This window comes from Armigeres subalbatus, chromosome 3 (genome assembly GCF_024139115.2).
Source record: "Armigeres subalbatus isolate Guangzhou_Male chromosome 3, GZ_Asu_2, whole genome shotgun sequence".
In the NCBI taxonomy this organism is placed as follows: domain Eukaryota; kingdom Metazoa; phylum Arthropoda; class Insecta; order Diptera; family Culicidae; genus Armigeres; species Armigeres subalbatus.
Genome location: NC_085141.1, coordinates 54,099,380 through 54,243,558, shown reverse-complemented (window position 1 = coordinate 54,243,558; position 144,179 = coordinate 54,099,380). Strand labels below are relative to the sequence as shown.

The 144,179-nt window shown below is 41.0% G+C and overlaps 4 protein-coding genes and 2 long non-coding RNA genes across 9 annotated transcripts; 4 read left to right on the top strand and 2 right to left on the bottom strand.

The window, feature by feature from the left end:
• Positions 1-13,659: 13,659 nt before the first annotated feature.
• Positions 13,660-39,712, top strand: LOC134223788 (tubulin polyglutamylase TTLL13-like). 2 transcript variants are annotated; one of them, XM_062702985.1, is made up of 6 exons: positions 13,660-14,372; positions 30,255-30,320; positions 30,561-30,854; positions 30,930-31,086; positions 31,153-32,310; positions 39,083-39,712. In XM_062702985.1, exons 1-6 carry the CDS (start codon positions 14,035-14,037, stop codon positions 39,506-39,508), a joined length of 2,439 nt encoding a protein of 812 aa, XP_062558969.1. In that variant the 5' UTR covers positions 13,660-14,034; the 3' UTR covers positions 39,509-39,712. The 2 variants fall into 2 exon arrangements, with proteins under 2 accessions (XP_062558969.1, XP_062558970.1); XM_062702986.1 differs by lacking the exon at positions 30,255-30,320.
• Positions 39,713-48,431: 8,719 nt separating this feature from the next.
• On the bottom strand, positions 48,432-90,264 carry LOC134224177 (protein pygopus). 2 transcript variants are annotated; one of them, XM_062703464.1, is made up of 4 exons: positions 90,128-90,264; positions 89,416-89,808; positions 58,499-61,170; positions 48,432-48,795 (listed from the first exon to the last, which is right to left on the bottom strand). In XM_062703464.1, the coding sequence occupies exons 3-4, from the start codon at positions 60,751-60,753 to the stop codon at positions 48,675-48,677; spliced, it is 2,376 nt and encodes a 791-aa protein (XP_062559448.1). In that variant the 5' UTR covers positions 60,754-61,170; positions 89,416-89,808; positions 90,128-90,264; the 3' UTR covers positions 48,432-48,674. The 2 variants fall into 2 exon arrangements, with proteins under 2 accessions (XP_062559448.1, XP_062559447.1); XM_062703463.1 differs by having other exon boundaries at positions 89,416-90,229.
• LOC134221638 (uncharacterized) lies at positions 80,588-93,212 on the top strand. The gene is made up of 3 exons (XM_062700827.1): positions 80,588-80,640; positions 91,501-92,603; positions 92,995-93,212. The coding sequence occupies exons 1-3, from the start codon at positions 80,588-80,590 to the stop codon at positions 93,210-93,212; spliced, it is 1,374 nt and encodes a 457-aa protein (XP_062556811.1).
• Positions 93,213-95,766: 2,554 nt separating this feature from the next.
• LOC134219976 (uncharacterized) lies at positions 95,767-96,878 on the top strand. Of its 2 annotated transcripts, none has more exons than XR_009981732.1 (3): positions 95,767-96,107; positions 96,164-96,428; positions 96,490-96,878. It is a non-coding gene; the product is annotated as an uncharacterized LOC134219976 (long non-coding RNA). The 2 variants fall into 2 exon arrangements; XR_009981731.1 differs by having other exon boundaries at positions 96,164-96,432; positions 96,490-96,877.
• A 6,237-nt stretch (positions 96,879-103,115) lies between these two features.
• LOC134219720 (sodium-coupled monocarboxylate transporter 2-like) lies at positions 103,116-118,179 on the bottom strand. Its single transcript, XM_062698558.1, has 6 exons — positions 117,720-118,179; positions 105,050-105,209; positions 104,649-104,989; positions 104,216-104,575; positions 103,483-104,148; positions 103,116-103,424 (listed from the first exon to the last, which is right to left on the bottom strand). Exons 1-6 carry the CDS (start codon positions 117,920-117,922, stop codon positions 103,328-103,330), a joined length of 1,827 nt encoding a protein of 608 aa, XP_062554542.1. The 5' UTR covers positions 117,923-118,179; the 3' UTR covers positions 103,116-103,327.
• On the top strand, positions 111,110-111,859 carry LOC134220276 (uncharacterized). The gene is made up of 3 exons (XR_009981831.1): positions 111,110-111,462; positions 111,528-111,678; positions 111,742-111,859. It is a non-coding gene; the product is annotated as an uncharacterized LOC134220276 (long non-coding RNA).
• Positions 118,180-144,179: the final 26,000 nt, after the last annotated feature.

Below are 144,179 nucleotides of genomic sequence, written 5' to 3'. Positions count from 1 at the left end.
TGTCACGACCATTGACCTGGTTGGGTCCAGTAAGCTTCGCGTCACGGTCAGTGATCGCAAACAGACCAACGAGATTACCACCTGCGAGCTTTTCACTCTCGAATATAAGGTATATTTACCGTCAGCAGTGTGTGAGATCGCGGGGGTGGTGATGGAGGGAAGTATGACATGCGACAATTTGAAACAAGGTTTCGGTCGTTTCAAGAACGTTTCTTTGCCTCCTGTTGCGATACTGGATTGCAAACAAATGTATTCGGTGTCGCAGGAGGGAGAGAAGCGGATTTATTCCCCGTCTGACTCTTTCTGCGTCACCTTTTCCGGGTCCGCACTGCCTGACTACGTAGTGATTGGCAAACTTCGTCTACCTCTTCGGCTGTATGGCCGAAGGTGATGAACTGTGTTAATTGCAAGCAGCTGGGCCACACCGCGCAGTACTGCTGCAATAAACCACGCTGTGCATCAAGCGGAGAGAAGCATGTGGAGGGAGCGTGCAAGACGGCACCGAAATGTGTCTATTGTAACGAAAGCCCTCCACATGCTCCACATACAGCAGTGAATCCACCAGAAACGGTCTCTTCAGCAGCGTTCTCGGCGAAGTTACGCCGAGATGTTGAGGAAGGCCGCTTCTCTAGTCGTTTCTGACACCATCTACTCGTCTCTTCCTTTGGACGATCAAGGTAGCTCTGACGCCGAGGTTGGGAATGGGGTTCCCTTTGTTTTCAATGGCTCAACGAGGAAGAGAATAAAACATAGCCAGCGACCCTCGAAAAAGCCTAGAAAACAGCCTCAAAGTGAGCCCCAATCCAACATGGTCAATTTCAAAGCGGGTGGAAATACTCAAAAATGTTTTGTGGTTTCACATCGGGATGATCGAGAGTTTCCACCGCTTCCGGGAACATCTACAATCCCAGATGCCCCAATTTTTGCAATTTCTCAGTCGGAAAGAGAACATAGAGAACGAGCAGAAGAACTCCCGAGCGTCCAATGTTCACACTTTCTGACATCGTGGAACTCATCCTCAACTTCTTTGATGCTTCCGACCCCGTGAAGAACATGGTCAAAACTGTTCTTCCTATTCTGACTCCTCTCCTGAAGCAGCTGGCTTCAAAAATGCCCCTCCTCGAGTAATTTGTATCCTTCGATGGCTAACTTAGTCAATAAGGGTATCATGAATTCGATTTTACAGTGTAACTGTCGAAGTATTCTTCCAAAATTAGATATTTTCAATTTTTTAGTTAACAAATTACAATGCGATGGTTTTGCTTTATGTGAAACTTGGCTAACACCAGATGTGAACCTTCATTTTCCTGATTTCAACATAATCAATTCTATAGTGTATAGAGTCGAACTTGCGCCGATGTCTGGCACCGAACCTGTCGTATGTCAGGTGACTATTCGAGGAAAAGACCTCAGTATCGCTTCGATATATCTTCCTCCAAACACCGCGATATCTCGTAGAGATCTCTCGCACACCTGCTTGGTTATGCCCGAGCCACGGTTACTCTTGGGAGATTTTAACTCCCACGGAACAGGCTGGGGGGAACTGTACGACGACAACCGTTCAACAATGATATACGACCTCTGCGACGACTTTAATATGTCAATTTTGAATACAGGGGACACGAGTACACGAGTGGCTCCTCCAGCAAGAGATAGTCGTCTAGATCTTTCCATTTGTTCGAGCTCATTATCGTTGGACTGTACTTGGAAGGTGGTCCAAGATCCTCATGGTAGTGATCATTTGCCGATCGAAGTCTCGATTTCCAATGGACGTAATCAATCTGTTTCTATCGACCTCTCATATGACCTCACAAAGCACATAGATTGGGGCACATATGCGGAGGCCATCATTGATGGCGTAATGTTGATAGAAGCAATTCCACCGCGAGAAGAGTACGAGTTTCTATCCCAGTTGATCCTTGATAGTGCTCTTCAGGCGCAAAGTCGGCAGTGCCAGGAGCTTCGGTTCGTAGGAAACCACCCAGTCCGTGGTGGGATGTCGAGTGTACACAACTTTATCGCAAGAAATCAGCCGCGTTCAAAGAATTTCGGAAACACGGTTCGATCGTTCTTCACGAACGGTACATCGCGCTCGAGATCCAGTTCAAGAAACTGGTCAAGGAGAAGAAACGTGGATATTGGCGCACTTTTGTTGAAGGTTTATCGCGCGAGACTTCAATGAAAACTCTGTGGACCGTCGGGAGAAGAATGCGCAACGCGTCGTCCGTAAATGAAGATCCTAAAGCTCGTCGCGGTGGATACTTGACTTCGCAAAGAAAGTTTGTCCGGATTCGGTGCCGGTGAAACAAGAGCTACGTGATGCTTTTGCTGACAGGCATGGCATGGATCGCCCCTTTTCGATGATTGAATTCTCGCTGGCTCTTCTTTCATGTAACAATTCCGCTCCAGGGATGGATAGAATCAGGTTCAATTTGCTTAAAAACCTCCAAGACGTCGTGAAGAGGCGCTTATTGAGCCTGTTCAACCAGTTACTGGAGTGCAACATTGTTCCGGATGATTGGAGGCAAGTGAGGGTGATAGCCATCCAGAAGCCCGGAAAACCCGCGTCGGATTATAATTCGTATCGCCCCATCGCGATGCTGTCCTGTCTTCGGAAGTTTTGACGTAGGACTTACGTCTCTCTTTACTATACCGGATGTCATTTCGAAATATTCAAATCGACCGCGTTACGCTGTGTTGAAAGATTTTAAACGTTAATAGCGTTCGTCTCAGTGGACGAATTTCTGCGGTGAGCCCCTCAATCGACAGATTTCAAGTATGCCTTTCATGTCCATGCTTGATAAGACCCGAAAAACTTGTTTCAATAGGCATGAAACTGTTTTCAATGAAAAACATTGAGATCAAGGGAACCTATAAATATGGGTACCGCATAATTCTTGCATCATTCCATTACCACGTTCTGATTGGTGCAGACACCAGCGAATGAGCAGCCGCTGGGTCTGCCGAGAAGCCATAAAATAGCGCAACGCGATTTTTTCCTTTTATTCTGACCGGGACAAGCGAAGCAACCGCATCATTGATTGAACAGCACTCACACCTTTTAGCAGGGAATGAAGTCATCGAAGCCACCATCATCAGCCGAAACCTAGCCAGTACATCAGCAGTCCACCCTACAGACCCGACAAAGCAGCAATGCTGTGCAGATACCGGCAGCAGCAGCAGAGTCGAGCCGAGACCGGCCGGCATCGGTGCTGAGCCGAGACAGGCTGAAGAAAAGCCACATGATGCAGCATGTATGTCCAAAAACAAACGGTTCTTCACAGAACCAATAATAGAGATCAATATCAATGCTTTCAATACCCTTCGGGATAGAAATTGTACTTGGGTGCCAAATCCAATATTCTAGAGATAAAATTTTATGCGTGATTTTCATAAATAGCGTCAAAACTAACAGTGGATAATTTTTCTGATTTAACCGCGATGTGGACGAAGGACTTCGCTTGACCATGCCTTTAAAGATTCATAAGATGTCCAAATCTCTCACATAATCTTATTTGGATAAAAAAAACACCGATAACAGCTCAAACATTAATAAACTATCAATCGATTTTTCATCAAATGTTGGATTTTTTGGCATTGATAAAAAAGTATTTAGATAAACATTGTTTGATACTGACCGCACACAAAGCGAACGTGACTGAATGATCGTCCCATGTTACCAATTCTAAATCTTATCACCCGAAATCCCATGTCCTGGTGTTTCCTTCCATCTACTACTAACAATGTTGTCTCAGAAAAGAACACGTACTTCCCACCTGAACTGCAATTCTAAGCTCGCTTACCCGGCTTATTGACCTGTATCTAGCGAAAAGTCCCGTTAGGAAATAGACGCCAGCAGCGAGCTACAAGCGTAAAAAAGAAGAAGCCCTTCTCGAACGCGTTGATGATGATGACGCTTTGGCTGACAAAGAAGCGGGATACAAGACACTAGCTGATTGGCCCATCAATTGGGAAGCAAGAAGATTCAAAAATAAGGTATAAAAGAAAAGTGCATTCGCTCGCAGAGCATTCAGTCTTTTTTATACCATCACTAGAAATTCGCGGTTATTTGAAAAGATCGTTTCCTTACTTTTTGCACTTAGCCGAAGCAAACAGCCTTTTTCAAGGCTCTAAGAGTTAAAAATAATGTTCTCCTTCAGTCGCTATCGCACGGATTAGAAGGCCCTTCAGTGGAAGGGCTGAGATATAGTCTACATCCCCTGCTGAGCCAACTTGGGGTTTATTTCAGGCAGTCCTTCAGTGGGAAGGTTGCCACTGTCGAGGCTAATATTTCATGACCGGACAGATACTTCCTGAATTTTTTTTGATGATTCTTGTTCGAGGTAGATTTGATTTCTGTGTCGGTTTGATGAGAAGATTTTGCCAAGGAATGGTATGCAACGCCGATTATTTATCCAAAATAGTTGATGTGAGAAATTTGGACATATTATGTATCTTAAAGGCATGGTCAAGTCAAGTCCTACGTCCACTTAGCGGTTATGTCACAGACATTACCCACTGTTCGTTTTTTTTTGTCTTTATTATCGAGACTTTCAGCCCAAGGCTGGCTCGTCTCATATCTTCGGAAGTTGTTCGAGAAGATGATTCCTTTCCGGCTAGACAAATGGGTTGAATCGAATAGTTTTTTGACAGATACACAATTTTTTGGACATTAAGGGGGCTTTTGATTCAGTTTGCGTTGATGTCTTACCCGACAAACTCTACTTAATAATATGATTATTATTACAATTATTATTATTTGCATAATTATTATTATTATTATTTATTATTATATGTACAATTTTGTACAAATTATTTGTACAATTTGTTTGTACAATTTGTTATTTATAAATATTTAAACAATTATTTGTACAATTTTTTGTCAGAGAAGCGTATGAGTTTTTCTCATGGTTACTCGGCAACTTCACGAATTAGCTACATGGGTCTCCCCCAGCCCCAGGGCTCATGTTTAAGTCCCCTTCTTTACAATTTTTACGTCAGAGACATTGATGAATGTCTCATGCTAAATTGCTCGTTAAGGCAGCTTGCAGATGATTGCGTTGTATCCGTTTCGAGGCCAACCGCAGTTGATCTGCAAGGATCGTTGCAAGGTACACTGGACAATTTGTCAACTTGGGCTAAAAATGCCAGAAACGGATCAACTTCATGCGATCAATAACCGGAACATGGTGGGGAGCGCATCCCGCAGATCTTATAATGTTGTATCGAACAACCATTTTGTCGGTCCTCGAATACGGTAGTTTCTGCTTCCAGAAGTAACTAGTAAAAAAGCGTGGCTAGGAATATCAAGATTGCTTAGAGGTACGTAGATTACACCCCCTCTCAATCAGATAACCCAATCATCATTCGCAGGGTCTTGAATCGGTTATCCTCCAGAGCATTCGTGAAAATATCTGCCAATTGATTTTGCGTTTTGATGGGTTAAATTTTTAATACTCCAGATGCCACATAATCCCGCACGAAATGATGTTTGATATCAATATATTACGAACGTTTTTTTTTCCATCGAAGCCCATCTCGAGAACTATTTCGTTGAATCGTTCATTTCAACATCTAGACGTAGGGCAGTGATCCCCAAAGCGCGGCCTGCGTTCGTATGCCGCCCCTTAAGCCTTTTCCTGCGGCCCGCAGAGAATTTCTTAGAATACACTACATGTGGCCCATTCATAAGCATTATATGATGACAGGAAAGCTTTTCAACATTCCCAATATTGCGTTGTACTTGGGAGCCTATCAAACTCTCATCATTATGACGTTGCAGCATTATATGGATGTTATGTAGGTCGACAGCAAATATATTTCGATGTTATGATAGGGTAACCGTACCCTTAGTGGAGGTAGCACCAATAGTGGAGGTAGTGGAGTTTTAATGAGATTTATCATATCTATACACTTTACGATGGTTTCAGTTGATGCGTCTTGCTTCAAATATCCTGTTAAATGCAACTTATCTTAAGATTTCACTTGAAAAACTATTGGAAACAATGATTTTCCTTAACAAATTTGACTCCCTTGCACCTATAGTGGTGCAACTGTACCAATAGTGGCGAGTCTCATAAGAAACCAATGGATAGCACCACTATGGGAACCAAAATTAATTTTTACCGCCACTAAAGGAACAGTGTACCCATAGTGGTGCAAGCAATATTTAGTAATTGTTGATGCTAAATGACATCTATCTCATTTTTGTTAGTAAATTTATTAGTTTATCTATTGACTAAGATGATAAAGCTGTAAATTTTCAATAATTATCAATTTTTAAAAAATATTTTCATTTGTGGATCTACTAATACCTCCACTATTGGTACCGTTACCCTAGTAGTAAATTTGTATTCAAACGCAGATTTGAAGAATCTAAAGGTTGAACTACAGGTAAAAATAATGTGAAATATTGCTCCGTAATTAAAATGCTTTTATTTCTCAAAATAGGTTAGGCTTTAGCGAAATTGCTGGATTTTTACTTTCTGTAAATACGTTGACTATCAACTATGGATTCTATTTAAAATACCATTCGAATTCTTTTCAGCATAGAAAACAGCTTCTGTTCAGTACCTTTAAACCAGTGGTCCCAGCATACTTACTTGCGAAGGCCGCACAGACATTTCGAGCTGTTGAAGCGGGCCGCAGTATATTTGCAACATTTGTTTTTCAGTTCATATTGCATATGATTGAAAATTCTATTTTTGCATTGAATATTTTATTCCTGTGTTTTTTTTTTCAAATATATGTATATGTATGTGTAAGGACATTTCGACACAGTTGTTTCAAAAGGGCGAATGTCGCAAACGTAAACAATGCCTTTTCCTGCAAATTTCTCAACAACGGTCCTACCGCTTCCAGGCAACAATCACTTGGAACTGGTGGCGCTCCGCGTCTTCTATCGAACGGAAGTGGAAAATATCGCCAGTAGTCTCTAATATTCCTGAAATCATCAGAAGAAGTCAATGTTTACGTTTGCGACTTTCGCCCTTATGAAACAACAATGTCGATTTGTTTCTACAGGGTTTATCGCATTAGCTGACTTCGTACTTTTCGTTTCGATGAGACAAAATCAAGCGATTCCCGGGTCGGAGGAGAATCTTTTTTCTGTGCTTCCAGTGAAAAACATCTTTCTCTTACCTTTTTTCTCTAGAGCGAACCTAAGCGAAAATCGTGCCTACTTGATGAATTTCTTTTTTCGTTTCATCACTTTTACACCTCACTCACCTTTCGCGAAAATTTTCGGTAAGCAATTACAAAAAAATTATGACCGCAACGGAATTCGAACCTAGAACATCAACAAAAATGACTATGGGATGCGGTCACTATAGCCATACCACCACATCGTCTGCATGTAGGGATTAGGTTGTTTGTTCCATAAGGCCACTCTTTTTGCAATTGGTGATGGCACGAAAATGAAGAAGTGAGTTAGAAAACGAGCAAATCAACTTTTCGCGGCACTGGTAGTGAGGGAGAAATGGTTATCTCTCATCACACCTTTTTTCTTTTCCCGAAAACCGATTTCTCGGCGAAAATCAGCGTGAGGGAGCATTCTCTGCTGAGAATGAGTGAGAATTACGATCCCTGCTGTTAGTCTTTAGTACCCTTTTTTGGGGATCACTGCTGTAGTCAATGTGGACTAAAAACGGCCTAATATCGTCGGGCCAAAAATGACTTAATATCGTCAAAATGTCCACACTAACTTTTTCTATTTCGAGCTCGGCAAAATTGGGCACTGCTGTATTTCAAATCTGAACTGCGGTAGAAAATTTCGTTTATTACTGATTCTCAGCCAAATATTTGCTGTACCTCGGCAACTGAAACGTCACTTTTACTGAGATCTCGGCAAAAATCAAGTTTGTTGAAACTCGGCGATGCCCACCTCGGGAAAATAAATAAAAAGTGCTAAGATCTCGGCGAAAAAATTAAGGAGTTCAAGTTTTGTGGTAAAAATTTGGTGAGATATTGTGGTAACAATATTTTGAGATATTTCAATTTTTACATAAATTATCGATATTTTAAGTGTAATTTTTTTCTACCGGTGCAATATTTTCTTTATAAAGGCTCCCCCAGTGCTTAACAAATTAATCGCCGTGAAAAGTTTCAATCGCTGATTCTATCATCAAGTTTGGTCGATGTATGATTCAGCGTGGAATCCGTCACACTCTTCCAAAACACCATCTACAGCTCTAAAATGCCGAATCTGCGGTCCTTCAGCACATTGGTGGGTATACGTGGGCTCCAGATGAAGTTGAGAGATTTACAGTTCCACGAATCGTGCTTCCAATTTCTGATTGTTCCGAGCTATATTGCCATATATCGTTGGTTATCTGTTGCATAGTTTTTTGACGTAAACTACGTCTAAGGGGAAGACTCAGATACAGGGTGTAAAACGGAAATTTCCAAATTCGAGACCGTCACGAAATTAGGATAGATTTCAAACGCTAATATCGTCTTTATCTTTCGATGGATTTTTGACATTTGCTTATCAATCGATTCGGAAACTCTCCAGCAATTTGCCAATTCTATTGATACTATTGATTATTAACGTTAAACTATTGAAAATGTTATTTCTTTCCAAACCGGGTGAAAAATTCAATCCCGTTCATAAATCCCCAACACGGACATCAGATTGCAGTAACGTACGGGCCTTTTGATCCACTGCTTCGTTTTCCCTGTGTATAAAAAGCCCCGTGTTTCGCGTGCGCGCGTCATTTTCATTCTGGATGTCACGGAGAACGGACCAGGGCGGTTCCAGCGATAACGCCTGTGGTTTGGTCTGTGGTGGTAAAAAATCAAAATCTCAAAACTCATGGACGATTCTAATCAAGCGTGAGTTGAAACGCATCCAACTCAACACCTTAAAACTCATGGATCAGTTGAATCACCGTATGTTTTCTTTTGTTTTCCTTTGTTAAAAACAGTGAATTGACGTTTCTCGCATAAAATATTAGACACTGTTTAATGTATAAGCAATAAATTGCCCCCGAATTAATTTGGAATGCGTTTTAAACCAAAATGATGATTTGGCAAATGAGTGGAATGATGCGTTTGAGCATTAAAAATTCAAGCGTGATGCATTCGTTCACACGGGAGGGTTCGTTGGTTGAGATTTATGAGTGATGATGCACATGAAATTTTTCGTTCGTGGTGGCGGTCGTGGCAACAGCAGTACATCTTTAAATCCGTGTTCCCAACAGCATCTTTGAATCTGGCAATCAACGCCGTGCTGTTGATGAGGCACATAAGTGGAAATTAATCGGTTCTTTTCAGGACCACCATTATGTTTGGGAGGAAGGTTAAGTTGAAATAATTTTTTGACGTAAACTACGTCTAAGGGGAAGACTCAGATACAGGGTGTAAACGGAAATTTCGAAATTCGAGACCGTCACGAAATTAGGATAGATTTCAAACGCTAATAGCGTCTTTATCTTTCGATGGATTTTTAATCACTAACTCTGCAGAAGTCAAATGATGGATTGAATCTTATGAATTTTTGCGTTATTGCTGCCGATTTAACGCAACAATCTCATGAATATACTCTCAGTCAAACCAAATTCTTCCAATGAAAAATGTAATGCCCTGAAAAGGACAGATTTCAGATCATGCGGATTCCTAATCACCAACACAACAGCAACCATTCGATAGTCAGAATATCACAAGAGTATTTCACTTAAATGCAGATGTTGGCTCTATCATAGATTTCATGATTTTACCGCTACACTGCAACATATTGTTATCGTTGGATTCTCTGTCGCAACGATCCTGTTACGAGCGCTAACTACGCCATCGGTGGGAACGAAGAGCGTGCGTCAGAAGGAGAGGCTGCAAAAATGTATTCGCATGGATAGAAATTAAACCTGAAACAAGTAGCAGTCTATCTACTAAAATTATAATCTTGAGGGGAAATTTCACTGGTATTGATGCTATCCATGCGAATAAATTTTTGTAGCGACCCTGACGCACGGTCGTGATTCCGCCACCGACGGAAACTATCAGTCATCACCAAGCGATTAATAGGAACTTTGTTAAAAAATCGTCTCGCCTCAAATTATGGCTGAAGAGCTGCTTTCACTGATGACAGATAATCAATGGTACTTCAGACGCAACCGTTGCAGAAATATACACCACCATAGCCATCGTAGAGCAACACGCAAGAAAATTCCATCTGAGTGCTGTTGATGCTGACGACGACGACCGCGCGACCCACACCATCGCCGGGAATTAAATTTCCGGTAGGAGCTCCGCCGATGCCGAAGGTGGTACCATGGTCTGGTCTCCGCGACATCTCGAATGAAATGGCTAGCGCGCGCGGAAGAGCTGCTTTATTGTAATCATTAAAGTTGAATCTGTAGCCACGCCCCTTTGGTGAGTGTTTGACGGTTCCACAATATTTGCTGTCATACCGGACAACAAAGAGACGGGACTAATAAGCCATCTTTATTGATTATAAGAAAACTGCTCTTCCCCGCGCGCGTGGCATTTCATTTGAAATGTCGCGGAGAGCGGTCCCAGCATCGGCGGAGTTGCTGAGCAAATTAATCGGTTCTTCTCAGGGCCACCATTCTATACAAAGGAAGAAACAAGGCGAATATTATGCAAAGTGCAAATTAACCACTTGGTGACGCCATTATGTTGCCGTCCGTAGCAGAAGCACGAGTGCGCCTTGATAAATTTTCGAGATTTTATTATCAATAGATTCGGAAACTTTCTACCAATTCGTTAATTGTTTTAAAACTATTAATTATCAACGAAAAACTATTGAAAATAAATTTTAGTTCTTTCACGTCTGGTAAAAGATTCAGAACTGACCAACTCCGTTCATGCATCCCCTACTGGGACATCAGATTGCTGTAACGCACGCACCTTTTGTCCCACCGCTTCATTTTTCCTGTGCATTTCTTGCGGCCGTCGACGGGTAGTTGTTGCAGAAAATTATTCACAAAGATGACGTATGTAGCAATGTCGTCGGTGACAGCAGAATTGTGGAAATGAAATTTTCTCCTCATTTTAACTCGCTGTCGACAAACCTGTTCTACTAAAAAAATTTAAACAAATTCTATTGAACGCTGCCGTTGCTGATGACAACCGTAAGATGATTTCAAGCAAACGCGCGCGTGAGAGAAGCTTTTTGAATTGACTTGAGACGATGGCTGCGCCAGTAGGGGTCCAAGTAACATCTGTATGGTCGTCGGAGGTGATTGAGAAAAATGTTTGTTCTGAAAACAGTTTAAGATAATTTTTGGTTGAAACTCGCTATTGTATCATGTATACAACCTAATGTTCATATGATATTACGATTCTCATTGCACTAAGAAGTTTTACGTAGTTTACGTCGAGCGGTCGTGTCTTGTACACAACCCTCCTGATTTTTTTATGGTGATTTGCAGGGTCTGATACCAAACGCCCTAATTGTCCAGTGGACCATGGTGCACAGTTTTGCGTAGAATACCTTGCTGGCAATCGGACGATGATAAGCCAAACAGGGAACTGACGCTGTTGGGAGTCGTACCTTCTTGGTCAACTGGCGCTCGGTGGGTTGGGCTAGTGCGCTGCGCTGTGAGTGGCACACGGTTTCGAAATAAAGATTTACCCGAGAATTACATTTCTAGGAAAAAAATAAAAAAAATTTAAAAATGACATTCCACTGCGCACTGCAGTGTATACGTATACGAGAAAGAGAAAAATACTTTAGAGCAAATCTACTTTAGTTCTCGGTATCAAGTCCATCCACCTTTCCCTAATCAGCTACAAGGTGGTAATGTCCCACTTGCGGGATGCCGATGCGATCCTAATAGAAGAAAACGAATTGCCACTCTGGATGAAAGTTTCAATTCAGTCAATGAATCCTTTGAAAGCAAAACTAAGTTCTACTAAAAAGGCTTATTACATTATTTGAAACACCTGCATGCTTCTTCTAGTTCCCTTTATGCTTTGTTGATACGTGGTTGACTCGCGTTGCCAAAATAAACTTCCTTCGCTATGAGTAGCAACTTATTCTTGCTGCTCAAATTGAAGAAATTGAGTATTTCTATTGGATTGGTATTCAGTATACATACATATATAGGAAGATTGTAAATATAGTGGATTTTGTATACACTACACAGAAGGTTTAATTTATAAGTTGCTGTGTCCTATTGTGGATTACAAATCAACAGTCAAATTTAAAACGATCACGTTAGTGTAGGTTGACGATATTCATCTAAAAAAATAGCTCTTTGCCACAAACCAGTACAAGTCTTATAGAAGGAAGGCATACATATTTATCGACATATTTTTTTCAAATGAATACTTTGCTTTTTTTTGGTAGACATTTCAGAGATAATGAAGTAAATGTTTATTAAAAAAAATAACTGTGAAGACTTAAAATACTGGCGGAAAGAGATCACTCCAAGCAGCCACTGTTCCTGCTCGTCCAGTCCGTTTGACATTCCAAAACTGATTGTGGCGAGGTAGCATCGTGGCTACTTGGATGATTGGGATGAGACTCTTTAGGTTAGTGTTTGCATGCAGGTTTGTCATGCTTTATTCACCGTTCGTCACAATGCAATGTTTACTAGTATCTCGGCTAGTACCACACAATAACAATGCCGAATCTGAAATGCAAGCTATTGATCAATGAAAACCTCGAAAACCTTGCTATAAAATAGCTCTATTCTCTATTCTCTATACTCTATTCTCGCTACCGATAAATGAATTCATGGCGATATACTTAGCAAGTCTAATGTGCACTTTTTTGGAACTTCATTTCTCAGCAGTAATATAACAATGTTCTGAAGTAGTTCGAAATAATTCATGGGGGTACATCTATACCATTTTCAATCGCATTCAAGTTTGCACGCTATCACCTCGTATCTAAGGTGCTTCTAATAGGTGAAGCTATTTTTGCTTGTTCTCGCATACTGATAGGTGTCCCTTGAATACATAGAATGTTCAGAACTTTGGGGTTGATCACACTGTATATAGTGACAGACATATCAACTAACCCCTACAGTGTGCCAAGGAGCATGCTTCCGTTGAGAGTTTGCCGAAGAGGCCAAATTACGAAACATGACCGTGCGGTGCAGGGGCAATGAAACTGGGAATCATAATTTCAAAACCATTCAATTGAACTCTACACATGTCGCGTGGTTGTTTGCCAAAGCATGACTTGCTCGGTTGTTTATTTCAACACCGGAAGAGAGACAATATTTCCCGGCCTCAATAGCTTTCACCATTCCCTAGTAGAAACATCATTCCATGGTAAAAATATTGTCTACCGTTTAAATTTCCAACTCCAGTTTTGCAATAAATAAATAACCGTCTCCATGCGTACTGGCTTGTTGGTAGCGATGGCCGACAGAACAAACAGTGGAAAAAATGTTATCCGAACTCGGCAGAACTTAATAATTCAGCGATAGTGCAGCTAACAATTTTTCGAGAAAGTTGACATTTTACAGTGACAATACCAAAAGAATATAATGAATGAATGCCTTTTGGCAGTCAGTTTGGCAATTCAATTGAAATGTTAGGTCTGTGATGGTTGAAAATTTTGAACAGGGAAATGATCTTCCAAAGGGAGTTCACTTTTACAAAACAAACCTATTTTTAATTATTTCCCACTATGCAACGGGTAAAGTAGGAAGGCTCCTTCGTATTTTTAGCTATGAAGCAACTGAAGTTCAGTCACTTCTAGGATGCGGTCCGGATCGGTTCAGATTTAGCTTCGCTCTCGAAAACAATAATGTTGGTACTTCCACGGAAAAAGTAGTTCCAATGCATTGCGGTGCATCCGGATGATGTGATTCAGAAATTGTGTTCAATACCGTGCATAGCCTGCTTTTCAAATCGAGGTCTGACCGAATCGATCGGAAGTGGTTTGGTCGTGTCAATGTCAGACCAAAATGTTGCGTTCAACAAACTGTCAATTTTTTGAAGGAAGTATTTAGGCCACATTGACGAGTTCCTTGACCGTAGTGCTTCGGAAACTGATCGAATAATTCCAAGTTATCGATTACGTAGTTACTAGTGACTGTAAACTGAAGTAACTAAACAATGTTACCTCGTCGGGATAATCTGATCAATAAATCGGCCAAACTAGCGCATCGTAAAAAATCCTCTAGTGAAGATGAATCCAGCGAAGAGGGATCTTCTAGTTCTGGATCAACGGATGGGTCCGACTCGAGTTCGGACTCCAACTCGGAAATGGATACCACCGAAACGTCGTTCTCGTCTAAAAGTGCCACCGAGTGCGTTGGTAGTAGCAAGCAGCAGGGATTACTTAAGGTTAACCATCGATCCTACACGGTGTACTGTGATACGGCGAAGAATTCCAAAAACTTCTGCCATAGCAGCGTTGCTGAACCCTTGGAGGATACGAAGAAAGATCCTAAGTGAGTAACGTATGCTTTCGCTTCTGTGTTCAGTTTTATTGCGTGCAGTTGAAATTGAGTGAAAGTGGTAAAACGTAGATGATAAAAGTAGTCTTCTGTGATACGTCGTTTTGTAAAATTTGATAAATTAATTAATTTATAACGAGGATCAACAAAAAATTTTGGAAAGGAAATTATTATTGTGCTTCGTCAATGCATGTTTTTACCTCAAGACATGTTCTTAGAAATTCATCTAATTCCAATACTCAAGCAGTTGAGGGAATTGCAATATGGATGTGGAGAGTAGCCTAACCCACTTTCTTTATTCAGCAGTGTACAAATATAGGGAATTGGGTCACATCTAATAAATTATATTAGGTTCCATTAGTGAGGCGAAAACCAAAACCTTTTAAACACGTGTTCCTGAACTTTTGTAAAGAAACTTCAGAAATTATGTCATCTTCACCTTCACCTTCATTCTTGTCGCGGATCCATATACGGTGTTTTTGCTGAGGTACTGAGGTACTTTTGTATTACATAATGGAAATACCAGCAAAATTCAAAAAATTAAAGTTTTGGTGTAACTTTCAATGTTTGGTTGGTCAACAATATGGAGCGATGCTACTATAGAGGAGACTGGATAGACTTGATCCCCTTTTCTGATTTCCGATGTATCACAGCCAAAAATAAATAAACATACGCGATTTCCACACAGACTCTCTAAGAAATATAGTATTTAACTTTACTGATGTATGACAGTCCTTAAATTATTGTTGTTATTGATACACAATCGATTTTTTAAAGTGCTGTCAAAAATCTACTTTTAAAATATTCGGGGGAAATAGATCCCTCTCCAAGAACTTGCTTTGATAGAATTAGAAAGGTGCACCCAGATTTTTAAAATATTTTTCCTTCAAAATACGCGCAATTTTCGAATTGCTGTGCGTATACATGAACGAATTTTGTTATTGAATTCGACAGCACATGCAATTTTAAAATTTGGGTAGACTTGATCCCCTTTCTATGATATCTACGCAATCAATATTTTTTCCTGCCAACCCTTCATCAAATCTGTCAAATCTACAAAAAATTAGAAGCCTGAGAACAGATTTATATTTTTTTGAATTTTTTCGTCAAATTTTTGTATGGGTGACGAAATGGGGGATCAAATGTCCCCATATTGAGGCAATAACTTCAAATCCTAATATCCTAAAACTTTGATGGAATGTTGACATTTTCATCAGTAAAAATCATTAAGCTCATTTATGGCTTTGTGCTGTGAAAAAACGAAAGCATTTGTTCATTGTTATGAAAAGTTATTCAAATTTTGCGTGGCCAATAAAAAAATCTTTAGGAAGGTCAAAACATACAAACCGCCCTGCAGAATAAATATGGCTGTCAATCCAAAAATAACTCACCACATAAAGGTCATTTATCTAGAAGATCTATACTAAAAATACGCTAGAACGCAACTACTTTAGCTCTCGATAAAACAGGGGGTGATTAAGTCTCCCCGGGGATTAAGTCTGCCCATCTTCTCCTACTGTCCGCAAAACGTGTACTAGAACACACATTTGGGCAACAAAATAACTTTCCACGGTGTGTTTGTCCGAAGAGGCTTATTTTCAAAAAATCAGTATCTCTAAAACACTCACTACACGAAAGTATAGGTTTTCCTCTTTCACGTAGGTGCATTTTTTAAATGTTCTATCGGGGGTAATTTTTCCATACATTTTTGGAGGGGTTTAATCGGCTATCATTTGAGATCTCCATGGAATTTGCACCAAAAACAGTAAAAAAAATAAAAATTGTTCCAGATCCCCCGATAGAACATTTTAGTTTACCCACTATATGAAAGAAGAGAGCATTTACTTTCACGTGGTGGGTGTTTCAGAGATACTAATTTTTGAAAAATAATGTTTCCCCATAGACACACCGTGTTCCTCAATGTTAAAAAATTATTTTGATCTTTTTAGTGGAATGTCTTCACTTGTCATAAGACGAGTTTGTACAATCTCATTTAATTCCACCACTTAATTGTACCTTGACAGATACGTATTTCGACCTCAACAGTAAGGTCGACTTAGTCGAGTCAAGTACGAGACACTGAAGACGACCTTACTATTGAGGTCGAAATACGTATCTGTCAAGGTACAATTAAGTGGTGGAATTAAATGGGATTTTACAAGCTCGTCTTATGACAAGTGGTTTCCTCAGTGGTAAATATTTGATAAAGCTGCTTCCATCTTCAAAAATACTGCGTTTTATTTTTAATGTTTCACTGGTCAAATCGCTTCCATCTAGGCAGGACGATATGCCCTTACCTACTGGATGAAATGCAAGCACGGCGTACCTAGCAGCAGTTGCTTCCAAACTATAATCGATATGTAATTCAAGCCTGATTAAATGGACTTACGCTGGTTTTTTAATGTCAAGCACATTGGGGCTTGTAACCTTTTTATTATGAGGTAGATAAAATACTAATGAAACGTATTTGTACTGGTATACATTAAGGTGGGCCGTTTTGCCCAGGCATATGTTAAAATCCATTTTTTTCATGAGTTTCCAAAAAAGCTTTATTACGTGTTCTTTGTATTATTTTCAACGCACAGGCAATGCATTTACGGCTTGTTGGACTACCAAATAACACAAAGTTTGTATAATGTGTTGAAAAGTGATAATTTTTTTAAGGGGGAATATTATACCGTTTACCCTACCTATTGGATTTGTACGATATTCAAGTTTAACAGATGACTAGAAAGTTACTTCAACAAAGCCTTTTCGTGGTCTTATCGTAGACATGGTTAATTGAGAATAAGTTACGAAATTGGATGCTAAATTCTTATCTGCTAAATCAGTTACAATACACCGTGACCACATTACGCGATAAATATATGCAGATTTGTTAAAGAGATATGATTGCATAGTATAGGGTGGCTAAAAATAGTGTGGAAAAAATTAACTTCATTTTGTTTGACGCCCTGATGCTATGAACAGTATTTCAGACAAATCGGTCAACGTTTGGGCGGGGCTGAACTGGTTGGAAGTTTATATGGAAAAATGTATGGAGAAACACCGAAAAACAGTAATTTTGAGTTACTATATTAGATCTATGATACTCAATCAGCTCTTGCAAAATATAATACAGAATGTTATGCGGGAAACCACGAGAAAATTAGAGTTTACTGGATGAAGTTATTAGCATTTCTTTAAAGGTAAGAAAATAAATAAATAGAAAAGGTATAAGGGGCCCTCCTTAGCCGTGCGGTAAGACGCGCGGTTACAAAGCAAGACCATGCTGAGGGTGGCTGGGTTTGATTCCCGATAACTGAATGAGTATTATAGTCCTCCATTGTAAGCTGTGCCATCTAGCTCCTCTTTCGGTAATTTCCTGAGCAATTTTCCATATAAACTTCTAATGAGTTTAGCACCGCCCAAACGTTGACCGATTTTGTCCATAGCATCAGAGCGTCAAACGGAATAGCGAGCGGTTCAACAAGAAAAAAATTAAAAGGTGTTTCTTGAGCCGCCTTATTGCATAGTATATATGTACATTAGGGTGGCTCAAAAAACACTTTTTCAAATTTTTTGATGGGCCGCCCTCTTATTCGGTTCTATGTGATGCCCTGATGCTCTGGACAAAATTTCAGCCAAATCGGTCAACCTTTGGGCAGTGCTAAACTCGTTGGAAGTTTATATGGAAAAATGTATGCAGAAACATCCAAAAACAATGATTTGCAGTTGGACGGCCAATTTACGATCAAGAACCATGATACTCATTCAGTTCTTGTAAAATAAAATACAGAATGTTATGCTGAAAACCGCGAGAATATTAGAGTTTATTACGCAAAGATATTAGCATTTTACTGGAGTGTTGTAGGGGTGAATTTATTTCTTTTCAAAGGTAAAAGAAACGAAATTTGCTCAAACCCCACTGCAGAGAAATGCTAATAACTCAGCCGTATAAACTCGAATCTTCTCACGGATTTCTGCATAACATTCGGTATTAAATTCTCCAAGATCTGAATGAGTATCATAGTTCTTCATAGTAAGTTGTGTAGTCCAGCTGCAATTTACTGTTTTTGGATGTTTCTGCATACATTTTTCCATATAAACTTCCAACGAGTTTTGGGCGGTGCCAAACGATGACCGATTTGGCTGAAATTTTGTCCAGAGCATCAGGGCATCAAATAGAACCGAATAAAAGGGCGGCCCATCAAAAAAATTGAACAAAGTTTTTCCCATACTAATTTGAGCCACCCTAATGTACATACATATTCATTCAGGATACAAGTTCAATGGAAAGTAGAAGGGTGCCTATGATGAAGAATCGCGGATGAACATAGATAACAATCTGGTGATACTTTTGATGAGCAGATTAACCGGATATGGTGTTAGTAGTAGCGGAATTTAGAGCAAGTGCATCTTAAGCGATTTGTTCTGTAACTTTAAAAAAAATCCTTGTTGAAACTCGGATATGCTTTTATTACCAATTTACACTTAAATGTTTCCTAACGGTTGGGTCCCAGAAAAAACGTATGCAAAAAAGCTATTTCTGAAGCGTTTTAAAAATGGTTATAAATAACAATGTCTAAGGGCAAGAGTGCCATTCATATGAGACAGACAGTCTCATGTATAAAATTGTTTTCCACTGATTGACAATTCTTGCATGATTTTTGAAAACGTCGTATGTCCAAATGAGAGACTATCTTTTATTACGCTTTTTCAAAAATATCGAAGCTAGTTTTGCATTTATGTATTACAATATACCTATTCACTTCCCAGCAAAAACAAGATCGTATATCATAGCGAATAAGTGTACAAAGTGGAGGCCATATACGTGCACTTTTCATGCAGTCAAATGGATGAATGCGCCTATATCGCCTCCATCGTGTACACTTATTTGCTAGCATATGCGACTTTGTGTTGATTGGGTTCAGCACGCTAGACAAAGCTAGACAATTTCTGTTAAAAAATCCGATGTAGGAGAGATCGGACCTCACGGTGTGACCGAATTATTGTTCGCAACTTGAAAGACTTTCCTTAGCGTCCCACGCACTCCACTTTGATTTTTCACTACCCGATTCAACCACTGACTTGTGAGGAACTTTTTCAAAAATACGTCTTGTTCGCTTTCTATACCGGACTTAAGTGTCTCGAGACCAAGCGCGCTTCTCTCCACCTCTTGCAATCCGAAGTCTCCAAATCCCTCCACATCTCTCCCATCTCCTTAAACCTCATGATGCTCTTTTTTCGAATTCCTCATTCCTCCAAATCTGGTGTTGTTGTAGCGTGATCTGTTCCCTATTTGCTCAATTTTTAACACAACCAGGGGTTCACAATTTGTTTAAATTATAATGAAATATAAATATTCTACATTGGTTCTCAACTACCTTTTTAAATTTATTTTTATTTAGTTTTAGTATTTTAATAGCACGTTTTAACAATATTATTTATTAATTTATTTTACTAATTTTAAGGCCGTTTATTGTTACCGAACCCGTCGGTAACAAGCTAACGTGCCGTTGCATTTAAATAGATTTGAGGGCAAATAATTTCTCGTACAAAATTTTTCCATAGCGGTCTATAACGTCGTACGCCGCCTTGAAATCGATAAACAGTTGGGACAGTTTAGGGTAATTTGTCCGAACGCCATTTGGCCGAATAGTTGAAATTTGTGAGAAGTGAGTAGTGGAGAGTGAGAAGTAAGATGTGATACGCGAGTAGTAGGAGGGAGCAGTAAGAAAAACATAAGCAAAAGGTGAGAAATAAAAGATGATAGTTGGGAGGGGAGAAGCGCGATGTTGAGAAGTAAGAAATGAATTATAGGACAAAAAGAAAAAGGAAGAGGAAAGCAGGGAAAGGAAAAAAAATAAGGAAGAAGGGAAAAGAAAGTATAAGGATGGAGGAGGAAAACCGAAGAAAAAAGGAAGAAGAAAAATATAAGATGAAGGAGAAAGGAAAAAGAAAGAAGAGAGAAAAGAGATAAGGCAGAAGAAATTAGAAGGAGGAATAAAGAATAGGGGAGCATGAAGCTACTATTTGGAAGTTTAGATCTACACTTGTACAATGCATCACAACTGCAAGGCAGATGTTCCGAGGTTTCACGTTCTATATTACAGATACGACAAATATAATTCTGAACTTTTCCAATATTTTTCAAATGATATTTACACGGGCAATGTCCGATTATTGGGCCAGTAAAAGTGCAAAGAGCTTTCTTACTGAGCTCCAAGAGCTTTTTTGCTACTGAAACATTGGGAATTACGGTATCTGTTCCATTATTAATAATATGCTCCCATATCAAACAGGCTATTTAGGCTCAATTTGTGTCGTGTTTTGTTGTTATCCGGCCTGCACACTGCTGAAAAAATTGAAAAATGAGAAATAAAACAATTTGCGCACCAATTCTTTGTTTTCGAATGGTATTGATTTGGGTACATGGTCTGAATTTAAGGAGCAGTACCCCTGTGTTTTAACCTTGTTGAACTTTGAAATAGTCGGTCTAAACTCCTCCTCCTAGCCGACCTGAACGTTTAAATCTCCTCTCACGCGCCTCTGTATATCACTATGGAAGCTGGTCAAAACAGGTCAAAACACGTGTGTTGTCGTAGCTCTAGCAGATGGAATGATTACTTCTACATAAACGAATCACCATTGATCCCTTCTAAACGCATCGACTGCACCACCAAGAAATGAAAATACTCGAGTGGCTAACGAGATAGACTCTCACTCTGCGGATCAGACCTCGATTCCCCATGTTGACACTATTTTTGGGACAGCAGGGACTATGTCTAAGAGCTTTACGACCACTCCCCAAGTGACTGCGAGTAAGGGAGTCTGCCTAGGAGGCGGGGGGAATTCGACAGTGAGCTCGGCTAAGCCACAAATATGCGCAAGCAGACCCTATCAAAGCGACCATGTCCCGCTTCAAGCGCACGAACCTGGCGTGAGTGCCAATTGGCACATCAGAATCAGGATGCCAGTTTATGGGATACTGGCTGCGTGTTACTGGGTTATGTTTTGAATATTGTAGTACTGCGAAGCGAGGGCTGGTAGTCTGAACATTCTTTTATCTTAGTAAGGCCGGAAGGCACCGACCTAAAACGGCGAATGGACTAATGGTCAGGCTGTCTTCCGTCCCATAAAACCGTGGCGGGCCTTGTAGCACGCGGTACAATCCTGTCACATAGTTGTCAAACTGCGTAGGGGGTAGACTCAGATGCTCTTTCCTGACTAGCGCTGATCTGTCTCTGAACACGAAACCCTCGCATGCCCCATGGTATGCATAGATAATCATGGTATCAAAAAGGTGACTACGCCAACAGCCGCAAGGTTTCTTCCACTTTCTTCACCCGAATTGGAGGCGGAAGGGGAAGCGGCTGGCGGAGATCCATACTGCGGAACTCCAAAAGCGGATGGTCATCAACGGTGCAACTTCGAAGCTAAGTAAGGTCACGCAGGTGGCGGACCTGAATGTAGCTGTAGGGTTACAGTGCCGCCCAAGAGGAGAGATGCGGAAACTCGCCCGGAGAGGATTGAGTGGACAGTTGGCCCCAAGGAAAACAGTGCCTCCACCTCCAAAGACGGTAACTGAGGATCGCCGGAAGGAGGACCTACCGTGGACGTAGGTCGTGAATCCCAAAAAGGCTATGTGGAGTAGTCAACAAGCCGCAAGGAGTGCGGCAAATAGAGCGGAGCAGGCCACTGCTAAGAAGGGTAGAGCCCGTGAGAAAAAGGGTGCGCCTTAAAATGGCAGTGGCAAGCGAAAAGACAGATGTGATGCGATTATCTTCAAGACTGATAAAAGCTACGCCGACGTCTTGAAGACTATGAGAACGAAAAGCTCTCTAGTCTAGGAGGAGAAGCTAACTGCATCCGTCGAACGCAAAAAGGGGAGATGATTCTCGTCTTGAAGCGAGATGCTGCTCAGAGTGAGTGTAAAAAGTTGACAGAGGAGATCCTGAGAAATGGGGTTCAAGTTAGAGCACTATGGCCACTTTCGAACATCCAGTGCAAAGGCCTGGATGAGATAACTGAGTCCGGAGACCTGGTAGACGTACTGAGAGTGCAATGCAGTGCAATGTCGAGATCCAGATCCACGATTCGGTTACCCAAAGGCTATGCGGGAATGCAGGTTGCCTTGCAGGTTGAAAGTGGACTGGTCGCCGCACAATGGTCGGATTTGTCAAATTTCGCGACATAAATCGATAACTCGAAAACCATCAGTGTTAGCGTTTTGACGTCTTCAGAAGAAATGATCTACAAGAAAAGATCTATTTTTGGTGTAAGCTGTCATTAGGGTGGCCCTTCGGTGAAATTTTTTGGAAATATTTTTTTTTACTCTTTTGTGTTAGGAGTTCATATAATTCTACAAAGTTGTAGAGAATTTAATTCTAAGCATTTTTGCTTAATAAACATTTATTTTATCTCATATAGGTGATGTTTCATGACAAAATTACTAAATTTAAATAGGGTGGTCCCGAAAAAATAGTTTTTAGCTTTCACTTTCATCAATTCAGAATATTTTTAAAAACTGTCTTAGCATCGCTTCACGGTCTTTGGATGGCGCATCTTTTGGTTACATAAGACGGCTGATAGCTTCATTTTCAAGCATATTATAAGCGTTTTTTCATGAAAAAGTGATATTTTTCTTAGCATTCTACTGCAGCTAGTAGCAAACATTAGCAAAAATTTCAATCCTAATCTGAAAGTATACATGCAGGCCCATCAAATCCATGGTATTTCATTTGTCCATCTTTGTCCACTTTTGTTTGACGATAGTATTATTTTTGTACGAAAAATTAGGGTGAAACACATATATCATCTTTTGGATTTTCACAATGTTTGGTACAATAAAAGACAAGAACACCGTCTTCGACCAGAGGTCGTACAGACTGAATACTTAACACCTAGACAACTGACAGAACACATAATACCCAGTGGGGTGGAAAATTTTTCGATCATGAAAAGTTGCCTTCTTACCGAGGCGGGAATCGAGCCCACGCTCTATAGTTCATGCCTCTAAACGATTGACGGCGCTAACCGCACGCCCAAAAAGCCCACAAAGAATCGTTCTTTATCTAAAATATTTAAATCAACTCGTGTTGAAAAGAAGTCGAAAAAATCTTGTTGACATTTTAACTACTAGAACGATTTTCAAGGTGTTTTCATGAAATAATAATTGTGGCGAAATTCATAGTTGCCCCAAAATTCAAGTTGGTTTTTCATAGCTAATTCGCAAAATAATTTCATTTTCACATTTTCTAAGTGAGGGTCGCCAATGACTACATGTGATTCTATGAACATTGATAATTGGTCCAGTAATTTAAAAATTATGTTTTAAAAAAATATTTTTTTACAAAATGTTGATTTTTTCGACCACCCTGGATCAAAATCGGACAAAATTAAAAAGTGAGTTTATTTATTTTCGAAAAAGAATTAGTCTACCAAATATTGCGAAAATCAGAGATATGGTATATGTGTTTCCCATGGAATAGCTGATTTTTCATACAAAAACTAATATGATTATCAAACAAAAGTGGACAAACATGGACAAATGAAATACCATGGATTTGATGGGCCTGCATGTATACTTTCAGATTAGGATTGAAATTTTTGCTAATATTTGCTACTAGCTGCAGTAGAATGCTCAGAAAAATATCACTTTTTCATGAAAAAACGCTTATAATAGGCTTGAAAATGAAGCTATCAGCCGTCTTATGTAACCAAAAGATGCGCCATCCAAAGACCGTGAAGCGATGCTAAGACAGTTTTTGAAAATATTCTGAATTGATGAAAGTGTACGCTAAAAACTATTTTTTCGGGACCATCCTATCTAAATTTAATAATTTTGTCATAAAACATTACCTATATGAGATAAAATAAATGTTTATTAAGCAAAAATGCTTAGAATTAAATTCTCTACAACTTTGTAGAACTATATGAACTCCTAACTCGAAAGAATAAAAAAATACATTTCCAAAAAAATTTCACCGAGGGGCCACCCTAATGACAACCTATACCAAAAATTGATCTCTTCTTGTAGATCATTTCTTCTGAAGACGTCAAAACTCTAGCACTGATGGTTTTCGAGTTATCGATTTATGTCGTGAAATTTGACGAATCCGACCATTATTGTGCGCCGGTCGGAATACTCGTTGAGTACAAGCCATCCAATTCAAGCCTGTTTAAAACCGGTAGTTGTAGCAGGTGATTTCAATGCGTGGGTAGTGGACTGGGGTTCCCGGTTTACTAACGCTAGGTCATAACCTGCTTTGAGTCTCTAGCGGTATTAAACGTAGTCCTGCTGAACAAACGCCAAGTCCCAACGTTCAGAGGGCAGAAGGTGATTTATGTATCGATGTGACCTTCTACATTGCGGGATGGTCGGCGGAGCCATACTGGAAGGTTCATGAGGGACATACTTCCAGTTACTTTGTCTGAAACTCGGTTATGCATATGCACAACATGTGATAGATTTAGTTCGGAAAAGATATTGGAGGGTAACCGCCCCTTTGGTGGGCTTGATCCCACGACCCCAGTACGCTAGACAGGTGCTTTCCCTACTAAGCTACGAAGGACCTCCGTCGTCCTCCGCAGTTTAGCGGATACTGATGAAACCAAATTCCCAGCCCCGGGTCACCAGCCAAACTCTCGCAATACATTTTCAGAACTAACTCTTTCATATGTATTTTTGTACACATGCCAACCAAAATACATATGAGAGAGTTAGTTCTGAAAATGTATGAGTTTCCGAAACATGAATCATTGAACTGGTCCGCTATACCGTACGTCGACGTGGTAGCGCAAGTGGCACCAGGCCCGGATGGTATTCCAAACCTGGTTATTAAACACGCCATTCTTGCTGATCCAGATATGTTTAGGAACTGCCTCCAATGATGTCTGGATGAAACTTCCCAAACCGTTGGAAACGGCAGAAATTGGTGCTATTGCCGAAGCCCGGCAAACCGCCGGGAGATCCTTCGGCATACAGACCAATTTGCCTACTCGACACAGCTGGGAAGTTGCTAGAGAGGGTGATCCTGAATAGATTGTCGGACTATACGGAGTGTGCTGGTGGCTTATCTAGCAACCAGTATGGTTTCCGTAAAGACCGTTCTATCATCGAAGCAATTCGGTCGGTAACGGATACGGCAAAGGTAGCGCGTGGTTTAAATAGGCGAGGTATTAGGTACTATATTGATTACACTTGATTACACTAACAATGCTTGCTGGGCAGCTATAGCTGACTTCCTGCATCGCTTGAGGGTCCGGATTATCTGTGCAGGATACTGAAAAGTTATTTTCAGAATAGGGTGTTGATATATGACACCTACGTTGGTCAGCAGTCGATAGAAGTGTCAGCGGGTGTTCCACAGGGATCGATCCTCGGACCGGTTCTACACTGCCATTTGAAAATTTGAAATTTTTGAATTTTTGAAATTTGAAACAACCATTTGAAATTTCTGCAAATTTGACTTACCACACATTTACTTAGGTAATTCAATCGCTGGAACATCGCCACGTTGCATGTTCCACGTCTCATTTAACTGTATACGGGTTTAACCTTCTGTCTGTGCTCAAAAAAACTTACGTTGTCTGTGCTCTGGGGTCAAATTGACCCCAAATTGAAATTGCTATAACTTTTTTATTGTTTGGCCGATTTTGGATTTTTGGGGCTGTTTCGAAAGATAATTGGTGGGCGGGTACATCGCGGGGAGGGGTTTTAGTGAACAAGGGTACAAAAACAGTGATTTTTCATGATTATTTTACTTATATCCGAAAATCCTACCCATTTTGAACTGCACCTTATTTTAAAAAGATTATGCAGGAAGGCGTGTGCTTCGGCATGAGGCGTTGATAAGTTTAGAACTTGGTCGCCAGGTGGTGTTATATTTTAATTCATTATTTTAGACTACTCAAGATATTCCGATATATAGAATTTTCCTCAGTGTAAATATTCTTATCGCACAAATTTAAAATTTGTTAAAATGGCGTCTTGAACAAAGGTCTTCCAGTGGGAATGGACTGTCTTGTGACGGAAGTAATAATTGGGAATTTTACAAATAGGCGGCAAATTGGCTGATCTTTGGTTACACATGTGGACCTAAAAGCCTTAATTCCAGGGTTTTCTTCGACGACCTAAAACATATTCTGTAAACACATTCTATTATTTGCAGCATCACTGGAGCAGGGTGAATACAAAGAAAACTTTTGATGAACTCTACCACAACATTCATGTTTGCCAAAAATGCTACAAACCAAAATACATCAGATCTCACATGGAACAATATACTCACTAGCTCACTAGCGCCGCATCTTGGAAAAAGTGCTCATTATATTGAGCACCGCTTTGTAGTCCTGGACATCCTGAACAATGTTGCCGAATACAACTTGGGTGTACGTATGAGGGATCTCAAGCTAAAGTAATATTTCATACATGCAAGAATATTGCAAGTACACTACCGCCGCCTAATTGAAAATTTCCTAATTATTTATTCCGTCACATGACAGTCCATTCCCACCAGACAAACTTTGTTAAAGACGTCATCTTTACAAATTTCAAATTTGTGCGATAAGAATATTTACAATGAGGAAAATTCCATATATCGGAATTACTATAGTAGTCTAAAATAATGAATTCAAATATACCGCCACCTAGCGACCAAGCTCTAAACTAATCAATGCCTCATGTGAAAGCACACGCCTTCCTGCATAACCTTTTTGAAAAGGTGTAGTTCAAAATGGGTAGGATTTTCAGATATAAGTAAAATAAGCATGAAAAATCACTGTTTTTGTACTCTTTTTTATGAAAATCCCTCCCCGCGATGTACCCGCCCACCTATAGTCAATTGGTAACGATTTGAAACGATTTGAAAGATGATTAAATTATCTTTCGAAACAGTCCCGAAAATCCAAAATCGGCCAAACATTAAAAAAGTTATAGCAATTTCAATTTGGGGTCAATTTGACCCCAGAGCACAGACAACGTAAGTTTTTTGAAAAAAGTACACTGTAGCAAATATTTTCAAGATTTTTCAAGATTTTTCAATTTGCATCTAGGAGACAGATCTCGGCGAGTTTTACCAAACTGCCAAAAATTAGGAGAATCGGTTGAAAACTAAAAAAAATGGCAGCCACTCAAAGTGGCCTGGGATCATATTGACCCCAGAGCACAGACAAAAGGTTAAATGTATTAAATTTGCGATGTTTGTTCTTAAATCATTCCACATACACGTGAAAGTGCAATGGTTGTTACGTCAACTATGTAATCATGGGCAGTACAGAATATCATGTACGACGGAGTATTTTAAGCGTCCCGGCCGGTGTACAAATAGAAGGCTTCGTGGATGACGTAATGCTAGAGATGACGGGTGACACTCTCGTTTAAGTCGAACTGAAGGCTTCGTATGCGATTGGCAGAATCGAGGAATGGCTCAACTCGAGAAGGTTATTTCTTGCACATCACAAAACGGTGGTCGTTGTAAGGATAAAAGTAAGGACCTAGAGTAAACTCCGTGAAGTCATTAAAGCATCAGGGTATGATGATCGACGATAAGCTCAATTTCACGAGCTACGTCGATTATGCATGCCAACGGGCATCATTGGCGATAAAATCTTCATTATGAATGATGACCAACAGATCGGCGATGCATAGTCAAGTGCGTAGGTTGATGACGGGTGTAGCATTGTCTATCATTTGCTACGGCACACCAGCATGGGCCGTTACACTAAATGCCAAGTACAACGTGAAGAAACTTATAAGAGTACACCGGCTGATGTATGCACGAGTATAGTACCATATCATATAACGCGGTGTGCGTTGTAGATGGGATAATGTCGATTGACATACTCCTAGAGGACGATGTGGAGTGCTTTAACGAAAAAGACTCGGTGCAAGTGCGATGTGTCAAGAGAGCAGCCTAGTTGCTCAAATGGCAGAGAGCATTTGACACCACAGTCAAATATCGTTGGACACACAGGCTAATTCCGGATGTGTCGAATTGGGTTAGTAGGAAGCATGGTCAGGTCAACTACCACAATTAATTGCATATTATTCGGAAACTCGGCCGTACGAAAACCATTTTTTTGTTAAATATCTTGGCTGTGCATATGCAAATATCAATTTGTCCATTTCGAAACATGTGCTGTGCATATGCGCAGCCAAGATATTAAAAAAAAGACCTATCACAAGTTTTGTCTGAACTTGGCTGCTTTAAAAAGTTCCTGCATAGGTTCGGGTTCGCAGATTCTGCGGAGTGCTCGGAATGTGTAGGTGAGGTAGAATCGACAGAGCATGTGATGTTTGCATGCCCGCGATTCGATGTTGAACGCAATGCCATGCTGCTTGTCGGCATGGACAACCTCGTTGAGAGAATGTGTCAGGAAGATGGAATATGGAATGCGGTAAACACAGCGTCGCAACAGATTATGTCAGAACTACTGGTGGCGTCTTGAGCAAAACCAGCAGCTGCAGGCAGTTGAAACTACTGTGATGCAGTGAACACCATGCAACCCCGACAACAAAAATGTCGCAGGTGGACTGCGGAGCCCTCCGTATGTAGATATAGAGGTCACTGCGGTTCATGCGCGGTGGTTGTTGTCGGAGTGCCTGTCTCCTACTTAAAGTCGATGTGTAATAACGTCGAGTGCGTTAGCATAGGCGAGAGCATTCTCAATAGCAACCCACTCCCCCCCCCCCCTGATGTATTGCTTGCGGACCGGGGGATATGGATTGGCGAAAGGGTTTTGGTTCTAGTGGGTTGGGTGAGCCCATCTCCACATTACCTGAGTTAACTTCTTCAGGTGTTTGCCGATTTCCGTTCACCCTTACTCAAGAAAAAAAAACACACCGACTGCAGCGCCACGACGCCGAATCCAGGATCGTTAGTTGTAGTCCCACGTTCCGAGCCTAAAATCGCTAGTTTTTTTTTCGTCGCTTTGATCTTCATTGATTGCTTCATTCCGTATTTTCTGGTTGATGTTGCGTCAAAGTATCTGAATTTCTTGAGGACAATAGTGTAACAGTAGGATTTGGTATCTGTCTGTAAACGTTTTTCAATTCAAGACCAGAAAATAATTACACCATTGAAATGAATTTTTTGTCACCGAACTTTTCGAAAAGTTTTGAATGTTGAATTATAAACTAAGTATTTTGGAGTCTAGAAGATTGAAATTCAAATGCGAAATGTGGAATTTGGATATTAGGATTCGTCTTCAAAAATAAATCAATAACCGAATAATCACAGTTCTATAGTTGTTTTATTTATAAGCTACATGCATAACAAGCCTTTCCAGGAAGTACCTAGTAGGAGAAGGACCATTCGAACAGCACCCGTTATCCCGTCCGCAACGATTATAACTAGGCCGCGTTTTTTTGATTCAGTTGTAATGCGCCAGAGTACCTAATAAACGTTACAGACGGGAATAGAGGGTGCTGTTCACATGGTCAGATATCATATATTGTTATTCTTGAATATTAAAAAAATGTTTTAAATTTAGGTGTGTGGTTGTGTCGTTTGTGTGCTTCTAATTCTTATTTTCTAACTTAAGCATTGCGAAGAGGTAACTTACGGTTCGTACGAAAAAAAAATGTAATGTGTTTTATGCTCACTTCTCATCCATATCTTTATTTTTGGTCGAACATGTCGGATAAATTGCTCGACAAGCATATCACGACGAAGAAAGCATAAACAGTATTTAAAAACCGTAAGCCACCTAATTGCATAACATATTTCTATGCTTCCTCAGCTCCTAATAATAATATTTCTTCAGTGTCTTACCGCTAAACGATATCTGCTTAACCATCAGGCTGCCAGTAGTTATTTGTGCTCACCCTAACTACACAAAGGATTCCTCCACTATATCGTATGTTTATTATGTTGATATTTCTTTTTGCAGTCATAATAGAAAAACTCGCGCCAGAAACGAGCATGTTGTACATAGAAACAAGAAATCGAAACGAATGTAAGAATTTCACTTTTATAATCATTGTATATAACACATTTTCTTCAATCATTAGATATTCCAATTATAAATTTGATCAATACAACAGCTTTATCCTAAAAGGGGATATCAAACTGAAACGCTGAAACTGAATTTGATCGAATTTACTATTGTAGTTAGTAGCGCCATTCTGTATCTCATGGAAACCTTGCATGCCCCGATCCATCGCACTTTACTCTTGCCCATTCTTCGTCGTTTCAGACCGCCAATCAGTATTTGCATATTAAATAGTCGATATGAAATCATCCCACGGATATGCCGCAGGCTCGGTTATCGACTGGTTGCCGAGAACGAGTTGTGGAATGTTTGCTGGACGGATTCGCTTGTTGGGGTCGACTTCTGTCGGGACATGAGGCGGTTCCAGAAAATCAATCACTTCCCGGGAATGTTCGAAATATGCCGGAAGGATCTGCTGGCGCGGAACCTCAACCGGATGCAGAAGCTGTTTCCTACCGAGTACCAGATCTTCCCGAAGACATGGGTCTTTCCGGCTGAGTTTGTTGCTAAGATTGTCCGTTTGATCATGGGATCACGTGTTACTAATTAGATGTATCAATGTATTAATTACAGTTTGGGTGAAGCCATTGCCTACAGCAGAACGCATCGAAGCAAAACGTACATTTTAAAACCGGACCAGGGATCACAGGGACGGGGGATATTTCTGACGAAAAATCTAAAGGAGATCAATCCACGGGATAGGATGATTTGTCAAGTCTATGTTCATCGGGTAAGATGACACATTAGGGCGTTTTTTTAAACATTTTTTTTTAACCAGAGAATTATACTATTTCAGCCTTTGTTGATCGATGGTTACAAATTCGATCTTAGAGTGTATACACTTGTGACATCGACTGACCCTCTTAGGATATTCGTTTACAAAGAAGGCCTAGCTCGGTTTGCAACGTACAAATACAGGGAACCTTGTATCACAAATACTTCCAATAATTTCATGCATTTAACAAATTACTCGGTAAACAAGTATAGTAGATGCTTCTCCAACGATGATGAGGCCGGCAGTAAACGAAGATTTGCAACGCTGAACCGCATTCTAACGTCGGAGGGGTATGATATTGCAGAATTGTGGAACAACATAGATGATGTGATAGTCAAAACTATTCTAAGTTCCTGGCAAGTACTTAGGCATACATATCAAGCAAGTTTTCCAACGCACGATATAATACAGGCTTGCTTTGAGATTCTTGGTTTCGACATTCTCATTGATCATAGATTGAAACCATATATCCTGGAGGTGAATCACTCTCCTTCGTTTCATACGGACGAAGCGATAGATAAAGAAATTAAAGAAGCCCTTATCCACGACACGTTTGTGATGCTGAACTTAAATGGCGAAGTTAAGAAACGTGTCCTGGAAGAAGACAAACGCAGGATCCAAAATAGGTTGCTGCAAAGACTGCGCGAATACTCCAAGAGCAAAGAGGTCAGCAAAGAAAGCAGTAGCGATAGCAAGAACGGTGACGAAGATGATCCCAATTCTGAAGAACGGTTAGGACCATGGGCAGATCAAATTACCTGGGAAGAAACTCATCTAGGAGGATTCCGACGAATACTGCCAGTTCCAGGGGATCCTGATCGATACGCACACATCTTTCTAGCGCAAACGCAAGCATCGGTGTACAACGAAACGGCAGCGAGCAAGAAACGTGAGGAGTGTGCCAAACAACAAAGGATCGAACTGGAAGAACGCTACAAACACAATCAAGCAATGCTCAACAAGCACAATCCAAAGGGACATCAGCTAGCCGGAAAGGGATTATGCTCTAGCGAGGACGGTGCACTAGTAGTGAAAAAGAAAAAGAAGGTTAAACCGAAAGTGGTCAAAAAGAAGGATAACTACAGCCCGGACATTATCATCGACTTTGAAGAGCGTGAAAGGATGGCTCTGTTAGCACAACGAGACTTCTTCATCAGGACGTGTGGGTTGGTGCAAAACGTGAGTATTTCATTCATTTAGTGGTCGTGCCCTTATTAGGTAAGTAGTTATGGAGGGAGGGGGTGTTTGCCATATTCTTACGTTCCATATAAATAAAAAAATATTTGTGTGGGAAAAATCTTACATGGGGAGAGTGGGGGGTTGAAAAACCCAGAAAAATTGCTTACGTAATTAGTGTACGGCCCCTTATTTAGTTTACATCTAAACATCTGAATCAACAATTTGACACCACAAAACACGGTTAGAGGCCGCATCTCTCCATCCTCGAATGCGCCCCACGCTCGACAAGTCGTTTTGCACCTGGTCTGCCCACCTCGCTCGCCAAAGATGGTCCTAAGCACCCGTCTCTCGAATACTCCGAGTGCTTGCAATTTCTCCTAGAGCATTGTCCATGTTTCATGTCCATAGAGGACAACCGGTCTAATTAGCGTCTTGTAAATGACACATTTGGTGTGGTGGTGAATCTTTTTTGACCGCAGTTTCTTCTGGAGCCCGTAGTAGGCCCGACTTCCACAAATAATGCGCCTTCGTATTTCACGACTAATATTGTTATCAGCCGTTAGCGAGGATCCAAGGTAGACGAATTCTTAGACTACCTCGAAGGTATCCCCGTCTATCGTAACACTGCTTCCCAGGCGGGCCTTGTCGCGCTCGGTTTCGCCCACAAGCATGTACAGTAGACGTTCGATAACTGCAAGTCATTTAACTGCAATGCTTTTTAACTGCAAATCGATTCAATCAAAATTAATTGCCTATTTCCTGGGATTAAACCACCCGACTTGGACGTTAATTTACAATGTTATGAAAACTCATATGTGAATATGTACGTTATGTGGAAGATATTGATTTGGAAAATGTATTGGAGGTAACCAATTTCCCTTCGATGGGACTCGAACCCATGACCCTACAGTACAGAAATTCGATAGTTGCAACAGTTTTGCAGTTATCGGACCGCTAAACTTCAAACTGATGTCAGACTCAATGACAGCTGCATTGCGCTGCACATTTAGATGCACTTTTTTTTGCATCTGACATCGATTGACAACCGTTTGACGTCTAGAATGCGTTGCAGTTATCGAACGGCATTCGTTAACTGAAAAGTAAACATTTTGCAGTTATCGAACGACTACTGTACTTTGTCTTTGACACATCCACCACCAGTCCAACTTTTGTTGCATCACGTTTCAGGCGCGTGTACACTTCTGCCACCTTTGCAAATGTTCATCCGACAATGTCAATGTCATCCGCGAAACAAATAAATTGACAAGATCTGTTGAAAATCGTACCCCGGCTGTTACACCCTAGCTAGCGCTAGGTTGAACAACAGGCACGAAAGTCCATCACCTTGTCTTAGTTCCCGGCGCGATTCGAACAAACTGGAGTGTTCGCCCGAAATCTTCACACAGTTTTGCACACCATCCACCGTTACTGCGATCAGTCTGGTAAGCTTCCCAGGGAAGCTGTTCTCGTCCATAATTTTCCAAATTAACGAACAGATGATGCGTTGGGACCTTGTATTCACGGCATTTTTGAAGGATTTTCCGTACAGTAAAGATCTGGTCCGTTGTCGAGCGGCCGTCAACGAAGCCGGCTTGATAACTTCCCACGAACTAATTCACTAATGGTGACAGACGACGGAAGATGATCTGGAATATCACTTTGTAGGCGGCATTAAGGATGGTGATCGCTCGAAAGTTCTCACACTCCAGCTTGTCGCCTTTCTTGTAGATGGGGCATATAACCCCTTCCTTCCACTCCTCCGGTAGCTGTTCAGTTTCCCAGATTCACAGATCAGTTTGTGCAGGCAAATGGCTAGCTTTTCCGGGCCCATCTTGATGAGCTCAGCTCCGATACCATCCTTACCAGCTGCTTCATTGGTCTTTAGCTGTTGGATGGCATCCTTAACTTCCCTCAAGGTGGGGGCTGGTTGGCTTCCATCGTCCGCTGAACTGACGTAGTCATCTCCTCCGCTGCCTTGACTTTCACTGTCTATGCTCTCAGCGCCATTCAAATGTTCTTCGTAGTACTGCTTCCACCTTTCGATCACCACACGTTCGTCTGTCAAGGTGCTCCCATCCTTATCCCTGCACATTTCGGCTCGCGGCACGAAGCCTTTGCGGGATGCGTTGAGCTTCTGATAGAACTTGCGTGTCATATACCCGACGTTGTTCCCCGCTGCGTCGATAATGGCTGATTTGACTGTATTCCAGCAGTCCTCAAGAGGGGCCCCATTGAGCTCACCCTCTTCCGGCAACGCTGTCTCGAGATGCTGCGCGTATGCATTGGCGACATCAGGTTGCTTTAGTCGCTCTAGGTCGTACCGCGGCGGTCGTCGGTACCGAACATTGTTGATGACGGATAGTTTTGGGCGCAGTTGACCCACCGACAAACTGACGTGCATGTCAATATATGTGTACTGATTTTTTTAACCGCAGTAATCCTTTTCCAACCACTAACTCCATATGTATAATGATTTACACATCGTCTGTATGTATGTATGTAACGTATGTGTGTGCAAGAAAACATATAACAGTTAAAAAACTTCAATCATTTCTGAGTAAATTCACTTACTGACTTTTACAATCCCTTTGTAGTTTACTACGAAAATGGAGCACCCAAATACTTGAATTGATTCGATGACTCACACATTAAGTATTATCTGAAAAGTATGAGGAATTTAATGTGAATTTTCAGTATAATCTGAAACATTTTTATATGACCTTCTTCTTCTTGGCTTAACTAACTGACGTTGATAATGTCGGAGAAGTGCGGTCCATCAATCAGAACGTGATAGATTTGTGATTCTGTCTGCAGTGGTGATCTCCAGGTGTACCGATACGGGAGGCTGTGTTCGAAGTAGGTGCTGCGAATGGCCGTTTTCGTTCTTCAGCCGGTGAGCGCTGAACTTCCCAATAGTCGGTCCAAACTCTGATGATTTTGACGTCGTGGCTTGGGCAGCTGTCGTACTCACGTTCCAGCTGCACGTAGAATGCGTCCTTATCATCATCAGTGCTTCCGGAGTGTGGGCTATGGACGTTGATTATGCTGAAGTTGAAAAACCAGCCTTTGATCCTCAACCTGCACATTCTTTCATTGATCGGCCACCACCCGATCACACGCCTTTGCATATCGTCCATTACTATGAAAGGTGTTCCCAGCTCGTGTATGTTGCCGCAGCTCTAGACGTTCGCACCATTAATCCCTTCCAACGAACCTCCTGCAGCGCTACGATGTCGAATCCACGATCCTTGAGCACATCGGCGAGTATACTTGTGCTCCCGATGAAGTTGAGAGATTTACAGTTCCACGAACCGAGTTTTCAATCGCTAGTCCCTTTTCGTCGCAGTGGTCTTCGCCGATGGATCCGGACCGTACTTTCTTGTTGATTGTTTCTTTGCGTAAGTTTTTTTTAAAGGCTGGCTTGTAGGGCCTGACACCAAACTCCCCTCCCAGGACCATTCCTCTTTATTCCCGATGGACCATGGTGCACAGTTTCACTTAGAGTCCCTCGCTTGCACTCGGACGATGATCAGCCGCCCCTAACGTGGGAACAGACGCTGTTGTGAGCCGATCCTGACATGGAGAACAGAGTAACAGACGCTCAGTGAGATTTGCACCTCCGGAGAGGAACAACGCTGCGATTGAACAGTGTTCTACGCCAGAAGTTGAATCGCTAGTTGAACAAGATATTCACAACATGGTATTTGTTTAACAGCTTTTTTTTAATGTTTAACAGCAATGGTGGATAAACTATTTAAAATGCTATGCGCAACAGAATACTTATTTTATTTTATAAAGACGTAACTTTATGACTGGAGAAAATGAAAAAAAAAGAAGTTTGGATTGAAAATTCACACTTACAGGCCTGGTAGCGATGAATGCTATTCAAAATAGTTACTTAGTGACCAACGATGACTAAAAAAGTGACCAAATAGTGACTTTTAGTTTCAGGAAAAGTGACCAAATAGTGACTTTTGTATAAAGTTTTTAACCAGATAGTGATCTACAAGTTGCATTAGCATTGTTACGGTGTAATTCGTAGACTGAAAATTATGTAGCGATACTCATATTTATCCTTAATCCTTATCTAGAATGCTATCATAAATCAAGAAAAGACGAAAACTTAAAAAAAATAAGAACACGAAGATTACTACTACGCCTATCTTCACGGTAACCAGGAAAAGGATGGAACTTAGCAAGAGGTCATCGCCTTAGCGACAACATTATAAGTACCACGGAGTTAGATATTGGGGAAGGTATTCGTTCGTTAAGCCAGAAGCTTGTAGTTTGACCAAGATAAATCATATTTAGTCACACCACAAAAAAGTATATTATATCAGCCGACACGAAAAAAAAGGAAGTGATTGACAAGTTTATAATTTCAGCAATGATTTTGAAGCAATTACAGCCTTGTGGTAATAATGTTTAATATAATAATATGAGCTCAAAGTTTTCCGTGAAACTGCAAAAAACAATGATCTAGTTGATTCCTGGACAGAGAATTATTTGAACTCACAAAGCTTATAAATCTTTAGTAGTTAAAAAACTTAAATAAATTAAAATAATGAAGAATTTTTTAAAATACGATTTTTCCAGCGATAGGTAGATTTTTCCCGTAGCAGTAGGAGCTTAAAGTGGGTGAAGGAGTTGACAATGCAATACGCGTCTCCATGCACGGCTCATACCAAAATGCTGATCCGCCGATGCGTGTTGCGTTGTTCCTGCTGCCAACTAAAAGGCGGTTTGCCTCATGAGTTTTCCGGCAACGTAACATAGCCCATTTTTTTATAAATATTATTATCAATATAATTGAGATTTTATAAAATTTTAAGATAGAATCGGCTACCTATATTGTTTAACTGTTGTATGAGGTAAAAGTACCCATGAAGAACGGTATTGCTAAGACATCAAAACAGTCTTTGCTTAGGTAGGGTCGGCCAATCCTTTCGATAGTTTTTTATGGATATTTGTATAAACTTCGTGTGACTATGCCTAACCATTCATATAAGTTTTTAAGCATATCGTGACACATGTGACTGTTCTCTATGCTTCCAACATACGTTTACAATATACAAATACTTTTATGTGCATAATATGCTAGAATATGAATTTTCAAAATTTAATTTCTATGAGTCTATGACCTTTTGTGGTTGGTCCGCAACTCGATTTTGCAAAACTTGTTTTTTACTTATGGTAAAAACACTGTCTAGCCTGGCTTGTTCCAGAATTACTTTTGACAACAATCATAAAGAATTTTAAAGTACTCTAAGTCATATTATCGCTCATTATTTTCCCTGACATAGAGAAACCTCGCTCGACATCGGCGTTGTCATGTGATGCAGCTAAAGCTGTGTTCACTATCTTAGTTAAAGGAATAAATTTATGTTTATCTGTAGCAGTTTTTTAATAAAAAAAACTGGATTCTACTCTATTTAATTCTGTACTCTGTACTCTAGGTCAATTATAAAGCATTCGCTGATGTTCATACAAACGTTTGTGGATCAAAGTTTTAATTTCTAGCGATTCAATTGAGGACATTTTTGGCATCACATTTTGGGCAAGGGTGTTAACGATCATTCAGTAATTTGCGTTCGATCATTTAGTAGTTTGTCAATAACACATTCCACATTCCACATATGGTAGACTTCTAGTGCGAAGGTTTTTCTACAACTCTGCCTAATGGTTCGTTGTTTTAATTCCACTAGTAACGGAGTTAAAGCTATAGTCTCAGTAACTTAGGTTAAATGATAACAAAATTCCAATCATTTAGTTTGAGTTACTGCAACTAGCGGTCTAACTCCGTTATTAGTTGAATTTTAATAACGAACCGTCAGGCAAAGTTGTAGAAAAACCTTCGCGCTAGAAGTCCACCATACAGCATGTTTTGAAATTCAGCTTCTGGAATGTGTTATTGACAAACTACTAAATGATCGAACGCAAATTACTGAATGATCGTTAACATCCTTGATTTTGGGTGTACATTTATACAATGCTACCAGATTTACATTTGATTCGGTTGATAATAAAAGTAGGTACAAATGATTTTTATTTTGATCTATTTCCAAAAATAGTGACGTTAGTAACCATTTTCCGAAAAATAGTGGCTTTAGTGACTTTTGGATGCAAATAGTGACTTTTTAGTGACTAGCCTAAAAATAGTGACCAAGTCACTAAAAACTGACTCGCTACCAGGCCTGCACTTACTCAAATTGCCCCAACATGGTGCTCATATTACCCCCATCAGCACTTGAGCAAGTTGAAAATAGCGTGTTTCTAAAATAGTTTCAAATGAACTAAGTTTAATTATTGTTCAGAAGTAATAAATTGGACATGAATGGTAATATTCAACACATTAGTTTTAATAAATCAACGATGAAAAATTTGTTTTTGTAAGACTTGTGGTAAGTAATTTCCTTAGGGTGGGTGGCCAAATTGCCCCCTTTCCCCTATGTGGTACAGTTCGTTCTGTTCCACTTTAGTCGTCCGCTGCATAAAAACAACAAAATGATTTCGCAAGTTGTAGGTATTCCTGGAATTTATCAAGAATTTGTCGCAGGGTAAACGTCTGGTTCATTGCTCATGATCATTTATGACAATTGGTTCAGTTATCGCCAACGATCACGCCAGAACATTATTTACTTATTATAGTATTTATAAATTATTTTATCATCCAATACGAAATATGATGTCTTGAAGAACTCTATATAGCGTGTAGTCTGAATATAGAATTATATGCCAATGTGCGTACATATAATTTTTTAATTTCTTTTAGATCTATCTTAACTTCAATCGGAACAAACTGCTAACTCTATCCGATCAACGTAAGTACAAAGAAGTGTTCTCTAAGCTGGTGGCAAATGACCTACTTCAACAAGACCTCAGCAGCCAACAATCGACGCAGTCCGGAGCCACCACCTGTCTTCCGGTGCTTACAAACCACTACGGTAGCGGAACTGCACATACGACAAGCCAAAAACTACACCTCAAAAGTTTAGTGACGATCAGCGACACAACGTCTTGGATGCAGTGCAGCGAAGTAGCCCAACCCAGCAGACCGCCTCTGCCTTACCTCCTGGCATCGCAACCGACCAACTACCGAAGCACCAAGTCCACCATAGCACGGCAGGTCACCAATGTGGTCAAGCGGCACAACATGGACACTAGGCAGCTGTACTCGGCCTCCGACAAAGTTATCTAGTATTGAGTTTGGGCGGATAATTCAGTACTGGTTATCTGCTCAATCAAGCGGTTACTCCAAATCAGTTGTGCCTTCTTGCAGCCATTAATGGCCGTTCAGTGCAAATAACGTGTTCTTCGGTTGAGCAATGATGTAACGATTACGTTTCAGAGATGTTTATTCAAAATCTGCCCAAGTTTAAATTCATCAGTAATAAATACTATTGTACACTTTTGAACAATTACTTGTTTAGTTTTTGAAAGAAACTATTTCCTACTCTGGGTTTGAATTCTTCAGGTAGTCAAGACTCCAAGTTGATTGATCATAATCGATTTCGCGACAGCATTGTTACGGCACAGAGAACAGACATGGAGGCATGGTTTTTGATTTTCATATAAGGCCGATACAAATATTAAATTTATCTTATGTCACCCCCCCCCCCCTTCAATTTTCCAAAAATATCGAGAGGGCGAAAAAAAAATTTTCTAGGCGATTTTTTTTAAAATTTTGAACATGTGCATCACTGTTTTTATCTAGATACGAAATATGCCATTAATAGACATACACCCAGGTTTTTTTTTACACGGTTTGGTTTTGGTCATTTAAGACCTTCAGCGTCATTGAAGCAATGAGTTAACCCCATGAAAAAATTCACAAAAAATCAAAGAAAATTCAGGGGGTATTTAAAAAACTGAGTAAGTTTAGGTTAACCGGGAAATTAATGAATTCCAACCGCGTAAAAAAAAACCTGGGTGTACATTCGTCACCAAGAGTATTTCAAATGAACATAACAGCATATATATCTATCGGCATAAATATTCTATATCCTATCAGGTCACGCATATTAAGGGGGCTCTTGCTTACAGGTTCCCGCTAAGCTCCCTTGCAATATGTGGCCTACCCATCTCCACCAATATTCTCGAACATCTACATATTTATTGTTATCGGCATTTGATGGCTTTTATGTTGCTCGGCACACGAAGTTCAGCTGAATGGTCGTCCGAATTGTAAATTTTAAACATCATCTGCGTTATCCTTGCCTATATACTCAACACGTTTCAAGATCGAGTGGTACACTCGAACTTTGATGTGTGGATCAATCCGATTGAGTTTTCAAATATTTCGATAACTCGCAAAGTTATCCCCAGCTCGTGGTTCCACGTCGATCCCAATTTTCCGTCGGGTTATATCTGTACCTAATACATTCTTTTCGCAGAGTGAGCAGCTCACCCAAGTTTTTCTAGCTGATTTCGATAAAAGCATTCTTCACTGCCCACTTATCTTCTACGCTGCCACCTTCCAGAACATCCACTACCCGAATTCTAAGATTTTCAACGAATGATTTCTTCACAGCTGAGCGATTCCAAGCAACAGCATCAAAATTTAAGAAAATTTTTAATTCATGATTTTCTATTGAGTTGAAACTTTGCACAGTTTTTCAATTTCATCTAAATCGTCATTTTTCGATATCAAATCTTCATATTGAGTCACGACTAACTTTTCAAAAGGGTGTATGTGAAAATGGTTCAAAAATATTTAAAAAGCTGCACAGCAAAAACGGAATGTTCGATTGTTATGATTTTTTCAGCAAAGTTAGACAACTAAATGGTGATTCTTAAGAAAATGTGCACAGTAAAAAAAATTTTTTTGCCTTTAAAAATATCATTTTTGTCACAAAACTCAAATATCTCAAAACCCTATCTTTTTTCGAACGTAATTTTTTAGGAAAACGGTCCATTATATTAGTTATCTACCATAAAAATTTGGTGATCGTAAACTAATAAACAAAAAGTTATGACATTTCAAACATTTCACAATTTTCACATATAGTAAACAAAAAAAATTTCCGTGTATTTTTTTTTCAAGAAGCGCAGTTTGATGCTGATTTTATTGTTAGGGGCCTTGCGTGAGTTAAACAAGTTGTTTGTATGATATTCCATATTTATGTATTCATCGATATTATGTATATTATATGTATAAATATTATATGTATAAATAAATAAAATGAATTAATATTATCCTAAGTATTAAATTAAATGTGCCAGTTACACAATGTTGTTATAGAAACTCTAAGAGTTTTGGGTTTGAATTTTGGTATGGGTTATGATATCATGAAAACAGTTTATTAATACTTATTTTTATTTATTTTTATTCAAATTTTTTAAATATCGAACACTTTTGAATTATTATCAGCACAGTTTGAATATAGTTTTGCTTTAATTTTATTTTCCGACAATGGAATGAAACAGTGAAATTTTTGGGTTCCTTGGATCGTTTTCGCGTTATTAAATTGCTCGCTGAGCTCTGAAGCCTTTATTTCGTACTCTTCAGTAGTAGTAAAACAAAATGATAATTTGGTTAAATCTTTTCTTTTCTACGATTTGCCCAATCAAAAAGTTCTTTCGCAGTTTTAATTGGATGCTCACGTTCTTTGGCTAAACTTGCTCTTGTGGCCATGCGCTTTATTGTTCCTCCAATAGCATCACAAGGACCTTTGTCATGTGATGTAGCAAAAAAATGCCATTCTGCATCAATTCCGTACATTGATTTAAATTGACATAGGCTCGAAAAATTCTTACGATTTTTGTACTGCGACGCTGCTCCATCAGACATGAAATATATCTTTTTGACTTCTTTATGCTTATCAACGCGTAAAAAGTTAATCATTTTTTCAATGAACAAGTTTACGGATACTGAATCGTTCGATGTTGACCTTTTGGATACACTCATCTTCCGATTGATTTGTTGAAACAGATTTCGCTGATGGTACGGTGGCAAGGCTCTCAGCACTTAATACTTCTGGTAATTCCTCAGTTGTTGTCGATACATCTGGCAATTCCTCAGTTGCTGTCGTTTTCGAACTTCCTGCGCTCTGCTCAACCCATGATATACAGATTGCTCTTTTGTCAACGTTTAGACGGCAGGACGTGCAAATGCGTAAATTTGTATTCAATGTGGACATTGGAGCATAACCAGTCGCTTTCAGTTTATCTATGGTGCTTTCGGTGAGATTTCGTAACTCTTTTGAACACTTTTTTCCCTCAAACGGCCTACAACAGTTGAGAAAGCGGCTACTCATGTTGTTCGTAATATTTCAATAAACAAAATCACTTTTAAGTTTTTACTGACTAGTTTGGTGTCATTTGCTTGACTGAAGAAAAAAATTACTATAAGATCTTTAACAACCTTAGTAGTAGTAATTTTTTTGCTTTTTCGTGAGCATTGTCATGGTATGTACCTATCATGCATTTGTTGTTGTTGAAGATACCCGTTTCCTCCCGATCATAAAGTCTATTCTCTAAGAGGTACATTTTTTGCAGGTAAACTATAGACGTACACGTGTATATAAATCTTTGATTTTGCAGCTTTTGTCTTAAAAATAACATTTCTGATATGTTTCTATCAACGTTATTATCAACAGGTTTCAACACTATTAAAAGAATTTTTCGCCAGTCACGTGCAATGAAAATTATGACACTATCAATACTTTTGATCACAACACTGGATCGTGTCTAAGTTTCTTATAGATGCTATGAATAATTAAATCAAAATATCATGAAACCAACTTGTTTAAATCACGTCCCTTAACAATAAAATCTGCATCAAACTGCAATTCTCGAAATAACTTACACAGAAAAAAAGTTTTTTTACTAAATTTGAGAATGGTGAGATGTTTGAAAGGTCATAACGTTTTTGTTTATTAGTTTACCATCACCAAATTTTTATGGTAGATAGCTAATATAATGGACCGTTTTCCATAAAAAAAATTACGTTCGAAAAGATAGGGTTTTGAGATATTTGAGTTTTTGTGACAAAAATGATATTTTTAAAGGCAAAAATTTTTTTTTTACTGTGCACATTTTCTTAAGAATCACCATTTAGTTGTCTAACTTTGCTGAAAAAATCATAACAATCGAACATTCCGTTTTTGCTGTGCAGCTTTTTAAATATTTTTGAACCATTTTCACATACACCCTTTTGAAAAGTTAGTCGTGACTCAATATGAAGATTTGATATCGAAAAATGACGATTTAGATGAAATTGAAAAACTGTGCAGAGTTTCAAATATTTTCGAAATGGTCGCTCAGGATCGACTGACATGCCCCCGTGGAATGCCTCAGCTCTGGATCTTTTGGACGATCTATTTTGATTTGTCACCCGAGCTTCTCCAGACATCGCTGAATCCGAGCAATGCGTTGTCGCCAATTAGAAGATGATAATCAAAAGCGATGTCAGCGCTGCGTTTATTACGGACTCAAGAAGGCATCGTGTCCGTTTTCAGCTGATCCATTTCCAGTCCTGCCAACTAAAACCGGGTCTGGGAAGTAAGTCAAATGCTGCTGCCTGCAGACATGATAAGCGGGCGCAGGAGGACTCCCCGGCCGATGATGGTACGAAACCCGCAGCAACCGGCGATATTCATTTCCTCTCCGATATTTCACAACGCCTGAATGGAGCAAGGACAAATCCGTGGATGATAGATAAAGACGCGGCTTGTTGGTCATTCATCGATCCAGCTGATCAGCTGAAACGTTGGCTAGACAACTTACAACAACTTCTTCAAGTTTTGACAACCTCTCCTAATTCAGATATAGAGAAAGGTTGACAATTCTCCGATGGCAGCAGGCAGGATTCCGCCTCAGAAGATCATGTGAGAACTATTCTGTCACGCTTTGCATCATACTGGAGCAGGTCATTTAATTTCAAGAGTCCCTCTATTTGGTACTGATTGACCACGGAGTCGTGAGTGAGTACAAGTGTGCATGTATTATATCTCAGTTGCTATTTCCCATCGTAGTCGCTCAAATCATGGACCTCTCTGGCAGTCTACCTCCATAGAGCAATCGAACGAGATGATGATACTGCTCTACTAACGCCACAGCGCTCTACCAACTAGAGTAAACTGAATGACTTGGTCGTATGCTCCCACTCAACTAACTCCAACTCCACGATAGCCGGGCAAACAGTGGAGAAGCCAGCCAACGGCGGACCAAGATCAATATAGAACATGGAGATCCAATCTGTCCAGGCAATGCACCAAACATCGAATACTCAACTCTAACCTGAAATCTGTGATGTTATACACCAGTGAGACTTGGTGCGTATTGACAGGTGCTGAGAAAGAAACCAATCCTAAGTGCCGTATAGCCTATGAATTGTGTAACTTTGATTAGCTTTCTGAGTAAGTTCAACGTCCATTGCATTCTCTATACGAGTTTATAGAAGGCCGTATCTATGTCGCTAACAAGTAGCATGATGCAGCATGGCATTTCAATAATTTTAGGAACGTGAGCATGATATGACGAGCTGTTATGGTGTGCTTCCCCGATTCTACTTCAAACTTCACCTATCTATTCCGTATAGTCCGGGAAGTCTGCAATTCCGAACCTTCATAAAACATTCAGACAACACATATCTGATTTCAAAAGTACACCTGACCATTGCCCCAGTACAACCAATTTGAGCTTCATACTTAACTTAAACAAGATCTTATAATTCTAGCCGTACTTTAAAAATGTTGGTGTTATGGATTCAACAGTTTAGAGTCCATCAGCAAAAACTTTCCCAAAGAGAAAAACTAAAATTTCTACGGAAATAAGCTCCAGTATTTTTTAAATTATAGAAAGTTTGTGCTAAGTTTATTACTGCATAAATATACACCCTGTTCTTTTTTACACGGTTGGGTTTTTGTCGATTATGAACTTGAGCGTCAATGAGACTATGCATTCACCCCACGAAAAAAATCACGAAAAATCAAAGAAAATTCAGGTGGTATTTCGGAAGCTGTGAAAGTTCAGGTTAACCGAGAAATTAATAAATACCAACCGTGTAGAAAAAATATTGGGTGTATTACAAATACTCATATTCTTTGATTTCTCAAAACATTTTTTGCTATCATTTTCCATTAAAATTCCAAATTTTTCATGCAATTATTCCCATTTCAGACTTTTTTTCGTTTCCTTGTTATTTTTTTTATTCCCCCCCTCCCCCTCGTGTTTTCCAAATGCAGTCGGACATAAAATAAATTTAATATTTGTATCGGCCTAATTACATTATTTGATGTAAAACAATGTCAATTACAACTTCTCACTAGTCTTCCGCTGCCGCCGTCAGAAATGAATTACGCCGCCGAAAAATTTTCACCAGGGCGCAGTAGGTTAATTGGCATCCTAATTTTTTTAATATAATATTTTTAGTTTTAAGTTTGTACTGTTCGAAATAGAAGTCAAAACCCTTTTAGTAATTTACACATACATGTATAAGAATAAATTGTAGACTTACGAAGCGAATCCGAAGATAGGGAATATGTTGCTAATAAATCGAGAACTAGCTCTCTTTGGTCTTGGTCTTGGACTTTGTAACTGATCAGACGTATATCAAAGTAACTTAAAATCCGAAAACCAATATTTAAAATATATCCTAAATTATTAAAAAGTTCAGTCCCAACTCTATTTTAATTTGCTAGTCATTATCCTGAAATATGGGCTTCTTGGCCGTGCTGTGTAAATATCCGGTCCGTTGCCTAATGCCAGGTGTTAAGAGCAACTTCACCAGTGATACAAATCGTCGGTTTAGACCAAAGTAAAAAAATTGAGTTCGCACCAGTGTTCCATATTTTGCTCTATACCAGTTTTATGGTTTATGATTTTGGAACTGGACTAATTTTGAACCTGTTCTCGTCCTTAATATTACATAGCTCTATGTGGTCTATACTGTCGTATGCCGCCTTGAAATTAATGAAGATATCTCGCTTAACTTTTCAAAAGGACCTAAGCAACATTTTTTTCATGATTTAATTTGAATACTGCAATCAATAGCTTTCATGTTTTTCTGTTGATTGTGCTATTCAAAATAATTCATGAAAAAAATGTTACTTAGGTCCTTTTGAAAAGTTAAGCGAGATATCGTGCGTTGGGACCTGATATTCACGGCATTTTTAAAGGATTTGCCGTACAGTAAAGATCTGGTCCGTTGTCGAGCGGCCGTCAACGATGCTGGCTTGATAACTTCCCACGAACTCAATCACTAATGCTGACATACGACGGGAGATGTTCTGGGAAATCACTTTGTAGGCGGCATTAAGGATGGTGATCGCCAAAAAAATCTCACACTCCAGCTTGTCGCCTTTCTTGTAGATGGGGCATATAACCCCTTCCTTCCACTCCTACGGTAGCTGTTCAATTTCCCAGATTCTGACTATCAGTTTGTGCCGGCAAGTGGAAAGCTTTTGCCCATCTTGATGAGCTCAGCTCCGATACCATCCTTACCAGCTGCTTTATTGGTCTTTAGCTGTTGGATGGCATCCTTAACTTCCCTCAAGGTGGGCGCTGGTTGGCTTCCATCGTCCGCTGAACTACTCCATACTCTGTACTATGGATTTAATTTAATGAAACAACGAATTAAAATGTGTGCTTGTAAGATCTGTAGCTAGTTATTTCCTTAGGTTGGTCAAACTACCCCTTTACCCCAAGTAAGCATACGGAAGCGTTAGAACTTTTCTCAATATTAAAAAAGACTAATCATTAGATTGATTAAAATTTATTGGTTATATTAAAAATAACAAATAATGATTACTAAATATCTATATGTACAGGGCAATTAAACACATTAATATTATAAAAATTAACTAAAATCCATTCTCTTACAACGTGGCATTCATCATGTGGACATCCTTTTCTCACTCTCGGATTCCTCTCATTTTCCTGCGCATTGTTGCACCTCTTTTAATAGCTGTTTCGTTTCGTTCATCACATGAATCGATTATATTTTGTTCCAAGCAGTGCGCGGAAGTTCGATTTGGGCTGACCGCTAGATTCTCAATACACTTTCCTTTTATCACTCACAAAGTTTAACATCGTGCTTTCGACCTTGAACGCCACTGGGTTTCAATTTGCACAGCTTTCGAGATGCATCAAAATAGTTGGCGAGCTACTGCGAACACAAGAAAAATGAAACCTAAATTACAACACTAACTAAATCGAAGGACAATGAGGAGAAAAGTAACGCGGAAGGCAATAAGCGTGTCGCTTGTTAATTGAATAATCTCTTTTCATGGTTGTAACGCTATATACTTGTGTGATTTGTGTTGCTTCTTTACATTACTTTACAAGATACTAGGTAAATTATTCGACTCAATTTTTGAACTCAAGTCTTCTAATCGTTGTGGTGGGCGCCAGATTAAGGGGCTTGTTGTGAGTGCATTTTCTTGTATTTTGAGGAGACGAAACATCATCCTGACTATGTAACATGCTTTGAAACTATTTGTGTAGGAATCGCAAAAATAAAACATGCGAATTAGAATGGCTGTTTGGAGGAGAATTAGTTGTTGCATGACCTTTCATTGAAGGAGCCCCAGCAATAAACAAAAATTCACCTGACATGATTCGGTTCAACTTTTGCTCATCAGGAAAAGCGTGTCAATAATTTAAATATTCACTTACTTATCAGTTATTTTTTATGCTTTTCTTTTTTATATAATAATTAAACCATATTTTATGTGTATATATTTGAGAAGGCCATTTTTGATTTCATTTTCTTAACGCGATAAAACTTAAACTTTATGTTTTCCTTGTTTACACTCTTTCGCTCGCTATTTTGCACCTTTCGTACATTCATAGAAAACATTTGCTCGCTTCAATTTAAATACACATTGTTTTTCTTTTCATCTGATTTTGTATGTATAGTTTGTGTGCACATGAAAGAAAAATAAGAAAAACTATGGCGCTGTGCTTCACATTTCATATATTTGCTTTTTTCACTTTTTTCTTGCATCTTTTTACTAACTACTGCATTTGCTTCCATTTTCATTTTTTGCATCTAAGAACACTATAATGTCGCTGTCTTCATTTATATTTTCGCTCTTAGTTGGTTTTCTTTCTTATTAAGATTTTAGCTATTTCTCAAGATTTTGTCAAAATATGGTCATAAATGAAGCAAAGAATAATCACATTCGTTCACAATTTTTAATCGCATTCATACTTTTTTTACACTTTATTTTTTTTTCGTATTTACACACACATGCATCCGGTTAAGACCAACTCTCAATGACCAACACTAATAATAATTCATACGAAACAATGATTTGCCTTGGTAGCTGCCCTTAATTTTAAGTTTGGCTGCTACTGCGGGTTTGCTGTCGTTGTCACCTCATCGTCATTGCCATTTGACCCAAGTTACCCATGGTCGACTATGGTTTAAATTTGACCAACGGTATGTTCTTGGATAGCAGACACTTATCGCAGCACCATTCGGCGTACACCTCCGCGTGGATTAAGCTGAATGCTGTTTCCGACAAACCACTGCACGCCCTGTAAAAATAAGCAAATGATTTTTAAATAAACGGATGATCAAATTATTATTATTGTTGTCTTATTATAGACCAAAGACCAATCAAGGTTATTTGTTTTCAGTTGAAAATATTTTTAAAGCTATTCCACTGAGGAGTTCTTCATATAAAAGTGGTGGTTTACACCGTGTACAATATTTCCTCATACAAATTCAAACTTTGAGAAGATAGAGGAAGCCTACATCAGACTGAAAAGCGAAGCTAAACGGATTGGACTAGTCGACTACGAAGTACATGATAAGAAGAAGCTCAAGAGAGGACAATGTAAGCCACCCACCATGAGTTTGTATCGGTGGTGACGAAATCGAGGTGATTGAAGAATTCATAGTGACCTCCGATAACGATATCAGACGAGAAATTCGGAAACGCATCATGGCATCGTGGAGGATCAACGCGCACTTGGAGTTTTCGAGAGGAAAGTGTTGCGTACCATATATGGCGGGTTGCAGATGGAAGACGGTACATGGAGGAGGAGAATTACGAGTTGCAACAGCTGTTGGGAGAACCTCCGGAAGTTCCTCCAGCAATTCCTACAGTAGTTCCTCCGGAAGCTCCTCCAGGAATTCCTCCGGAAGTTCCTCCTGGAGTTTCTTCGGAAGTCCTTCCAGGAATTCCTCCAAAAACTCCTCCAAGAACATTTGATAAATTACTTCGCAAACTCTACAGACATTACCACGAGAACTCATATTTCTTCTGATTTCCTTCCGAAATTCATATGGAATTCTACTACACTCACCTCCCGGGCATTTTTCCGAATAATTGTCCAGGAATTCTTGAAGAACTTCTTACGGAATTTAAATGGCAAAATCTAGATCTAGAACATCTTCCGCGCATTCTTCCAGAAATTCCTACTCCAAAATTCCTCCAAGGATTCTCCTGGAAAGTCGTTCACAAATAAATTATTCTGAAAATTATTTCTCCGGATATTTGTCTCTAAGAATTCTTCCATTTTTTTTCCAAGAACTTCTTCACAAATTCTTCCAAGAATCTTCCCCTCAATTCCCGAGGAAACTTCTGAAGAATTCGCCCAGAAAATCCTACGGAATTTTTCCGGAAGTTTTCTGAAAAACTCTTCCGACATATCTTAAGGAAATTACTTCGGAAATTCTCCTGCTTTTTTCTTCAGAGTCTTCCTTAGAAATTCTCCAAGAAGTCTTACAAAAATACCTACAAAAATATCCGTAAAACATCTTTCAAGGATTCTTCCACAAATATCTCCATATGTTTCTCAAGAAAAGTCCTCAAGGAACTGCTTCGGGAAATTCCTCCTTCATGAACAATTCACGACGGAATGTTTGTGAAAATATCAGAAGCAGTTCATAAAAGATTTTGATGATCAATGCATGAAGTATTTCTTGAAGAAATTCGCAAAGGAATTCCTGGTTTGAAACTCAGAAGAATTTTTTATATAAATTCTTGAATGAATTTCGTATGGATTTCCCGATGGAGAGAAGGAGAAATTTTGAAGGAATTCCTAAAAGAGTTTCTGTAGAAATTCTGTAGAATCTTTTTCAATTAAATTTTGAAATATTTTCAGACGGAAATAATTTAGTACGTACTGCCGAAGAAGTTCCAGGAGCAATTCTTTGAATTCATGAAGAACAATTCCCTTATTTTCTGAATAATTAAATGTCAGATGCATTGTTTGAACAAATGTCAGGTGTTTGAATAAATATTGTTTTGTTTGACCGAGCATACGTTGTACAACAAGTAATTCCGTAACAAACAATTCCGCCAGAATAATTTACTTTTTTTAGCTAAAATAGCCTGAAGACCCTCCACAGACTGCATGGCTGGCGACGTGCAGTCATGGATCGAACTTAATGGAGAATACACCCAGGTTTTTTTTTACACGGTTGGAATTCATTAATTTCTCGGTTAACCTGAACTTTCACAGCTTTTTAAATACCCCCTGAATTTTCTTTGATTTTTTGTGAATTTTTTCATGGGGTTAACTCATTGTTTAATTGACGCTGAAGGTCTTAACGACTAAAACCAAACCGTGTAAAAAAAAACCTGGGTGTACTTTTATTTACTACCTGGTCCAATGATAATAGATAGAAGGTGAGGAAGAAGACAAATGAAAGTTTATTAGTTGATGGTCTAAATGTAAACAGCAAATGGTGACGTACATATTTGCATGGCTTCTTATGGGAGCTCGTTCGAATGTAGTAGTGAAAGCTTTTTCGCCATACAAGAAAAGCACATACACAAAATATGGATTTCCATACCTTAGTACCGTGGAGGCACCATATTTGACGCAGTTAAGAAAATTTTAAAAAGAATCATTATTTAAAAAATAATTCCAATATGGATTCGCTTAATATTCTGCATAACGAGCTTACTACTATTATAGAATGTGTAGAAATAATGAAACTTCGAAATATAAGTTTATTTCTTAGTTTTTTAATCTGTTTTTATGTAGTACTTGAGGTGCCCAACTTGACGCACTAATTTTACTATGTTCCTTATTTGACGCAAAGTTGTTCCTAATTTGACGCACTTTGAAACTATGTTAAAACTCAATCAATTAAATGCCTTGTTTTTTTTATTATATAAAGACAGTGACAGACAGTGTAATAGAACTTGGTACGATATAAAATAAAAAGTTAATTAATTATACAAAGAGGCATTTTTTTAATTGTTCAGTTGTTCTGCAAGTTATATGCTCTGTGGCATGTAAGTGTTTTGTTAGTTTCATGAACCCTGCACATCATTCAAAATGCTTCTTATTTAGGTGTTAGAATCATGTCAAAATATATATTTACGGGAAAATTAACTTTTACATTTCATTACATAACCAGCCTACCATGGTTTGTTGTATTTGTAATAAAAACATAACTTTCTGGTAATCTGCAATTTTGAATCTATAAAACTTTTTGAATCTATAAATCTGTCTAAACTGAGAAGGATACAGAAAACGCAACTTGTATATGAACGCTTTTAGAACCACATTGAAGCTACCAATCTGCAAGTGTTACGTGACCGGCAGATATATATAAAAACGTATGAGCTGCCCATCTATATACATTTTCTCAATAAACTATTAACATAAACTGAAGCTTATATGAGAAAGGCAGCCATATTTTTATTTGATTTCAAATAAACGCATCAAAATCGAAGGCAGCATAAGGCATACTATCATGGGCTGGACACTTAGTGGAATGATCCAATGTTGACTTATATTTAAAGTAGTTGAGAGTTAGTTAAAACTTAATGAATACATATTGCTTTTCCTAATACTATTATTGAGGTTTATTAGCACTGCCTTGTCTATTCGTATGATAAGATTAATTAGGAACATCACAATGCATTGTGAGCCTAATTTGACGCAGAACATTTTGGGTTTAAAATGCGTTCGAATGTTGCAATGTTCAACGTAAAAGGTAAAGCTTACTCATAATGCTCAGCTGTTTGTAGGTAGGGGTAAAAGATTCTCACAAAAGTTATTTTGCGTGAAAAAATGATCATTCGATCCTTAGCATTGTGGCTAAGAAAGACAAAAATTGACGCACTATGAGTATGGCTTCCATATATTTTATTCGGGTACGTTGATTCTTCATCAATAATATCCTTTTTATGCCATATATGCAAAGAAGAAGAGCAAATAAAGCCATCTAGATTGATTCGTTGATATATTTTTGGCGAAAATAGGTTTTCTGCATCATTTGATTTGAGAGTGCGCCAAGTTTGGACCTGCGTCAAATATGGTGCTTCCACGGTACATTGTTTGGGTTCAATTCAAATGCACCCAATATTTTTCTTACACTGTTGGTATTTATTAATTTCTCGGTTAACCTGAACTTTCACAGCTTTCGAAATACTACCTGAATTTTCTTTGATTTTTTCGTGCGGTGAGGCTCGAGTTCATAATCGACTTAAACCCAACCGTGTAAAAAAAGAACTGGGTGTAGATCATTGGGGATAGTGAAGGTTAAATTGGTAGGCGGCTCAATGTGGTCAACTGATTTTGTTTTATTTTCAATTCTACTTTACTTTCGAGACGTAAACAGATAACACTAAATTAACAATTTGACGCCACAATGCACGGTTCGAAGCCGCACCTCTGGATCCTCGAATGCGCCCCACACTCGACAAGTCGTTTTGTACCTTGTGAGCCCACCTCGCCCGCTTCGCTGCACGCCGTTTCGTATCTGCCCGATCTGAGGCGAACACCATCTTTGCAGGGTTGCTGTCCGGCATTCTTGCAACGTCTTCATGCTACCTTCTGAATACACCCAATTCGATTTTTTAACACGGCCGTGTAAAAAAAATCCCTTACAAAATTTTTGCAAAGTAGCTCCATTTTGCATGATTCGTCGAGAAATCATAAATCTTGTTTTACACGGATTTTCAAATTTTGAAATGAAAACTTTTTTTACACGGAACCCATCCCCCGTGTAAAAAAAGAATCGGCGTACTGGGCTCGCTGTAGAGCTGGGCGAGCTCCACACCGCCAAAGATGGTCCCGTCTCTCGAATAGGTACTATACGAATAATTTTTTTTGACCGCAGTTTCTTCTGGAGCCTGCCCGACTTCCACAGATGATGCGCCTTCGTATTTCACAGATAACATTGTTATCAGCCGTTACCAAGGATCCAAGGTAGACGAATTCCTCGACCTCGAAGGTATTCCCGTCTATCGTAACACTGCTTCCCAGGCGGGCCCTGTCGCGCTCGGTTCCGCCCACAAGCATGTGCTTTGTCTTTGAAGCATTCACCACCAGTCCAACTTTTATTGCTTCACGTTTCAGGCGGGTGTACAGTACAGTTCTGCCCCTTTTGCAAATGTTCGGCCGACAATGTCTATGTCATCCTCGAAACAAATAAATTGACTGGATCTGTTGAAAATCGTACCCCGGCTGTCACGCCCGGCTCTCCGCATGACACCTTCTAGCGCAATGTTGAACAATAGGCACGAAAGTCCATCACCTTGTCTTAGTCCCCGGCGCGATTCGAACGAACTGGAGTGTTCGCCCGAAATTTTCACACAGTTTTGCACACCATCGACCGTTGCTCTGATCAGTCTGGTAAGCTTCCCAGGGAAGCTGTTCTCGACCATAATTTCCCATAGCTCTATGCGGTATATACTGTCGTATGCCGCCTTGAAATCAACGAACAGATGGTGCGTTGGGACCTGGTATTCACGGCATTTTTGAAGGATTTGCCGTACAGTAAACGGCCGTCAACGAAGCTAGCTTGATAACTGACCACAAACTTACTTACTTACTTATGGATCCTGTATACATCCGGTGGTGCAAAGGGCCGACTTGAAAGATCTCCGTCCTGAGCGTTGCTCGGCTATCGCTTTAACCTGTTGCCAGGTTAGATTTCGGTCGACTTCTTTTATTTCTTTATTGAGGCTTCGCCGCCATGAGCCTCTGGGTATGCCTCTGCTGCGATGTCCCGCTGGGTTCCAGTCTAATGCTTGTTTACAGATTTCGTTTCCGCCCCTACGTAGAGTGTGACCGACCCAGCCCCACTTCCGATCCCGAATTTCTGTTGCTATCGGCCTCTGGTGACAACGACGATGGAGCTCGTTGTTTGCGATCCAGTTGTGAGGCCACCAGGTCCGAAATATATACCGCAGGCATCTGTTAATGAACACCTGCAGCCGTTGAGTGTTCTCCACTGATACACACCATGTTTCGCTAGCGTATAACAGCACAGATTTCAAGTTAGAGTTGAAAATTCGTATTTTGGTGCGTTCACTTATCTGCCGGTTTTTCCAGATATTTCTTAAACTCGCAAAGGCAGACCTTGCTTCCTTGATCCGTGCGTCTATGTCGATCTTGGTACCGCCGTCTGACGCCATTTGGCTACCAAGATATTGGAAGCTTTCAACATTCTCCACTGGTTGCCCGGCTACTGTGAAACTGGAAGGAGTCACCGTGTTTACATCCAACGATTTGGTTTTGTTGACGTTGATGACTAAACCTGCCGAAGAGGAGCTCTCGGCAATGTCGTTGAGCTTACTCTGCATATCAGAGCGCCGTTGCGCGAGGAGTGCAACATCATCCGCCAATTCGAAGTCATTTAGGTGCTCCATGGTTATAGGCTGCCATAACAGCCCGCGGTTTGGTTCACGGTCAATCGCATCTACCAGAATCTCATCGATTACGATGAGGAACAATAACGGTGGTGATAGAATACATCCTTGCCTCACACCAGCTACGACCCGGATAGGTGTGCAGCACTCTACACGAAAAGGCCTCGTACTGTGCCTCGATGAGGCCGATGATTTTCTCAGGAACTCCCTTGCGTCTCAGGGCGCCCCACATATTCTCGTGATTGAGACGGTCGAAAGCTTTTTCGTAGTCAATGAATACCAAGTAAAGGGACTCTTGGAATTCGTTGACCTGCTCCAGAATGATGCGGAGCGTGACAATATGGTCCACACAGGATCTTCCGGCACGGAATCCGGCTTGCTGCCGCCGGAGAGTCGCATCGATCTTCTCCTGAATCCGGGCTAGGATAGTTTTGCACAGAACTTTGAGAACGGTACACAGCAACATAATGCCTCGCCAGTTATCACATACAGTCAGGTCACCCTTTTTGGGCACCTTCACTAAGATACCTTGCATCCAGTCGACCGGGAAAGTTGCGGTGTCCCAGATATTACGAAATAAACGATGCAGTAGTTGAGCGGATGTCATGGGGTCAGCTTTGAGCATCTCGGCTGATATGCGGTCGACCCCTGTGGCTTTATTCGATTTCATGCTTTGGATGGCTGTTTGAATCTCTAGCAGTGATGGAGCTTCGGTATTGACGCGTGTTATACGTCGGATCCTAGGCAGATCATGCCGAGGTGGTGATGGCCTGGCTGGCACTTGTTCGAAGTGCTCGAACCAGCGTTTCAGCTGGTCAGTTGGGTCGGTCAATAATTGATCATTCGCGTCTTTCACAGGCATCGTTGCATTCATCTTCGACATGAGCGTTTTACTTCCTTCTCAAGAGCCGCGTATCGTTGACGGGCTAGGACTTTGGCTCCTCTGGTTTTCGATCGCTCTATCGCGGCTTTGGCTTCTCTTCGCTCCTCTATTTTTCTCCAGGTCTCATCGGTGATCCATTGTTTTCTTTGGGTGCGCAGTTCGCCCAGATTGTTCTCGCTGGTGGCGATGAAGGCATTCTTGATGGCGGACCATTGGTCTTCCACGCTGCCACCTTCCGGAATATCTGCAGCACGCCTCTTCAGTTCTTCAACGAAGGACCGTTTTTGGCATCTTCCAGTCGGCGTGTGGAATCGTCGTCCAACTCTTTCCTCCTGCCGACGAATCCGCGCAATGTGCAGGCGTGTTTCGCCGATGAGGATGTGGTCGATTTGATTTTCTGTAAAGCCGTCACGGGAGACCCACGTGACCTTGTGAACCGGTCGATGAGGGAAGAGCGATCCCCCGATCACCATGTCGTTATTACCACAAACTTCTGCGAACAGCTCTCCGTTTTCGCTCATTTCTACGAGACCATGGCGTCCCATAATGCGCTCATGGTTCGAGTTGTCGGATCCGATCTTCGCATTGAAGTCGCCCAAACAGATCTTGATATCACCCTTCGGAATTCTATCTACGACGGCATTGAGTTGACTGTAGAAGTTCTCTTTGTCTTGCAGATCGGCATATGTTGTACATATGCATAATCAAGTTTCAGACACAATCATGCGATGTTTGTCAAAAATCAGAGCGAAGTTGATTTATGAAGATGAATATTTTAAGCTCTTGAAGACGGCTCCTGCTTCAACAAACTCTATTACCGTGGAAGCACCATATTTGACGCAGGTCCAAACTTGGCGCACTCTCAAATCAAATGATGCAAAAAACCTTTTCCGCCAAAAATATATCAACGAATCAAGCTAGATAGCTTTTTTTGCTCTTCTTCTTTGCATATATGGCATAAAAAGCATATAGGGGTCGTTCAAAAATGATGTCACAGGTTGTAGGGGGGGAGGGGGTCTAAGATTTTGTGACAGTACGTGTACTAGGTATACAAAAAAGCGTGACAGAGGGGGGGGGGTCTAGAAATCCCAAAAAGTAGTGGACGTCATATTTGAATCGCCCCATAACTGATGAGGAATCAACGTACCCGAATAAAATATATGGAAGTCATACTCATAATGCGTCAATTTTTTTCTTTCTTAGCCACAATGCTAAGGATCGAATGATCATTTTTTCACGCAAAATAACTTTTGTGAGAATCTTTTACCGCTACCTACAAACAGCTGAGCATTATGAGTAAGCTTTACCTTTTACGTTGAACACTGCAACATTCAAACGCATTTTTCAACCCAGAATGTTCTGCGTCAAATTAGGCTCACAATGTATTGTGATGTTCCTAACTATTAATATTATCATACGAATAGACAAGGCAGTGCTAATAAACCTCAATAATAGTCTTAGAAAAAGCAATATGTATTCATTAAGTTTCAACTAACTCTCAACTAGTTTAAATATTAGTCAACATTGGATCATTCCACTAAGTGTCCTGCCCAAGATAGTATGCCTTATACTGCCTTCGATTTTGATGCGTTTATTTGACGCGTTTCTTACAGGTATTTGGTAATTATGCTGTTTTAATATGCTAGTTTTAGTATTCTTGCGAGAAAACAATATTTTAATATAATTTAGCATCATATAATTCAATTTACTTTCTAACAAACCAAAACAATGAACACATTTTCAATTTGTTACTCTGTCGCTTTCCTGTCGCTACTAGTCGTGCAATCCTGAATATAAAATCAAACAAAAATATGGCTGCCTTTCTCATATAAGCTTCAGTTTATGTTAATAGTTCACTGAAAAAATGTATATAGATGGGCAGCTCATATTTTTTTAGATATATCTGCCGGTCACGTAACACTTGCAGATTGGTAGCTTCAATGTGGTACTAAAAGCGTTCATATACAAGTTGCGTTTTCTGTATCCTTCTCAGTTTAGACAGAAGCTATACGAACTTTTCAGCTTATAGATTCAAAATTGCAGATTACCAAAGAAAGCTATGTTTTTATTACAAATACAACAGACCATGGTAGGCTGGTTATGTAATGAAATGTAAAAGTTAATTTTCCCGTAAATATATATTTTGACATGATTCTTACACCTGAATAAGAAGCTTTTTGAATGATGTGCAGGGTTCATGAAACTAACAAAACACTTTCATGCCACAGAGCATATAACTTGCAGAACAACTGAACAAAAAAATAAAATAAAATGCCTCTTTGTATAATTAATTAACTTTTTATTTTATATCGTACCAAGTTCTATTACACTGTCTTTATATAATAAAAAAAATAAGGCATTTAATTGATTGAGTTTTAACATAGTTTTAAAGTGCGTCAAATTAGGAACAACTTTGCGTCAAATAAGGAACATAGTAAAATTAGTGCGTCAAGTTGGGCACCTCAAGTACTACTTAAAAACAGATTAAAAAAACTAAGAAATACACTTATATGTCGAAGTTTCATAATTTCTACACATTATATAATAGTAGTATGCTCGTTATGCAGAATATTAAGCGAATCCATATTGGAATTATTTTTTAAATAATAATTCTTTTTAAAATTTTCTTAACTGCGTCAAATATGGTGCCTCCACGGTAAGCTATCAAATTAGTTTTCAAAACATTATGCTACAATCGCTTTTAACGAGACTTATAAAATTAGAATATGCCTACCTGTGAAACCAAAAGTTGCAACCTGATTCGCACAAAATTCCTTGATCGTTGTCATGTACCTCTTTATGGCAAACGCCGCAAGGATAAATTGGCGGTGCGTTCGGGTTCTGTGGGTTGAACACTTTCGATTGATCCGGCGGGTACAGCTTACCGGACGTAACCGGCATCGGTTTGGGGCCAAACATTCCCATGTGATGATGATGATTTGGTGGAGGACCATTGCCTGGTGGCCCTAATCCTGCCATCGGTCCACTTGGACCTCCCATTGGTCCACCAGGCCCTCCAGGGCCGCTTCCCATTGGGCCACACATCATATGCGGAGACTGTAAAGGACTGCCGCCCATACCACCACCCATGCCTCCCATATGCCCCGTTGGACCACCCATTGGTCCTCCCATGCCCATACCGCCTGGTCCTCCAGGACCCATTGGTCCCCCTGGTCCCATTGGTGGCCTGTGGCCCGCATGACCAGGAGGCATATTTCCGTGGGGTGGCATTCCCATGTGATGATGCATACTGTTTGGGCCCCCTCCTGCGCCACCCAATGAAGGTGGCATGTGAGGATTGTGCTGATGATTGCCGGGATGATTACCGGGATGATGTGGTGGGTGGTGATTCATGCCGCTCATTGAATTCGGTGGCATTCCCATACCACCCGGACCCATACCAGCTGGGTTCATTCCTCCTAAACTATTGCCACCTGGACCACCAATGCCAGCAGGATTCATTTGTTGTTGCTGTTGAGGACCTCCTGGCCCCATTGGTCCGTTACCTCCAGAGCCAGGACCACTATTTGGGCCTTGCGTATGTTGAGCATGAGGAGACTGCTGAGGAAGCGGAGAAGCATGGGATTGCTGTTGCGGATGCGGTGGATGAGGTGGAAGAGGCTGAGACTGGGCGGCAGGAGATTGATTCGGTGGTTGTTGATTTGTCACCATCGAAGGCGATGGGTTAGGTTGACTAACTTGTAGATGTGGGTTATTCACTTGCTGTTGCTGCGATTGTCCGGGACCCTGCTGACTGTTATTCGATTGCTGTTGGGGACCCAGCTGATGAGGTAATTGATTAAGGTTCCCTGATTGCTGATTTGTCATTGCACCATTAGGTAAGTTCATTCTATTATTACTATTAACTCCTACTAAATTGGGTGACGTTTGACCACCGACGGTTGGTCCTGCTGAAGAAACAGGTTGACTATGACCGGCGGAATTGGGACCTAAGGGAACGTGATTTGGTGGGCCATTTCCGAGAGGACTATTCATTGGAGGACCCATTGGTCCATTGTTGATGTGGCCACCACTCGTGTTCATTGGACTTCCAATCATCTGACCTTGGCCACCATGAGGTGACCCCATTCCAGGCATTGAATTCATAGGGCTTCCAATATTTCCTCCACTCATGGGGCTTCCTACTGATTTATTGTTCATTTGTTGCTGACTCATTGGTGACATCCCACCCATCGGTCCCATTGGAGACAAATTCTGGTTCATGCCACCCATTGGGCTTAGTCCACCCATTTGAGCACCAGGAATGGTTCCCATGGGACTCATTCCCCCTCGTTGAATAGGTCCGTGCGGACCCATCGCACCCATTTGCCCTAAACCAGAGTTCATATGCATTGGATGTCCCATGGGACTGCCCATTCCCATTGGACTCATTCCTCGCATTGGCGGACCTTGTGGTCCTCCCGGTCCCATTGGTCCATGTGGTCCTAAACCGTGGTGAGGTGATCCATGCCCAGGTCCATGTCCTGGCCCGTGTCCTGGCCCATGTCCCATTCCGTGAGGAGGCATCGGACCGCCATGAGGAGGACCGTGTGGCGGCCCATGGTGACCCATTAATCCGCCCATGTGATGAGGGTGCATACCCATGGGACCCATTCCCATTTGGGCACCATGTCCCATACCTCCGCCACCCATATGACCCATCATCATTCCGGGCCCTCCATGATGCATATGGCTTATATGGGGCGACGGTGTATGCGGTGGCGTGTCGTCGAATGGGTTCGACGCAACTATCGTATCCCCGTAGCCAGTGGGTACTGGGGGCGCTAGATCTTGCGGCGAGTGCGTTGGCTGAGGTTGCGAGGCTATCGAGTTCGCATTGTTCGCGTTGGATGTTTTCCTTCGCTTCTTCGGCTGACTCGGTGCGGAGATAGGCAGTTGGGGCGATTCAGAGGGTGACTTGAAATCTGGCGGACAGCCAAGTCCGGGACCTGGCATACGGTACGAAGACATTCCCAGATTATGTGTCATTACTCTGCTACCAGTAACGGTGAATAAAGCTTTAGGAATCTAGCCTTGTTCAATTACACAAACGGGAAGGGTCCTGTTTGCTGAGATAACTTGGCAGTCACTTGTATAAGCACGGAAACTCTACGATCACTATTTATTACGGCGCTACGTCACAACTTTGATCACACTACTGCTTTAACTATGTGCTGCTATGGATTACAAAGTGTTATTGCTCTTTTGGTTATTACTTTACATTCACGTTTGCTTCACTGTTTATATACAAGGATTAGCGCTAATTAGTTTCAACAACTTTTTTCACGAGGTTTTCCGAGCACGGTTCGTTAGACAAATGGTATCACTGTCCGCGACTCCGTCCTTTCCACCGGGTCAGATGCAGCAAGGTCCATTATAGATTGAATTCGTCTTTGCCAGCATGATCTGAAAGAGAACCAAAATAAAAGAAGGGAATTAGTAACTACTAAACGATAATTCATATTCTTAACTATAAACAATGGAGTGTAACTCTGAGGCTATTTTCAAACGATACAACCTAAAACTATGCTGTTTGTTATTGATTAATAATTCTTCTTGCGTAGAAAATATTGGCCAATACAAAGACTAGTACTTCGTAATCGCTGCCATAGTCAAACCGTTTTGAGTAATCCTGAGTTCAACTCAGACTGAAATTGTTAACCGCAATATAATTCGTCTTGGGATCCACAGTGCTCATGTACCGTGACCGTCCCTAATTGTGCGCAGCTCCTAATTGTGCGCACTTTAATATTTTGTTTTCATTTTGTTCATGTTTATCATAAATATCGCAGCATTGTAATTTTTCTTCTTATAATTATTGAATAACATATCCGAATTCATTATAGTATCAATAATATGTGGTTCTAAATGCGTAAAATAAACAAAAAACTTGATCGACAACGCTGAAAACGTCAAAATGTCGACTCCGTTAACCATATCGTGAACTTGGTGTTCGGAATGTTTTCTTCAAATTTCAAGTGGAACTAGACAAAACAATTGCAATATTCACCATAATCAGTAAGATACATTCGTTTCTGTCGTACTCACATAAAAAAATAACACGGGTATGTATTATTTTGTGTGGAAAAGTCGATTTTCTAATGCGTACAATTAAGCACCGTGATTTTCGTTTATGTTCCTAATTATGCGCAGACTTCCGAAATTAATCGCGATCGCAAGAACATGAAGTACAATCGAAATCAAATTGTGCTGGCTGTGGATCTGCTCAGGAGAGGATACTCGATTTGTCGATCCGCGGCAATGAACAAAATCCCGGAGAGTACTCTTAGAAAAACGCTAGCCCGGGGCACTACTGAATTGAAACATCCAGGACGACCAACCGTCTTGACTAAGCAAGAGGAAGAGCGGATTATCGATTGGATAATTGAGACGGCTAGAGCGGGCTTTCCAGGGGACTCCCAACGTCTGAAAACGTCAGAAACTTTTTTCTTAAATCGTCGTTCATAACGCACCGAAAGACATCTCACAACAACCAAAAGCGTCTACCGAAGATACTTTTGAACAAGTTTTTTCAAAACCGTCGGTATCAGTTCCATCAACCAAATCGATGAAGAAATACCGCACACGTGCACCTGCCGTGGTCACTAGTGAAGCATTTCGGAAGTACTCCCATGAGTTGGAGCAAGATAAAATTAATGTGGTGCAAGAAAAGTTGAAGAGAAAAGCTGACCGCGAACAGAAGAAAGCCGTTCGCGAAAAGAATATGAAGATGAAACAGAAAGAGCCCTTAAAAAGAAAGTCAAAACTACAGAAATAAGCTGACATTCACTTTCGTCGCTGATTAAATGAAATAAACAATATATTTTGGTATTTTGCAACTGCGCATAGGGTAAAAGTTCCGATAGTCGTGGGTGTTCCTATAATTGCGGTAGTGCTGTTTTACACAATCTACGTATTTAACGCAGCAACCCATATAGTCTATCAATTTGTTGACCTGTCATTACACGAAATACAGGAAAGAGGTTGAGAATTGCATCAAAATTGGTAAAGTATCACTAAAATACCATTTCCTTTTCTCTGCTTTGCACCAATAGTTGCGGTAGTGTTCCTATAGTTGCGAGTCCCATATGAAAACAATGGGATTCACAACTATAGGAACACGAATTAAAAAATACCGCTACTATTGGAACACTGCACCAATAATTGGAGGTACCATTTTAGGTAACAATGATGGATGCTGCTGCAATCAGGATCCCTTTCGGATCAAATATAATTAATAATCTTCCATGTGCACCCTTGAGGTAAGTGAAATGAAGTATAGACTTGGTGCGAACCAACAAATAGTGGTGGAACGTGCTTAGTTCCTCCACTATTGGGTCTTTTACCCTAATTAGGAACAAAAATGCGCATAATTAGGAACATGCGTAAATAGGTGCGCATAATTAGGCACCAAACATCGGTTAAAAAATACGATTTTTTTATTTGATTTTGATGAATTTTTCAATTGCAACATTTTCTTTTATTATAATAAACATGAATTAAACATTCTACTGAATAACATGTGTAAATCACAGTTTAATTTATCTGATATGACGATTTAATTTTGAAAATGGCTTAACTGCGCACAATATGGTACACTCACGGTATATGGGGAACCGGAAAATTTAACTAGAAGTGTCGGATAATCAAGAAATTGCAACGATCTGGTGTGTTGTGGAGAAAACAATCATGCTCGCAGTTTAGTCGAGCTAGCAATGTGCTCGACCAAAAACTAATTGCTCAACTATTGACAGTTCAAATCTAGGTTTGAACGCAAACGAGCAAGATCATCTGCAGTCAAACTCCAATAGTCGATGTAGAAAGGACGCTCGACTCGTGGGAATATCGAGATATGAAATAGAAAATCCTGTGTTTGAATGGACCATCACAGTAGCCCAAAAAATATGTTTAACTAGTCGACCTGGCAGACATTGTAGACTAAAATGCGCGTTGTTGACTAGTTAACTATACGAAATTTCCATACGAATCCTAATTCCGGGGGGCCATGGCCCCGGGCCCCCACATAACCTTTTTCGTACATTTAGGGCCCCCCGAAAACTATCCGGACCTGGATCCACCGAATAGCAACATTTTTTCACGGATTAATTCTTCCTGACATCAGCAGTGTTTATGTTTATATATGGATATGAAAACATGAAACGTTTCACTGTGAAATGCAAGGTTGTGGTTTAGTTTGAATAGAACCTATAACCGAAATCGAGCATGGCGCTACTGCCAACCTAATGATTGATAATATAAGCTTAGCTTAACTTAGACTGACTGTACATATCCGTGATAAATAATATTTTTTTTTTTTTTTTTTTTTTTTTTCATGTAACCCGTTGGCAGTCTCTTGACTCAAACTCTACTCCGGGTCCATCGCTGTTATTCCCCACGGTAATTAAATTTGCTTCTATGAGCCTCTATTTTAGATCAATAACAGACGTTCCTAAGCCACGTTGCTCAAATGGTCACTGTTTTAGGCCTGATCCAAATAGTTTTATTAAATAGTCCCCTTCAATAACATGATCACCGTTTTCACCATTATACTATTCCCTGTTGATCCGGTGATTAAATTTGCTTCTACGAGCCTCTATTTTTGATCATTAACAGACGTTTCTAAGCTATGTTGCTCAAATGGTCACTGTTAAGGCCTAATTCAAATAGTATTCTACAAAATAATCCCGGTAGCATCACTTATTATCGTTTTCACCACCATCACTATCATAATTACTATTGTCCCTGTCATCACAAATATCTTATTTACAGTCATGAACACACACACAATGAATCGATCTTCAAAACAGCGCTGTTATATATCATATAAGAACCGACACTTCTACTAGCTTTCATTGGACATGTTCCGAATATTTTACATTATTTATAGTATAATTATAAAATAATTCCCACTTCTAGCACCTCAACTTAATATTGCATTTCATTCTTCATACTCACTGCGAACATGTTCCCATCCTAAATCAACTTTATCTTTTACCTAGCTTCTTCTGTCACTACGTCTACACCACCAATACCAACTTGTGTATTATCCTTTTCACTAACACCTGTATAACCACAAAACATCACTATTTTCATATCAACAACCATTTTTTCACAATTTCATCGAGATCAGCCATCAGCCAAAAACTAGTCAGTCATTTTTTTTTCTAAATTTGCAGTTTCCATCAAACAAATGAAGCTCAAAAAATAATAAGCTTATAATCTATCGCGAGAGTCAGTCTTATTGTAGATATGATGACAAAGAGAGAAAACTCGAATAGAAGTGCATTTTGAAACAATAATAACGCACTAGATTTTGATAAATATGACTCGTTTAAAATTTATTTTGGAATCTATTTAGTCTATTTACCAGGTCACACTTCAGAACCGTGCGCCCAGCAATTATCAAAAATTCTCAACTTAACAACACCGAATACTGTTGCTATGGGCCTGTTGGTCTTCAAAAGCTTCGAAATCGCTTCTGAATAAAATTCAACAGGTAATAATTTTACAGACATTTCTTGAGCTTCGAATTTTTTATAGGGTTAGGAAGTCTTATGGTAGATCTTTATGTCTATGGATCTACTGTTAATCTAGTCATAATTATGTCGAATGTTTCGCACTGTGTCATTATTACTCTGTCTGTCTTAGTTATCTTATGTTTCCTACGTTATTCAGTTCAATTCTATACTCATTGTAGATTATGTTACGTTTTGATGTCAGTTCATTGTCTCTATTGCTGAAGGTCACCTCCTCTCAGGCGAGTATCCTAGTTCAGGCGTATAAGTAAGTACCGCTTAAGCGTTAAGCAAACGTGAAAAAATGCAGAATGTCTTGATGATATTTTCTACTGGTTAATTCCTACCTAGCTATGTTTAAGCGTGGCTACGACTCATCATCGTCAGGGAACGCCTCTGAAAAGTATTGCCGCATAGCAGAGATCATTATCACTGATGAAAAGGACCTCTACCTGTCTGCACCACCATTCAAGGCTCCAAGATACGATGTCCGTTGAATCACATGCACATGCGTAAAATCAGTGCAGACCAAAGTCTCAAAACTACCCATACGCTGCTGCAAACAAAGACCCAAACGACGACCTGACGAATCCAACAGCTGTCCCATGCAAACCAACACCATCAACACGCACGCGAGGGTCTCTGCTACCTGTTGACAGTGCTGGTCCGCGCGAGAGCGCCATCAGACTCCCGAAATCGACGCTCGAACTCGAGTCCCCGCCCACAAAGACAAGTCACTGTTCAAACGAATGTTGCCTTAATTGACTCCCCCATCCCGGGCACAGATTCTTTCCGAAGGATACTCAATATAAGTTCCACCGGGAAGCCAAGCACCAGAGATTGAGGAAAATCAGATAATCCAGCATCAGGCGTCTCGCGTCTGTTATTTAAGCAGAGAAGATGTTATAGGTGATATTCTCAATACGGCCGTTCAGAATGGTTCAGCGGATGTAAATTATGGATCATTATTAGGTCTTGTAATTTTAAACAAAATATTCTGAATACACGCGATAAACTATGAATATTATTATATCGGAGTTTTTAATAGGGATCGCGAATCAAGTAAAAATACTGATAAGTATAAGTTTGTAATTACTACCGACATTGTATTTGTGATCAAAACTGACATTGTGTTTTTAGTTAAAACTCAAGTATACTAAATACGTAACGGAATAAAGTAGTGTTATTAAAAAAAAATTATAATAATTTACATTATAAATTCTGATTAATATCAAGATACTGATCCAACATCACATCTTCAAGGGCTCCTCACAAGCTACACATTTCATTCAGGCACTTTAGAACGTCCATGTAGTAACTTGTTCACACTTGAAACCTGCCTCGACCAAGTTGGCAGAACGCGCCCTTACCCTTTCTGAACCAAAGGGCAGGGGATATCCGTGATAAATAATATAATATAATATTGATAATATAAGAGAGAAAAACTAACCTATGCCTATTATTTAATTGATCACAACTGAAAACAAAATGTATTCAACAAAAGGACGACGAACCGTATTTATCATAATTGATTGCCGATTCGCTATTTTGAATTAAATTCATTTCGGTTATCATTTTTGTTATGTTGATTTGTAATTCAACCAGAATGATAACAATTCTATTTATTAATATAACTGAGGGTCTGTCTCATTTGGAGAATTAAACTTAAAAGTGACAGTTCGAAAATTAAAAAATCACCCCGTTATAAGAATGGCTGGTGATACCCAGCAATTCCAATAGGACATCGATGGAAAATTATTCGATATCTGTCAAAAGTAATCTTGCTCTGCGAGCAGGGTTATTTGATAATTATTGAAATGTCACTTTTAAGTTTAATTTCACTTTAATTATCCAATTGAGACAGACCCTGAATAATTAAGTTTGTTATTAATAAGTTATTCTGCTTTGCACTCTGTTCAGCCGACTGTTATTTACATAAATGGTCATGGCATCATGATTTGATTATAAAATAGTCTTCATTAAATTCAAGATCGTAGAAAGCGTAGTGCTGTTCTCCCCTGCTCCTCAAGAGAGCATAATTGGGTGAGTGCCTAGAGACAACGCCGTACAATTATTCGATTCGAGTTCGAATCCCAGTGAATGCCAACATTTTTTTCAATGCGAAACGAAGTCGGCAAAGAAGATTTAACTATTTTGGTCGATAAAACAGTGATGGCGGATAACTAAATTAGTTATTTGAGTAAATAACATGTATAACAAAATGTGTTATCAATTTGGTATCAGTGATAACCTAATTTGCTTTCAGATAGTTATTTCAGGAACAAAATTCTGGTATCATTTTTGTTATTTTTTTTACTTATGGATCCTGTACACCTCCGGTGGTGCAAAGGGCCGACTTGAAAGATCTCCATCCTGAGCGTTGCCCGGCTATCGCTTTAACCTGTTGCCAGGTTAGATTTCGGTCGACTTCTTTTATTTCTTTATTGAGGCTTCGCCGCCATGAGCCTCTGGGTTTGCCTCTGCTGCGAAGTCACGCTGGGTTCCAGTCTAATGCTTGTTTACAGATTTCGTTTCCGCCCCTACGTAGAGTGTGGCCGACCCAGCCCCAATTCCGATCCCGAATTCGGTTGCTATCGGCCTCTGGTGACAACGACGATGGAGCTCGTTGTTTGAGATCCAGTTGTGAGGCCACCAGGCCCAAATTATATACCGCAGGCATCTATTAATGAACACCTGCAGCCGTTGAGTGTTCTCCACTGATACACACCATGTTTCGCTAGCGTATAACAGCACATATTTCACGTTAGAGTTGAAAATTCGTATTTTGGTGCGTTCACTTATCTGCCTGTTTTTCCAGATATTTCTTAAACTCGCAAAGGCAGCCCTTGCTTTCTTTATCCGTGCGCCTATGTCGATCTTGGTACCGCCGTCTGACGCCATTTGGCTACCAAGATATTGGAAGCTTTCAACATTCTCCACTGGTTGCCCGGCTACTGTGAAACTGGAAGGAGTCACCGTGTTTACATCCAACGATTTGGTTTTGTTGACGTTGATGACTAAACCTGCCGAAGAGGAGCGCTCGGCAAGGTCGTTGAGCTTACTCTGCATATCAGAGCGCCGTTGCGCGAGGAGTGCAACATCATTCGCCAATTCGAAGTCATTTATGTGCTCCATGGTTATAGGCTGCCATAACAGCCCGCGGTTTGGTTCACGGTCAATCGCATCTACTAGAATCTCGTCGATTACGATGAGGAACAGTAACGGTGATAGAATACATCCATGCCTCACACCAGCTACGACCCGGATAGGGTCGGACAAGACCCCATTGTGCAGCACTCTACACGAGAAGGCCTCGTACTGTGCCTCGATGAGGCCGATGATTTTCTCAGGAACTCCCTTGCGTCTCAGGGCGCCCCACATATTCTCGTGATTGAGACGGTCGAAAGCTTTTTCGTAGTCAATGAATACCAAGTAAAGGGACTCTTGGAATTCGTTGACCTGCTCCAGAATGATGCGGAGCGTGACAATATGGTCCACACAGGATCTTCCGGCACGGAATCCGGCTTGCTGCCGCCGGAGAGTCGCATCGATCTTCTCCTGAATCCGGGCTAGGATAATTTTGCACAGAATTTTGAGAACGATACACAGCAACATAATGCCTCGCCAGTTATCGCATACAGTCAGGTCACCCTTGTTGGGCACCTTCACTAAGATACCTTGCATCCAGTCGACCGGGAAAGTTGCGGTGTCCCAGATATTACGAAATAAACGATGCAGTAGTTGAGCGGATGTCATGGGGTCAGCTTTGAGCATCTCGGCTGATATGCGGTCGACCCCTGGGGCTTTATTCGATTTCATGCTTTGGATGGCTGTTTGAATCTCTAGCAGTGATGGAGCTTCGGTATTGACGCGTGTTATACGTCGGATCCTAGGCAGATCATGCCGAGGTGGTGATGGCCTGGCTGGCACTTGAAAAAGTTGTTCGAAGTGCTCGAACCAGCGTTTCAGCTGGTCAGTTGGGTCGGTCAATAATTGATCATTCGCGTCTTTCACAGGCATCGTTGCATTCCTCTTCGCCCGCTTAAGTGTCGTGAGATATCGTAGAGGAGGCGAATGTCCCCGGTTGCGGCGGCTCTCTCTCCTTCGTCGGCCAGAGAGTCTGCCCACGCTCGCTTGTCCCGTCGACATGAGCGTTTTACTTCCTTCTCAAGAGCCGAGTATCGTTGACGGGCTAAGACTTTGGCTCCTCTGGTTTTCGATCGCTCTATCGCGGCGAGACCCACGTGACCACGGGAGACCCACGTGACCTTGTGAACCGGTCGATGAGGGAAGAGCGATCCCCCGATCACCATGTCGTTATTACCACAAAATTCTGCGAACAGCTATCCGTTTTCGCTCATTTCTCCGAGACCATGGCGTCCTATAATGCGCTCATAGTTCGGGTTGTTGGATTCGATCTTCGCATTGAAGTCGCCCAAACAGATCTTGATATCACCCTTCGGAATTCTATCTACGACGGCATTGAGTTGACTGTAGAAATTCTCTTTGTCTTGCAGATCGGCAGCATCGGTTGGCGCATAACATTGGATTATAGTAAGGTTTCGGACCCGTGTTCTAAATCTGGCAACGATTATCCTTTCACTTATAGGTTCCCACTTCATAAGCGCAGAGTGTGCCTGAGCGCTTAGTAGGAAGCCATTTCCGCGATGCCGGGGAGCGTGTTCACCTCGTAAACCAGAGTATAGCAGAACTTGTCCCGACGGCGTTCTGTGTTCTCCAAAGTTTGGCCAACGGACTTCACTCAGTCCCAGGATCTCAAGCTTCATGCGGCGTGCCTCATTGGCAAGTTGTGCCAATTTACCCTGCTGGGCTAGGGTTAAAACGTTCCATGTTTCTATACGTGTCCATTGTTTCATTTTTGTTATGTTGGCTGTAAATTCAGCCAAAATGATAACAAGTTCAGTTACCAATATGTTCGATAACCGGATAATAGAATTTGTTATCAATTAGTTATTCATTTTTGCTCGGGTTGACAGTTGCCTCTGTTAAACTTTTATAAAAAGCTGCATGTATCCGCAAGTAGGCTCCGCCAAAGCGACTGTGTGCCGCTCAAAGCCCAAGTCCTGGTGTTAGGTGGGACGCTAAACAGACCTGACACGACGGCGCACCGACGAGACAAGAGGTTTGCGCAGGCCCAACGACATAAAAGAAAATACGATTTGATACAATCGGCAACGACCTAGGTGACGAATAAAGGATTACGACTGGAAGCTTGGAACATGGAACTACAAGTCGCTAGGCTTCGCAGGTTGCTACAGGATAATCTACGATGAATTACATTCCCGCAACTTCGACGTCGTAGCGCTGCAGGAAATCTGCTAAACATGACAGAAAGTGTGGAAAAGCAGGGATCGAGCGGCTACCTTCTGCCAAAGCTGTGGCACCATCAACGAGCTGGGAACCGGCTTCATAGTTTTGGGCAAGATGCACCAACGCGGGATTGGGTGCAAGCCAATCAACGTAAGGATATGCAAGCTGCCCAAGTAAACAAAAGTTCCTTTAAGAGTTCGTTTTTCGCTTAATCAGCTTCACTGACCTGCTTATCGAAAAATGTACTCTTAAAGCAACTTTTGGTTACGTGGGTGAGGTCATCGGACCGAATAGTCTGCATACCGTATCGAACAACAACGACTAACAATGCATAAACTTTGCAGCCTCCTGCGGATGGTAGTCCGAAGCACTTTCTTCCCCCGCAAGAATATCCACAAGGTCACATGGAAATCACCTAATCAAGAAACAGAAAACCAAATCGACCACGTTCGCGACGGTAAATTCTTCTCCGACATCACGGCCAAAAAAATCGTTTTGGTATTACCGCGATAATTATTTACCCTATGAATCAATATGGTCGAAACTCAGGTATGGTAAAATTCAAGTTATATATGATTCATTCATTTATTTAGTTAACATCTAAACAGATAACACTGAATCAACAATTTGACGCCACAATACACGGTTCGAGGCCGCAGCTCTCCATCCTCGGATACGCCCCACGCTCGCAAAGTCGTTTTGCACCTGGTCTGCCCATCTCGCTCGCTGCGCTCCACGCCGTCTCGTACCTGCCGGATCGGAAGCGAACACCATCTTTACAGGGTTGCTGTCCGGCATTCTTGCAACACCTGCCCATCGTACCCTTCCGGCTTTAGCTACCTTCTAGATACTGGGTTCGCCGTAGAGTTGGGCGAGCTCATGGTTCATTCTTCGCCGCCACACACCGTCTTCTTGCACACCGCCAAAGATGGTCCTAAGCACCCGTCTCTCGAATACTCCGAGTGCTTGCAAGTCCTCCTCGAGCATTGTCCATGTTTCATGTCCGTAGAGGACTACCGGTCTTATTAACGTCTTGTACATGACACATTTGGTGCGGTGGCGAATCTTTTTCGACCGCAGTTTCTTCTGGAGCCCGTAGTAGGCCCGACTTCCACAGATGATGCGCCTTCACATTTCACGACTAACATTGTTGTCAGCCATTAGCAAGGATCCGAGGTAGACGAATTCCTCGACCACCTCGAAGGTATCCCCGTCTATCGTAACACTGCTTCCCAGGCGGGCCCTGTCGCGCTCGGTTCCGCCCACAAGCATGTACTTTGTCTTTGACACATTCACCACCAGTCCAACTTTTGTTGCTTCACGTTTCAGGCGGGTGTACAGTTCTGCCACCTTTGCAAATGTTCGGCCGACAATGTCCATGTCATCCGCGAAGCAAATAAATTGACTGGATCTGTTGAAAATAGTACCCCGGCTGTTACACCCGGCTCTCCGCATGACACCTTCTAGCGCAATGTTGAACAACAGGCACGAAAGTCCATCACCTTGTCTTAGTCCCCGGCGCGATTCGAACGAACTGGAGTGTTCACCCGAAATCTTCACACAGTTTTGCACAGCATCCACCGTTGCTTTGATCAGTCTGGTAAGCTTCCCAGGGAAGCTGTTCTCGTCCATAATTGTCCATAGCTCTACGCGGTCTATACTGTCGTATGCCGCCTTGAAATCAACGAACAGATGGTGCGTTGGGACCTGGTATTCACGGCATTTTTGAAGGATTTGCCGTACAGTAAAGATCTGGTCCGTTGTCGAGCGGCCGTCAACGAAGCCGGTTTGATAACTTCCCACGAACTCGTTCACTAATGGTGACAGACGACGGAAGATGATCTGGGATATCACTTTGTAGGCGGCATTAAGGATGGTGATCGCTCGAAAGTTCTCACACTCCAGTTTGTCGCCTTTCTTGTAGATGGGGCATATAACCCCTTCCTTCCACTCCTCCGGTAGCTGTTCGGTTTCCCAGATTCTGACTATCAGTTTGTGCAGACAAGTGGCCAGCTTTTCCGGGCCCATCTTGATGAGCTCAGCTCCGATACCATCCTTACCAGCTGCTTTATTGGTATTTAGCTGTTGAATGGCATCCTCAACTTCCCTCAAGGTGGGGGCTGGTTGGCTTCCATCGTCCGCTGAACTGACGTAGTCATCTCCTCCGCTGCCTTGACTTTCACTGCCTGTACTCTCAGCGCCATTCAGATGTTCCTCGTAGTGCTGCTTCCACCTTTCGATCACCACACGTTCGTCCGTCAAGATGCTCCCATCCTTATCCCGGCACATTTCGGCTCGCGCCACGAAGCCTTTGCGGGATGCGTTGAGCTTCTGATAGAACTTGCGTGTATCTTGAGAACGGCACAGCTGTTCCATCTCCTCGCACTCCGCTTCTTCCAGGCGGCGTTTCTTCTCCTGAAAAGGCGGGTCTGTTGTCTCCGCTTCCGTCTATAACGTTCCACGTTCTGCCGGGTACCTTGCTGCAGCGCGACCGCCCGCGCTGCGTCCTTCTCCTCCAGAATCTGTCTGCACTCTTCGTCGAACCAATCGTTCCGTTGACTTCGACCCATATACCCGACGTTGTTCTCCACTGCGTCGTTAATGGCTGTTTTGATTGTATTCCAGCAGTCCTCAAGAGGGGCCCCATCGAGCTCACCCTCTTCCGGCAACGCTGCCTCGAGATGCTGCGCGTATGCAGTGGCGACATCAGGTTGCTTCAGTCGCTCTAGGTCGTACCGCGGCGGTCGTCGGTACCGAACATTGTTGATGACGGATAGTTTTGGGCGCAGTTTAACCATCACCAGATAGTGGTCAGAGTCGATGTTAGCGCCACGATATGTCCTGACGTCAATAATGTCGGAGAAGTGCCGTCCATCAATCAGAACGTGGTCGATTTGTGATTCTGTCTGCAGTGGTGATCTCCAGGTGTACCGATACGGGAGGCTGTGTTGGAAGTAGGTGCTGCGAATGGCCATATTCTTGGAGGCGGCGAAATCAATTAGTCGTAGGCCGTTTTCGTTCGTCAGCCGGTGAGCGATGAACTTTCCAATAGTCGGTCTAAACTCCTCCTCTTGGCCAACCTGAGCGTTCAAATCTCCTATGATGATTTTGACGTCGTGGCTTGGGCAGCTGTCGTACTCACGTTCCAGCTGCGCGTAGAATGCGTCCTTATCATCATCAGTGCTTCCGGAGTGTGGGCTATGGACGTTGATTATGCTGAAGTTGAAGAACCGGCCTTTGATCCTCAACCTGCACATTCTTTCATTGATCGGCCACCACCCGATCACGCGCCTTTGCATGTCGCCCATCACTATGAAAGCTGTCCCCAGCTCGTGTGCTGCCGTAGCTCTGATAGATGTATGATAACCTCTAAACGTTCGCACCATTGATCCCTTCCAACAAACCTCCTGCAGCGCTACGATGCCGAATCCACGGTCCTTGAGCACATCGGCGAGTATGCGTGTGCTCCCGATGGAGTTGAGAGATTTGCAGTTCCCCGAACCGAGTTTCCAATCGCTAGTCCCTTTTCGACGCGGTTGTCTTCGCCGATGGTTCCGGTCCGTACTCTCTTGTTGATTGTTCGTTGCTTATGATTTTTAAAGGCTGGCTTGCAGGGCATGACACCAAACCCCTAAATTTCCGGAGGACCATTCCTCCTTATTTCCGGTGGGCCATGGTGCACAGTTTCATAGAGTCCCTCGCTGGCACTCGGACGATGATCAGCCGCCCCTAACATGGAGAACAGACGCTGTTGTGAGCCGATCCTGACATGGAGAACAGACGCTCAATAAGATTTGCACCTCCGAAGAGGAGCAAACCCCCCCTTCCCTGTCAGCATACGACCATAGTTCCCACCGGGGTTGGTTACCCGATCTTCCCTAAGGTTGCTCGTATCCCGGCCAGCACCGCGGGGAGGTAGGGATAGGAGTTGCTGGGTAAGAGGCTAAGTACCGCGAGATGGGGTCTATTTTATTCCTTCAGGTACGCGAAGTACCAATGGTACCCTTTTCCAGCATTTGCCGTGCCAAGTTATATCTAAGCTCTGGTCAAATTTTCAACAAAATTGGTTCACACGCAATCGAGATCTAGATCTCCAAAGTTGATCATTTTGTATGAAAAACGGCAAGTGGGCTTTTTATTATGCAGGTCACTGTAGGCTCTACTAAAGCGATCGAGTGCCGCTTAAAGTACGCTAGCCCGAATCTTGGCGTTGGGTGGGACCTGACTCGAGAGCCCCTCGGCGAGAGGGGCCGATACGAAGTGGGGTATCCTTCGCGTACATCGTACATCAACTCCAGCGTACATTGATACCTCGAAAAAAAGTCCAATGCGTTTCGGGTTAGTTGACTCTTCGACCAGGTACTGATTATTATTAAATCTATTCATGTCTGTGTACGTCAAATCATTGGACTTCACGCCAGCTGATTTGTTGTTATGTTTGAACTCCATTTAACGCACACTATGTGTGATTTGTTCTATGCGGGGATATCCCTCTGCGCGTTATTTCAGCGAAGCTATCCATTTTTTTCTTTTTCTCCGTAATACAACACGCGTCGGAGTCGTCCGCCGCGGGTAAACATTGGGAGGCTAAAAGACGGTAGACTAGCCCAAGACTACGCGCAGCAGCTGGAAGTGGCACTCCCAACGGAAGAGCAGCTAGGCGCAGCGTCTCTTGAAGATGGCTGAAGAGATATTTGATCCGCCATTGGAAGCACCGCAACCGCTGCACTAGGCACGCTGCCCCCGGTTGAGAAATACGACGTCCATGAGTTCGTTGGTACCTCAACGGCTGTGTCAACGTTTTTCTCATGGCTACTGCGGTATTGTCGAAGAGCTCTCTAACTTGGATTGTCAGCCGACCCGGCAGCACAAACTGTTTTCATGTTTAGGCATGCGTCATTGACAGGCATGTTCCAAAAGATGGCTCGATGCGACTCTATAGGGTTCCGTGGATGACAAATGATTCATTTCATTTATTTAGTTTACATCTAAACAGATAACACTAAATCAACAAATTGACGCCACAATACACGGTTCGATGCCGCATCTCTCCATCCTCGAATGCGCCCCACGCTCGCCAAATCGTTTTGCACCTGGTCTGCTACCTCGCTTGGTGCGCTCCACGCCGTCGTGTACCTGCCGGATCGGAGGCGAACACCATCTTTGCAGGGTTGCTGTCCGGCATTCTTGCAACATGCCCTGCCCATGTTCGCCGTAGAGCTGAGCGAGCTCGTGGTTCATTCTTCGCCGCCACACACCGTCTTCTTGCACACCGCCAAAGATGGTTGGTATTAGCGTTTTGTACATGATACATTTGGTGTTGTGGCGAACGCAGTTTCTTCTGGAGCCCGTAGTAGGCCCGACTTCCACAGATGATCCGCCTTCGTATTTCTCGACTAACATTGTTATCAGCCGTAACCAAGGATCCAAGTTAGATGAATGCTTCGACCACCTCGAAGGTATCCCCGTCTATCGTAACACTGCTTCCCAGGCGGGCCCTGTCGCGCTCGGTTCCGCCCACAAGCAAATACTTTGTCTTTGACGCATTCACCACCAGTCTAACTTTTGTTGCTTCACGTTTCAGGCGGGTGTACAGTACAGTTCTGCCACCTTTGCAAATGTTCGGCCGACAATGTTCATGTCATCCGCGAAACAAATAAATTGACTAGATCTGTTGAAAATCATACCCCGGCTGTCACACCCGGCTCTCCGCATGACACTTTCTAGGTCTAGCGCAATGTTGAACAACAGGCACGAAAGTCCATCACCTTCTCTTAGTCCCCGGCGCGATTCGAACGAACTGAAGTGTTCGCCCGGAATCTTCACACAGTTTTGCACACCATCCACCATTGCTTTGATCAGTCTGGTAAGATCTCAGTAAAAGTGACGTTTCAGCTGAGATACGGCAAATATTTTTCCGAAAATCAGTAATAAACCATTTTTCTGCAAAATTTCAGTTCTGAAATTTACTAAGGTACAGCGGCGCCCGATTTTACCGAGCTCAAGAAAGAGAAACTTAGTGTGTTTCCTTTCCAGTGTTGTGTTTCCGTCCTGTTGGAAGACATCGAGCATGCTTCCTAGGTATAAGAAGAGGAGCACGCTCGATACTATCCAGGAATCACGTCGCTATGCGCTGTATCAAACTGACATACTATTACTAGGATCACGTTTCATATGCTGTTGTTAAAAGCATCCAGTTTCCTTGGATTTGTGATCAAAATGGGGCAGTGTTTCACGGACATTTGAAGGCACTCTATTGCTCACTCGTGCGATCCGCGTTGGAAAACTGCTCTGCGTGCGGTCTGGAGTCCGGACGATGACAGAGGTGTCAAAGTCGAACGCATCACAACCGTTCAAAGTCGATTTATTCGGTACGCACTTCGCATCCTTCCCTGGCGGAACCCGCTGCGACTTCCTAGCTATGAGACTCGTTGCCTCGACCGGATCTTCACATTGTGTTTCACCGACCAGAACAATTGACGCACGTAGATTATAGTTTCGCCATAACTAGGGCAAACCGTCTTGAAATGATCCAAATTAGAGATTTTGCTGTTCTTCAGTTTGGATAGCATGAAAAAAAAAAATGGATTCAGATCAACAGAGACCCAAACAATATTCGATATGTGCACTGGGGCTCCGTTCTACCCCTGATGATCTGCAGCTGTGTCATTGTTTTGATGCCTTAATTTTCTCCAAAGTTTCCTTTATCGATAACAAAATATCGAATCATTCTATTCACTTTTGGCAATGCATAGATAATTACTTATCACTTGCATGGATAACATTTGATTGCTTTCTTCACGTAAAAAGGGCAAGACAAAACACTAAATTAATTTGATAAGGGGCAAGATGGCTATCTAATTTCAGAGAAATCAAGCTTTTAAACTCGTTTTTTTATTACAAATTTTAACAATGTTCATGATCGGTTACCGAAATAATTCCGAAGTACAGGGTTAATTTAGGCTTAGTTTTAGCGATTAAATATTATTTTGTTGTTTCCATAGATAAAACTGTACTAGACAATAATGAAGTCCTTAAAAACATTGAACATATTTTTAAAAGATATTCATGTAAAAAATATGGATAGATAAGCGGTTACATTACTATTTAGTTTTGGAAGAGAAATAAATAAAGAGACGTTGAAGTATTGAATCGATCGGGTGGCACGAAATCTTAAACCTTCGAAAATCCATTCCTTTCAATATACGAAAATTTAAGCTTGTTCCAAACTTTCATTACCCGACTACAATCCAACCGAAATACTGGATTTTTAATAGAGTAGGTATCAAGTGATGTACAAAAAAGTCATTTGGTTCATTGCGGATATTTCCTCGAATAAATGTTGTCATCTGACAAAGATGCATTCCAATTTCTAAAATTATCGCCCGTTAATTCGAAGGTTATCCGTGTTATCGATAAAAGATCGATGCTTCGCACATTATACTGGAGACTTTGGTATTATTTGCTGTTTTTTGATAGATATGTGGTCTTTATGTTCCGTCATCACCGTCCGGTATCAGTAGCGAATAAGAACGGACAATAATCGGTAGAAAGAACATCCAAATCGTAAAAAGAAGCTCCAGCAGTAGAAGAAGTGTGTGTAAATGATGTGTTTTGTATTTAGACAGGGCGAACGGGGCAAAGATATTATGTACGACTAGCACCACGCAGAAACCGAAGAATCACCAGAAGATATGAATGATTGACCTCTCGTCGCAGTCCGCGGCGGGTAGGCATCTCATCAACAGCAGGCAGCGAACGGCATCCATCCGAACTAGCGACGCTCGTCATAACATATTACACACCACACTGACGACGGTCGCAGCTCACGGGCCCAATAAAACGTGCGAATAAAAATATTTTATTTTCGAATGAGCGAAAGAGAAGGTGAAAAATAAAAATGGAAGCATATACCAAGGTAGCTTGAACCAATAATAAAAATATGTTCGAACACGAAAAAAGTGCGAACCGAAAAGCCGAAATATGAACAGGTACTAGAGAAAGGAAGATTGAGTTGTGTCAATGGAAGTGCTGCCGGGTGTTGTGAATGCGTGGCTCTGAATTGGGAACACCAGAAATGCCATTACATTCCATTAATGTGATAATGATTAAATTAAACCACCTGTTTGGCGTATTGGAAATCTATCCTTTTGTGATTCCGGATCTTAATACACAACTGTTTTTCTAATCGAGTAAAAAAATAGACTAGGTAAAAGGTCCTATCATTGTAGCATGTCCTATTGTTATGGTAGTGTTGAAATATGCAATACTACCATAACAATACGCCTTTCAAATTAATATTGCATCTGTTCAAAATAATAGTCAAAACACCTTTATCCGAAAAATTCTAACGTACGTACCGAGTAAATTCAAAATCATAGGGGCTGTTACAAGAATGGACCACTCAACGTATATTTTGCAAAACACTATAAAGCCATTCATAGGTACCAAGCATCTTTTGCCATTTTTTTGGCAAAACACTGAAAACAGTCACAAAGACCAGTCGCAAAACATTTAATATATCAAACATGTCACATAATTTAAAACAAAATGTTTTAAGTTCATTTTCCTACGAATTTGAATATTGTTGGGCTTTGTTCAGTGACACAAGCAATGCTACTCCACTTGTATCAACCAATCTTCAAAGATCCATGAAAATCGGTAAATACCACAATAACATTTAGGAGCCAAGATTTGCCATTGACAAATGACTTCAAATTTGAAATTATATTATCGAATTGTTTTACGTAATTCACGTCGTGCGGTCGTGACTTGTACATTTTACACAGAGAAACAGACGTCTCACTCAACACATGTTCCATCGTTCACCTTTTCAACGGAAGATTCAAATTTTTGTAGGTGGTCGATCGGCCACCGATGGCGCTTCTATCGATTTCGCTTGTGTTTGACGTTTGCACACTACCGCCATCTCGTTTCCGATTGTCCAATCACAGTGCATTTAGCATTGGGCGATAATGTTTCCGTGACGATAATTTTAATTGCATTTTGTTCTAAGTGAGACGTCTGTTTCTCTGTGCATTTTATTTATTTCGCTTACATCTAAACAGATAACACTGAATCAACAATTTGACGCCACAATACACGGTTCGAGGCCACTTCTCGCCATCCTCGAATGCGCTCCATGCTCGCTTGTGGTTCATCCTTCGCCGACAAACACCAGCCAAAGATGGTCATAAGCATCCGTCTCTCGAATACTCCTAGTTCTTGTAAGTTCTCCTCGAGTTGGAGGCTGGTTGACTTCCATCGTCCGTTGAACTGACGTAGTCATCTCCTCCGCTGCCTTGACTTCCACTGCCTGTAGTCTCAGCGCCATTCAAGTGTTCCTCGTAGTATACTACGCGCTGTGTCCTTCACAATATGTCTGCACTCTTCGTTGAACCAATCGTCTTCGACGTGTTGATGACTAGTCCAATCCGTTTAGCTTTGCTTTTAAGTCTGATGTACTCGAGAATGCCTCTGAAATTTTAACTACGCACATCACCCGATCCATCGTCGCCTTGATCAACCGTATCAATTTATCCGGAAATCTGTTTTCGTGTATTAGCTGCCATATGGCAATATAGCTGGTCCCGATCGATTGTATCATATGTGGCTTTGAAGTCGATAAATAGATGTGTGGGCACGTTATACTCGCGGTATTTCTGCAATATCTGACGTACGGCGAGCGGGCGGTCGCGCTGCAGCAAGGAACCCGGCAGAACGTGCCACGCTATAAACGGAAGCGGAGACAGCAGACTCGCCTTTTCTATGAGAAGAAACGCCGCCTGGAAGATGCGGAATGCGAGGATATGGAACAGCTGTGCCGTTCTCAAGAAACACGCAAGTTTTATCAAAAGCTCAACGCATCCCGCAAAGGCTTCGTGCCGCGAGCCGAAATGTGCAGGGATAAGGATGGGAGCATTTTGACGAGCGTGTGGTGATCGAAAGGTGGAAGCAGTACTACGAGGAACACTTGAATGGCGCTGAGACTACAGGCAGTGGAAGTCAAGGCAGCGGAGGAGATGACTACGTCAGTTCAACGGAAGTTGGAAGTCAACCAGCCTCCAACTCGAGGAGAACTTACAAGAACTCGATATGTGGTAGAGCGTTCACCCACCGTACACCCGTACACCCTGATTAACTTATTGTTGTAATTGTTCATCACACATACCTAATCTAATCTCATACTTGCGTAGCCAATACTTGAAAGCATCCTGGGAAATGACGGTTTCTGAATTCCGTCATTTTTCTTTTCATATGGCCAGGCCAACTACGCAGTATGTACCGCAAAAATGACTCCTAGATATTGAGCGACTTCAGGATTACCTAAAGTCACTTAATAGCTTGGAATCGAGGGGAAAGGAAGAAAGCGTGGACCTCCCGTACCAAAGGCTTCCAATAATATAGATACCTAATATATAATAAAAATCGTGTACGTGTTTATGTATGATGTATATGAGTGTGTATCTGTATGTGTGTTTATATGTGTACACTGATAGACAAAAGTATTCGTCATGTTTTAATAGAGATTACTATGAAAACATGACGAATATTCGTGTCCATCAGTGTATGTATGTATTTGTGTATATATGTGTGTGTGCTTTTGTGTGGGTGCGTGCGTGTTTAAATAAATTTACAGTTTATCAAAACCTTACTTCTCCTCAATAATACTGACGCTGAACATGTTTGAGCATTTACATAGGCTTGATCGGAATATTAGCAACGCCATTGCCCTTGATAACAATCGATCAGCCCTTGCATGCACGAACAAGCGCGCGTCTTCATGATCTGCAGCACTTTTTTATCCACTACACATTTGTTTCGACCGCGGTCACTGCACTGGTTCTATTGTTCTACTTTAAGGCGAATCACCGCACAAAAATAGAGCACAAAAACCAACCGCACTGGAAGACGGTCGAAACGAGACTCCCATAATTGTTCATCACACATACCTAAGCATTTAAATTTATTTTTGAATTTCTATGTTAGTCTTCCTTGTTTAGAAATTAGATGCGTCCATTGCCAGGAAGCTCTCTGTGCGAGTTTCTTGGTGTGGGGGAAGTGGTGGGCCATTAAAAAAATCTCGCCTGGTACTGTCCCACGAACTCTCTTGCAATTGGTGTTAGTAGTCGGCATACAATTTGGGAGAGTACCTTGTTGGCGGCGTTCAGCAACGTGATTGCGCGGTAGTTGCTACAATCCAGCTTATCGCCCTTTTTGTAGATGCGACACACGACACCGTCCATCCACTCCTGCTGCCGCCACCTTTGGATCACCTCACGCTCGTTTGCAGCATAACAACGTCGATGTTGCGGGGATGTAATTCATTGTAGATTATCCTGTCGCAACCTGCAAAGCCTAGCGACTTGCAGTTCCATGTTCCAAGCTTCCAATCGTGATCCTTAATTATACCGAGTCGAATGATCTTGGGCTTGTGCGCTGTGGCGGAGCCTACTTGCGAATACATGCAGCTTTTTATATAAGTTTCACAGAGCCCACTGTCAAACCCCACCACATCCTAGGCAGGCGTCACAACCGCAGATGGCCTGGGGAGGGATCGTCAAGCCCTTGGACATAGTCCCTGCTGCCCCTAAATCGATTAATGCCCGTTTTTATTTGAATTTCGTATAATTCCCTCCCATAGATCGCATCACTCACCGAAGTAAATCCAGATAAAATATCCTATAGAACTAACACCAGTGGTGTTTCCCTAACCTCAATCTACTTGTGCACTGGACTTAAATTTTAGGAATTTTTGTGCGGAAATGTATAGAATAACTAGATTTTAATAACTTTATTCTTGTTTACAAGCGTATGGATTAGAAAGAATGAACTTTTTATTTTATTATTTCCTTACAAGTGGTCAAATAATTTGCTGATCTAGTGAACCGGATCTTTTGAAAAATGATCCACAAATCATTCACTCACTTCAAAGATTCGGATCATTTTACCGGTTCCGGATCTGAACGCCCATCTCTTTCACTGACTTACTGGTCAATTTAAGTAATCATTAGTTGGCCAGTCAATCACTCATGGCGCGCGCATCGGATTTGCTCTAATTTGACTTTTGCTCACTACCGCCATCTGGTTCATGATTTGCCCAACTAACTGAAATCAACAGATGTCGTTAGTGCTTGTTACTGATAAGAGCACATCTCACAACAAGCCTTTATTAAAAAACGAACACAATATTTGAACATCGAATATTTCAATAAAAACAGAAACTACGACAGCCTAAAACCGAAATATGCGAATGCGGTAAAGATTATGCAAAATAACTGGATGAAAAGTAAGCAACAAAATTGTCTTCTTCTTTCTTACTGACAAAAAATTTTGAATCTTTGTCATTATTATCTCCGGCAAAAACAAAGCTTTGGTTAAAGCACCAGTCTAGCGTACTGTAGTGTCATGGGTTCGAGTCCCATCGAAGGGGAAGTGGCTACCTTTAATACATTGTCCTCCTACCTCCAATACATTCCAACAAATCCATATTTTCCACATAATGTACATATTCACATATGAGTTTTCACAACATTGTAAATTAACACATAACATAAGTGGATCTTAGAACAAAATCCCCGTCCAAAAGTTGACCCCCTTTCGGTGGGCCAAAACTGTTATAACGAGCGTCGGGAACATCGTTCTGTCATTCTCAAATGTAAACAAATACCATATGATCAGAAAATTAGAACACTTTGTTTCAAAGAGTACAAAGGTCAGGATAGACAACCGATGTGTGGAGAAATTCAATTTTAGCATGCATAAATTTTAAACATTATCGAGAAATAGCAGATAATATCCGAAAACAAATCTCTTCTGCGCTTCTCACAACAATTTACAAGATATAAAATCAATATCGACATTTTCTTTATCTAAAACAGCTATTTTCAGGCGATTTTACAACAATATCTTTTTTCTACCGATTACTAGTATCGAAAATGAAATGATCCTAAAACCGGCTCAATAAGTTTGTGTATGAATTGAAGAAAATTAAAGTTTTTTTTTAAAGTGTTAATTACGATATCGCTTAAAACTGTTCTACATTAGAAACTAATCTGTGAATATGCAGTTTTCGGTTTTTTCAAAAGGATGGCGAGGGATACACCAATGTTGGTTTACAAGTTGCAAAAATGAGTTGCGAAATGAAATGAGAAAAAAAAACCAAACAGTTTTCAAAATTAAAGTTTTATTATTGACTAGATGTCATTCTTGTTAATACTTTTATTCCGTAAAGACTACAATGTTGAATATATGTATATCCTCTAACTTAAATCATTAAGCAAGTATACGAAAGCAAACTCCAGGACGGCGTCGCGAGGTATTTTTAGTTTGGAATAATAATGAACTATATTAACGATGTTCTGACCATTTTGAGAATTGAAAAGCTGTTTCAACACTTATTTACTTAATACGCTTTAACTAAGCATTAGGTTAATGTAAATAACTTGGCAAATTGCTTGATAATATTCTGGTAATAAAGTTTCCAAATTTGTATCGATAAGGGGAAATATTGATTACATTTATTGTTCAAACAGCAAAACACTGATATTGTGAACCAATATTGTAATACTTCATTCAAAAGTTTGGTGTTACTGTAGTATGATGAATCGAAGTTTCATGTTCAAAATATTTCATAGTTAATTACAGAGTTTCAAAAGATAAATCGTATAATTATGTTAATAATCAATTTTATAATAATCATATAATTTTATAATGATTGTGACTGACCTTCATGAGTCGATATTGAAAGGAACAGTCCAGTGGCGTTTCCCTAACCTCAATCTACCTGTGCACTGGACTTAAATTTAAGGAATTAGTGTGCGGAAATGCATAGAATAACTAAATTATGATTAGTTTAAAGGACTCTGATCATTTTATTTTCCATTTGGGCTGTCAAAATATCAAAATCTTCATTTTTTGTATCAGTGCACAGGCAAAAAGTGAGGTTACGCGACGCCACTGGAACAGTCGATTCATGGAAATATCGAGAAGTGGAATAGAAAATCCTTGGAAAGCTCTTTGGAGCGACCATCACAATAACCCAGAAAATATTGTTTTCATATGGCATAATTTGCTTACATGAGCCGACATCGAGTCATAGAACATCGACTAATGGAGATTTGACTGTAATCATTTTTATATTCAATGAACCAATGGTCTATGTTAACTATTTGAGGCAACGAAGTTCGATTCTTTTATTTGACATTTTTCGCATGGTTATGCAGAAAGAAAGATTTGAGCTCAATAACAGAGGGTTTCTTTACTATGTGCGTCTTCTTCTTCTTTCTCTGTGTCTAGTGGGCTTGCATTGCTGGTTACTTTTCTAATTCACAGTGACTGGTTAACGGTGACATCAAGATCAACGAATACAAAACGAGCTGTCTTTCCTCAAGATCGATAAATTTTATTACCAACTAGTCGCCCCGGCGGACGTTCTACCACCGACGAACCGACGTGTCACTCCATGGAAAATAATTCAAATTTGCTGCCCACGACGCCATGATGAAAAATCATTGAACACTACCGCCACCACCATAATGGCTCGCGAAGTTTTCATAGCTCAGCCACCAACCTACGTGTATTAACATTGTAGCGGAGTTGTGTCTTAACTCATTTGACAAGAGCGATCGCGCGCAAAAGCGAATGACCGTTAAAAAGCGTTCGTCGGTGGTTCTACTGCATAGTAGGCGAAAGTGCGCGTTGTGATCTCATTATTTTCGCATGTGGATATATCATACAAGCCCGTCGGAAACGACAACGAATCTGCTGAAGGAATGAAGAAAATCCATCCAGCCGTTTTCGAGTTATGCGGATACGATTTAATTTTTATTATTTAGAGATATTATTTACATCAACATCAGCACTTTAAACCATCAATATGGCAATATGGAATTGAGTTACAAAACTGTAAAACAATAAGCCTTTTTTTTGTGGAATGTCTTTACCTGTCATAAGACTAGTTTAGTACTATTCAATTTTATTCCACCACGAGGTTGTAATCTAAAAAAACATTTGGATAATTTTGGTGTGAAGGATAATCAGATAAATAGTAAAAATCACGCGACCCCTTGCTAATTCAATACTGTTATACCATATCTTTTGACGTTTCGATGTTCCGTATAACACATTCAATCTGTTATAAGGGTACAACTTTTGCTACCCGAGTTACACATATGTTATGTGAAATTAATGTCCAAGTCGGTGGTTTATTATTATTATTATCAGACTAAGGCCGGAGTGGCCTGTGCTGCACATAAAAGTCTTCTCCATTCAGCTCGGTCCATGGCTGCACTTCGCCAACCACGCAGTCTACGGAGGGTCCGCAAATCGTCCTCCACCTGATCGATCCACCTTGCCCGCTGCACACCTCGCCTTCTTGTGCCCGTCGGATCGTTGTCGAGAACCATTTTCACCGGGTTACTGTCTGACATTCTGGCTACGTGCCCGGCCCACCGCAGTCGTCCGATTTTCGCGGTGTGAACGATGAATGGTTCTCCCAACAGCTGATGCAACTCGTGGTTCATTCGCCTCCTACCTTTCCTTTCGAAAACTCCAAGTGCGCGTTGGTCCTCCACGAGCATCGTCCAGGTCTCGTGTCCGTAGAGGACTACCGGTCTAATGAGCGTTTTGTAGATTGTCAGTTTGGTACGGCGGCGAACTCTATTCGATCGTCTTGCGTCTTTTCAGTCTGATGTAGGCTTCCTCCATCCTCTCAAAGTTACGTGCCATGATATCAATGTCGTCGGCGAAACCAAATAACTGGACGGACTTCGTGAAAATCGTACCACTCGTGTCAATCCCTGCTCTTCGTATTACTCCCTCCAAAGCTATGTTGAATAGCAGACACGAAAGACCATCACCTTGCCGTAACCCTCTACGCGTTTCGAAGGGACTCGAGAATGCCCCTGAAACTCGAACTACGCACATCACCCGATCCATCGTCGCCTTGATCAACCGTATCAGTTTATCCGGAAATCCGTTTTCGTGCATTAGCTGCCATAGCTGGTTCCGATCGATTGTATCATATGCGGCTTTGAAGTCGATGAATAGATGATGTGTGGGCACGTTGTATTCGCGGCATTTCTGCAGTACTTGGCGAATGGCGAACACCTGGTCCGTGGTGGAGCGTTCGCCCATAAAACCCGCCTGGTACTGCCCCACGAACTCCCTTGCAGTTGGTGCTAGTCGTTGGCTTAGTCCTTCAAGAGCTCAACAAGAAAAAAATTCACCAGGAGTTCCGAATAAAGTTTCTTCGGTTCTGCATAGAATTCGTTCAGAAAATCCTACAGAAATTACTCCAAATAGTCCTCAAGAATTTCGACCAGAATTCCTACAATCTCCAGCAAACTCCGCCAGGATTTTTTCCGGTTTTCCTTCGGAAGTTACTCCAGCAACTCATCCGGAATTTTCTCCAGGAATGTCCTCGGCAAGTTCCTCCACAAATTCCTCGGAGGAAATCCTGGAGGAACTTTCGGATGAATTCCTGAAGGAACTATTTGAGGAATTCTTGGAGAAACTTCCTGAGAAATTCTTGAAGGAACTTCCGGAGGAATCCCCGGTCTCGCGCCGGCGAACCTGGCGCGAGACCGTGAAACAACACAGTGCAAACACGACAGCTTTTGAGTTGGAACTAGTGCAAACCTAGTTCCAGTCTGAGCGAATAAAAAAACGTTTTGACAGCACTTAGGTTGGAACTACAGTAACCATTCGCTAACTGGGCTAGAACATCAGTCCAGTTAACGAGCGCCGCTTTTTAACTGGGCTGACGAGGGGATTTACGATGTATTGTTATGATCGGTGTTTTACTTGGAAAGAGAATAATTTACCATTTCGACTCCCCTCGCAGCCTAGTCTTTGTTTTTGTTTTTTGACGGATAACCGCTTTTTAACTGGGCTTTGGCCCAGTTAGCGGACGCCCAGTTAAAAAGCAGTCCAGTTAAAAAGCGCCCAGTTAGCGAACTGTTGCTGTAATTCCATCCTGGGTTGGAACTTTTTAAAAACGAATGCGACACGTGTGTACGATAGTATTAGCGAATATGTAAACGGGCCATTAATATTAGTAGATTCCACTATCTATAGATGAAGCGTAAATGTATCCTGTGCTTGCACCTTCAATTGAAAAAAAAAAAACAGATTAATCCACCTAGCGGTGACGATGATTTTCTCGATTCAATCGCCTGATACACATGCCTACATTACGGCTGTTGCAAACGATATATAGGGAACCAACCAACCAAGCTTATATGGTTCAAAACACCATGTTTTTAATTACTTTTGAACGCATTGATCGATCGTGATTATACAGTCAACTTTCGCTTGTTGGGCTAAACTCGTAGCCCATCTAGTGAAAGACTTTCGTTAGTTGGGCTGAGATTTCAGCTGTCAAATCAGCTAATACAATAGAAATTCAGAGCTGCCAACTGCGAAAAAGAAAAAAAAACTGCCGTTGATGTCATAATTTGACGTCCACCTTCGTTTTAAGTGGGCTACAGCCCAACTAACGGGCGCCCAACTAAATCGTAGCCCATCTAAAGATAGTCCAACGAGTGAAATTTGACTGTATTCAATAGTAATCAGCTTGTCCCCCGTCGAATGCAGAAGTGGCTAATGTTTTTCGCACACACACACATACACACGAATTTACAGACATTTCTAGGAACTTTTTTCAAATAAGCGTAACTGTATTTGACCTTGAAATTTAAAACAGGCAATACTCTCAATTCAGAATATTTTGTATAACTGACGATACTTCCAGACAGATTGGAATCTATTCTTTACTTTCTGTATGACACATAAGTTCATCAAAATAGTTTGAATGAAGAGCACAATCGCCGTTCCAAAAATCAAGGTCCAGAATCAAGATTACGCCCATTTGAAACAAGTTCCAAGATTGCATCTAAACAAATTTTGTTCAATTTGACGAGCTGAGTCGAGTGGTACATTATTACCAGGGGACTGAAGAGAAGGCTAATACGCCTACCCAGCATTCATTCAATATGGCGTACAATGTTTTTGTTTTAATTTCGTTTGATTCATGTTAACAAAACTTCGGAAGTATCGACGAGCTACTTTTCGACATAAAAAAGCCATACAAACACAAAAGGCTCGATGTACCTCAACCAATTGCAAGTTTTCGCCAGGAGAAGTTAAATGCCGATAATTAGCACTAACTGCGTACGAACCAATCACCCAAAATGAGCGCTGAATTCGGGTATACTACCCAGAAACTGGGTACCAAAAACAGAAGTACCAAAAGCAATGTTGGGTAGAGTGCGATTGTACCGTGAATGACAGGCGTTTCACCCTCCTGATTATTACATCATGGGACTCCCAAATTTCTATAGAAAGTTCGATTTTGGAGTGAAATGATTGCCTTTCGGTACAACTTTGTTGTACGAGGAAGGCAAAAAAGCAAAAATTGATTAAATTTTTGTCTTTTTCTAAAAGCTTAATCAAACAAGACATTCTCAGTATATTGCTAAGGGTCTGTCTTCTTTGGAGAATTGCGAGCAGGGTTATTCGATTATTATTGCAATGTCACTTTTAAGTTTAATTTCAGTTTAATTCTCCAAATGAGACAGACCCTGATAACATAAATAAATTTTGGACCTCAAACTTTTCATTCATAAAACATATTCAACGACTGACATCAAATAAGAGTATACACATCTGGCAGCACGGCTACGAAGCTAACCTAACATTTTTGTCAATGTTCGAAAATAGAGACCCAATCTTCCATTGATAAAAAAAAGAGATGAATACCCCAAACCTGAAGCGTGTTTAATTATTTACCCCAGCTACTTACCGATGCATTCCAGACTTTGGTTCAGACATTCCGAAAGCTGGTGGTTTACGCTCCAGTCCACATCCCGGAAGTGTTTCAATATTGTTTAGTGTTCTCCTTGAATGGTGAATCCCGAGGAGTCCTTAATGCTGTTGCTATCTCGCTCGAAATTACTTTCGAATACACTACTCGAATGGATTGCAAGCCAAAGCTTTGCTGTTTCTACCACACCGACGGGACATCCAGCGAGCCTAGGCTTCTTCTTTACGTCGTCGCCCCGGGATCCCACGATCAAAACATCATCGGACGGCCGGATGCTCCAAACGATTGACACCCTCCTACAGACGGAGGCACCCGTCTTCTAGCTTTATTTTCACGGCTCTGTCTTCACTGATTATTTTCTTCCGTGGCTACCTTAAATCCGGAACAAAACAAGAATATTATTCTTTTTCCCACTTCTTTTTGAGTATTCTTATCCGCGAGGTGCTTTCGGATATTGCAATGGTATTGTGATAGGCTGCTTCTTTTTACACACACGGAACGAACGTCTGGGTTCTCCGCGATGGAGACGACAGAGGACGACACTCTAGAAGAGAGACACGCACCGCGCGAATGGACGAGGAACTGATTTTTTTACATCGCCGGAAAACCTGCCCGGTTCGGCGTGTTTCCAAGTCCGGCGACCGGAAAATTGTCCCCGCGACACTAATCTTACTATTCACTATTATTTTACCCGGCAAATTACACTAATTCCGAAGGAAAAAGCACTTTCTACGCGCGGAGCCACTCGTTTGCGGACACAACACACAAAATAATCTTCGTAAACTCGAGTTTTTTTTTCGAACTAAAGTCTTTTTCAGTTTTCGGTTTTCCGACAACGATCATCGACGAATCGATCAACGCAGATGTGAAAAAGAAAGCAGCAAAAACTGTTTTTCGGTTCAGTGGATTGCGGTTGTTGTCTTTGGTAAGGCACGGTTAAAGAAAAATGCTCAATATTCGGTTAAAAACTTCATGCCTGGTTAGAAAAAAGTACCTAATTTTAGGTACTTTTCTCTCTCGCATGTCCCTCCCTCTTCCCTTCGTTATAACAATTGTCATAAAATAAAGAGCAAAACCACTCAACAAATGCAGTAAAGTGTGGGAACCAAATTTTAAGTAATGTCATGCTTACAAAAGTTAAGTAACATTCACCTGACTTTTGATTAGTTTCTATTCAAAATTAAGTATATCTGACTTAATATTAAGTCAATTTTACTCAATTTTTGCACACATGCCAACCAAGTAGGATGAGTATTTAGTATTGTCCGGCTCCTACACACTGAATACATATGAGAGAGTTGGTTCTGAAAATGTATTGCGAGAGTTCTGCTGGTACCTGGTGCTGGGAATTTGGTTTCATTGGACGACGGAGGTCCTTCGTAGCTTAGTAGGGAAAGCACCTGTCTAGCGTACTGGGGTCGTGGGATCAAAGCCCACCGAAGGGGCGGTTACCCTCCAATACCTTTTCCGAACTAAATCTATCACATGTTGTACAATACCGGACAGGATCCGGCATGTTGATTGAAAACCACTGCGAAACCGCCCAACGTCCTTCCGTACGATGCCAAATCACCTCTCCTGAAGACTCCGCATCACCCAGACGCACAATAGAAAGCTTGTTGGAAGCCCCTGATCGCCCCAATCCAGTCCCGCTCTCTGCTGCCTCCGATCATCATAGCCGTCTGGGTCCTGAGATTGGTGGTAGGAAAGGGGGCTTCCACCATGCTTGCACAGGCAAGTATTCTTCTGATTGTAGTTCTTCTCTGCGTGACGAATTTTCCTCCACCCAGGACCCAGGACCTCCACCTTCGTTGCCTCATGCTGCTCAAAATTCCGGCACCTCACCCGGTGGTGATTTCCATCGAGATTCGCATTCCTCTCTGCTGGTCCACAACGCAAGCCAACAAGCTTCCATTGGATTTCCAGGACGCCCCATGAAAAGCATTGTGGGAGTACTTTCCAGTTGCACTAGTTCAGTCGCGCCTGATGCAGCCAGCGTTCTTTGAAGTCGTCCTGGCCCTAAACTTAGATGTACACCGGGGATCTCCCAACCTTATATTGCAGGAAACACTCATATATCCCTGAACCTTCACCGCCTGATGCCGTTCAAACTTCTAGAGCCCCGTTTGTGGATTCCAACCTCGTTTGCGTTGACGAAGTGCTGATATATTATCAGAAGGCCGGTGGGATGAACTGTGATGTCGAACAATATCTTCTTGCCACGTCCGATGATTGCTACGATGTGATTGTGTTGGCTGAAATCTGGCTCGACTCCTGTACCCTATCTAGTCAGGTCTTTGGGCCTGAATACGAAGTTTTTCGCTGCGACCGTGGCCCCATGAACAGTCGCAAATCAACTGGAGGAGGCGTCCTAATCGCAGTGAATAAAAAACGGAAAGCAAGAGTTATTTACAACGACTTATGGGAATGTGTCGAGCAAGTATGGGTGCGCTTTCAGCTTTCCCATCGTTCGGTGTTCCTGTGTGCACTATACATACCTCCTGATCGTGTTCGCGATGATACACTGATCGAAGCTCACACACAATCAGTCTTGTCAGTGATAGACATGACTAATGCTTCGGACGAAATCATCATTATCGGTGATTTCAATCTGCCAGGAATTTCGTGGAGTTCCTCCTGCAACGGGTTCCTTCACATAGATATGGAACGATCTTCATTACACAGTCACGCCTCCAAACTCCTCGATTACTACAGCACAGCCACGTTACGTCAAATCAATCACGTTACCAACGAAAATAATCGCAGCTTGGATCTGTGTTTTGTTAGCGCTCAGGAAGCTGCTCCGCTAATTTTGCATGCTCCATCACCGTTAGTTAAAGTAGTTAACCATCATCCTTCGTTGATACTCAAGCTGAACAACACGCGAGCCAATGTTGTTGCATCGATCGAGCCCATAATCTACAATTTCCATAACGCCGATCATCATAGCATTGCTGAGTTCTTTGCTACATTGGACTGGGTTGACATTCTTGGCGGTTGTGATGCAGAGAATGCGGCATTGACTTTATCGCATATTATTGGACACGTGATTGAAAGACATGTTCCTAAGAAAATCGTCGCTCCTTATAGTTGTCCTTGGCAGACCCGTCAGCTTCGTAGAATGAAAACTGCTAAAAGAGCTGCTCTCAAGCGCTATTCCAAACACGGTTCCTTATCGTTGCGTGAGCACTAAAAAATAAAGCTCTGCGTACAAGATTGTTAGCCGACTCTGTTTTTCTCAATATCAGCAAAATATACAGCAAAACTTGAGGACCAGGCCTAAAACGTTCTGGAAGTACATAAATGAACAAAGGAAACAAGCTGGGCTCCCTACAACAATGACTCTGGACGAGGAAGTGGCCTCTACACCCCAATCCATCTGTCAGCTATTTGCCGACAAGTTTGTGAGCACCTATTGTAACGAAGTCATCTCTGATGTCACAATCGCTGAGGCTGCTAACAACGTTCCTGCAGTCGGGATCACTTGGGCCACGTTTTTCGTAGATGTAGAAATGATCCGTAGAGCTAACTCGCAGTTAAAATCATCCATGAGTCCAGGTCCGGATGGCATTCCGTCTGCGTTCTTGAAAAGGCACATCGAACTTCTGCTCGCTCCCTTTCAATTGATTTTCAACAAATCGCTATCCAGTGGACTTTTTCCGTCCGTGTGGAAAACCGCTACAATGTTTCCCGTGTACAAGAAGGGTGATCGAAAGATGTCAACAATTATCGCGGCATCTCATCCTTGTGCGCTGCATCCAAATTATTCGAGCTAGTTATAACAGAACCACTCATATCTCACTGTAAGCAACATCTGAGTGCCGATCAACATGGGTTCATCTCAGGCAGATCTACGACCACTAATCTTTTGTGCCTAACTTCGAGCATTACCGACAGCTTTGTGCAGAAAGCACAAACGGACGTTGTATATACGGACCTATCTGCAGCTTTCGATAAAATTAACCACGCTATCACGGTTGCGAAATTGGAAAGATTTGGCATTGCTGGTTATCTTTTGCGCTGGTTCCATTCATATCTCACCGGACGGAGACTGTCTGTTACGGTAGGCAATTCTCAGTCCACTGAATTTTTGGCAACCTCAGGCATTCCTCAGGGAAGCCATCTTGGCCCTTTGATATTCCTCTTGTATTTCAACGATGTAAACAATGTGCTTCGAGGACCGCGACTGTCGTATGCGGATGATATGAAGCTCTATGCACTAATTCGGTCTATCTCTGACGCAATGGACCTACAACAAGATATTAATTCATTTGCGGCTTGGTGCACATTGAACCGGATGGTTGTCAATCCTAGCAAATGTTCCGTGATCTCTTTCACTCGTGTACATCAGCCAATAATTTACAACTATGAGCTCAATGGAATTGTGATGCAACGTGTGAACTGTATAAAGGATCTTGGTGTTATTCTAGATACGCAGCTAACATTCAAGCATCATGTCTCTTACGTGATCGAGAAGGCTTCTAGAACATTAGGATTCATCTTTCGCGTCGCCAAGGGTTTCACCGATGTTTATTGCTTGAAATCACTGTACTGTTCGCTGGTTCGATCTACGCTGGAATATTGTTCCGCTGTATGGCATCCTAATTACCAGAACGGATCAGTAAGAATTGAATCTGTTCAACGCCGCTTCATTCGTTTTGCTCTTCGGTTGCTTCCATGGCGAAACCCATTCCGGTTACCAAGTTATAGCAGCCGTTGTCAATTGATTAATCTTGAAAGCCTACAATTGCGGAGGGACATTGCACGGGCCATGGTCGTTGCTGATACGCTCCAAGGCAGAATCGACTGCCCTGAAATTCTGGAATCAGTAAACTTGAACGTTCGACCTAGGGCACTGCGAAATAACGGAATGCTGAGGATACCTTTTCGAAGAACGAATTACGGACAACGTGGAGCGATGGTGGGTCTACAGCGGGCATTCAACGAGGTTGCCACATGTTTTGATTTTAATCTATCCAGACAGACGATTCGTCGTAATTTTACAAGGGCTTATTCTGCCATGTTTCATAATTAACGATGATTTTATTATAATTACTTTTATTAGTATTAATTAGGATAAGCATCATTAGGACCTAAGTTGTCTGTTGATGAATCAAACAATAATAAAGAATATGCATAATCAAGTTTCAGACATAGTAATGGATAGTAAATCCTTACCTAAACATGAAATACTCCACTCCGGGTGGCTTAATACCCGGCATATATGCAATTAACTTTGAATGTACTTACTATCCATTGTTTTTAGCAAAGAAAGTTCATTCGATGAATACATCGAAGAAGAACACGTTGAAATCATTTTTATTTATTTATCATCAGACTAAAGGCCAGTATCGACTTAAAAAGTAGAGAGGTTACGGAATTTTGTTCAATATTACCAAGAGGAAATTTGACAACTGATCTGCATGGAGCAAATTGTCACCTTTACTTACGGAATAATCGAACAGAATATTTTTCCGAAAGTAAAGTGACAGCTCCCATTACTTTGCGTGGGAACCTTACAAATGCTAATTTTGTTTCTTTTTCTTTTCATGTGGATACTGCTGTAAGAATTTTGTTTCGATTCTTTACTTTTCCGATTCAGTGAACGGAATTTAACATGTGATTGAGATAGAAAAAGAAATTTCTGTTGAACACGATACCAACCTTAAGGCCGGAGTGGCCTGTGCTGCACATAAAAGACTTCTCCCACAGAAAAACAGACGTCTCACTTAGAACAAAATGCAATCAAAATCATCGCCACGGAAACATTATCGCCCAATGCTAAATGCACTGTGATTGGACAATCGGAAACCAGATGGCGGTAGTGTTCAAACGTCAAACACAAGCAAAATCGATGGAAGCGCCATCGGTGGCCGATCGAACACCTATAAAAAATTGAACCTTCTGCACTGAGATCAAATCAACAATATTTTTTATGTGCACAAACTATATACACGGACAGATAAATCAACCCAAACTTTGAGTTCAATATACGCACTATTGAGAATATCGCAGAAAAAATTTACCCAAATTTGGGTAGTTTTCCCTTTCTTTCCCATGATTGCTATCAAAACTAGAGCAAGATGCAAACACCTCACCGAGGTTGCTCAGCCCAATAACCCAAATTTGAGTAAATTCAATATTCTCCATTTTGGGTTGATCAAGGTCCGCTTTGGATAAATTAAACTCAGCTTTGGGTAAATTGTTTACATGGGATTAAAGGCAAACTACCTAGTGCCAGAAAAGTCATTTTACTCAAATTTGAGTTATTGGCCCAAACCACGGTTTTGAGTGCAAACAACCCACTTTTGGGTAGTTTTGGTTTTCAGTGTAGAATCAAGTCTGCTTTCCTCAACTCGGTTTTATGTGCAGCATTTAAAATGTATTAATTGTTAATATAATTTAAATGCCAAACGTTTATGATTTATTTAAATTGCAAGTAACTTTTCAATGCAATGGCCAATAATAAATAAATTATCGATACACGCACATGAAATGCATTAGCGTTTAAATTAATATTTACTGTTTGAAAATCATCAACATGGTGGAGGAGCCCATTAGAATTTGCTTCTAAAATACGAAGGACCTTGCGAAGAACCCACTCAGCATTCGAGCACGCTATAGGAGAAAACACATTTCCAACATCGGAATGTTGGCCCATATTGATGGAGGTAAGTTGAAAGAACGAAAAAATGGACATTATAAACAAACTGTGTATCGTTTACAGGAAAAACCACGGAGCGGATTTTCTGGTGCATGAACAGCAGGAACACTTTCGCGGCATCACGATTTGTAGCGCGATATCGATATCGGTTCAATCAGTTGGACACCTCGTTCGGTTCGACTCGATCCACCCTGCAAAAGTGAAGGTGCCGTCGCGGTTATCGCGCGTATGCCACCAAAAATACGGCGGAACCAGTCAGAATGCGAACAAGCAAAGAAGAAAAACAACATCCCCAAATATCTAAAATCTTGGATCACATTATATTGATGTAGGTAAGTGGAGATGACAATACAGAACATTCACATAAATAAACTGTACATCGTTTACAGCAAAAAAAAACACCACCGAGCGGATGCTGTTCCATTCCGGCAAAACGCACGCAAAGTGCAACGCAGTGACGGATTTTCTAGAGCAGTAGCGCGAGGACGCCATCACAACTTGCAGTACGGCGAGACCTTCGAATACATCTGTAGGGACATACCGGGGCACATAACTTTCACAATGTAAGTCGCTGGCAGCTGTCGACGGAGCGGTGGATGTTTTGGACGGATCGAAGCGAATCTCCACGTTCATTAAGAAGATGCATTTCGGCACCTTCGTTTCCGCCCCCAACATTCACCACGGAGCGGCACTCCAACCTTGTATTGAAGTACACAATTAGATCGTAAAATTTTAAATATCTGGAATATAAATAAATATTTCAATGTACTTCATGTTTTCTCACAAATCATTTACAAAGAAAAACATAATTAGATTGGATCGGCTTCAATAGCAACTCACATGGTTATTATTATTACTGCACATAAAACATATTAATCTACATCGATAATAAATATTCCACTTGCATTTAAATTCTGTTTGTGCGTGCACATAAAATATAAGAGTTGCAGAGTTTCTCATTCTATGTGCAAGACTAATATAGTACATATGCGAAGCTTGATTGCAAAAATATATGTGCAGTGCACATAGATTTTAGATGCATGATTATCTCAGTGTGTTGAAAAGGTGAACGATGGAACATGTGTTGAGTGAGACGTCCCAAGTAGGCTGGTTTACAGTTCGGAAAACGTGTCCCGGGATTTGGTCTCCCATGTAATTTAAATGGGAGCGGGATTTGCGTTTCCCGTGACAGGAGCAGAAGTCTACACGAAAAAATATTTTCCTGAAGTGTAAACCCAATCGCGGGAAAAGTGTACGGTTTAAAATCCCATGTGTAGAGATGCAAATCCCGCGGGGAAACAATTCCGTTTGAATTGATTCCGCACGGGAAATGTGTAATCTATGACGGAAATTTATTATGGGAGGAATTTAGTGAAGTGGATAGTGAAAAGTGAGAAATGTTAGAAGTGTGAGAAGTGTGAAAAGAAAACTAAGGAATGATAAGCGAGAAATGAAAAAAATGAGTAAGTAAGCAATGAGCAGTGAAAATAAGAAGTAAGAAGTGTACAATTAGAAGTAAGAGTTGAGTAGTGAGAAATGAGTAGTGTAATGAGTAGTGAGAATAAGGCGCGAGAAGTGAAGAGTATGAAGTGAGTTACGAAGAGTGAGAAAAGAAAAGTGAAAAGTAACTAATGAGAAGTGAGAAGTGAAAAATGAAAAGTGAAAAAATGAGTTGTGAGAAGTGAAATGAATAATGGGAAGTGGGAATTAAGAATGAGAAGTAAAAAGAGTAAAGTGAGAAATGAGTACTAAGAAGTGAGAAGTGAAAAGTGAGCAGTGATAATTGAAGAATAGTGCAACGTGAGACCCGTTTTAACTTATTCTTACTCGCCCGCTCTAACTCATTCTCACTCACTCGCTCTAACTCATTCTCACTCAGTCGCTCTAACTCATTCTCACTCACTCGCTCTAACTCATTCTCACTTACTCGCTCTAACTCATTCTCACTCACTCGCACTAATTCATTCTCACTCACTCGCTCTAACTCATTCTCACTCACTTGCTCTAACTCATTCTCACTCACTCGCTCTAACTCATTCTCACTCACTTTCTTTCACTCATTCACTCTCTCATTCACTCACTCAATCTCACTCATACACACACATTCTCACTCACTCGCTCAATCTCACTCACTCACTCACATTCACTAACTCTGGCTCACTCACTTATTCACTCTCACTCAATCACTCACTAACTCTTTCTCACTCACTCACTCTCTCTCATTCACGTACTTTCATGCACTTATTCTCACTCACTCACTCAACCTCACACACTCATTCTCACTTACTCACGAATTCTCACTCACTCACTTTCACTCAATCACTCGTTCACTCACTCACTCACTTTGACTTACTCACCCACTCTCACTTACTCATTTTCACTCACTCGCTCACTCATTTCCTCTTTCTCTCCCACTCAATCGCTCTCTCACACTCATTCTCTCCCTTTCTCTCGCTATATCTTCCTCTTCTCGTTATCTTTCCACCTCTTGTATAAAGAAATCCGAACCAAAACCCCGAAGTGTAAACTCAAGCACGGGCGAGGATGCGCAGATTCTCAAATCCCGAAGCAAAATCCTGATGTGTAAACCCAATCACGGAAAATGTTTTGACAGTGGAGACTTATCGGCGGAAAATTTTCCCTGACAAAACCCGGAGCAAAATCCCGTAACAAATCCCGCGGACACGTTTTCCGAACTGTAAACCAGCCTTAACACCGAAAACATCATTATTAACAAAGATCTAATGATAATGTTGAATAAAGGTCGGGAAAATGAAATACAAAACATGTTATGTTCAAAGAAAGCTATGAAAAGGTTTTTGCAAAACATACAGCAATTTGATCAGAGGAGAAGTTTCATACTACATTCTCACAACTTGCTGATAACCTGTCGATTTTTGACATTTGTTTGGTTTTTTGAGATGTTTCGTTTTACATTCTCACAACATAAAACATGTCTACAGGAAGATTTTACAAACAAAGTCATAACATGTTCATTTTTTGACATTTGTTTCTTCATCGACCCTGTTGTTTACCGTGAACTCGCCATATTATTTTTCTTTTGCAGATTCGAGAATTTGCTTACATATCAATTTCAAAATTATGCCTTGGCATAGTTATATTTTTCTTCAATCAATGGCGCATGAATTTAGGAGAAGTAAAATGAAAAGTTAGCCAATGAAACATGAGCCGCATATGATGTTTCGACCGAGACTTCGAAACAAATTTGATTTATTTATTCAGTTTGTATATATTTATTAATATTATTAAAATGGTGTTCATCATTTGATGCATGCTTGTTTTCATTCGTTTTTTGTATAATATTTATTTCTTTGATCGTCTGACCAACACCAACATTTTTGTTTTGGTATTTTTGGTATTTGACAGAACCATGTTGAAAGTCGGTTATTGAAAACATCCATAGTACTTAAGTTTAGTCTTGTGAATGTACAATCAAAAACAAGGTTGCGACTGAAAGATGTTGAAAATATCGATAATTTTCGCGCTGTTTGGGTCGTGTGAAAGTTATCGAAGCAGTTTTTCATACCAAAACGTAACAAACTATATGTTCGAAAGATGTATTTTTTACACTCATACAACAAACCGTGTTACTTGGGGTCTGTTTCTCTGTGCTTCTCCATTCAGCTCTGTTCATGGCTGCACTTCACCAACCACGCAGTCTTCGGAGGGTCCGCAAGTCGTCCTCCACCTGATTGATCCACCTTGCCCGCTGTGCACCTCGCCTTCTTGTTACCGTCGGATCGTTGTCGAGAACCATTTTCACCGGATTACTGTCCGACATTCTGGCTACGTGCCCGGCCCACCGCAGTCTCCGCAAACTCCCAGTGCGCGTTGGTCCTCCACGAGCATCGTCCAGGTCTCGTGTCCGTAGAGAACTACCGGTCTTATAAGCGTTTTGTAGATAGTCAGTTTGGTACGGCGACGAACTCTATTCGATCGGAGCGTCTTGCGGAGTCCAAAGTACGTACGATTTCCAGCCACTATGCGTCTCCGAATTTCTCTGCTGGTATCGTTATCGGCGGTCACCAGTGAGCCCAAGTACACGAATTCTTCAACCACCTCGATTTCGTCACCACCGATAGAAACTCGTGGTGGGTGGCTCACATTGACCTCTCTTGAGCCTCTTCCTATCATGTACTTCGTCTTCGACGTATTGATGACTAGTCCAATCCGTTTAGTTTCGCTTTTCAGTCTGATGTAGGCTTCCTCCATCCTCTCAAAGTTACGTGCCCAAGCAACCAGAAGTTCGGATAAGAAGGGCTATTTTGGCTTAATCAGCTCTCATTTTAAGTATTTTTTTTGTATGTAACGGAACTTTAAGTGAACTTTAAAGTTCCGTTAAGGATGCTTGGAACTTGATGTGAACCATAGTGAACCAATTAGTTCAGTTAAGAGTAAATTTAAGTAAAATCTGAACATCTGGTTGCTTGGGTACGCACATCACCCGATCCATCGTCGCCTTGATCAACCGTATCAGTTTATTCGGGAATCCGTTTTCGTGCATTAGCTGCCATAGCAGGTCCCGATCGATTGTATCATATGCGACTTTGAAGTCGATAAATAGATGATGTGTGGGCACGTTGTATTCGCGGCATTTCTGCAATACCTGACGTATGGCGAACACCTGGTCTGTGGTAGAGCGTTCACCCATAAATCCCGCCTGGTACTGCCCCACGAACTCTCTCGCAATTGGTGTTAGTCGACGGCATAAAATTTGGGAGAGTACCTTGTAGGCGGCGTTCAGCAATGTGATTGCGCGGTAGTTGCTACAATCCAGCTTATCGCCCTTTTTGTAGATGGGACACACGACACCTTCCATCCACTCCTGCGGCAGAACCTCATCCTCCCAAACCTTGGTAATCACCCAGTGCAGCGCTCTAGCCAGTGCTTCATCACCGTGTTTAAACAGCTCTCCTGGTAGTTGGTCAACTCCAGGGGCTTTGTTGTTTTTCAGCCGGCCGATCTCCTCCTGGATTTCCTGGAGATTCGGAGCCGGAAGTCGCATGTCCTGCGCGCGTGCTCTTAGGTTCATTACCATACCGCCACCGTTGTCTGCCATATCGCCATTCAGGTGCTCTTCGTAGTGCTGCCGCCACCTTTGGATCACCTCACGCTCGTTCGTAAGAAGGTTCCCGTTTATGTCCTTACACATATCGGGCTGTGGCACGTGGCCCTTACGTGAACGGTTCAACTTCTCATAGAACTTTCGTGCGTTATTAGCGCGGTACCGTTCCTCCGTCTCTTCACGGTCTCGATCTTCCTGCTAGCGCTTTTTCCTCCGGAAAATCGAGTTTTGTCTGTTCCGCGCCCGTTTGTATCGTGCCTCGTTCGCCCTCGTGCGGTGTTGCAGCAATCTCGCCCATGCTGCATTCTTCTCCTCAACTAACTGCTCACATTCGCCGTCATACCAGTTGTTTCTCTGATCCGGAGCCACCGTGCCTAGTGCAACGGTTGCGGTGCTTCCAATGGCGGATCGAATATCTCTCCAGCCATCTTCAAGAGATGCTGCGCCTAGCTGCTCTTCCGTTGGGAGTGCCACTTCCAGCTGCTGCGCGTAGTCTTGGGCTAGTCTACCGTCTTGTAGCCGCCCAATGTTAAGCCGCGGCGGACGACTCCGATGCGTGTTGATCACCGTCGAGAGTTTTGAGCGCAGACATACTGCGACGAGGTAGTGGTCGGATTCAATATTCGCACTGCGGTAAGTGCGTACGTTCGTGATGTCGGAGAAGAATTTACCGTCGATTAGAACGTGGTCGATTTGGTTTTCCGTTACTTGATTAGGTGATTTCCATGTGGCCTTGTGGAAATTCTTGCGGGGAAGAAAGTGCTTCGGACTACCATTCCGCGGGAGGCTGCAAAGTTTATGCATCGTTGGCCGTTGTCGTTCGATACGGTATGCAGGGATCCGATGACCGGTCTATACATTTCCTCCCTTCCTACCTGAGCGTTCATGTCACCGATGACGATTTTGACGTCCCGCGTTGAAATCATGCAATGATGCAAATTGCGAGTCGCATCACGAACGATTCTTTGAGCCATTAGTCGGGCGGGCGCTTCATTTGAATCCTGAATGAAATTTGAGAATGTAACTCTTTCCTAACACTACATAAGGCTTGAGTAAAACAAACTACAGAGATAATTTTGTCTGAGTCACAAAAGTACGTTTTAATCTTTTCTTCTATGCGATCCACAAGATTGCCTTACAAAACATTTGCTTTAGTCAAAATTATATAATTTAAAATTCTCGAAAAAATCTAATAATTTCTCTGAAAATACTGAGAAATAACTAAGTGTAAATGCGGAACTGTCCCGCGAAACGCAGGATGTTTGGTCATATTAATATAAACAAAACTCATACTATCATAACATTTACATTGAGATGTTCACCCAAAAGATATTTTAGTTACTAGATAAAGATTGTCGCTTCGGTTCCCTTTGTTCTGCTGTCCGAAACATGTGTGGTACATACCTGTCAAATCGTATGGATTTTCCTTCTTTGACATTTAGCTCCCCTCTCCTCGCCAGCAAAAGATGTTCCGGACAGCGACGACAGCGACAATCTTTATCTAGTAACTAAAATAACTTTTGTTCACCCTTATTCTTGTTAACGTACGAACGCGCTTTCGAACGAAAACTGATGTGCAATCTCGTTTACGCCAGCAAAATCATTCGAACGAACTGCATTCGTTCGAAAGTTTCGTTCGTCCGTAAACAAGAATAGGGGTGGTTGACTACAAGAACATGGCGTCGTGCCATCGACCTATAAGTCATTTTTGTTGGTGTTCTATCAGTTTTAAGTTCGACTCCTGTTGCGATTATCGTCCTAGAAAAAAGAGTGGTGAGTGAAAGATGTTTTTTGCCACAAGCTGCGAAAAAACATTGTAATTCGGACCGAAAATTGTTTGATTTTATCTAATTGAAACGAAAAGTACGAACCCTGCTCTTAGATTGTTAATTATCTAAGCCCATACTGTATTGTTACGGTAAATATGAATAATTTGCCACAAAATAAATATTTATTGTTCATATAAAACAAAAATAATATTACTTAGTAATCATGTAATATTCAATCAAACATGTCTTCATCTTCATATTTTAAAATAAACATTATCGTAATATCTAGGTATTGTAACCATACATAAATTTATATCCATGCTTAAGACACTAAATTAGATACTACAAGCACATTGTTGGCACAACATATTTCTATAAAACATGCCCGTTTGAGTTGTCGAGATCTTTATTTTTCTGCTGTTCTGTTGTTGCAAAAACACATTCTTTAATGTGTATGTCTTCGGAATTCCTGTAAATAAACAATCTTAGAAAAATACTTACAAAAAAAGTCGTTTTCCAAAACTTACACTTTACTTGATTTGAGGACAAGTTCGTTCTTAGTTATTTCGTTGGGTAACCACCGGTGTACCAATGGTGAAATCAATTTGGCATGCATTCGGCTTAGATCCTGCGACCCAGTGAAATAACTGACTGGTATTCCTATAAGGAATACTAAAAATGTTCCAACTGTCGAGTACCATACAAATGACATCTTATAAATCGAGAACCCGCTATCACTCGTCATCGTACTGGAGGTTTGTACTAGAATCGATTGCGTCACATTGAATCCATATTCGGCGCAACCTTCTACGCTGGTTGGTTTCGGAGGATAGCTGAGATCACCATTCCTTATGGCAAACTGTGCTCCGGTAATGATCCATGACATTCCGATCACGCTGGCCGCCGAACCCCAAAGCGCACCATGTTTGTTCGCCCAAGGCCACAGCATTCCTAAGCAAAAGATTCCCATTACGGCACCCTGCGTTACACTGGCAATTGTAACCACCATTTGCAAAATATGACCGAATTGCTCCACTACTAGTCCCATTACGATGCAATAAAGACCACTGAAGAGGATTAATATTTTCATGGTACGGTTGGCAGACGAATCGGTGTGTTTAAACAACTTGAATGGCCGAATGTAGTCTTCATAGATGATTCCGGCTAGAGAGTTAAGATTAGCTGACATGGTACTAAAAATAAGAGTTTAAACAATTAATAAGTACATAAGATTAGAACTTTATATCATCTCAGAACTACCTTAGACCAGCACTGAATACGCAAGAAATGAACACCCCTGGCATTCCCTTTAGATTACCGGCTACATCTTGTACGTAGAATGGTAATAGCTTATCAGCCTTCTGCACCAGATTGACCTTAATCGGGTCACAGTCAAAGTATTTTGCAAAAATCACAATCCCCGTGAAGCAGTTCAAACTGGTAATGATGATGAATCCCGCGCAAAAAATCCATAGTGCACTGCGTGCATGTCGTATGCTGGGCACAGCTACCATGCGCTGAACACAACTCTGATTTAGTCCCAAATAACCGGTCCACAGAAACACATTTCCGATACTAGCAGTCCAAAAAGTTTGTCTTGTAGATGCATCAAAGGTCAAGCTGATGGGCGATAGCGCGGAAAAAGAACAAAATTACTTGCCATGAAATGTGTAGCTTTTTTAACTATACTTACTTGAAAATATTCAAACGATCGCCAGTTGCCGCCCGCGTAAACACTTCTCCGAAACCGCCGATCTTTACGACACCGATCGCAACAACCAAGAAGCAGGAAGCAAACATGATCATACCCTGAACTACGTCGGTCCACACAACAGCCTTGATACCGCCGAGCATGGTATAGAAAATACAAACGCAGCATACGATTCCGTTGATCAGATGAATGTTGATACCGGTCACCTGGGCGAACGCCAAGGACGGGATGAAGATGAAAACTGGCAGAATCAGGTATATGTTCAGCACGTAGGTGAACGTGACGAATTTCTTCACGGCTGGGCTGAATCGATCCTCCAGATACTGCGGAAGTTTTGTAGGTCATTATGGACAGTTTCTGATAGCATTCGGAAACGTACTAACCTGATAGCAGTTGGTGATCTGGTTGTTGTAGAACACCGGGACAAAGATGTAGTTGATGATCATCACGATTGCGATCATGGTGGGCGCTATTATCCAGTACTGGGCTCCATACGAGTACATTTCGGCCGGTACGGACATAATAGAAACGCCTGACAGTTGACTGTAAAACAAGACAGATTAAAAATTGTCTAGGGAAAACTGGGGTAATATGCACCCCCGGGGCAAAACGACCCTTTGGCATTTTTGAGTACATTTTCGGCAGTTTTTCGATAGTATTTACTACAGAGCATGTAGTTCGGATCTCGAACTACCAACTCCGTAGTAAACATTCTTGAGAATATTCCTGGAACACCGCTAAAAATGCCAAAAGGTCGTTTTGCCCCGGGGGTGCATATTACCCCAGTTTACCCTACGTACGAAATTCAACATTCTTTTAACTTCGTCAGCGATATTTTATGAGATCGGGGCTTGGTTCAATTAGTATTACCCTACTTTATGGTTATTATCCTTGATTGAACTGTAGAGGAGAGAGTGCGCGAGAGTGAACGTTCTTCAGGTCGTCCACGAAGTGAAAAAAAAATGTTCGAAAAGCAGATAATTAAACAGTGCGCGATCGAACGTGTTATCGTGGTGGAGTTGCCATTGTCAGAAACATAAATAGACGAATCAATCATAAATATTTTTCGTTGTTGGAAACTAAAGTTTTGGAATCCTTGGGTGTTTCTGTTGAAACAAATTTTGGACAATTCTCATTCATTGCTGCCTACTTGCGTTTTCAATGCAATGGACAGGAAAATAATTTGTTGAAAGCTGATCTTCAAATTTCTAACTTGACACAAATGCAAATGTTTCGTAATTGAAGACTTCAATGCCATACACCGTTCATGGAATGGAGCTCAAAGCAATTCCAACGGTGAAATTTTATTCGAAGTCTTCTGTGCGATATAATACGATTCACTATCTCGATGAATCAACCTGTTTTTCATCCACTCAAAATCCTTCGACAATTGATTGATTGATTTGGTTTTAAATGATTTAAAGTCAGCTGTGTGGCCAATGCTAACTGCTCACTTTGACTCTGATTACCTTCCTGTGACGTTTGCAGTTTAACAAAAAGTTTTATCATAATCCAATAAGCTCAACATTTAATTATCATAGGACTGATTGGGTTGACTCTCAGACGAGCAAACGTATTTTCGAAACATCGATTCGTGGGTCACGATCGAAGGTCAGCAGGCGTAAATTGTCTACAAGGGGCAGTTTTCCTCATGCAAACACTGCAAAGAGCAAGGTCACTCTGGCATTTCTTGTGTACATAATAAAAAACTGCTGGTCCTGAAGAGCTTTCATATTGAGTGGTGTGCCCTTGAAAAGTAAATTTTGTTTTGGATTCCGAGATGCTTGTCCTTAAAAGCCTGTGAGTGACTCTATATCGCAGAGCTGAACCGCCAGCAACGAAACGGATGACTGGTCAACATCCACAAGAAGAGGGCGAAGCCGAGGATGTCCACCCGAAAAAAGCAATGATACGACGACGGTAACGACAAGCAGAACGCAGAACATCGGAACAATCATGAACCCCACGAAACACAGCGCGCTCCAAACCTTAATCAGTAGCCAAAGCCTCGATATCGTGTCTGCAAGAAGCCGAGAACGAACAGCCAGCGTTCCTTCATTGGGTTTTTCGTTTTCGCTAATGTGAACCACCCGAGGAGAGGCATCGCTGTTGCAATGAAGGAGCGCATCAAGTTCACTCACGTCGAGAAAAGCCTCGACAGCCGGCTGATTGCGCTGGGAGTGCATAAACCGACAATTTTACAACATTTGCGCTTCCTCTGGCACTGCACAGTGCACTGCTAGAGAAGAGTTCTTCAATGGCACCCTGCTACCCAAGTCACACCACTGCCAACATCATCCTCGCTGGCGATTTCAACTGCGTGCAGTGAGCTTGCGACTCGTCCAGCCCGAATACAAGCCCGTCTCGCAAAACAGTCGTCAAACAACTGCAGCTGCATAACGCGTGCGGAACGCTGTGGCCACTTGACCCTGGGTTCGTACGTCAACCGGAACGCGCAATCTCGACTTGACCATATGTACGTGAGCTCCGGCCTACGAAAATAAGCTGCAGTCCGCCTACACGCACGCCTGTTGTTTCATAGACCACAAAGCTCTGACAGTACGACTCTGTACCTCCTTCCCCCACCCCACTGGGGCACGTACCCTGGCGCGGTTTCTCCTCCACCGCATCTTCTAACCGAAGACAACGTAGTCGAGTTCCATAATATTAGTGACCATATTTGACTCGAAAGCTCACGAGTCGTGGATGAAATAGTGGCTGTCGTACGCTAAGCCCAAGATCAAACGTTTTTCAAGTGGAAATCTCTAGCTGCTTGCTATGCGCAACTACGGCTAGCATATGACAGATATTACCAACATCCCGGAATGTTGGCCACCATAAACCGCCCAAAAGACGCGTTTATGCGCATAATTGAAACGCATCTGGTCGGAAAGCTCATGGCAAAAACAACCACCACGCAGTTGCAAATAGCAGAAAAAAGATTTTGCAAATGAGCCACAAGCAATAGAAGTAAATCTTTTCGCTTTTTTCTCCAGCCTCTACTCAGAAGCAGCAGCAAATAACAACTAGGACGAGTTTGTTTGAGAACGCGTTATCCCACAGGACGACCCACCAAACGAGAGGTGCACCGAAGAGATCACAACGGCATAAATATTATCTGCTATCAAAACAAACGTATTTGCTATATAGCAAAACAATCCCCTGAGCCGACGGGATCCCACGTGAGTTTATACCTCCGCTTGTTTACATGCTGAAAATGTTTTTTTTTTCACAATTTTGTGTCCCATTCTCATAAAACGGGGGTCTCCAGAAAAACACATATTATGAATAACTGACATGTTACTCATTTAGTGTAACTGACGGCTAATGATTCTCGATGAGTTCATTTCACACAGCGATAGAACCAAGGGCCTCATACGCCTGTCACTGGCGAACAAAGCTCGTGTACTCTGCATCGAAGCTTAGAACCGGTGTTAGGGCGCAATCGTTAATGTGAACATTTTTATATTCGGTTAGTTACTGCACATAAATTCTTTTTCGAGTCCCTATAGAACAGTCGGAAAGCAGACATAACCTTAATTAAGTGTATTCAAGCTGAAGTGAAAACAAGCCAAACTTTTTCATACTTTTTCAGAGGTTTTTCCAACTGTCAACTGACTTGGTCGTCATATGGCTACCACTTCTGCCTTATACGCTGGAGGACGTGGGTTCAATCTCAGGCCCGTTCCATTCATATCCTACTTTGTTTCTTTTCATATATTTCTCATGTTCTAGCTATCGCTAGAACTGGAAATGGGCTATATAACCGTCTCCATCTTCTAATCATGTTCATGCACCTATAACTTATCTAGTTCTTGCTTGCAGGTAACGGTCCGGCATCCAATTCGAATATCCCTTCATTACTATCACATTGGCAATCGATTAACCATGATGAATCTCTGCCATAGAACCTAAACCCCAGTTTCCAATAAAATTCCGCATGAGCTCGTGGCGAGTGCAGGCTTGTTCCTCGGCTTGCAGAGGGAAAGTGATTGCCATAAACCCTCTTCCTGCGCTCGTAGCGTCCCGGCATGGCCGGTCCTGCAGCGGCTCCTGTAACAATACTGAAACTACTTGAGTTTCAGCTACTTGAGCTACTTGAGCTACTGATCCGTCCTAAAAATCTGTGGAGAAGGCAATATCAAAGTACTCGCGATCATGCTTTGAAAATTTTAAGGCGAGATTTGCGAGATTCGTTATTCCGAAAAATACCAACTTTGAGAATAATGTCTAAAAATTGGATCCTAGTTTAAAGCCGTTTTGGAAATTAACTATTTTTTCTTAAACCTTGACAGCCAACTCCAGAACTTAAAGACACCTCACGAAATCCAAATTTAAATGTACTCGCGTTTTCAAGCGCACCACTTAATACAGAAGCAACGCATAACTGTCGTCGCAGGCCAGTATGCCACCATGGGGATTTAGGTAGACATTAACCGGAAAATCGAGTTTTTTCTGATACGATACAAAGGTTTATGTATAGCATTGTAAAGATAATTGAAAGAGCTTTCATATCGTACTAAAATTGTTATTATCATGAAGGAATTAAAACTTTAAAATCAGAATATGAAGCAAACACTGGAAAGTACAGGTATTTTAAACTTTAAAAGTCATTTACTTTTTTTCCTCGCATTTCCCCGCGGAGATATAAGGTTGTCGTTTGGAAATTTATTTATAATATTTTGAAGAGTCAAATTATTAGGCCATTTTCGAAATGCCTGAGATTGTTGCTTAACAACATTTCCCCAAGGGCCTCATACGCCTGTCACTGGCGAACAAAGCTCGTGTACTCTGCATCGAAGCTTAGAACCGGTGTTAGGGCGCAATCGTTAATGTGAACATTTTTATATTCGGTTAGCTACTGCAAATAAATTCTTTTTCGAGTCCCTATAATCAAGCAGGTAAATCAAGCATATCACATCATTATATTGCTGCATGATTGAGTGTTTATTTTTGATAAAATATCGAAAACAAAAGTATGCATAAAAAATGCCTCGCCATAACGAAAAGGTGGTAGAGAATTAACACTGTTGTTTACAGTTTAGAACCAAATCCAGATGTCGCACATGTTGGGGTAGGGATTCAGTGCTACGCCTTCTCCCCCTGCATTTCCCTAAGTAATAAGTACCCGTTAAGCTGCGGAGAACGATGGAGGTCCTTCGTAGATTAGTAGGGAAGGCACCTCTCTAGCGTACTGGTTCCGTGGGATCAAACCCCACCGAAGGGAGTGGTTACCCTCCATTACCTTTTCCGAACTGTGCATATGCATAAATCGAGTTTCAGACATAGTAATTAATTTCCACTCCGGGTGGTTTAATACCCGGAACATAGGCAATTAACTTTGAATGAACTGAACATTTCCCAGTTATAAAGATCTTATCAGAGGAGCGACATGGATTTTGACAGGTTTGCCTGTTCGTTCTTTTTTGGGTGATAAATTTATCCCCCAGTGTCAAATTACCCCAATACTGATTTATTTTGCAATAGTATGTGCGTCAATTTTGAATGTTTACGTTTTACAGGAGAATATAATGCAAAACGTCCATACCACTCAATAATGCAACATGATACAATCATGAGAAAATAGAGAAAAATTTAACAAATTATCAATTAAAACAATTTTACACTTGATTCCATGCTTCAAACTTAAGAATGTTCAACTTATTTGCTCAATTATTCGGAATGTTAGTTGCTCAAGGTACTGTCTAAGCCTTTGTTCGTTTTATATCATTTTCACCCTCCCAATTGTTTATGTTGCATTCGCAATGCACTCGTATTGGTGATTCAGAAAAGATGTGACAAAGGCGTGGCTTGTCATCCCCGTGGATCTTATAATATTATGTCGAAAAAAGGAACAAAATATTTTTGTCCGCCTGTTTGTATGGGGAGGCCCCATAGTACATGCGTGGAATAATAAAAAAGGACAGTTGTACGTTGCTTCCGTATTGAGTTTGAGTGGTGTGCTCTTCACGGACAGAAATTGGTCAACATTGAACCAAAAAATCTGATTGTTGATTTCATATCGTCAAATCTTATAGAAAATACGTCGATATTTATTGTTTCAAACAGATTTGCTGAGATAATTTCAATAACAAACTATTATTATTTCAACAATATTGATTTGAAATGAGCTTTTCAAAAAAGCTCGAATGGTTTTAATCTAAACATTTGAAAATAACCTCAGAAGGATTTGTGATTAAAATTTAAATGCTTCCGTTGAAATCACAATAGCATTTTGACAAAAGCTTACGTTTCCTAAACAAATGCCGCCCGATAATGATATGCCGTTTAGACACCAAACGAATACTAATTAGACTGGCTTGGGGTTAACATTCCATTTTCCTTATGTTTCGGAATGAAGGTAAGAAAAATTAAAATGTCAATGCGTTTGAAAGTACAAATGGTTTTAGTACAACGCATGACAACATTATCGTGCGCGAAAAGCTAGATAAAGTGACGTTTTAGTCAACTAAAATAACTCTATTTCCTAACTAGAACATTTCCCTCATGAAGCAAGTCCTATTATTACCTACTATCAAATCATGAGCCAAAACAACAAATTCGAGATAGGACTAATGTTCTAAAAAAATCACCTTGAAATTGATCTCACTTTGAAGTCACACATTTTACGGATATTTGTTTCCTAAAAATATTTGGACATTTTGAAACGATCGGCTTAATTTTAATGTCAACAATCATAGAACTATTTTTGAAATTGTATAGTTTTCACAGTTTTCAAAAATGCACAAAAAGAGTGCTCCGGTGATTACTTATACAATATTTGTTATTCATAAAGGTATGTATTCTATATGGTTTAATATTATTTATAAATATTCAATCTACTTCTTTTGATTATTGTAGGACCTACAAGCCATAATACTCTGAGGAAAGAGGTAGCTTCTACTTTCAGTTGAATCAAACTGACCAAATGTTGCTGGAGACCTGGAGAAGCGTCTAATTGGACGGATAGATACTGTTTTCAACATAACCTGATTGGTACATTAAAAAACAGGTAAGCGAATCACTTTAATTTCATTCCGAATTTTTAATAAACAAAAAAAAACCTTGGTTTCAGATCGGCAATTGGCTCCCCTCTACTACGAAACACAGGCTGTAAGAAGAAGTTTAAAAGTTCTTGGAAGTTAAAAATAATATATTGTGAGCTGTATTTTTTTTAATTTTCTTTAAATATTAGTTAAAAATAAATGTATCAATCATAAAAACAATAAAAATGAAAACATATATTCTTATTCACTCACTTTATTTCAAAAAGAAAAAGCCATTTGAATTGAAAAGAATGATGTTTGAATTAAACATAGATCTCTTGTTGAATCAACAATATTATTGTAATCGATCGAAGCTGTCAAAAAAGCTTTTCTATAGTCAAGCTTTCTAAGCTTCTATAAATACAACAATATTGGATTGTTGAAACAACAATAATTCTTATTACCGCCAAAACAAAGCGAATTTCTTTTTGAATTTATGTGAAAAATTGTTGTTTATAAAATAGTTTTTTCTGCGTGTTGGAAATACAAGTGCCTTTAGTTTTGGATTCCGTGAGGATTTGTCCTTAAAATGAGAAATAGGATTTCATTAACAAATAGCGAAAATGCTCATAAACTTTCTCAGCAGTTTGAGAGTGCCCATAATTTTAGTCTAGGTCTCACTAGTCCTATTGAGGATCAGGATATGCGGAGGTGAAAAAACTTTCTCAATCTTTTGAACCTTCATGGGAAACTAATTTGGATGAAGTGAAATCTATTACTAGAAAATTTTAAAACATGAAAGCCCCAAGTGACGATAATATATTTTCTATATACTTATCAAAAAAAAACTCGTTGAGATCTTTTTGTCCTTTTTGGTTAATTTATTTAACAAATGTTTCTAATTGGCATGATAACTGAAAAAAACCAAAGGTGTTCAAGTGAGCCACCCGGCATTTATTCAATAAAATATGTATTAAACGACCCAGCCGATACACAGCTAGATTCGATCGTATTACCAGACATAGTGTACGCACTTTTTTATGATCAATTTTATTGTACGTGGATTTCCCTATTGGACCCGACCGTTCGAAATAGTCGCTCCTTGAACGGTCGTTGAAATCGCCGTTTTCACCTTCACACCCATCTTCATAGTAAAATCTGTCAAAACTGGCAAGTCTGCCACGTGCTTTTTGCTGTTTCCCTCGGACTTCTCTTTCTTTTTCCGATGTTTTGACATCTGTTTTGATAGACAAGGAGCAAAAAACAAGGTAATCTACCAAACATTTATTGAGTTTGGCAAACCTTGCTGGAAAAGGGAACGTTTGAAATAGGCAAGTGAACCGACCTTCGAATCCATTGGTCAAGCAAATCCACAATATAATGAGCATCAAAATTGCGTGCAATTTTATAATATTCCAGCCAATTCAATTAAGTTGTCAGATTACATACAAACAAAATATCAAGAAAGTGTATATTGCAGTGTGGAATTGAATGAAAGAGTATTTGTTTCTAGCGATGACACAGTCAAAAAAAATTTTTTTTTTCGAAAAAAAAGTTAATTTATGAAACTTGTTAATGTTGGGGCAAGTGTGCCACCACTAGTAGGGGCAAGAGTGCCACCTACTATGTTCGTTATTTTTCTCGAGAGTGAAGCTGTTAAAAACGTAAACGCAGTCACAGTAAAGCAGAATGGTGCGTAAATACCAGCGAATTTCGTCCCGAAAAAGTTGGCCAGCGGCCAGAATGGAAGCGGCAGTGCGGTCCGTCGCGGTCCGTGACCGAAAAAGGTAGTTCGGTGAAACGAGCTGCTGAAGAACACAAAGCTCCAAAGAAGACTCTTGCCAAGTACCTAAAACTCAACGAGAACACTCCCGGCGCCAGCTTGGAGATGAGTTTGGGTTGTTACGAGCATGTTTTCAACGCGCGGCAGGAGGAGGAATTGGTTAACCACATTTTGGATCTTGAAAAACGATGCTACGGATTTGGTCCTCGTGATGTGCGCAGCCTTGCGTTTGAGCTAGCGGAGCGCAGCAACATAAACCATCCGTTCAACCGAGACACCGAACCGGTTGAACACTGGCCGGTTGGGATTAGTTTTATGGCTTCCGAACCAGGCACCAGGAACTTTTTCTCAGGATTGCAGAACCCACGTCAGCTGCTCGCCTTCAAGGATTCAATCGAGTTGCTGTTGAAATTTTTTTCGGTCTCCTTAAGAAAACAGGAAGCCCACAAAAGTTCCCTCCAAGCAGAATATTCAATGTGGACGAAACATCAAGCACGGTAAGAATAAAAACACGGTTGATTATATATTTTTACTTAATTTATGCTTCTATCACGGGTACTGGCGCTGCGAGGAAAAAAGAAAGTTGGCGGAATAACATCAGCGGAACACGGAATCATGGCAACGGCCTGCTTGACCATGTCAGCGAGCGGAGTTTTCGTCCCACCGATGCTACTTTTTGCAAGAGCTCAAATGACGGAAGGCTTAGAGAAGGGCGCCCCATCGGAAACATTATTCCATTGCAACAAAAGTGGATGGATGACGGGTTTTGACTTCGACAAATATTTCGATCACTTCCTAAAACATACTCGACCAACTGAATCGAGCCCGATATTGTTGCTGCTTGATGGTCACAGCTCACATACCAAAAACATTGTGTTCTTGGAAAAGGCAAGTCGGAACCACGTGACTGTTATCAGCTTCCCGCCGCACTGTAGTCACCGGATGCAACCCGTTGGACGTAACCTTTATGGGGCCATTAAAGACACATCTCTCCAGGGCAACCGACGAATACCTTAAGCCTTAAGGAAAATCCAGGCAAGGTCGTTGCCGTAAATGAGCTGAGTGAACTTTTTGGAAAGACTTACATTAAAACATGCAACGCAACAATCGCAATTAACGGATTTGCCAAGACGGGATTGGTTTCCCGGAACAGGCAAGTGTTCAGTGACGATCTTTGTGCACCTGCTGATGTTATCGACATCGACCTTTCATGCAGCAACCCGATTAACGTCAACGGCACATCAACTGGAGATGGCGTCGAAGCTTGCGGTTCGCCTGACAAAGAAAACGACGAAAACCTGTGAACAGTTGTGAACCTGTGGATTCGGTTGCTGCAGCTGATGATAAAGAAAACTGTCCTCCTGGAACCTCGAGTGCTTCATATGAAGGATTTGCAGTTTCTTCAGAGGCCATACATCCGCTACCCAAGACACGAACCCGGAAGGTGACCCGAAAGAGGAAAGAAAAGGCAACAGTGCTCACATCAAGCCCGTACCGTACGGCTTTGAAGGAGTCCCAGGCATCGAGGGATATAGAAACTATCAAGAAAGCCAACAAGATACGTCAGAAACCCAATACAAAGCAATCTACGAAACGCAAACGTGTAGTTGATGACGACTCACTTGAAGATTTATTATGTGATCTGTGCCGCAAATGTTTCCTTCTATCTGAGCATGGTAAGGGGTGGAACAAGTGTGGTGCATGCCATGCTTGGTTTCACGAATGTTACAAAGATGAATGTCCAACGTGTACCCACTAATCGGCAATGATCCGAAGGTGACTTGACTTTTCTTTAAAACTAGTATGAACTTTGTAGTCATGAAATGATTGTTTTGTTATCGTTGAAGTTGCGTTTGGTTTGTTTTGCTTTTTTGAATAAAAAGACGAAATCAAGTAAACCATTAATTATATTTCAATCCCATGACACGCTATTCACTAAATAATGATTCTCCATTTGAAAGGTGGACAATTTTTCCATGCAGAAACCAGAACTGTAAACTTCCAGGGTTCACAGATTCAACCGCTGAACGTTGAAAAATGAAGGAAATTGTCAATCCTCCCCGCCATGTCACACTATGAGAGCTATGAGAGCTCAAAAAACAGTGGTATTGACCATCACGTTTCCTCGCTCCTTATGCGTGACATGATTTATGGACGATCCCAAACGACCATTTTTTACGTTGCTCAATATTTGAATGACACTTTTGTAATGTAACGAAAATAGTTGTACAAAAATATTTATTGAAAATTTGATACGTACAATAAATCCTTTTTTTCAAAGTCACACCCAATAACGGAAAATGCTTCTTTTTTGGATACCTCTAGCATGTACCCGTGCCATACCTGCTAAAATATTAATTTTTCCTTTAAATTCTTTGATACTATCTAGGTGGCCGTCTTGCCCCACATGGGTGGCACTCTTTCCCCGTAGCCCAAAAAAACTCGTTATTTATAACAATTTTTAAAACGCTTCAGAAATAGCTTTTTTGCATTTATTTTTTCTGGGACTCAATCATTAGTGAAAATATAAGTGTAAATTGGTATTGAAACCATATCCAAGTTTTAACAAAGAGTTTTTCAAAAGTTACTGAACAAAGTGCTTAAGGTGGCACACTTGCCCCAAATTCCGCTACACCCGATTCTTTTTTTACACGGGGGATGCGTTTCGTGTAAAAAATGCATGGGATGCGTTCCGTTCCGTTCCGGGGCTCTCCTTAGCCGTACGGTAAGACGCGCGGCTACAAAGCAAGGCCATGCTGAGGGTGGCTGGGTTCGATTCCCGGTGACGGTCTAGACAATTTTCGGATGGGAAATTGTCTCGACTTCCCTGGGCATAAAAGTATCATCGTGTTAGCCTCATGATATACAAATGCAAAAATGGTCACCTGGCTTAGAAACCTCTCAGTTAATAACTGTGGAAGTGCTTAATGAACACTAAGCTGCGAGGCGGCTCTGGCCCAGTGTGGGGATGTAATGTCAATAAGAAGAAGTGTAAACGAATGCAAAATGGAGCAACTTTGCAAAAATTTTGTATTGGATTTTTTTACGCGGCCGTGTAAAAAAAAACGTGTATAAACAGAATCGGGTGTATTGAGATACTGCAACGGATGTCCAATAAAATATTTTCCAATTTTAGACAGAAATCGTTGCAATCTTGTATTGCAACGATTAGCTCTAAAACTGTTCACGCAAAAAAAAGCGATCTTGAATTCGTGAACTAACGAGTTCACGGTGTATTTTTTCGTGAACACCAATCACGGATTCGGGAACACCAGTCATGTTTTCCAGAACGTTCCTGAAAACGTGACTGTATTCCCGAATCCGTGATTGTTGTTCACGAAAAAATACACCGTAAACTCGTTAGTTCACGAATTCATGAACGCTTTTTTTTGCGTGTATAATAACTTCTAGTCTAAGAGATGAATGAATGTATTAGATAATTAGCAAACAAGAAATGTATGAACAAATCAAATGAAAAAAAAATCTCGGCCACCTATATTATCGGAATACTCCAGTGGATTTTTTTAGGTTTCACCAAACACCACTAACTTTGAAAAATAATGACTCAAGAACGAGTCATCGTAGAAGCAAAATAACTATAAGCGATTGTAAGACAATTTGAAGCGCAATAACGAAACCGCAAGCCATTATCTTTTTTGGACTTCATCTCATAGCTCCGATAGTCATCCCACGAAAAACAAAGCAACGAAAAGAAATTTGATTCGTTCTTATTTTTGTGTTTTTTTTCAGCAGTTAAAAATCGGTGTCGTATTTCTTTGAGTCGCGATGAGATGAATATATGTTCAGTGAGATGGAAAACGGAACAGTTCTCCAAACTCATTTTATGCAAAAATGTCCAAATTTACTTATCTAATATTGCGCATTCGATTATTTTTCATCAAACATTTCGGAGATTGAAGCCTATAAAATTGTCTGTTCAAAATACCTATGTTCTGAAAAAAAACCACGAGATCAGGCATAACTATCCTCAAGATGGAAATTTTCGTGGAAAACTTTGCTCAGTTGATTTTTTTTCGATCGCTTGCATTTTCTTAAAAACAGAATCGTATACCGTGACCTACCCTAATTCCGCGCATCACCTAATACCGTGGTTTTCATAAAAAATCAGAACCTGGCTATCATGGACATCACATTATTTGGTGAAATGTTCAAACACATACATCTATTTTGCTTTTTGTAATGTTCTCGTTTATGACTAAAAAAATTATGCTCATATGTCGTAACCACACAAAAATCCCTCATTAACATCCCAGATTAACATACCTTGCAATGAGCGACACCGCTATCGGAAATACTTTCATGTTTCGTCCACCGAGCAGATAATCCTCGGTTGTTTTGTTCTTTTTGCCCTCAAAGAAACCAAAGTAGATCCCGATGGCAGCCGAAACACTCAGCATCACCACAAATACCGTGTAGTCTTCGGCCGTAAATTGCCCGTGTGGGTTATCCGTCAATTGCTTTACCATGGCTGATATGTTTGGTATTCAGATTTTTGTAAACCGATATTTTGGATTAACAGTTAAAAGTACGTGCTTCAACTATATCACACTTGCATCGCACTATATAGGTATCACATCGCCCATTGTTCTATATCTGAGCTGAATAATATAAACGCACTTGTGTTTCCACTTTCACACTACCGATATGATCTGCTTGTCTGACGAAATGTGACTGAAAAGCTAAATAGGAATCAGGAAAGAGTTCTAAATATTATCAATACCAATTGGACAAAAAACTAAACTCAAGTGCTCTCTACTCATACAAAAAAAACCGTGATAACACAATTGAAATGAGAATCCATTGTCGATTTTTCCAGATTACAGTAGTCTTTCCGGAAGACAATTTGAGCCGCGATAACGATGCAACCTCATATGGAATTAACTTCCCAAATATTTTATTGATTCGTGAGAGATGGAACTATTAGGTCTCATGAGAAATCATTAACAAATTGATGTTGATAAGCTCATTCAGATTCAGTCACTTTATACATCTACGATCATCGTTTTTTCATATCTCATATTTCATATTTCAAATCGTGTAATTTTTATGGCAACTGTTGGCTCCTCAATAATATACAAATAAAATCGGTAGCTAAAAGACCAACTTTGTCGAGATAATTAATTAATTAGACAAAACTGATTAATGGGAACATTTCGTTGAACTTTGACGAGTGATTGCGCAGTGCAGACGACAATTAATGCAGATAACAGCCACTTGTGATTTGTTATATTTTCAGTCTTCACAACGCTCACAAGGGCACCAGGTCGGTTTGTTCCCCGGAGAAAACCATAGACGTCCATGAACGTGTTAGATCAATTCCATACTGAATTCGCCATGCATAGTAAAACCATCGTTCTACGCACCGGCAGTCAGGATTGAAGCTCTAGTAATGCTGAGAGACGCATTAATTTACAATCGTGCTTAAATGGAAAAGTAATGCTTCAGGATCGAATTTCACTTCACATTTTATTTGTGGTTAAAACCGGTTGATTTTCATAAATATGGGTCGATAACTGCATTGCACCGCATGGGCATATATACCGTTGACTTCCGATAGTTTGAGCGGAACTTCATTCGAATTGCAGTTAATTAGTATTAATTTGAATTTCCAAAATCCTTTGAACATTAGAAAATCTTTGATTCTGCTTTCCGTTTTAGGATATTCTTTTTTTCTTTTCTCCATCCCACACGTATTAAATGAATTTACTTTAGAAACCTCTTTTTTTCTGAACTATGTGAAAACTTCTTATTATTATTGGCATTACATCCCCACACTGGGACAGAGCCGCCTAGCAGCTTAGTGTTCATTAAGCACTTCCACAGTTATTAACGGCGAGGTTTCTAAGCCAGGTTACCATTTTAGCATTCGTATATCATGAGGATAACACGATGATACTTTTATGCCCAATTTCCAATCCGAAAATTGCCTAGACCGGCACCGGGAATCGAACCCGCACAGGAGGGCCCTAATGGGGGTGAAAACTAATGGGGTTCGAATTAGTAAGTGATCAGAATAAAAATGGGTCAAATTACCAGAGATCCACAGTAGTTATTGAACACCAGTCCACCCAACCTGAAGCATGCACACCCAACAAGCCAAACTGAAGCATGCACATGTTTTTGAAAGAAAAGAGACTTAGTTTGTAATGTGTTCAGTCATTTTCAAATTTGGAGATGTATGCATATGTTTAGACTCACTGCATGGATATACATAGGTATATATATATGATTGCTACTCAAGGATTAACTAAATTTAGTGAACTTTCACAATAAATCAAATGAATGAATGTTATTTTTTCAGTGGCTCAATAATTGCAAACAATAACGACGCCGTTCGTTGTAGGGGTAGCGGGGGTAAAGTGAACAGGCGGGGTGAGTAACGGCTTGTTTATCCCCTGTTTATGGATTTCTCGTATTATTTCCCATGCTACACCATAAATTAAGCATTTCATGCCCTCCGAGCTATTTCAAATAATGAAATATCTATTTAACAGCTAGATTTTAACAAAATTCGGCGCGCTTTCGCAAAATGCTAGTTTGATGTAATTTCGGCACTGTTGCATTTAAGCCAAGAAAACTCTGGGTTATTAGTTCTAAACCAATATATCGTTCACATCGTTCATTTAGCTTGTTATGATGTTTGATGGAAGATAGTTTTTTATTTGTTTTTCTTAGTTTACGTGTTATTTGAAAAACATGTAGCTATGGGGTAAATTGGTCATGTCGCCTGGGGTAAAGTGAGCAATGTTCTGACAGACAAATGGAGACAAACTAGCTCAAATTTCAACCTCAATCGGTTCGGTCGACAGTAGGATCATCAATCAGGGAGTGAAGAAAAGGGGGATCTAGTCATTTACGCTCCACACACACATTTTGGTACAATTTCTACATTCCTGAGCGAATATTTCCATACAACGCACCTCGTTCATGAAAAACATCCATATCTCAGATGTTTGTCATCCAATCTGTAATATCCATATATCAATCAACTCAGTAAAAGCTCTAGTTTCTGTAAAAGAGTATAACAAGAGCCAACATTTCATCCATTTTAATAATATAGGCACAAAATCTAGCATTTTTGACATGCCCTCCAATAATCCGGAATTTCTCCTGCGGCCAGAACATGATTTTGAACTCGTTTTTCAAAACTAGTTGAATTTCCTGCAGAACCATGCCAAAACCAAAGGAACCTGGTAATATTTCACTGAGCAATGGTCAATTGAATATTAAAAAAATCCCGCCCTAACTTTTTGACCAAGCCCGGTACGTCTGCTTTTCTGTGATAAAACATATGGTCCAAGGGCTTGAAGATCCCTCCCCAGGCCATCTCCGAGTTGTGGCGCCTGCCTAGGATGTGATGGGGTTTGACAGTGGGCCCTGTTAAACCTCTATAAAAAGCTGCATGTATCCGCAAGAAGGCTCCGCCAAAGCGACCGTGTGCCGCTCAAAGCGCACAAGCCCAAGTCCTGGTGTTAGGTGGGACGCTAAACAGCCCTGACACGACGGCCCTCCGACGAGACAGGAGGTTTGCGCAGGCCCAATAAGCCGCCTTTAAAAACAACCATTACGAATAACATAGAAGATAATATGACACGATACAATCTGCAACGACCAAGACGAATAAAGGATCACGATTGGAAGCTTGGAACATGGATCTGTAAGTCGCTAGGCCTCGCAGGTTGCGACAGGATAATCTACGATGAATTACATCCCCGCAACTTCGATGTCGTAGCGCTGCAGGAAATCTGCTGGACAGGACAGAAAGTGTGGAAAAGCGGGCATCGAGCGGCTACCTTCTACCAAAGCTGTGGCACCACCAACGAGCTGGGAACCGGCTTCATAGTGCTGGGAAAGATGCGCCAACGCGTGATTGGGTGGCAGCCAATCAACGCAAGGATGTGCAAGCTGAGGATAAAAGGCCGTTTCTTCAACTATAGCATCATCAACGTGCACTGCCCACACGAAGCGTTCTATGCGTAGCTGGAGCAGATATACGATGGATGCCCACTGCGGGACGTCAAAATCGTCATCGGTGACATGAACGCTCAGGTAGGAAGGGAGGAAATGTATAGACCGGTCATCGGACCGGATAGTCTGCATACCGTATCGAACGACAACGGCCAACGATGCATAAACTTTGCAGCCTCCCGCGGAATGGTAGTCCGAAGCACTTTCTTCCCCCGTAAGAATATCCACAAGGCCACATGGAAATCACCTAATCAAGTAACGGAAAACCAAATCGACCACGTTCTAATCGACGGTAAATTCTTCTCCGACATCACGAACGTACGCACTTACCGTAGTGCGAATATTGAATCCGGCCGCTACCTCGTTGCAGTATGTCTGCGCTCAAAACTCTCAACGGTGATCAACACGCGTCGGAGTCGTCCACCGCGGCTAAACATTGGGCGGCTACAAGACGGTAGACTAGCCCAAGACTACGCGCAGCAGCTGGAAGTGGCACTCACAACGGAAGAGCAGCTAGGCGCAGCATCTCTTGAAGATGGCTGGAGAGATATTCGATCCGCCATTGGAAGCACCGCAACCGCTTCACTAGGCACGGTGGCTCCGGATCAGAGAAACGACTGGTATGACGGCGAATGTGAGCAGTTAGTGGAGGAGAAGAATGCAGCATGGGCGAGATTGCTGCAACACCGCACGAGGGCGAACGAGGCACGATACAAACGGGCGCGGAACAGACAAAACTCGATTTTCCGAAGGAAAAAGCACCAGCAGGAAGATCGAGACCGTGAAGAGACGGAGGAACTGTACCGCGCTAATAACACACGAAAGTTCTATGAGAAGTTGAACCGTTCACGTAAGGGCCACGTGCCACAGCCCGATATATGTAAGGACATAAACGGGAACCTCCTTACGAACGAGCGTGAGGTGATCCAAAGGTGACGGCAGCACTACGAAGAGCACCTGAATGGCGATATGGCAGACAACGGGGGCGGTATGGTAATGAACCTAGGAGCACGCGCGCAGGACATGCGACTTCCGGCTCCGAATCTCCAGGAAATCCAGGAGGAGATCGGCCGGCTGAAAAACAACAAAGCCCCTGGAGTTGACCAACTACCAGGAGAGCTGTTTAAACACGGTGGTGAAGCACTGGCTAGAGCGCTGCAATGGGTGATTACCAAGGTTTGGGAGGATGAGGTTCTGCCGCAGGAGTGGATGGAAGGTGTTGTGTGTCCCATCTACAAAAAGGGCGATAAGCTGGATTGTAGCAACTACCGCGCAATCACATTGCTGAACGCCGCCTACAAGTTACTCTCCCAAATTTTATGCCGTCGACTAACACCAATTGCAAGAGAGTTCGTGGGGCAGTACCAGGCGGGATTTATGGGTGAACGCTCTACCACAGACCAGGTGTTCGCAATTCGTCAGGTATTGCAGAAATGCCGCGAATACAACGTGCCCACACATCATCTATTTATCGACTTCAAAGCCGCATATGATACAATCGATCGGGACCAGCTATGGCAGCTAATGCACGAAAACGGATTTCCGGATAAACTGATACGGTTGATCAATGCGACGATGGATCGGGCGATGTGCGTAGTTCGAGTTTCAGGGGCATTCTCGAGTCCCTTTGAAACGCGTAGAGGGTCACGGCAAGGTGATGGTCTTTCGTGTCTGCTATTCAACATCGCTTTGGAGGGAGTAATACGAAGGGCAGGGATTGACACGAGTGGTACGATTTTCACGAAGTCCGTCCAGTTATTTGGATTCGCCGACGACATTGATATCATGGCACGTAACTTTGAGAGGATGGAGGAAGCCTACATCAGACTGAAAAGCGAAGCTAAACGGATTGGACTAGTCATCAACACGTCGAAGACGAAGTACATGATAGGAGGAGGCTCAAGAGAGGTCAATGTAAGCCACCCACCACGAGTTTCTATCGGTGGTGACGAAATCGAGGTGGTTGCAGAGTTCGTGTACTTGGGATCACTGGTGACCGCCGATAACGATACCAGCAGAGAAATTCGGAGGCGCATAGTGGCTGAAAATCGTACGTACTTTGGACTCCGCAAGACGCTCCGATCGAATAGAGTTCGCCGCCGTACCAAACTGACTATCTACAAAACGCTTATAATACCAGTAGTTCTCTACGGACACGAGACCTGGACGATGCTCGTGGAGGACCAACGCGCCCTGGGAGTTTTCGAAAGGAAAGTGTTACGTACCATCTATGGTGGGGTGCAGATGGCGGACGGTACGTGGAGGAGGCGAATGAACCACGCGTTGCATCAGCTGTTGGGACCATCCATCGTTTACACCGCGAAAATCGGAAGATTGCGGTGGGCCGGGCACGTAGCCAGAATGTCGGACAGTAATCCGGTGAAAATGGTTCTCGACAACGATCCGACGGGAACAAGAAGGCGAGGTGCACAGCGGGCAAGGTGGATCGATCAGATGGAGGACGATTTGCGGACCCTCCACAGACTGCGTGGTTGACGACGTGCAGCCATGGACCGAGCTGAATGGAGAAGTTTTTTGTGTACTGTACAGGTCACTCCGGCCTTTGTCTTGTAATGAATAAATAAACGATTGGAATATTCTTGAGTTATTATTTTTGGTATTTTACCTCTTATGCGACAGTCTTCAATACTTCATTGAATATTTAATACATGAGCCAAGCTTTTAGATGCTATTCCCTTTTTAATGGGATGTTTTGCCACGTAGCTTTACGAAATATGAGCCTCTTCATAACAAACCCATAAAAATAAAGAGAAGTTTGAGAAAAGATGATAATGAAACAAAAAAAAATATTGGCTGCATATTGAATTATCAAGCTTTGCGCGTACGGTAATGGCGGCCTCTGTAGGCTTCAAAGCGTATCTGCCCTGTACGGCCTCTCTCCTCAACCTGAAACAGGATGAAAACGGAAGGTCATACCCAAGCCAGATGTCAAAGAAGTACTCGTACCAGTACTTCTTTGACATCTGGCTTTTTAAACCCTACAGAAGCCGCCATTAGCGTGTGTGAAATGCTGGATTGGTTCAGCGTCGACAGCACCTGTCTTCAACCAATTCAAATAAAATAGCGGCACTATTAGTAGCACACCCAGTAGCAAAATAAAAACAGAAAGTCGGACCCATGGTGACCAGCGATCAACAATGAATGGACCCCGAAGGGACCACGATCATCCATCCATCAACCCCGCAGAGACACTCATTTGACCTCACACCGAGACCATTCTTTTTAAAACGGCCCAAAGGTCAAACATGCATTTACTTGTTGCAGCTTTCCTCTTTGCGTCAAAGATGGTGAATAATTCGTCGCGAAAAGCCAAACATGTGGCGCAAAACTGATCAGGTGAACGATGTTGTCATTCGACGATAGGCTCCTTTGTTGTTATGTTTGAGTGGGGTCAAAAGATTGAAACAAAAACTCCCCCTAAAAATTTAAAATTTCCATAAAAAATAAATTGTCAATAAAGATATAAGGGCAGAAGCAATCAATAAATACAAAATTACACCAAGTAGGAAAATGGACTATTTGGGCTACACCACCTATTCCAGTCCGCACTGTTTATTACTTGGGCGCATTACAACCGAATTACTTGGTTTTTAGTAAGCGGTTAGTATCTGCAAATGTCTAATTCAAATTTAGGAGTAATAAAATAAAAATGTTTAAAATAAAAAATTGCAATTATAAAAGGAAAAATTTTCCTTCAAGAAATTAAAATGTTCCAAAATTAAATCACACCACAAATTTGACAGAAACAAAAACCTATGAAATTATAAATGATTGTACGACAATTCCCCGAAAACCAATTCCCCGAATGCAATTTCCCCGAATGAAATTTCCCCGAATAACAATTCCCCGAACGTAACATTTCCCCGAATGTAACAATTTCCCGAATGCAACATTTCCCCGAATGTAACATTTCCCCGAATTGTTTCCACAGTGCAGATAAAACTAAAACTGAAAAAGGAATCTGCGTCGTTTAACATAAAGTCGCATAATTGGCTTTTGACATAATTTTGAGTTGCAACAAAAGTGAGCGTCGCGGGACAACTCGCTTAAAAATTGTAAAAAAAAGATGCTGGGACATTGGGCCGAAGACAATTACAGTCAAACCTCCATGAGTCGATGTAGAAGAGACCGTCGACTCATGGACATCTCGAGATGTGGAATAGGAAATCCTTTGGAAGCTGATTGAAGGGACCATCTAAGTAACCCAGGAAATATTTTTTAATATGGCATAATTTGCTTCCATGAGTCGATATCGAGTCATGGAACATCGATTCATGGAGGTTTTACTGTATGCCGAACCGTCATTAGGCCGAGTGAGAAGTAAGAAGTGAAAAATGAATAGTGAGTAGTGAAAAGTGAGACGTGAGAAGTGAGAAGAGCGTAATGAGAAAATGAATAGTGAGTAGTGAAAAGTGAGAAAAGTGAGTAGTGAAAAGTGAGACGTGAGAAGTGAGAAGAGCGTAATGAGAAGTGAGTAATGAGAAGTGAGAAATTAGAAGTGAGAAGTGAGAAGTGAAAATTGAGATGTGAGAAGCGAGAATGAGAAGTGAGATATGAGAAGTGAGAAGTCAAAAATGAGAAGCGAGGAGTGAGAAGTGAGAAGCGAGTAGTGAGTAGTGAGTAGTGGGAAGTGAGAAGTGAGAAGTAAGAAATGAGAAGTAAGTACAGTAAGTAAGTACATAGTAAGAAGTGAAAAGTATGGAGTAAGAAGTGAGAAGTGAAAAATGTGATGCAAGAAGTGTTATGTAAGGAGCGAGAAAGAGCGAAATACGAAGTGAGATGTAGGAAGAGAGAATGGAAAAATTAGGAAGAAGGATATTTATCTCTAGAAGAAAATTAATGCGTTTTGCGGTATAATGTTTTTTGCCTTTCTCGTATACAAAGTATACGTAAAGGCTATAGGATCACTCCAAAACCGAACTTTTGATAGAAGGCTCGAAGACCCATAGTGTTATATACCAATCGACTCAGTTCGACGAATTGAGGTGATGTCTGTATGTGTGTATGTATGTGTGTGTGTGTGTGTGTACAAAAATGTGAGACACACTTTTTGGTACTTAGCAATATTCGATTTGCTCGCAACAAGTTGCAGTCGACGCGGATTGTGGTCTAGTTGTTTCCTATTGAAAATTGGCCCGATCGGTCATTGCGTTCCAAAGTTATTGGAAAAACATTGTTTTTCTGCCAAGGGTCCCCCCTTGGGAAAAAAAATTCAAAAACGAAAACAATTTTTTTTTCAAAGTTTGCAGCAATGCATTCAAATGACCGCAAATTTATTTGAATTGATGGAAAAAGTGAAATCTATCCCCCCCAAAGTGCTATTTCGACCTCTCTTATGTGTTTTTCTTATTATTTTAATGCACGAGAAAGGCACCACCAACGCTAGGTGGATTGATCTGGGTTTTTTATAATCGCTTTGGCCAGTATTAGGGGAAGACGAGTTATAATGCCTTCTTAAAATGAACACGTTTGCCCGATATAAGACAAAGAGGGTAGATAGACCCTTCTTCAATTGTACACGTTTGCCTGGAGTAAAGCGAAGGAAGGAGATAATGCCTTCCTTAAATGATCGCGTCTACGCAGTATAAGGACAATGGAGGAGATATTGCCTTCTTTGAATGAACACGTCATTTTTTTCGGTTTATATAATTGATATTTATTGCTAGATGCGATCTCATATATTATATCTATTCCAGCCAAACTCGTCTACATCAAAGGAAGAGACTACATTTGAACCGTTTGTTTGAGAAACTGCATATGTAACATTTTTGGCCAAAATGAGATTTTTATATATTCTGAATCCTCGTCCAAAAATACGTATTCTGGCAAAAAATATGAAAAAAATTTGTTCTTCAGGGATGAATGAAATTTTTTTCGTTTGTTTGAGAAACTACATAAGTCCACGCACTTTGAAGAGCAATTGTGGAGTACTGTTTATAGTTTTTGCACTTGAAGTACCCCAGGGTGTTGAGTTTTGCCGAACACTATTGATCTGCATGGATGAAATCGAAAGATTCGGTGCCAATTTGTTCAAAAACAGTTTTTTGTTGTTATTTGTTATTATTTTTTTTAAGGATTCATATCCACGATTACAGTAACTTCTTAAGAAGAGATAGACCTTACATAGGACAGGAGTTTGATTACACACATTTTTACCATGATGCTTTCAAACGGAATTTATGATCGCGATTCTGCTCCACTAAATTAATTCAGCCTATGTTCGAATATTTTAGAAAAAAATAATAGGAAAACACTTTATTATAATATGCTTATAATTTAACAGTAAAGAAGATCAAGGGCATACAATACTATCGAAAGATTTGGTCATGTTCGGCATCTCCAAAGAGACACTCTGGAACAAATCTTTGAACGCTGCTCTGTTCGGGCGTCAATAGTCGATGACAATTATGTGTTTGCAAAAACTACTTTATTTTCGGGGATTTGTTACATTCGGGGAAATGTTACATTCGGGGAATTGTTACATTCGGGGGAATTGCATTCGGGGAATTGTTACATTCGGGGAAATTGCATTCGGGAAAATTGCATTCGGGGAATTGGTGAATCATTATAAATTGAAATCATTTTGTTTCTTGCTAGTACAGAGAAAACCATGTATACCATTAGAGATAGGGAGAATATAAACTCATTGTACGGGAAGAAAAAAACGAAACTCCACTGTTGTCACCTCTTCACCATCGCTTACATGAAACATTAAGTCACGTGAGAAGGCATCTCTGGGAGTAAAGACAACGACATCGTTTATGCAACCGCGAATGATGAGTGGATACTTGCTACAATGAACCAATGCAATGGGTTAACCGTTGTGTTGTGTTTTACAAACTTACTTTTTTGCTGGCTGACTGCAACCGGCCGGTTGTTACCTTGTCATCATATCTCACACCACACCAGCAGACGCGGAGTCACGCAAGGGATCCCCCACAAAACTAATAATAAGTAAGGTGCATTTGTCAGGGCTTATCCGAGCACACATAAATAGGTATGGGCACTTGAATTCAAAGGGAACGTCCGATGGTCGGTGCTTGAAGCTACTAAGCAGCGAACGACAAAATCTCTCGAAACCGAGCACAAGGCAGCGAAACAAGAGCACTTACCACTTGAAAATGGAGACTCGGTTGTAGGTAATAAATAGCTGTTATACCTAGGTATTTATGGACACCACGAGGCACATGAGAAAGAATTTTAACTTCGCCTCGTGTGCTTGTGGAAACAAAAATCAAAATCTTTACAAAACATTACTTCTAAAAATAATTGATGAGTGATACAAATTCAGTGGTGAATATGAACCAATCAATATTCAATCAAAATCTAAAACTCCTCATTATAATCTGTACAGATTACAACTAACAGAGAGCCATCATCAAACAAAATCAAGAGTTCTATGATAAACTAGGGGCACACAGCAAAAGTATTGAAAATTCAATACCATATAAAAATCAACCCTTGCAGCACAATTCAGGCCAATCTGGTAACAGCGATCCTGATTTGCCTTGATTTTGTTGTACATAACTATGCAAAGTGTGTTGTGGAGGAAACTGCAATAATACCAAAAAAATCATATACTTAATCCATGGTATACGGTCAATTCTGAGAATGCGGACTTCCAAAAAAGATAATATCTTACTGAAGAAATGATCGCAGACGGATCGCGGCAAATCCCGGCGGCACTCACCATTCCTGGCAGTGTGAAATGGAACCTTGGTTCCCTGAAGGTTACTCAAAATCTCATTCCGAAAGCCAGAAAACTCGGTAACAAATACAGTTGGCGGAATCCTTTGCCTCTTCGCATGAATCGAATCATCTGGGCTAGAGGTAGATTCGATTTGCTCAATTTCGTCATGAATCAAATCGAACTGATTGCTTAGTTCGATAGGATAAGATTAATTTCAATGTTAGAGTGAGAAGGAATATCTAATCACCATTGCTTTTTGCAATTGCTTGAAATTAGCAAGTCCAGACACTGAATTTCGAATAGCAAGAAATCGTCCAAATTGTCCGATGCAGAATTCATTCGGACCAAATTTGAACCATTTGATTCACATGACATTGTACGTTATACAGAAACATATTTGACGAAGAAACGAAGAAACAAATCGACCCTTGAAAAAGGCCCTAAATGGACCGAAACGTCGGTAAGAGACTAAAAACATAGTTTTTCAATCCTCTCCTCCGGTAGAACCTTCACGAATTCCTCCAGCTGTTCTTCCAGGAATTCCTCCGTGAGTTCTTCCAGAAATTATTTCGAAAGTTCCCCTAGGCCCTAGGAATTCCTCTGGAAGCTCCTTCAGGGACCCCTCCGGAAGTTCCTCATTGAATTCCGTCGGAAGTTTCTCCAAGAATTCCTCTGGAAGAACTCCCAAGAATGGTGCCGAAAGATTCTCAAAGAATGGCTCCGGAAGTATACTGTTGAATTTCTTTGCTATTTCTTCCAGGACTTCTTTCGGATATTTCTGCAGCAATATCTCAAGAAGCTCATCCAAGAATTCACCCAGAATTATCTTCAAGAATTCTTCCGGAAGTTTCTTCAGAAATTGCAGCAGGAAATTCCTTCAGGAATTCCTCAGGAATATCCTTCAGAAATTCAGTAGGAAAATCCTTCAAAATTCCTCCAGAAAATCCCTCCGGAATTCATCCTGAAGTTTCTACAGGAATTCTTTCTTAAGTTCCTCCAAGAATTCCTCCTGAAAATCCTCCAGCAATTCCTCCGGAAGTTCCTTCAGTAGTTTCTTCAGTAAATCCTTTGGATGTTCCAAAAGTAATTAGAAGCTTCATCAGGAATTTCTTCGGAAGCTGCTCCAGATTTTGTTCCGGAAGTTCCTTCAGAAAACTCTCTGTAAGTTTCTTCAAGTACTTCATGGTAAATTTTGAATCCCTTAAGGGTATTCTTCCGAAAAAAAATTTGGAAAAATTCCACGTGGAAATTCAGTTAAAAAATCCAGTAAAATTTTAATTAAAGACTCAGTAGACAATCCAGGGGAAACTCGTTTACACTATCTTGTTTTAGGATATTCTCTTGAATTCTAACAATTTGAATGTTAAAAAACCTTATTCCACATAAATAAAACAAGGAGATGATTGAATCTACAAACCTAATGAATTTTGAAATTTCTCGCTGGTAATCATAATTTTAATATTAAAGACATTTGCAGACGTTTAACAACGATTGTGAATACATTTGAAAATTTCACCTAGCATTCCTGCTCAATTGCATGTGGAAAAGGGAAGAGTCTCTTACATATAGGATATGTAGAGTTGCGCAAAGAGTGAAGCCAAACCTACCTATTGAAGTGTCTACCTATTAAGTAAAGTAAACAAATCCTTGTTGGTAAGGCGGAAATATTGTTATCGCATAATGATTATTATGGCGAATTAAAACGCAAGAATTCGAATGCATTAGATTCGGTCTAGAAACAGCTTCAAAATACCCCCAATAAAGTAGCAACAAAAAATGTGTTTGCACTCTGTAGATGACTTGGTAATCGAATTAAAAAGCTTCAGAAGTAAATACTCCCATTTCCCGTAACACGGTAGATCACTTTGACGTAGTGTGTTGCGGTGTAAGATCTACCAAATAGAGCCCTAGGTTAATCCATTTTCCTAGCAAGGGCAATAAGTTGTGGTAATTAAGGATTCATCGTATTTAGTCCCCGCTACCGACAGCAGTCTCAGAAATAAAACATAATTAATGTTACCTTGCATACAGTTGAAAGACTCGAATTCCTCTGGTTTGAGGCTAAACTGTATGCAACGGAAACAACTTTTCAAGCATTTAGTTAGAAACCCAGATTAATCCACCTAGCGGTGATGATGCCTTTCTCGTGCGGTAAAAAAATAGTATTTTAGGCATTACTTCTGAGCCCATCTTCCGATCGGGTCAATTTTGAATAGGAAATAATGAGACAAGATTCTGCGTTGAATGCAACCTGTTGCGATGAAATCGGTTCAGGGTAAGTGCATTAAAAGTGAGCTAGATTTTTCAGGCGCTTTTTTTCTGAGAAAAAGTATTTTGGCCATAACTACCAAGCCCATAGTCCGATCCGTCCAATTTTCAATAGGAAACAATGGGTCAGGATACTGCGTCGAATGCAGCCTGTTGTGAGGGAATCCGTTTAGGGTAAGTGCATCCAAAGTGAGCTAGACTTTTTTACGCGCTTTTTTATGAGAAAAAGATCGGGCCAATTTTGAATAGGAAATAATGAGACAAGATTCTGCGTCGAATGCAACCTGTTGCGAGGAAATCGGTTCAGGGTAAGCGCATTAAAAGTGAGCTAGATTTTTTACGCGCTTTTTTTCTGAGAAATAGTATTTTGGCCATAACTTCCAAGCCCATAGTCCGATCCGGCCAATTTTCAATAGGAAACAATGGGGCAGTATACCGCGTCGAATGCCACCTGCGAGTAAATTGAGGGTAAGTACAAAAAAAGTGAGCTAAAACACTACCCCGGACAACCTAGTTCGGAGGATGTGTAAAGATGAAGTTGGCTGGAACGCCGTTTTATCGGCTATCGCCCAAATCGTCTCGGAGCTACACAGAAGGTGGCGCGTGGACTCAAGGATGGCTAGTTCAGGCGCAAATAAGAGGTGGTCCAAGGGATCGGAGTCGGCTTCATGGGTCATACCGGTGGTCATGCTCTGTGGTCGAACTCGATCCTTTTATCGAACAAGTGACCGCGCGAAAAACAACATGGTATCGTCGCTTTCGCGGCGTCGGTCAACCGGGCGGGTTCCGAGCCCGAGGACGGAAAGGGGTCCTCGTCAAGGCTGGGGCAGGCGTAGGCCTCGCGTCGGCAAGTCCCTCTGTGTGCTGGCGAATAGGCCCTATCGCAGAAAGGTCAATTTGGGGTGCACGCGGCATCATCATTCTTGATACCAGTCGTGCAGAGGGAAGCAGGCGCGAAGTCGACCCTTCCCACCTTCCGAGGACATAGGGCGTGGTAAGGCCACCTGGAAAGCCGGCAACGCGCTGGCACGATACCATGGTGTTCTTCTAGAAAAGCGATTACGATGTTCGGTGCTGCAAGGACACGCAGCTAACCTCGAGAGTGCGTTGTGCACTGGCCCCCCTTTGAAGCATTACTTTCTGGTTGTACCGACGGGACTATGGGCTTGGCGGCAATGGAAACGGTTTAGCGGGTCGGTAATGTAGTCCTGCCTCCCTCGGTGATCCCTAACCCCGCACTTCCTGGTCAACCCAGGATGTCTGTTGAGCAGATTTCCCCTCCATTGTTTAGGAAGAAAAAAAACACACACACACACACACACACACACACACACACACACACACACACACACACACACACACACACACACACGCACGCAGAGGCAGTTTGCGTTATCGCAGGGATGATTCCAACTTTCACCTCACTCAGTTCCTATCCGGACACGGTTGTTTCCGCCAATATCTGCACCGATGTGGCCATGCGTCATCGCCATTCTGCCCGGCGTGTATCAACGTAGAGGAGACTCCAGAGCACGTGTTATTCGATTGTCCGAGTTTTGCGGAAGCACGTAGAGGAATGCCTGCCCTAAGCGTGGACAACATCGCAGAGCGAATGTGTCACGATGAAGATACGTGGAATGTGGTAAGCAGAGTCGTGAGGCAAATATTGTCAGAGCTGCAGCGTAGATGGAGAAGGGACCAGCAAACAAGCGTCGGCTCGGAGGAAAATCCAGCATAGTGAGCAGTGTTGGCCTCGGGTCGTCGGGGCGCCGGTGAACCGGAAGTTTTCTGCCAACCGGAATCGTCGGACCGACTTCGGCACTCGATCAGTCAACCTGCTGAAGAAAGAAGAAAGAAGAAGGAAGTGCTTCGGGTATGTAGGACACCGCCAGTGCGGACGTTATCCACCTCCGGAACTGTCGGACCACCTCTGCAACCCGAAGACGAAGTCGGCGCAATGCGCGAAAGCGTCCCCTGCGTTGGCCGCCGGTAGTCGGGGCACCATCAGTGCGGAAGTTTCCTTCACCGGAACTGGTGGACCACCCTCGAAGCCGGAGGAAGTCAGGAGGATTCGAGTGAGGAAGTTTGCGGCACGACCGCCGAGGGATCGAGACAATGTAGCAGTGGATCTCAGCAAGCCAGTCGGCGAACTAGCCTAAGCTAGGGGCCGGAATTTTAGAAGAAGTGCATGAGCACAGCCCCCCCCCGAAGTAGTCGCAGCATCCAGTGGTCCCGGGGGGATCGAGGCAAGGAGGATAAGGGACCCGGTTTATCCGGGAGGCACATTTTTAGCAGGTCGGGAGGAGCCCATCCCTGTTCGCCTTCGAGCATAGTGTGGATGCTCGAGGTGTCTGTCGCGCAGATTTTTGATGGCCTTCAACCCATGTAAAAAAAAAAAAAAAAAACGCACACACACAAACGCGCACAGACACAGACATCACCTCAATTCGTCGAGCTGAGTTGATTGGCATATAACACTAAGGGTCTCCGAGCCTTCTATAAAAAGTTTGTTTTTGGAGCGAACATATAGCCTTTACGTATACTTAGTATACGAGAAAGGCAAAAACCTCGGTACCCGTCCCTAGGCTGAACTGACTGCTGGAAAAATCGAGTTAGGGGTTTAAATACGTAGTTAGTACGTACTTCTTGAACTGGTGAACAATGGTAGTGAGAGGAACACACGGAATTTCTTATTACTGAACAAATTTTCTTGCTTGAAACGGTCTTGTAGACAGACCTAAATCCCGGGTTTTGTAGCTTTACTGGTGATATTCTAGAAGCAAGACAAGGATGTGGCTAGGGCTCCGATTCATGGCCAAAAACAGTATTACTGTTCTGTTTTCTCAAGACAGGATTGATTTCCTATTGATAAGGGGCGCGCTCCTTAGCCGTGCGGTAAGACGCACGGCTACAAAGCAAGACCATGCTGAGGGTGGCTGGGTTCGATCCCCGGTGCCGGATTGGAAATTTTGTCGACTTCCCTGGGCATAAAAGTATCATCGTGTTGCCTCATGATATGCGAGTGTAAAAATGGTAACTTGGCTTAGATACCTCGCAGGTAACAACTGTGGATGTGCTTAATGAACACTAAGCTGCGAGGCGGCTCTGTCCCAGTGTGGGGATGTAATGCCAATAAGAAGAAGAAGAAGAAGAAGAAGGGGCGCGCCTTCAATGGGATTGCTCTCTGTGAAGGGTCTAAATAGCGGGACCTTGTCATGGTGCTCTTGAGAAAACAAAACAACAACTGTATCGAAACCGATACTGCATTGCTTATCAATAGTAATGGAGTAATTCGACATGCACCTAAACACTAAGGATACGGGTAACCAGGACCGGATTTAGACGGAAGGGGGCCCCGGGGCCGACAGCTTGTGGGGGCCCTAAAATGTACAAAAAAGGTTGGTTTTGGTACATAAGATTTGTGGGGGCCCGGGGCCACGGCCCCCCCGGCCCCCCCATAAATCCGGCCCTGCGGGTAACGCTACAATAGATCTAATAACTGGTCGCAGTGGCACATCCGAACAGGAAGAATAAACACTCCCGTGAAGTCACTTGAAAGGTTGAACAAAATGCAAGTTGCCAACATAATAACATGAGCATCATTCAGAATAAGTGTAAGAAGATCCTCTTTGCGCAACTTTATAACCAGAATTTTCGAAAAAAAAGGGGGAACGCATGGTTGTTTTTTTTTTGTCTTAACGGACTGAAGGAAAATTTTACGGGTGAGGTGAATGAATTTCATACTTGGTTTCAAATCGTTAAATTTAAGTGAAAATGAAGGGATTGTGCTCAATTTTCCATTGCAGCTCGATAATGAACTACTAATATGTACACCCAATATTTTTTCACACGGTTGGTATTCTTTAATTTCCCGGTTAACCTGATATTTCGCAGCTTTTTAAATACCATCTGAATTTTTTTGATTTTTTGTGATTTTGAACTCCGTTGGTTTGAACATCGTTTAAATTAAAGTGTTCAAACGTCATTCAGCACGTAGGTTGGAGCTAACTTCTGCGATTCTCGACCCCCACCCTCCCCCTATTATGGAAGATTTTTTATATGAATAGTGATGCTCGGCCTGACCTCCTCCCTCCCACTAAAGCGTTACGTAATTTGTGAACGACCTCATACCTAATTTGAACCCTTCAAAATGTATGGAAAAACTGCCTCCGATGGAATTAACGACTTAAGTCGAGTCAAGTACGAGACACTGAACACGGCCTCAGAGTTGAGGTCGAAATACGTAACTGTAATCATAACAAAACGTAGTGGAGTTAAATGGAAAGTACTAAACTCGTCTTATACAGTTGAAGACATTCAACTAAAAGAGCTTAAATTTTTTTCTATCCATCTTTGTTTGAGTGTTATCGAAATGATTCCAATTAATTGAACCAATAAAACCATATGCATTTTTCTGTTAATAAAATTCAGACCCGAGACACCTAAGCTCACTCACCAATCTCTAAGATAAAAAATACCTTCATGGTTTTCGCTTTTTGTATCCGGGTCTTCGTAGTTATAACAGTTCACTCGGCCAACCGTTATGGAAATTATGCAAATCTTGTTTAGCTCGCAAATTATCTACCCACTCTCTTCCTTCTGTTTAGTTTCGGTTGCACTCGTGCATCTTTACATTACGATGACCTATCCAAAAAAAATGCAGTCTTGCCTTTCTATTGCTTTCCCACTTTGGAAAGCGCTTGTCTTTCTGCTCTCTTCATAGCGTTTTGTATATACCGTCAAGCAATGTAACTTGCATCAATGGTTCAACTTGCAACACATCGGAACGTATCTGAATAAAATATTGAATATTCATGCCATGCTACATAGTACCAAACAGCTCTTATAACTATAGAAGAAACGAATATCTCCAAAGGACGCGTCGTCCCCCACAGCAAAATAGCATCACATGGCACGCTTATTTTGTTAACAATTTTGTAGAAAGTTAAACCGTTCTACGGTCTACTTTTGGTGTACGGTAAATCTCCCACCATTAACATCAAAACTTAGAAGCTGAGTAAAAATCAACTTTTCACTTTCTGGTTATCCAATTTTCAACCTTTCCCAACTGCAACCGATGACGATCGTGCAAGACACCGTACCGCCGGTGGGGGTGGTTTGGGGTGGTAATAGTTCTCACGCGGTCCGACCGTATTGGATGGTGGTTGATGCGCTTCTGCCAGCTGCGTCACGAACGGCGATGAATAGGCAGTAATGCCGGCTCTGAACTGAACGATGAGAGCCGGTTGATGCTTTATTGGTGCAGAATTTATCATTTCATTATTTTGCATTCACATAATGCAATTTATCTGATGGTAGTCATTAGTAGCAATTTGTCAACATGTGACTGTGACTGTGGACACTGTGAAAATTGTTTCTTTTTCAACTTCGTAGTTGCTAGTCCTTAGCAGTGCGGTGAACGGGCTTGGTAGTCATATGGCTACTGCCTACCTACCTACTGGCTTTGGCTCATACGCAGGAGATCGTGGGTTCAATCCCAGGTCCGTTCCATTCTGCTTCTGTGTATCTTTCTCTATATTTCTCATGTTCTAGCAACCGCTAGAACTGGAAATGGGTTTCCGTTTCTCTATCCTAAACCTTTAAATTGACTACTTTTTTTTCCTTTATTTATTTGGTAGGCACTCTGTGTTATTTAACCGCTACTGTGCCGTGATCTACTGTGGTATTCTGCTGCCAGAATCCACACAGAATCTATTTTTAGATTTTCCATTATTCATTGTTGTTGTCGTTGCTGGTCCATCTCACCGTGAGTCCATTGTGTCCATTTGTCCGTGTCGTGAATTCAATGATCGTTGCGCATTGTTCGGTTACCATTTATCCGGGTACGTTGGAGGAATGCCTCCGAGAAGAACAATTTGTCAGTCGTCATCAGGCAGTCGTAACGGCAAGGGCGCTCCCCAATACGCCACCGTATAAGGCTGTGCATCCGGCGACTGACGAAGGTTTGGTGGAGGGGCTGGGAATCGAACCCATGACCATTCGCTTGTAAGGCGAACGTGTAGCCAACTACGCTACGGGACCCACAAAAAAAAAATAAAATAAAAAAAATAAAAATAACTACTCTAGCAATAATTGCTAGAATTAGAAATGAACGAAAAAAAAATCGTTTCCTACATCCAAATAGAAATTACATCAATTGCCTTCTCATATCTATCACATTGGCAGCTCGTTAACCAAGACGAACCTCTGCGTCTCGAACCTAACTCAAAAATTCCAATAAATTCCGCATGAACTCGCCCAACAAACAACGACAAGCTACAAATAAGCATCTAGGTTGAATTATTGTTTATTTGTGATATTTGTAGCTGAATAAAATGTATGCTGAATAATTCGCTAGACGGATTTCATTTCAGCATTTAATCTAACTAATATTCGACAGGACCTATTTATTTGTTTACTACCTTTATTTGAAGTCAAACTAACGTTTTCGTTTTATCACATTTCAGCACATTGGGGAAGTTTAACAGTGTGCTGAACTAATGATTTTTAAAGTTCTCTGTTCGACTATGATGTGATGCTCTGAAAGGGTGGTCGAATTGAGTTTGAATAGTAAGTTAATAAGCAAGCATTTAGACATCCTTCTTAACCTTTGTCCTTCTTAACCATTGGATTTCCCATTTATCTGATCTATCGCACAGTGGAAAAAAAACATGCTTTTTCAGTTTGAGAGAAAATCTGGATTCTAGATCTGGAAAATTTGATTTATAGGAAAAATGGATACTGAATAATACAAATAGACATAAATAAATCAATTAAGACAATAAAAAGACAATAAAATAATTATTTATTTTCAAGACATGCTTTTTATATTCGTGATTTATTAAGCTGTCGGAGATTATATCAAACAAAACTGCTGGAGCAATAAAAAAATCATGCATTCATGCGGAAATAAATTTACTAAAAGCCGGATATAACGCCGTTGAATAACGTCGGAAAATTATTGAATCTTTGATGTGTGGAATCAAAAGATATTTTAGTTACCAGATAAAGATTGTCGCTTCGGTTCCCTTTGTTCTGCTGTCCAAAACATGTGTGGTACCTAACTGTCAAATCGTATGTATTTTTCAATCATTGACATTTAGATCCACTATCCTCGCCATGAAAAGATGTTCCGGACAGCGACGACAGCGATAATTTTTATCTGGTAACTAAAATATCTTTTGTGGAATCCCAATATTATCGCATGGATGTTGATCTTTATTGGAATAATCTTAGCATTTGACAATCATATCGCAACCGTTTATCAAGAGATTCTGAGGAAGGCCGAATATACTTTGATTTTATTTTCATAAATTCATATATAGCACTGGGAATGGATTTTATTTTATCGTTTATCGACACTATTTTTACGTATTTTTCCTAGTGTGCGAAGGTTATGACTGGCTGAACAATGGTTGAAATAAAAATCTTGTTCAGTTATTTACAAACTGTAGTTTGACAGATCGACTTATTGAATAAGAGTCCAATTATGATTCATATTCAGCAATAAGATTATTTATGTTATGCATTGAGTGAGCCATATCTAACAAATCAAGGATGGCGCGGATGACAACGTTACCGGCGGATGATCAAATGACAGCAGTTCGAGACCCGATTTAGGAAAATTTTAAAATGATTATATGAAAATAGCAATTGCTTCAAAATACGCTCATTGGAGATCTTGATGATGTTACCTTCTATGCGTTATTATTTTCGAAGAATTCACATGTAGCTGAATTGAGGCTTAGTAAAATGCATATTAAAGGTTTAACGAATCAGTTAAGGTACCCCGGGGCAAGTGGGACCTAAAAAAACGCTAGTTCAGCAAAATCATTAACGCATACTTAGAAAACAGGGTATTTCAGGACATTAATCACGGATACATCATTATATGCTTCCGTTGTAGAAGTGTAGACGTGTTGTAAGCCATTTATTCAGTTACAAAAATATTGGTAGTGACATAAATAAATTTACCTGTGGGACCCACTTACCCCTTCAAACGGGGCAAGTGGGACCTATTCTGCTTTATACTGTCGAACGAAACTAATTTGAAGAATGTAGATATAATGTTCATGTAATTTCTGAGTCGTAGCATTTCAGATCATGGATGGAGGTTTATTGCTTGTCAGACTTTTATTTTTTCAAAAAGAAAGGGAGTTCAATGTTAGTAGATATAAACATAAGACAACAGCCGGTTTACTGTTTAATTGGCTTTCCATTAGCTTTCTTGCCAAATGTTTTAGATGGAGAGGATAAGCAAATCTTTGTTCGCTTTTCGAATGAATGTTTCTCTCTTAGAACACAAATTATTACATAAATCAGAATTTCAAATGGAACGGCGATGCGCAGTGTTGTAAATTTGTAATAGAACGAAATTGCCAATTTATGTCTTAAGCACTTTATTTATCTGAAAATCTGTAAATCTGATGCGAAGTTTGAAAGTAACAAAACACAAGACAAAACCTGTTGATCTATTGTAGAATAAATAGATTGTTTGCACTGTAAACGGAAAATTTCGCATAGTTATAACCATTGCTCTTTTCCATGAGGAAGATAATTTCCAGAGAAGAAAAATACACATTCGGTAAATCAACTGTACACTACTTCTTAACAACGAAACCAACGATATCAACTGCATTTGATTCAGATCCATATGATATATGAGTGTCGAAGTTGTTTTTCACTAGAAAACAATCTAAAAACAGGTAAAATGGCTCTATCGAAAATGTTTTTCAGATATGTCCCACTTGCCCCATGTATGTTAAAACTTAAGGGCAAGTGAAAATTGCAGATTTTGGCTTTAATCAAAACTTTTAAATCATTTTCAATGTCACACAATTATTTAATTGCTCAAAATATTCACTTTCCACAATAATGATGAATTTAGAAACGACTATTTTGTTGGAAATCCATTAAATTAAAATAAAAGTAATAGATTTTGCCGGTAGACTAAAGTGATGATTAAACAATACCATTAGTATCGTGCCTCAAATGGTTTTGATTCCATTTTTTTTGTGTCAGGCGAATTCCTTGATAATTCTGCTTCATCTTTCTAGAACATTGTTATCATTAAAATCGTTCTCCTATTTATCGGCAGCCATAGTACCCACTTACCCCGTATTTTCACTTGCCCCGGGGTACCTTAATAAAATTGTTTTTCAAAATGAGATGTTGTAGTTGTATAACTTCGCCAAAATTGTGTGAACAAAGCTTGAACAGATGTTGTGATAAGAAATAGTACAGACATAATTCAACACAGCGCTGAATTAAATCATCACACTGATGTTAGTTCAACTAGTAAATGTTTGTTGGGCGTGGCAAGTGCAGGGGTATATTCGGCTTGCAGTGGGCGAGTGGTTGCATTCATCAATTCTTCCCCCTTCCGTACATTGACTTGAAGTGGTGGCTAGATTGAACGGGTACTTAGATTAATCCCCTTAAACATGTGCACTTTACGGTCCTATCATATTCAGAGTAAGTGGTTGAAATTCAAAAGATTCCCAAAAACTTATTAGGGTATCCAGGATTCATAATATAAGAAAGTTCAAAACAATCGAAACATTTCGGGCTCAAAAATTGTCCTTGAAATGTTTGTATTCTGTTTGAAATTCCTTTATTCAATTGTGAAACTCAATAATAACATTAATACTATATTCAGTATTGTGCATTTTTCCAATTGTTACCAGATTCTTTTGAGGGACTTTATATTTTTCACCATTTCTAGAATGTATTGTTTTGCCTTTCTCGTATACTAAGTATACGGTAAAGGCTATATGATCGCTCCAAAAACAAACTTTTTATAGAAGGCCCGGAGACCCATAGTGTTATATACCAATCGACTCAGTTCGACGAATCGAGGTGATGTCTGTGTGTGTGTGTGTGTGTGTGTGTGTGTGTGTGTGTATGTGTGTGTGTGTGTGTGTGTGTGTGTGTGCGCAAAACTACTCAAAAAATGTCACTCATTTTTCGGGCACTTATCCTCAACCGATTTGCTCGCAACAAGTTGCATTCGACGCAGAATCCTGTCCCATTGTTTCCTATTTGAAATTGTCCAGATCGAACTATGGGATCAGAAGTTATGGCCAAAATACAAATTCATACGAAAAAATCGCGTAAAAAATGTCACTCATTTTTCGGGCACTTATCCTCAACCGATTTGCTCGCAACAAGTTGCATTCGACGCAAAATCCTGTCCCATTGTTTCCTATTTGAAATTGGTCAGATCGGAGAATGGAATCAGAAGTTATGGCCAAAATACAAATTCATACGAAAAAATCGCGTAAAAATGTCACTCATTTTTCGGACACTTATCCTCAGCCGATTTGCTTGCAACAAGTTGCATTTGACGCAGAAATCTGTCCCATTGTTTCCTATTTGAAATTGACCAGATCGAACTATGGGATCAGAAGTTATGGCCAAAAAACAAATTCATACGAAAAAATCGCGTAAAAAATGTCACTCATTTTTCGGGCACTTATTCTCAACCGATTTGCTCGCAATGAGTTGCATTCGACGCAGAATCCTGTTCCATTGTTTCCTATTTGAAATTGGTCAGATCGGACTATGGAATCAGAAGTTATGGCCAAAATACAAATTCATACGAAAAAATCACGTAAAAAATGTCACTCATTTTTCGGACACTTTTCCTCAACCGATTTGCTCGCATTAAATTGCATTCGACGCAGAATGTCTCATATTTTCTTATTGAAAATTAGCCAGATCGGACTATGGGCTTAGATGTCATGGTCAAATTACTATTTATTGTGAAAAAGAGTTCAAAAAAGTCTAGCTCACTTTCTTAGCACTTATACTTCATCTATTCCCCAAGCAACACAATTTCAACAAATCTGGTTGCAGTAACCATATTGTGACTAAATCCGGTCATATATAAGTTACTGTGATTGATGTGCAATATGTGTGCTTCTCAGGTCGCTCGCAACAGATTGCATTCGACGCAGTATCTTGTCCCATTGTTTCCTATAGAATCTTGGCCGGATCGTACAATTGGGTCAAAAGTGATGGCGAAAATACTAATTTTAAAACTACAAAATAAAATACCATTTTTTGCTCTTATTCTCATCCGATTTGTTTGCAACAAATTGCGTTCGGCGAGAATTTTTTTTATGCATAAAAACAAATATGAAAAATTAGACCAATCCACATATTGGTGTTATTTGAGATTTTTCCAAACCTTTTGAACGAACGAGAAAGGCACCATCACCGCTAGGTGGATTAATCTGGGTTTTTAAAATCATAAACCGCTCTTCGGAATATTTTTTTGTGATGCTCGTTCTTCATGGCAGTATAAATTTACTCTAGGATGCTAAAATCTGGAATTAACTTTGGAAATGTAAGATTAGTTTTAGATTTTAATTATGTTTCTTTAATACTGGGTATTACCTGGCTATTACTGGCTCTACCAAACACTATATTTAAATGCTCTTATAAATCCACGCTTCAAAATGCCAAGATTGCTAAGCCAGAACCACCCACGACGACTGTCCGTGGAGTGATTAGTGCTGTCCAATGAGCAGCTCGAAGTAGCTCGAAGTTGTTCCCGTCCTGCTCGTTCTTTTTTGTCAACAAATGGGCATGAGCAGGACAGGGAGAAACTTCGAGCTACTTCAAGCTCTCATTGGACAGCACTATTGTGAGTTTTTTTTTATGTTGCGAAAAACCAAATAGCTAGAAGACCGTATAATTGCCGGATAGTCGTTTCTGTCATCAGTTGGTCAAGGCTGGATTACAATAGCGCGTTGCTGGAAATTCATAAATCGCCTTTTTTTATTTTTAACTACTTTGTCGTTTCCTCGTTTTCTCCTTGAGGATTTCATATACTCGATATAATATTTTCTTTTTCTCTACCTCCTACAAAATAATATGTTTCTAAAAGAAATCTTTCCAAATTCTTTCCAGAAATTTCCACAATGTAATTGAACCGTTTGTTTGAGAAACTGCATATGTAACATTTTTAGCCAAAATGAGATTTTTATTTTTACTGAATCCCCATCCAAAAATACGTATTTTGGCAAAAAATACAAAACAATTTGTTTTGTTCAGGATTGTATGATTTTTTTTTCGTTTGTTTGAGAAACCACATATGTCCACGCACTTTGAAGAGCAATTATGGTGTACTGCTTACAGTTTTTGCACTGGAAGTGCACCAGGGTGTTGAGTTTTGCCAAAAACTATTGATCTGTATCGAAGAAATCGAAAGGTTCGGTGCCAATGAATTATTGGCAGTGGCTGATTTTCTACTACTTTTCTAATTGTCCAAGAAATTCCTGGAGAAAGCTTGTATATTGTTTTTTTTTCTGCCTATTTTAAAATAAATATTATTTCAGAGAGGATGTGTTTAGAAATTCAGTCACTGAATAGTTGAAATTTAGAGTGTAGGATACGTTTGCAAAACCTCGCAGCTAACAACTGTAGAAGTGCTTAATGAATTTAATGAAATTTTTTTTTTTAATTATCTCGTAGGTTAACTCATCGTTACATTGACGCTAAAAATCGTAATCGACTAAAACCAAACCGTGTAAAAAAACTGGATTTTGCCGGCCACGCCCATCTTATCCGTTACTTAACAGAGGCCAGCGACACACAGACGCCATCAAAGATGTTAAGAAGTTGGATGGCTGTCGTACAAAGCGCAGATGTAGTTGCTTAGCTTAGCTTAGACTGACTGTACATATCAATGGTTGGTACTTCGTGACGTGATTAATCGGAGCTGGTGAGAATTGCACTTCGATCCAAGTGAATAGTGGTTGGGATTTACC

Excerpts from the sequence above, each read along its gene's own strand:
- LOC134223788 (XM_062702985.1), top strand. The coding sequence starts at position 14,035 with ATGTTACCTCGTCGGGATAATCTGATCAATAAATCGGCCAAACTAGCG. Across the intron at positions 14,373-30,254 it reads GATACGAAGAAAGATCCTAA|TCATAATAGAAAAACTCGCG; the intron begins GTGAGTAACGTA and ends TTCTTTTTGCAG. Across the intron at positions 31,087-31,152 it reads GTCAAGTCTATGTTCATCGG|CCTTTGTTGATCGATGGTTA; the intron begins GTAAGATGACAC and ends ATACTATTTCAG.
- LOC134224177 (XM_062703464.1), bottom strand. The coding sequence starts at position 60,753 with ATGACACATAATCTGGGAATGTCTTCGTACCGTATGCCAGGTCCCGGA. Across the intron at positions 48,796-58,498 it reads TGCAACTTTTGGTTTCACAG|GGCGTGCAGTGGTTTGTCGG; the intron begins GTAGGCATATTC and ends TTATTTTTACAG.
- LOC134221638 (XM_062700827.1), top strand. The coding sequence starts at position 80,588 with ATGGCGCTGAGACTACAGGCAGTGGAAGTCAAGGCAGCGGAGGAGATG. Across the intron at positions 80,641-91,500 it reads GCAGCGGAGGAGATGACTAC|GAAACACTCATATATCCCTG; the intron begins GTCAGTTCAACG and ends CTTATATTGCAG. Across the intron at positions 92,604-92,994 it reads CAAGCGCTATTCCAAACACG|GTCCGGATGGCATTCCGTCT; the intron begins GTTCCTTATCGT and ends CCATGAGTCCAG.
- LOC134219720 (XM_062698558.1), bottom strand. The coding sequence starts at position 117,922 with ATGGTAAAGCAATTGACGGATAACCCACACGGGCAATTTACGGCCGAA. Across the intron at positions 105,210-117,719 it reads GCGGTGTCGCTCATTGCAAG|TCAACTGTCAGGCGTTTCTA; the intron begins GTATGTTAATCT and ends CTTGTTTTACAG. Across the intron at positions 103,425-103,482 it reads GTCCTCAAATCAAGTAAAGT|GAATTCCGAAGACATACACA; the intron begins GTAAGTTTTGGA and ends GTTTATTTACAG.